This window comes from Zingiber officinale, chromosome 4A, assembly GCF_018446385.1.
Source record: "Zingiber officinale cultivar Zhangliang chromosome 4A, Zo_v1.1, whole genome shotgun sequence".
In the NCBI taxonomy this organism is placed as follows: domain Eukaryota; kingdom Viridiplantae; phylum Streptophyta; class Magnoliopsida; order Zingiberales; family Zingiberaceae; genus Zingiber; species Zingiber officinale.
The window spans coordinates 37,701,527-37,845,705 of NC_055992.1; the positions used below are offsets into that span (position 1 = coordinate 37,701,527).

The 144,179-nt window shown below is 37.7% G+C and overlaps 2 protein-coding genes across 2 annotated transcripts; one reads left to right on the forward strand and one right to left on the reverse strand.

The window, feature by feature from the left end:
* Positions 1–4,267: 4,267 nt before the first annotated feature.
* Positions 4,268–13,180, forward strand: LOC121969825 (QWRF motif-containing protein 2-like). Its single transcript, XM_042520085.1, has 7 exons — positions 4,268–5,641; positions 8,031–8,150; positions 9,288–9,404; positions 9,491–9,580; positions 12,576–12,683; positions 12,759–12,937; positions 13,025–13,180. Exons 1-6 carry the CDS (start codon positions 4,349–4,351, stop codon positions 12,825–12,827), a joined length of 1,797 nt encoding a protein of 598 aa, XP_042376019.1. The 5' UTR covers positions 4,268–4,348; the 3' UTR covers positions 12,828–12,937; positions 13,025–13,180.
* A 17,929-nt stretch (positions 13,181–31,109) lies between these two features.
* LOC121969826 (vacuolar-sorting receptor 3-like) lies at positions 31,110–75,033 on the reverse strand. The gene is made up of 12 exons (XM_042520086.1): positions 74,650–75,033; positions 60,388–61,080; positions 59,988–60,076; positions 59,777–59,846; positions 59,624–59,707; positions 59,466–59,542; positions 59,327–59,408; positions 50,790–50,872; positions 50,208–50,274; positions 49,913–50,041; positions 49,717–49,826; positions 31,110–31,702 (listed from the first exon to the last, which is right to left on the reverse strand). Exons 1-12 carry the CDS (start codon positions 74,945–74,947, stop codon positions 31,592–31,594), a joined length of 1,893 nt encoding a protein of 630 aa, XP_042376020.1. The 5' UTR covers positions 74,948–75,033; the 3' UTR covers positions 31,110–31,591.
* Between the last annotated feature and the right edge of the window lie 69,146 nt (positions 75,034–144,179).

The window sequence follows — 144,179 nt, forward strand, 5'->3', positions numbered from 1 at the left end:
CCGGTTTTAAGGAGCTAGCATCCTTCCGGATCTTATATGGAAACACATGCTCGAAGAACGAGGCATTTCTCGATTCGATTATCGAGTTCTTGTGTATCTCCGGTATGTGTGATTCATACACACAAAATCTATACGCAGCGCTGTTTTGTGCATATCCAATAAATATGCAATCAACGGTCTTTGGTCCTATCTTAATCCGTTTTGGATCAGGTATCAACACTTTGGCAAGACACCCCCACATTCGTAAATATTTGTAGGACGGTTGTCTTCCATTCCACAACTCATAAGGACTCTTATCTATTTTCTTCCGGGGCACCTTATTTAAAAGGTAATTAGCTGTTAACACAGCTTCCCCCCACATGGACTCTGGCAATCCAGAGCTTAATAGAAGATCATTCATCATCTCCTTAAGCGTTCGATTCTTTCGCTTAGCAACTCCGTTTTGCTGAGGAGTATATGAAGCTGTTGTTTCGTATCTGATCCCATGTTCATCACACAACTCAGCGAATGACGATACGTATTCACCGCCTCGGTCACCTCGGACTACCTTAATCTTTCTATTACGCTGGTTTTCAACCTCATTTTTATAGAGAGCGAATTTCTCTATAGCTTCATCCTTACTTTTGAGAAGATACACATAACAGTATTTTGTGTTATCATCTACAAAAGTGATGAAATATTTATTACCACCACGTGTTGGCGTACCTTTTAGGTCGCACACATCAGTGTGGATTAGGTCAAGTGGTTCGTTATTTCTTTCAATCTGTTGAAAGGATGACCTTGTCATTTTCGCTTCAACACAAATCTCACACTTGTGTTTTGGGTCAAGGTGGAATGTAGGTATGCTTTGCATGTTTATTAATCTACGCAATACATCGTAGTTAACATATCCTAGTCTATCATGCCACAAACACGAAGACTCAAGCATATAAGTGGAAGAGCTTTCACTTTTATTTATCTTGGGCCTAATGGTCATTACATTGAGCTTAAACAGCCCATCAGATACATAGCCTCTTCCTATAAACACTCCATTTTTGGACAATACAACTCTGTCCGACTCAAAAACAATGCGAAAGCCATGCTTGCTCAACAGTGAGCCGGATACTAGATTCTTTCGAATCTCCGGAACATACAGCACATTATTTAGAGTGAGATCCTTGCCCGAGGTCATTTTCAGCACCACTTTTCCTTGACCTATGACGTCCGAGGTTGCTGAGTTCCCCATGAGCAGTTTATCTCCAGTGACTTCTTCGAAGTTGTGGAGCAGCTCTTTATTGCAGCACACATATCTGGTGGCTCCAGTATCAATCCACCATTGCCGAGGATTGGAACCTATTAGGTTCACTTCAGAGATCATGGCGCAGAGATCCATATCCTGTTCTCCTACCAGGTTGGTCTCAGGTTTTTTTTTCTTTGGCCTTTTACAGTCTGAAGCCTTGTGACCCATACGATCACAATTGTAGCATTTCCCTAAGAACTTCTTTTTCATGTTTTGTCCTTTGGGTTGCGTCGTGGAAGATTTTGGATGTTTCCGTTTTGAGCTTTGTCCGTGCTCAACAACATTGGCTTTTACAGTAGCCTGAGAGAACAATTTTCTCTCCGAATTCTTGTTGTCTTCTTCTATACGAAGGTGAACAACAAGTTCCTCCAGGTTCATTTCCTTTCGCTTGTGCTTCAGATAATTCTTAAAGTCCTTCCAGCCAGTTGGTCGCTTTTCGATGATAGCTGCTACTTGGAAGGTTTCGCTCAGGGTCATACCTTCTGAGTGAATTTCTTGTAAGAGTACTTGAAGCTCCTGGACTTGACTGATTACAGACTTCGAGTCACTTATCTTATAGTCCAGGAAACGACCAACAATAAACTTTTTAGCCCCAGCATCCTCCGATTTATATTTCTTATCCAGAGATTCCCACAGTTCCTTTGCCGTTTTTATCTCACAATACACAAGATAGAGTGAGTCGGCAAGATTGTTAAGGATGTAGTTTCGACAGAGGAACTCAGGCTCGTTCCATTTGTCGAGCAGAAGGAGGGTGTTCACCTCATTTACACCCTTAACAACCTTGGGAATTTCCTCGGTCAAGATACGTGCCAGACCTAGCGTGGTTAAGTAGAAGAACATCTTCTGCTGCCACCGCTTGAAATTCACTCCTGTGAATTTTTTTGGCTTTTCCCCGTGATTGATTAGCACATTCCCAATCGGGGCAGAGGAGACCGGCACATGTTGAGCCTGTTGCATCTCAACATTTTCTGCCGCCATGGTAACAGAACAAATCTGTTTTAAGTTTTGTTGGGAGTAAACCCGTTACAATCTGTGTGATTGTCTCAGAAGCTCTTTTCCACACTTTTGAGTGCATACCAGAGTCACAAGAACTTACAATCAAGTATGTTTGAGCAGATAATCTCAAACTGTCGACTCTAGCGAGTCGAGCCACGCGCCGAGTAGGTGAGTCGAGGACACCGTGTGTTGTCGAGCGGCGCCACGTTGCTGCTGAGAATTGTTGACAGGATGTCGAGAGCTGCAACACGAACTCAGAGTGGATGCCGAGTCCAGCAGAGCGCTGTCTCCTTAAAACAGATTCGGCCCCTCCGCGGTGCTCAGAGGATCAGATGGACGTCTGCTTCCCAGGATAAAACGGCAGGATCACGAACACAACCGAGCACTGGTTGTCGTGACGATCTGAACTAGATCCGAAAACTATCACTATTTCTGTTGAGCAAAATAAGTGCACAACAGAAGGGAAGGAAACATAGGGATTCAAAGAGGAAGGGAAGAGCACACAAAATTCACTTGAACTTCTCTCACAAAGCTCACTGAGCTATTTATTCTGCTATGCTCTCTTCACTTCTGCTTTGCTCTCTTGATTCCACTTAAGGTCTCTTTATAGACCTTGCCTGGTGCAAGGCTTACAAGTCTTGCAAGCACAGCAAGCCACGTTGTGGCTTGCATGCTTGCCAGCAAGCCACAACGTGGCTTGCTGTTGGCTGCACTTTGCCAGCAAGCCACGTGTGGCTTGCAAGCTTGCTTGCCATGTGGCTTTGCATGTCATGTGGCACAAGCAAGCGTGTCACATGGCTTGTAAGTAAGCTGGCGACCTTCCTTATCTTGTATACTGGCCAACAAGTTATCTGACTGATGTAACAAATAATGGGGTTCACAAAAATACCCCTCGGGTTGATGTCATCCGGGCCCTAGATTTTCAACCTCCTTTGTTCCGAATCAATCGGAAAGCCTTGCTTTCAATCGTTGTGGGACTACAACCCATATGCCGCGTTTCATTCAATTTTTTTCCAACAATAGATTTGTCTCCCTTCGACGGTAATTTGAGGTTACATTGGTAGTCTATTTCCCATAATACTACAGTGGAATAATAATTATAATCTTACACTGATTGTTTATGATAAAGTGAGAGAGTACCTGAACATCGTCATGAGTAGACTACCGAGTGGAAAAATACATGATAGAGAAAAAAAATATATCCTAAAAAAACTCTTAGGGTACGTTTGATTTAAGTTATCATGCATAATCTTGGGTATATGATTATTAGGTAATCACATAATTAAAATTATGGAGAATAAAATATAATTTAATATTATTTAGTTCAATATTTGAAATACTCATTTAGAGAAAAAAAAAATTAAAAATTTTTTTTTTTAAACTCAGAATTATGTAAAATCTCATATTTTAAGATAATCACATTTTAAGTTATATCTTCCAATTTTTTGAGATGATGTGCATACCCACTACGTAATCATAAATAGATAATTAAAATTTTCAATAAAAATCTGCGAACCAAATTTTCATTCATAGTGCCTCTTTCATCCCTCTTCTTGTTCCAGTCAAATTGTCAACCGTTCTCATTAATTGTAAAACGCTCCAATATTCAATGACTATTAAGGTGGTCCTTTTGGAATTAAAGCTCAATGTTTTGCCCTTCAAATTATTAAAGAGTGTCTTATTTTAATTTTTCGTCCCAAAATATTTTTTTCCTTAAAATAATATAATTATAATAGTTTAGTTAAAATTACTACAGTCTTAATTAAAATTATTTTAACAACTTGGCAAAATGGAAGTTTTCTGATTATTACAAATAATATAAAAGTTTAAAATTTTAAGAATTATAAAATATATTTTGGTAAATATTCATACAGTGTTTGTTATAAAGGAGCTTCAAAAACAAAAATAGATGTGGAGCGATTTTTTTTTTTTTTAAAAAACTATTTATATCCCCCTTTTCCTTGTGAAAGTCTCGCACTCGTTCCTTTACCCGCGCGATCCTCAGGGCTCGCGAGTTTGCTTACGTCATCAGCCGAAGGAATCGATCGAGGTAGCTCCGGCGAGATCCATTCCATGATGACCGCCTTCCTGGCCTCCTCCTCCTCCGCCACTTCCACCGGAAATTACCGCTCGAACTCCGAGAATCCTCCGCCGCATCACGACGAGTCGCCGCTCGCCCCCTCCGTTAAGAAGGACAACGCCGCTACGAAGAGGCCTCGTTCCAAGGATGTATCCTCTCGGTACCTCGCCCCGTCGCCTACCTCCCACTCCACTGCCACCGTCGCCCCTTCTTCCTGGTCCTCCTCCAGTTCGGTGCTCTTCCCCTCGCCTACCGTGGCGCAGAGGTGCTCGGTGTCGCCGGCATTGAATCGGGAATCCGTAGAGAAGCGATCCCAGTCCGTCCGTCGCGTTAACCCTTTGACGCCCCGGACCGATTCCCAGGCCGAAAATTCGGCGTCCGCCCGAGTACAATATTCGCAGACTCGGAGCCTTTCGGTCTCGTTCCAGGGGGAACCCTTCTTCTACAAGCCCAACCGCCCGAAGAACACTTCCTTCATCCTGTTGAACAAACCCAGTCCGGAGCGTCGGCTTGCTGGTGAAGTCGCCGTGACGCCTGCGAGGGATGGAAGCCATTCGGAGAACTCGAGGCCATTGGTAAAACAACCTCGATGGCCTGGCGCAATGGCCCGAGCGTCGAGTCCGTTGATGCGCACCTTGGATTGCCCGTCCAGTCGGAGCCACCCGATCTTGGTCAAGGTCCAGTCACTGCGAGAGCCGATGGTGTTCGGCGATGGCAATCAGAGGTCACCTGTTGACGGGGCCGACCTCTCCGCCTTATCCGATAATGACAACATGTCGTCTGAGGGAAATTCTGGGGCGCCGCAACTTGGCATTCCCCCTGTGGAGGTGGCACCTCTAGGGATAAGCGTGCCGGCGAGGTTTTCGCAGCAGACGAGTAGCAGGCAGCTTAGGTTGCCGAACTCGGGACTCTTCTTGCCTCCTCCTAGCTCTAGTTCCACACTCGAATCCGAGCTAGGTTTAATGAGGAAATTATCAGTCACCAACCCTTCACCATCCCATCGACTCATTAGATCCCCTTCCCTTTCTAATTACATGGCCACTCCATCCAGGGGGATGGCTAGTCGCGCAAGGAGTGGGACAAATGTGACTGTATTTCCAAGTGATCAGCCGGCAAATGCGCCTTCAATCATCAGCTTTGCTGTTGAAGTGAGGAGATCTAAGAAAGGTGAGAACCGTATTGAAAAAGCTCACATGCTGAGGCTGCTTGATAACCGATACGTCCAATGGAGGTTTGTTAATGCAAAAATCACTGCAACGTTGCTGTCAAAGAAGGTTACTGCAGAGGTAATGTGTTGCATTGGCCCTTCCTAGCTTATCTTTGTACTTTGTTGAGCACAGATCTCCTGGTCCACTTTTTGTGGTCTAGGGGATGTGCTACTCGTATTTGCGGTCGGATCGTTTCCGCGATCCGGCCGCAAATGGTTACGATCCTTTCCTGGGTTCACCGTCCCCACTAGGTTATAATTTTTGTTCGGAGCAGGCGGCCGGAGGTCGCTCGGAGGCCTCCGGTGGTGGATAAGTGGTCAGGTGAGAGCCGTATTGAAAAGCTCACGTGCTGAGGCTGCCTGAAACCGATACGTCCAATGGAGGTTTGTTAATGCAAAAATCACTGCAACGTTGCTGTCAAGAAGGTTACTGCAGAGGTAATGTGGTCCATAGTCCCTTCCTAGCATCTTTGTACTTTGTTATTTGGTATCCTAAAGATTTGCTATTTTAGCTGTCTAGTTGAAAATCTTAAATCTTTTAATTGAATTTTCAAGCACTATATTGTTTAGAACTTTACAGGAAAGGAGAATTGGGAGAGGAGTCTAGGAAAAAGTAAGTAGGAAGTCAATTAGAGAAGAGGAAGGAAAGAGGTGGGGAACTGGATTGAGAAACAGGAAGTCTATAAAAGCAGTGTATTCCAAAATGATCAATACAAGATTTGCTTTTTTATAATTCTATGGATATGTTGAATAGCTAAATACAACATACTCTTTATTGAATTAGGCCTTTAAATTATCAGTCTCTTGGAAACCTAACACATTCTTTAGAGTACCAATATCAAGATTTTAAATCTCAATTCCTTACTTTTCTCGTTCCAAGCCTGTTGGTGCAAGCATGCATTAACAAATGCCATATTCCATCAATCTAACTGTTATGATTATATATCAAATGAATAAGTGTTGTTCTACCACCATCACCATATTCTATCAAGTAATGATTGTTACTTTTATAGCTTGTTCTCTAAAACTATAATCCAATTGCTATTTAATTATTAGGTTTAACCAAGTTAGGGTTTAGGTAGCTTATTGTGATCAAGAAGTAAAACCTATGTATTTATAGACTCCAAAACAACTAACCTACAACTTTGGCGATCAGACTAGGTAAATTCAATACTAATTTAATGCCTATTCTTGTAGACACTTTCTTTCCTAGTTATTCCAGGGCTTGTTCTTACTTTAGTTTCACTATTCTACTAAAAAATGAATTGCTTTTGCCAATTAGATCAGTTGCAGTTATGGAGAAATGTCTTACTAGTTGATATAGATTCCTAGATATTTGTTAAGGGGATACTAGAGTTCAACCAGCTTCTATATTACTTTCATTGTCCTTTCTGTTAACATCAATTCATTACAAGACATAAGAGGATAAAGATAGAATGCAATAAAATTTCTTTGCATCAATAATCTGCCAGAAATATAAGCAAAAGATATGAAGAAAGAGGAGAAAAAAAAGATTAACATCTAGACTGCCCCTTCAAATAACCTTCATTAATCCAATTAACCAAATATCATTTTAGATTTAACTAATTACTTTCGCTTCATAGTGCTAACAATGCCAAAAATAATAAAATTCACAACATGTGCCAATGACATAAGAATAGCATATGCAAATTTCAATTGAAAAAAGTGTTAGGTCTTGAACAAGCTCGTGCTTGTAGTCACTTTACGACTATCAGCACTGCCAAGGATTGCCGTCGGGAGGATGCAAACTGATATTGGATATCGTCGAGGCTAGTGTTCAACGATGTTATCTAAAAATAGGTAAGGATTCATTTGAGCTGTTTAATCCATGGGAAGAGAGCACCTGTGCTTTTTGTGTTAACTCCATTAACACAGCAATACTTATAAGGAAGCAGTCACTCTTAGAATTTTCAGATGTGGGACTATTCCCCATCTACTTCCTTAACGCTATTTTGGGCTTAACTTTAAACAATTAATTTCTCATTCACCCGTAATCGGTTTTGAGCAAATTAATAGTCTAGATTCATCTACGTGAAACGTAGATTTCGATTTAGAAGTCAATTCTGACTTTCATCAATTGATGACACCTCAATTTTTTCTTGCAAAATCATATTGGTCGTTTTAAGACCCAATATCCAACAAAAAGAAATATCAAAAACAGTATTCATTTTGAATAACATTTTTCATATAACTTCAGTTGTCGGGGATGTAATGATTTAATTAAGTTGACCATCTAGTTTTAACCCTTATGGCTTTTGACCAATTCACAAATTTTTGTCAAGTAAAGACAGCAAAAATTTAGACAATTGAGGAGGATAGTATTTGCTCTCTCAGTGTAGAGGATAATATTATTTTTCTTTCTTTTTTGCTTGGTTTTACTATTCTATGCTTCATTGTTAGAGCTCATGTGCAGTCCTGCTAATGATTTTTTTTTTTATTTGGAGTAGAAAAATATATACGATGCATGTATTACAACCTCAAATTTGCGTGATTCTGTCTCTTTCAAGAGGTCCAAGCTACATATTATGATGGATAATTTGAAGCTCACGTCTGTACTTGAGGGGCAAGTAAGTTGTTTCCCATTCCCTTATTTTTCAATTCATTTAAATCATTTTTTCTGATAAATAGATAAATGATAATTAATTGCTTAAATAAGTATCTTTTTTTATTTGTTTATCTGTTCTTGAATTTAATCATGGGTTCTTATTTGTTGCAGTACTTGGTAAAATTTGAAATTAGCTAGATAAATAGGTTTAGCATCCTATTTCCACCACTTTGTTTCCTTAAATAATCATAGTTCACACCTAGATATGGTATTTGATTGTGCTCTGTAAAATTCTACCAAAATGTTTACCTGGGTAAATATGTGCCTGAAGGAAAATTATCTAAGCATTTACTTTTGTGTAACTTGTGACAAAGTTTAGTTGATCATTTTAGCAATTTTTTCCTGAATTACCTATTAATGATGGATTGTTGATACATGCATTTATGTTCAGCGTAAGCAGAGAACTAAGCATATAGTAGTGTTCATACCTTTGTCAAAATAAAAGTTTGCAGTGTAGCATTTCATGTTACAGAATATCCTGTTTAACATTTTGGTTTTTGACAAACGTGTTTATTCATATAAGTACATACATTTACCAACATGAACTAGCTATACTGACACCATAAAGGATTTTTTTTACAACTGCTGAAAACCAAAGTTGTAGTCATGCAGGAATGATCTTAAATTCTTAACAAGTTAAATGCGTTAGAAGTTGATGCAATTGCGGAGCATAATTTCTCTTTCAACTAGGAGATATTTACTTCAAATGGTATAAATATTTCTTCCAAATAAAAAATAAACAATTTGTAATATCATTTTCCTAATCTGTCACATTATCAAGGGAAATGTATGAAATGAAAATGATTTACGACATTGGTGTTGAAGAGCTGTACATCTTTGCATGTTATCTTATATCTAGTACAAATTTTATATTTGCAATTTCTACGATTGAAACTGCAAAAACAGATGCCTTTTTGTCTTATGGAAATGCTTTCTGACGTAATTGTCACATAGACTGAAAGAGTGGTAGACTGAGTGGTTGGATGGTTTTCAATGTCTCTGACACATTAAAAAATCGCTTCTGTGAGAATGATTTGGTTAAAGATTTGCATGGATAACCTATATCAGATATATTGAATTTTGAAATTTGATGACACAGATAACCTATCTGGATGAATGGTCTCTGATGGATACTGAACATTCAAACTCATTACATGGTGTTGTGGAAGCCCTGAAAGCTACGACAGTCCGTCTTCCTATAGTTCATGGTGCAAAGGTTTGTTTCCAGCATTAGCAATACTGCCAAATGAATGGTACTCTACCCAACTTTCTAAGTCATGCAGATTTATTTTATGCATGCAGGCATATATCCAGGATCTGAAACATGCTGTTGGTTCAGCAGCAGAAGTAATGCAAGCAATAGGATCCTCTGTATGCTCTATGTTGTCAATGGTGATGGAACTACTAACTTGCCATATTTTAGTTGCCTACCCTATAGTTTTTCATATAATTTCTCTCCAATTGATTTTCTAGCAATCTGCTATTTATTTTGATTTATCTCACCATCTCCTTTTTACTAGTTTAGCGCTTCACCTTTTAATTATCAGCAAGCTTAAAAGTAACTGAAAAATAAAATTGTATTAACATAAATTTGCTATTATACTTACGGTGGAAATTACTTTCCTGCTTACTGTCTATACTGTTAATACTGGTATACATCATTGGTCTTTCTTGTTACAAGGAAACTGCTTTATGTTATTTTGAAAAGCAGTTTACTTTTGAACTCACTTTATCGGAGCTTTTGGTAGGGTGGAATGCAATGGAAAGGGGATGGTTCATTATATCTATGATTCCATTCTAATGTTTGGATGGTCAATTTGAGGTGCAATGACCCATTCCAAGGAAGTAAGGAACGACTCATTGTATTCTACCAATTGCATAGTTTAAGAGGTGGAAAACTTCATTTTAAAAAATACTAATCAGGTTATCATTTAAAAAATTAATAAAGTGAGTAAACCCTGTAAGTTAGATGAGTAGGATGGACCGGTGCCGCAAGTTGGGCAATGAAGGAAGGTCAAAGTCGGTGGGTTGGGATCATAACACGCTTGACTGGCCAGGAGCCAACAAGGGGTCAAACGTATTGGTTGGGCTAGGTGGATTGGTCAGGTTGCATTGACTAGGCATATTAGTTTGATTGAGTTGGTTGCCTGAGCTAAGCAGACCGATTAAATCAAGCATGTTGAATGGACCGACTAAACCAAATGTGCCATGCAAATGAGGTAGATCAGACATAGCAAACAATGCATGATAGACTGGCGAAACAAATGCGTCAAACTACAATGAATTATTCTACTAGTTATATTGTTTTATTATTACAATCAAACAAATGATGGAATGGGTCATTACCTTTTTATTTTAATTCTGTTCTAACTGCACAATATGGTATTATCCAAAAATATGACTTCTCCAGTCCTCCATCATCATGATTAATATAGTGTATAAGCAATGCATCTCAATAACTAGTTAGGAATTGTTTGTGGTAAGGAAATTGAATTGCCCCCGGGCCACAATGCAAGGGTAAATCACTTCCACAGTTAACCAGACATCCATGGATCAATTCCTAGCTGCGACGCATCATAGAATTAATTTCCTCTGGTGGGAAGACAACCCTGGAACGCTAGCTGCTAAGCGACGAGCCGTTCACACTTCTAGATTTACGTTGGTGGTCGGTGGAAAACTTCCGTGAGACCGGGTTAATCACCTCCAATATTAGTTGGTTCGAAGAGTTAGATACTTGGATTACCAAAAAACAAAAGTAAGTAAATTGAATCATGTTAAGAAACCGTAGTGGAACTTTGGCCACTTAAATTTTTAGGGTTTCAAACATATACCATTAGTTTTACTTTCCTAAAATCTAATATGCACCCAATATGCATTAATAAGAATCACTATTGATTATTTTCTAATATGCCATAATATTTCCTATGAGGGGCAATTAAACAATTTAATCAAAATTTTCATTATTAAAAATTTGATGATATAAAAAAAATTTAGGGGAAAGTCAACCAAAGTTCCTCTGGATTAAATCGTATTAGGCAAACATTTACTTTATTTCCTAAAATTATATGTATGTGATAAGATTCTTTTAGTAATTCTTTTGATATTTGGACTCTTCATTTACCTACTATTGATAATGTGGAAATATTTTGTTAAAATAGTTATGTAAGAAATTGGACTCACACTTGCATGTTGAATGCTTGTACCCAAGTTCAAGTAAACAGAGTATTTCTATCATAATAAAAACCTTATTATCTCTCTATACTAGGGTATTAGAATGATGTTACATATGATTTTTCATTGATTTTTTGTTGTTCTTTCGACACTTTACATAATAACTTTTGATACATACTCCTAGCCCTAAGGGCATAGCACAGACGGTGGACGTATGACATTTTTGATGTAACAGCCAGGGGGTAGAATCTCGCAGGAACTCACGACCTAGAATTCACCTCATCATGCGCCTCCCACCTATGTATTTGAATTTACCTCCCTCTATATCTATGGAATCGGCTCTAAAGGGGCCGTTGAGGTGGCGGATCCACTTTTTTTAATACATACTCCTATGAATAATTTTGAGTTTATGGTTTTGAATATTTTTTGTAGTTTTAAAATTCATACTTGCCCTACCACTTAAAGTCAAAGAATATGAGGTCAGGAATAGGATCCCTTCTTAAAATGTGATGATCCTCTTCCTGACCATTGTTGAGTAACGAAAACCACAAACTCAAAATAGGAAAATGAGTAACATAGCTGGATATTTCTATCCTTGTGCTAAATTTCTCTTGTGATATTAATTAACTTTTTGTTACTAGTTTTAGGAATATCCACAGTTTTCTGACCCCACTTGTAATATAAAAACATACCTTGAATCATTTAAAGGGTTGTCTTTGTTCAATCAATCTTATTATGCACCCCAAATCACACCTGATTGATACGATGTATATTCAATCAGATCTAGAGTTTTGGCATTCCGTGTAGGCTTGTATACCATCATGACCCTAGACATTATTTTGATCGAAAATGGTGTTCAAAGACTTCCAACTCTGCATCTTCTGACTCATGGAACGGATAGTTTCCATTTAATTTTCAGTAGTGTTTTTTTTTATACCATAATTCTCAAGAGTCATATCCTTGACATAAATACTGAAATGACTACCATTGTTGGTTAATTCTTTGAAATAATTCCATTGTATGATTGGTGGAATGAACCCAATTATCGAAGCATAACTTTTGTCATATTATATTGTTTAAGTTTCATTTTACCATGTTTCAGAACCTTGTGATAGGTACAATTGTAACTATAATGCGGCAAGTACCTATCAGATATTTAATAGATACCAGCACTTTTGGTATATCTTATTTGTAATTGAAGCTTGTGTATCTACAGGTAGAAGGGCCAAAGTCCATCATTTCTGAAATAGCTAAAGTGGCTGTTGAAGAACGCTCCTTGCTCGACCAATCGAAAGATCTCTTGTCTGCCATCGCAGCTATGCATGTAAGTGCTCTATCATTCCAGCCATCTGCTGTCTGAGATCTAAAATGCAATTCTTGTAAACACATTGTGCAACAGGTTGCTCAATGTAGCCTACACAGTCATATAATGCAGCTACTACCAAAATCCAGCCATATGCAAATTTAGAACAGATTCTGTGTCTTCAATGATCACTAACTCAAACCAGTCTCTAACTTGAGATCATACGAGAGTTCATGACGACGACAGTGGTTTTGCACTGAAGCAAGCTCTATTCAGTATGCTCATCTTTATAATAACCTCGATTCCTATATTCTTGTGCCCATCTCAACCAGATTTATCTTTTTTTTTTGTCTTTCTCGCAGGGATGGTGTTGCTGCACACAGGACATGTTTTGTTAGGCTAACCCAAGTGTATGTGTACATGTACTCTAGTGCCATCTTTTTCCTCTTATTTGATGCAAAGAAATTACATCCATGTTCATTTGAGACATCCTCATATTCAACAGTTGTAGATTGATCGCATGGTAAAAAGATGTTGGAAATATTTTTTTTTTTTAAAAAAGAAATTCAGCTAAACAGAGAAGAGAGACTTCTGCCAGGGTTTTCTTGTTAGTATGATTTCTAGTTTAGTGATTCCAAGAACAAATTTTAATTTTATAGATTTAATTATAGATGCTGCTATGTGTCAGGCTTTAATTTTAATAGGTCTTAAGTCACTAAAATGTATTAATATTCAAAATAATATAAAATCATTAACGTATGAATTAGATTGTTAAGAAGTCGAAATGACACAGAATGGAAAAAAAAAACATAATTAGTTATGCTATTTACTAAAAGGTTCATCCAGTCAACTAGACTATGTGCTAGTTGTTGGTTGCTACTCGGAAAACTTAGAGGTTCCACTGTACAAAATTTTGTACAAAGGTCTGAACCTTTTCCTAGCTACCATGTGTTCTTTTAAATTAAATTTTGGATCGCCTGCGGAACTTAACACGTTTGATCCAAAACTTAATCTATTTGTTCTTTTAGGTTTTGACTTGGATCTCTTGCGGAACTTAACACGTTCGACCCAAGTCTCCTTAAGTTATTAATTCCATTAAATATTAATTTCCATAAAAGGTTCCCAGTACTGACGTGGCGAGGCACATGGCCTTCTTGGATATGGGAGCAACCACCACCGACTAGACAAAACCTTTAATAGAAAGCTAATATTTAATTTCCTAAAATAACTTTAGGTTAACCAAAGAGAACAATCAAATCACAAGGAAAAGAAAGAAAACAAAAAAACACAACATCGAAAAACATATTCGAAATACTAGAACGTAAGCCTCTTGTATTTGATATTATTTCCATAAATAACTAGCATGATGCGGAAATAAAAATTACTAGTTATACCTTGTAGAAAAACCTCTTGATCTTCTACCGTATTCCTCTTCTAACCTCGGACGTTGTGTGGGCAACGATCTTCCGAGACGAGAAACCACCAATCACCTTCTTCTCCTCCTAGCTAGGTTCGGCCAACAAAGAGGAAGCTTCACCAAGGAAGAAAATCAAAATACTAACCAAGCTCCAAGAGATGCTAGCTTTCTCTCCTTCTTCTTCTTCTCCGAGTAGTATCCGGCCACCACAAGAGCTCCAAGGAAGGGAGAGAGGTTCGGCCACCACAAGAGGAAGAGAGGGAGAGGATGGCCGGCCACACCAAGGAACAAAAGAGGGAGAGAAAATAATAGAGGTTGTGTCTCATGAAGGCACCCTCACCCCTTCTTTTATATTCCTTGGCCTAGGCAAATTAGGAAATTTAATTACAATAAATTTTCCTTAATTTCCTTGACTTGATTTAATTGAGAGAAATAAAATAAAATTTCCCAAATCAATTTCAAGTGGTCGCCATATCATTGGAAAACAAAGAGGACAAGTTTTAATCAACAATTAAAACTTCCTAATTTGTTTCCGGAAATTTTAAAAATAAAATTTCTCTTTAAAATCTCTTCATGGTTAATAAAAGGAAATATCTATAATTTTAATTTTATTAACATGTGAATAATTTTAAAGAGAAAATAAAACATCTCTCCAATCTACAAATAAGGAAAGAGATCTAATCTCTTTCTTTAATCTTTGTAAATCTTTTACAAGAGAGATATTTTAATTCTAATTCTCTTTAAATTATATCTTCCACATTATAATAAAAATTAAAATTAAATTTCTTTTTAATTTATTTTGGCGGCCCTACTAGCTTGGGTTCAAGCTAGGGCCGCCACCCAATTATACCTAGGCCCTAGCTTGTTCCCAAGCTAGCTTGGCCGCCTATTGGGTGGGTATAGAAGGTGGGTATAGGTGGGTATAGAACTCTATAAATAAGAGGCTACGATAGGGACCGAGAGGAGAAATTGGTTTTGGTCTCCCGATAAAATTAGCATCCCGTGTTCGCCCTAACACACAACTTAATTTTATCAATGATAATTCATTCCACTAGAGAATTATCATTGAACTACCGCACCAATCCCAAATTACATTTTGGGCTCCTTCTTATTATGAGTGTGTTAGTCTCCTGTGTTTAAGATATCGAATGTCCACTAATTAAGTGAGTTACGACAACTCATTTAATTAATATCTAAGTCCAAGAGTAGTACCACTCAACCTTATTGTCATGTCGGACTAAGTCCACCTGCAGGGTTTAACATGACAATCTTTATGAGCTCCTCTTGAGGACATTATCAACCTAGTATCTCTAGGACACAGTTTCCTTCTATAATCAACAACACACACTATAAGTGATACCATTTCCCAACTTATTGGGTTTATTGATTCAACGAACTAAATCTCACCCATTGATAAATTAAAGAAATAAATATCAAATATATGTGCTTGTTATTATATTAGGATTAAGAGCACACACTTCCATAATAACTGAGGTCTTTGTTCCTTTATAAAGTCAGTATAAAAGAAACGACCTCAAATGGTCCTACTCAATACACTCTGAGTGTACTAGTGTAATTATATAGTCAAGATAAACTAATACCTAATTACACTACGACATTCTAATGGTTTGTTCCTTTTCCATTTTGGTCGTGAACTACTGTTTATAATTTATAAGGTACTGATAACATCATCTTCTGTATGTGACACCACATACCATGTTATCTACAATATAAATTAAATGAACAACTACAAACAAATGTAGACAATTAGACCAAATGTGATTCTTTATTCATAATAAATGTTTACAAAGCTTAGGCTTTCAATATACATTCCAACAATCTCCCACTTATACTAATGACTAAGCTGTCATATCTTCTACCATACATCCGATTCCATTCCTCCACATGCCGATCGAAAGCTTTACTGGAAGGGCCTTAGTCAAAGGATCTTCCAGGTTATCCGCTGATGCAATCTTGGTTATGACAACTTCTCCTCGCTTCACAATATCTCGTATCAGGTGGTACTTGCGCTCTATATGTTTACTTACCTTATGAGCTCGTGGTTCCTTCGAGTTTGCAACTGCACCACTATTATCACAATAAATTGTGATGATTTTGGGCAAACCAGGAATCACATCTAAGTCCATTAGAAAGCTCCTGAGCCATACTGCTTCTTTAGCCGCCTCGGAGGCTGTCACATATTCAGCTTCCATGGTTGAGTCCGAAATGCATTTCACACACTCCTCCATGAAATGACTCCACCTCCTAAAGTAAACACATAGCCGATGTAGACTTACTATTATCCCTATCGATTGGAAATCCGTGTAACCCACAGGGAGCGGATCGTTTGCTTGGTAAACTAGCATATAATCTTTAGTCCTTCTCAGGTACTTCAATATATACTTTACCGCAGTCCAATGTCCTTGTCCAGGGTTACTCTGATATCTGCCATGGCAAACAGATATCGGGTCTCGTATATAGCATTGCATACATTAGGCTTCCTACAGCCGAAGCATAAGGAACTGCTTTCATGTCCTCTATCTCTTTTGATGTCTTTGGAGACATCTCTTTAGATAGAGCTACTCCATGTCTAAAAGGTAAGAAACCTTTCTTGGAATCCTGCATGCTAAAACGAGCAAGGATTGTATCTATATATGAAGCTTGGGATAGACACAACATTCTTTTCTTACGATCCCTTATAACTTTGATCCCAAGAATGTGTGCACATTCTCCTAAGTCCTTCATATCAAATTGTTTGGACAACCATACCCTTACGTCTGATAATACCTTGACATTGTTGTCAATTAACAAAATATCATCTACGTATAGTACAAGAAATACCACCACGTTTCCGTTACACTTCTTATATACACAAGACTCATCCGGACTTTGAATAAATCCATATGACTGGATTACTTCATTAAACCGGATGTTCCAAGACCTTGAAGCTTGCTTCAGTCCATAAATGGACCGATTGAGCCACTAGATGCTCTTTGCCTTTTTCAATGAACCCTTCTGGTTGCTTCATATGGATGTTCTCTTCAAGACTTCCATTAAGGAAAGCTGTCTTGACATCCATTTGCCAAATCTCATAATCCATATGAGCAGCAATGGATAAGAGTATCCGGATAGACTTAAGCATGGCTACCGGTGAAAAGGTCTCCTCATAATCGATTCTCTCTTTTTGAGTGTACCCTTTTGCAACAAGCCTAGCTTTGAAGGTTTCTACCTTCCCATCTGTCCCTCTTTTCCTTTTGTAGATCCACTTGCATCCAACGGCTTTTACATCATCAGGTGGTTCTACAAGCTCCCAAACCTTATTAGAGTACATGGACTCTATTTCAGAATTCATTGCATTTTGCCAAGATGCTACATCTATATCTTGGAGTGCTTCATATATCCAGGGATCAGTTCACTAGGGATCAAGTCCAAGACTCTCCCAAAACATGAATCTTTCAGTCGCCTCACAACCCTCCCACTACGACGAGGCACCGTCTGTGGTTGTGTATCATGTGTGACACGTGTTGCGTCTCTTGTGGTACATCTTGTACTGTTGGTACTCAAGTAGACATGTCCTCTCTAAGTTCTTCTAAAACAACTTTACTACTGGGCTTGTGATCCATTATATAGTCTTCTTCTAAAAACTAGGCATTGGTGCTAACAATGACCTTCTGGTCTTTATGACTATAAAATAAACCACCTTTCGTTCCTTTGGGATATCCTACAAACACGCGAACTTCAGTACGAGATTCTAACTTATCAAGATCTGGTTTCAGACATGTGCCGGACTACCCCAACCGAATATGTCTTTATGGGTTTTCGCCATTCCACAATTCTATGGGAGTAGAAGAAACTGATTTAGAATGTACTAAGTTCAGACGTATATTCTTGTTTCCGAGCATATCCCAAAACGAATTTGGTAATTCGAATAACTCATCATCGATCTAACCATTTCCATAAGAGTCCTATTCCTTCGCTCGCTACATCATTCTTCGTTCTACCACAGCATAATTGGGATTGAATCCCAACCTCGATAAGTAATTTCTAAACTCTCCTAAGAGGTATTCGCCACCACGATCGATCGTAGTGTCTTGATACTTTTACCTAATCGTTTCTCCACATCACCTTGTATTCTTTGAACTTGTCAAAGCACTCGGACTTTGCGCATTAGGTAAATGTATCCATATCTTGAATAATCGCTATGAAAGAGACAAAATATTCAAAACCTCCTCTTGCCCGGACAGACATAGGACCACACAAATCCGAGTGAACCAACTCTAACACTTCTTTGGCTCTATACCCCTTGGCCTTGAACGGCCTCTTGGTCATTTTACCTTCTAAGCAAGATTCACAAGTTGAAAAATTTTCCAACTCTAATGAACTCAAAGTCCATCTATAAGCCTCTGAATCCTACTTAAATTAATATGACCAAGTCTTAGATGCCAAAGATATGCTTGGTTCATTTCGAAGGTTCTTTTCTCTTATTAGAATTAGAAGATGAGTTATAAATTTTCATGTTTTGCTTTGTGGAAGAAATTGGATTTAAAATATACAAATTGCCAACTAATGCACCGTAATATAATCACTTTATTTCTTTTAATAACTACATCACATCTGAAAGTTATCCATCTATAAACAGTTTAGAAACCGAAATTAAATTCTTTCTAAAGCTGGTACATAAAGACAATTTCTTAAAACCAAATTTTATTTCTACTAAAGACAAGTATCTCCCACTGCAACAACTGCTACCTTAGTAGCATTGCCCATGTAGAGCGATAATCTCCCTTCAGTTAGTCGGGTTTCCTGGAACCCCCGCAAGGAATTGCAGACATGATCGATGGCTCCCGTATCTACACACCAAGTCTTGGTAGATAACACCGCTAAACATGTTTCAACAACGAGCATGAGATATACCTTTGTTTTGGTTCCTACGAGGACATCCGCCTTCCTGCCTGCTTATAGATGAAGCACTTGCCCTTGGCTTCTTCACTCCAGCTTTAAATCATAGAGATTTATTCACTTTTTACTGAGCCGACTTGTTTCTTCTTCTTCTTTCCTTCGGTTTAGAAGTAGAACCATTTTCAAAGAAAGTGAATTTGAGAATTGTGACGAAATAATCCTCTGTCAGTAGTTCTCCTAATGAATAAATCCTTTATTCATATTATAGTTCAGTGGAACCGCTCAAAACTTCTAGGTAGCGTTTGGAGGATCATATCGATCCGGGTTTCCCATCAATTTCTCCTCCAAGGATCTCAGATCTCGTTCGGATAAGCCATCATCTTTAGGATATGATCCTCACAGGAGTACCCTCTTGCATGGTGGTCGCATTATCTTTCTCATAGCTTCTTGTCTAGAAGCCCTATCCCGATGACCAAAGAGCTCCTTGAGATTGTTCATAATATCATAAGTCGTTGGTAAATCTTGATGTCGATGTTGCAATACATTTGACATTGAAGCCAAAATGTAACACCGCCATCTCATCTGCCTTTACCCATCTCTTATGATATTCAATCTCCTCTTGGGTAGATTCACTAGTGGGTGCATCGGGACAAGGTTCAGTCAAGATAAATTTATAGCTTTCAGCAGTCAGAACAATGTCCAGGTTCCTTTTCCAATCTATGTAATTAGGTCCAGAAGTCTATTTTGTTGAAGTATGATGGATAGTGGGTTGAAAGTCATCCTAAGAATCACAAATAACTTTTGGTCGAACTCTAAATTTAGAATAATATTGATTCCTCAAACAATACTATTTTAAATTAACCAACACCTCATCACACCGTGAATTTTATATGCCACGTTAGTGTGGACGATACAAATTCAACATTTGTAAAAGAAGGGTTTTAACCCATTAATTTTATTATCTTGTCAACCTAACTTTTGACAAATAAAATTAATAGTTGGTATTATTTGGTCACACAAATAATAATAGTGACTCCGTTGGGAGGATACTATTAGATGTGTCTAAGTGTATACCATTACTTGACACTAAGTCCATTAATAAGATTATGCCTTCCGTTGGGGAAGACGCTCTTAATTAATTTTCTATAGTCATCCAAAATGGAAGTTTGTTCTAGTGATCCACAAACAAGCTCATCCGTTATGGAGGAAGGCACTCGAGCCAACGCGCAAGCTTGTTTGCATCACTTACAAACCCAGTAATGGAGACCATGGGATTTATTTAAAAATCCTCTCCCACTTAGTTATTTATAAATGAGGAATTTTAACTATGCTAGCCTACTAAACTTGTAAACTAACACACAACACAATATAAAAGCAATAAATAGAAAATTTAATTTTCAACTATTATGGCTTTTATCTCTAAATTGTCCTCCGTGTGTTGTCATCCCAAGCTCTGCCATATTTGGCTACCGCCAGGTCTAGCTGTCGCATCCATCTTGCTCCTAGTTCCACTGCGCCTCTGGTCCTTAGAAGGTTCCACGCTTTGCAAGATTCGATCCATGACATAAATAGAATTTTACATTTTGATCCTATATTCCATAAAAGGAATGTACATGTATCTAGATCAAAAATAAAATCCTAATAAAACTAAATACACCCTGCTGTATTTTAATACAATCATCACACATATAAATTGCCCTTGACATGTCCAAGGGTCCAATCACACACATAATTAACTAAAAGTCATAATAGTTGGATCCTGCATACACAAAGTTAGCACATCCTACTATTATCCTGCCTAAATTATGTATGACATGTGCATAATTAAACTAAATACCAAATACACAGAGGCAAAACCCTAGCTCTGATACCAATTGTTGGTTGCTACTCGGAAAACCTAGAGGTTCCACTGTATAAAAATTTTGTACAAAGGTCTGAACCTTTTCCTAGCTACCATGTGTTCTTTTAAATTAAATTTTGGATCGCCTGCGGAACTTAACACGTTTGATCCAAAACTTAATCTATTTGTTCTTTTAGGTTTTGACTTGGATCTCCTGCGGAACTTAACACGTTCGACCCAAGTCTCCTTAAGTTATTAATTCCATTAAATATTAATTTCCATAAAAGGTTCCCAGTACTGACGTGGCGAGGCACATGACCTTCTTGGATATGGGAGCAACCACCACCGACTAGACAAAACCTTTAATAGAAAGCTAATATTTAATTTCCTAAAATAACTTTAGGTTAACCAAAGAGAACAATCAAATCACAAGGAAAAGAAAGAAAACAAAAAAACACAACATCGAAAAACATATTCGAAATACTAGAACGTAAGCCTCTTGTATTTGATATTATTTCCATAAATAACTAGCATGATGCGGAAATAAAAATTACTAGTTATACCTTGTAGAAAAACCTCTTGATCTTCTACCGTATTCCTCTTCTAACCTCGGACGTTGTGTGGGCAACGATCTTCCGAGACGAGAAACCACCAATCACCTTCTTCTCCTCCTAGCTAGGTTCGGCCAACAAAGAGGAAGCTTCACCAAGGAAGAAAATCAAAATACTAACCAAGCTCCAAGAGATGCTAGCTTTCTCTCCTTCTTCTTCTTCTCCGAGTAGTATCCGCCACCACAAGAGCTCCAAGGAGAGGTTCGGCCACCACAAGAGGAAGAGAGGAGAGGATGGCCGGCCACACCAAGGAACAAAAGAGGGAGAGAAATAATAGAGGTTGTCTCATGAAGGCACCCTCACCCCTTCTTTTATATTCCTTGGCCTAGGCAAATTAGGAAATTTAATTACAATAAATTTTCCTTAATTTCCTTGACTTGATTTAATTGAGAGAAATAAAATAAAATTTCCCAAATCAATTTCAAGTGGCCGGCCATATCATGGAAAACAAAGAGGACAAGTTTTAATCAACAATTAAAACTTCCTAATTTGTTTCCGGAAATTTTAAAAATAAAATTTCTCTTTAAAATCTCTTCATGGTTAATAAAAGGAATATCTATAATTTTAATTTTATTAACATGTGAATAATTTTAAAGAGAAAATAAAACATCTCTCCAATCTACAAATAAGGAAAGAGATCTAATCTCTTTCTTTAATCTTTGTAAATCTTTTACAAGAGAGATATTTTAATTCTAATTCTCTTTAAATTATATCTTCCACATTATAATAAAATTAAAATTAAATTTCTTTTTAATTTATTTTGGCGCCCTACTAGCTTGGGTTCAAGCTAGGGCCCAATATATACCTAGGCCGGCCTAGCTTGGTTCCCAAGCTAGCTTGGCCAGCTTAGTGGTATGAAGGTGGGTATAGGTGGGTATAGAACTCTATAAATAAGAGGCTACGATAGGGACCGAGAGGAGAAATTGGTTTTGGTCTCCGATAAAATTAAGCATCCCGTGTTCGCCAACACACAACTTAATTTTATCAATGATAATTCATTCCACTAGAGAACTATCATTGAACTACCGCACCAATCCCAAATTACATTTTGGGCTCCTTCTTATTATGAGTGTGTTAGTCTCCGTGTTTAAGATATCGAATGTCCACTAATTAAGTGAGTTACTGACAACTCATTTAATTAATATCTAAGTCCAAGAGTAGTACCACTCAACCTTATTGTCATGTCGGACTAAGTCCACCTGCAGGATTTAACATGACAATCTTTATGAGCTCCTCTTGAGGACATTATCAACCTAGTATCTCTAGGACACAGTTTCCTTCTATAATCAACAACACACACTATAAGTGATACCATTTCCCAACTTATCGGGTTTATTGATTCAACGAACTAAATCTCACCCATTGATAAATTAAAGAAATAAATATCAAATATATGTGCTTGTTATTATATTAGGATTAAGAGCACACACTTCCATAATAACTGAGGTCTTTGTTCCTTTATAAAGTCAGTATAAAAGAAACGACCTCAAATGGTCCTACTCAATACACGCTGAGTGTACTAGTGTAATTATATAGTCAAGATAAACTAATACCTAATTACACTACGACCTTCTAATGGTTTGTCCATTATCAAAATTTAGGTTCGATCATCATCTTCACCAACAGTGACACCACATACTATGTTATCTACAATATAAATTAAATGAACAACTACAAACAAATGTAGACAATTAGACCAAATGTGATTCTTTATTCATAATAAATGTTTACAAAACTTAGGCTTTCAGTATACATTCCAACACTAGTATAGTGTACTATAGGATAAGATTGAGTTGAGTAGTACAGAATTACTACCATCCATAGTATAGTATACTACAACCAGTAGGTTATGGTAGAGCACGAAGATTCATGTTGTGGCTATCCTGGGCTATAGCCCAGCCTAAAATTTTATTTTCTTGTGGTACGGGCATCTTTGCTCCAGACACAAACACACAATTCAGATGCCCCAGACACAAACACACAATTCCTCCCCGTTGCCGACGAACCACCTCCTCCTCCTTCCTGCCACCGCATCAACTTCCAAGGCAACTTTGTGCCTGAGCCAGTGCCGGTGCATCTGACTCCATCAGCATCCTATTCCTCAGTGATGACGACACCACCTCTGCTTCAGGATCTATCTTTTTAATAAAAAAATATAATTTGATCGATTAATCAGTAATTAAACTCTCGCGAATTGAATATACCAGGAGTGTCGGTTGGTTGTCTCTTTTTCTTCGCGGCTTTTAAGGATGTTAGAGCGGCGGCGGCGGGAGGGATGGTAGTGGAGGGCTTAACATGGTGGCGTGACCGACGTCGATGCCTTCCTTGGAGGCTGTCAAAGAGTGTGTTCGTATTTATTTGTTTTTTTAGGAGATAAGCTGATTACTAGTGGAGCCAACCCTTTGGCATGCGCTTCCTAATTAAAGCGCATTGAACCGCTTAAATTGACCCATCCAATTTGGTTAGTTTAATTAAAAATACCCTTTATAAAATATTATGTTTATTTTATGTGATTATTATATTAGATATTCTGGTTATTTTTAGTATGATTTAACACAAATTATTCATTTTGAATTTTGTTACAATATCAAATTTAAACTTCACTCTTGCAATGAATCTTCGATAGTCGAGTTTGTCTGACTTCCTATATCCGATTCATTTTGACTACATTGATTTATTTTATTTAGACAGTATTTTGTTTTTATCATCATGAACTTTTTCGGCGAAGCATCCAAAGACAATACTTGGAAATAAAATAAAGAATCATTTTTTTTAAAAGATGGTTTGATATTCCATATTGGATGAGATTTAACTAAACATATAAATATCTATTCTATTATAAATAAATTTTATATTTCAAAATATCCTATGACAAAACTTTGTTCAATCATAATATAAACCAAGTCTAATTCTTGGATCCGCTCATGATGGAACATAAGAAATTTGTCTTTATTTGAATTACTAGGACCGCTGGATTATTGTGTGAACTATTATTTATTATTTTTGATTTATTTAAATAGTTGATGGAAAATATTCATATGACTAAATTAATTATCTTCAAGATTAGTTGAACTGTAAGACCTGAATATTTGAAAATAATATAGTAAACTGCAATGTTGAGCTATTAAATTTTGAAATTCATAAAAAAAAATTAAAATTAAAAATTCATGAAAAAATTGTGTAGATATATAATAAAACATATTTATAAAGAAAAAAAGATTTTCATGTAAAATTATTATGTTTTTTTTAGATTTTTGTCACATTTATAAATGAGTAAAACTTTTGATGTTAAGCATTAAAGTATTTATTTTATGCATTTTTACAATAAGTTGTTTATTCCTATCGATTAATTTTAATAACAAAAGAAAAAAGACATTCCAGTGCACGAAGCTCCTATTATTTGGGATTCGGGATCTCGGAGAAGGATCCATTGTACGCAATTTTATCTTACTTTTTTATCAAAAGTTATTTCTAGAATTCGAATTCGTGGTCTTTTGATCACAAATAGCAATTTTACCGTTGCGCCAAGACTCCCTTTCTCTTAATAACAAAAGAAGAATTCTCAAATAAATAAATTTTCTAACTCATCTATAATCAAACCATCTACTAACCTAATTCACCCATTTGACAGTCCTAAATGATTTTCTTTAGGAAGATGTGTCTATAAAGTGAGAACTTGGATTTTCCAAATCGTATGTATGTTTAAGTTTGAGAAAGCTTAGCTTTGTATCGTTTGAAACAAACATTCTGCACTTAGTATACGAGACTTTCTACCTTCTTTCATTTTCAAAGATGTTAAGAGAGGGGATCCTACCTTTTCAATTAAGTACATGTGGTCAATGTTATTTTTAATCAATAAATAAGAATTTTTCTCAAACAATTTATTTGTGATAAAAGGTGAAATCGTCATCCCTATATGTGATTAATATCTTCCTGAAAGGGAGTAAATCACGGGGGCTTCGTCCAATAATAATAGTACATATAGGAAGGAGTGAGGTAATCAATGGAGCATTCCACATATGTAAAGAATTGACCTCGGACTTATCTATAACAGTATCCTTGTATAAATCATATGGGGAATTTATCGCCATTATACAGAGTGAGTATGAGATAAGTAAAGAATTGAATTTCTATTAAAGCTTCAAATCAAACAAATTAGGAGGGAAACCATATTCTTTAAACAAAGTCTAACAAGGAACTTCTTGAAAGTTTGGTATGCAAAGTGTCAAAGAGTTTATAACTCCAATGACTTCTAACATTAATTAAGATGGATCATGATCTCAAAGATAAGCAAAATAAGTAGAGCTTAAGTACTTTTTAAGTGTCATAAGTAGTTTGTTTTACCTTATTTCTATGAGATCTAATATATTATTTGCAATTGACATGTGTGTAAGATATTAATCTTGTGCAAAAAAAAATATATTTGAATATCTTAAGTATCTAAAGAGTATTCTTAATGTCTTTTGATGTCCAAGGAAAGGCACTAAATTTGATAGGTTACTCCAATATCAACTACAAGGGTGGCAAATTAAATAGTAGAATGCAAATTTCTTGGATCATTTTAGTTAGTTGGGAGTAGTTGGAAAGAGTATTGTATTGCACTATCCTGAACCGAGGTTAAGTATGTGACCATGAGTCGGTGTGTAGCATGACTTAATTATAAACATATTAAAGTCTTGTGCGGTAATTTGGCCATCATAAATTTAATAAAAAAATTGAATTCATCACTCTAATAAACATATTGAAGTAGAGTATCATTTCATTATGGATCATGTGACAAAAGGTGATATAATACTACAAACATATTCATCAAGCCTCTTTTAGAAGCTGAGTTTAGCATACTTTAAAGAGACCGTGCATTGCAGACTAGGTTAGTCAATAGTCATCATACTAGATTTGCATAATCACTTAAATGAGATATTTGGAGAATTTGATTTTTGTATTGAGAAACATAGCAATTAAATAAGATATTTGGATAATGTTATTGGTTCAAGATGTTTATTATGATACATCAAGTTGAATAAAATGACATTAAATTAATGAATCATGTAAATGACCAACTATGTAGAAGATATGTGTATATATCATGTGCACATAATCTATTGATCATATGTGAAAATTGTCATATAAAATGAATTTTAAATATTTTTGAAACCTAGGAAAATTCTAGAATGAGAAAACACTAGCGATTTCAAAGATTTTTTATTTTGTATCAAGTTATGAAAATAAAATATATTTTCATATAGAAAATTTTATTGTATTTTTCTTTGATGTATTATGATATGACAAGCGTGTTCATAATGTTTTACAAATCTTAGACCCTTGTAAATTTTTATGTAATTTCAAAAATTCAATCAGTACATACCTCCAAAGCTCACTCGACTGGATCGATAATCGGATAATGTTTGTCAACTAGGTGACAATGAGTCAACTGAATGGCTCATTCAATTGATTTAAGTTAGACTAACATTATAGTATTTTAATTTCAGCTAAGATTGTCTAATGTTGTAACATTATTCAAACTCCCCTTTATAAATTAAAAGAAAAACTATGGCCCTTTTATGAATCAAACATCCAAGATCTAAATCTCAACTATAGCGCATCGAAAGGATTTTTCTCCCGTGGAACATAAATCTAAGAACGCTAGCTGCTTGGATGACCCTTCGTGAGTACTTTCCAATTTTTCTGTCGGCCAATGGGAAATTTCTATGAGTCAGACTGGTAATATTGAGGATTAATCAATTTGAAGAACTAGATACCAAAAAAAGAGAGAAATTATTACCTTGGGCCATGGTGCAATGGTAAAACACTCAAGTAATTTCTCAAGTATCTAAGATTTGAATCTCAACACCTATGATTTGAATCTCAATTACGACACACTATATACGACATTTTCCTCTAGATTTGCCTAGTGGCCAGTCTGTGAAATCGGACTGTTCACCTCTAAGATTAGTTTGACTGGAGATAAAGATACTTGAATTATCAAAAGAAAAACTATTAGTGTAATTTAGATTTTTTTTAAAGGGGAAAAATGGTTGAAATTAAGAGATAGTGTCCATTAAGAGGGAGTGTTAGAGTTTTCATCTAAAGTTCAAATAAATAATTTAAGGGGAGGGTGAAGTAGTAACGACACGGTCGAGGATCGTCGGTTGATGACATAAGGGGTCGCCAGTTGGGCCGCCAGTTGGGCCGCCCAAGAGACCGCTAAATGGGCTGCCAGTTGGGCCGCAACCGCTCACTTGACTACCTGGATTCATAAACTCTAGTACTTAGCCTGGAGGTCTAGAATTCGAATCCTGGGGAAGACAAAAATCCACTGGCCAGGGGTGGGAAGACCTAGTGAGTAACGGCATAGTCGAGGGTCGTCGATCGACGACATAAGGGGTCGCCGGTTGAGCCGCCCAAGGGACCGCCAAGGGGTCGCCAAATGGGTCTCCAGTTGGGCCGCCTAAAGGGCCGAGGGGTCGGATCGTTACAGAAGCTCTCTTAGAAGTAAAAAATCAAGTGAAATTAAAGTTATGGGGAGGAATATAACTTAAGGACTTAGTTTCAAGATGATACAAAGAACCTTAGTGATACAAGGTAATGTTCAAGTTAAATTTTTTTCTTAATTAGATATCTAATCTTGTCAAATTACAATTTGTATCACCATGAGTCGAGGTTAACTCTTGATACTTAGTTCTCATTTTATAAGAGACACTTATTCTAATTCTTTAAGGCTACCTTGATTAATTCAAATTGGAATCGCAAAGGCTCAAAGGTTAAGCATTGGGCTTACCTTCTAAGGAGTGAAATAAATTGATCTTCTAAGATTTAGACATAGCATCTCGATGCTCATGACACCACAATAGGTGATTTATTTTTGGGAAAAATTAAAAGGATATTTATTTTTTTAATCATTAAAATGACTCCTCATTTTGATTTTTTTTATCAAAAGGGAGTTCAGCCCCAGCAACTCTCTCTCTAAAATGATAAAGTTATCTCCAATATCTCTGTCACATGTATTAAATATAGTGTCAGATGGACTTGATCTATTTAATAAAATTTATATTATAATAGCTATGGTATCATAGTTGCTACATTTATTATAGCATCTATGATTTCGTAGTTACTACAATATGATTCAACTCATTGTTATATAAGCTATGAAACTATACATATTATAACTGTTGTAGTTATAACAACTACAAAATCATAATTGTCACAATACGATTTTGTCTTATTCATGTAGTTGATCAATTTTTTTTATGTATATCAAAGGAGAAGACACAATGATTTTAAGTTAAGGCATTATCATCTCAATTATGATTTATGTATGTCAAATAGGAGTCCTCACAGTTTGACGCAGTAAGTAATTACATAGGCATTTACTATAATAGGTCTTGGGATCAATTTCCATTGGATATAACATGTCTCATTAGATGTCTATGATTACCTATCTATATCTTGTCGTGAAGCCGAAGATCCTAAATCACTTAAGATAAGTGATATTACGTTTTACTCCCATATCAACTTGAGCCGAAGTTGTGAGTTAAGTTAGAAACTATCGTATCAATCTTAAATAACTTGGTACTTTCTCAGTTGATAATAAAAGGGAAGTGATTAGAAGTATTATTCAAAGAACATATTACTTTTGGCATTATATTTTACGATTGCTTTTATGTAACCTAATAATAATAATAAATAAATAAAAGATTATTAATGCAAGATTCTAAATATGTGATTTTATTATTTGGACAAAATTTAAATTAAAAATACATTATGATCTTACATATATATCAAGTATACAAATGTGAGATTCCGTGATATGTATATCAAGTATACAAATGTGAGATTCTGATTTCACTGGAAATAGACTATAAAGATATATGAGGTGAGCATAATTAACTTTGGTATAAAAGTATACAAATGTAAGATAATTTGATATATATTACAAGTGCAATAATAGAAGTTTAAATACAAACATTGGCATTGAGCAATCAGTTTAAAATTGAAAATGAACTGATTAAATTAAAATCGAACACATAAAAAAAAAAATCAAACTAATCGAATCAACCGATCTTTCTAATAAAAAATAAATAAATTAAATTAATAAAATATCAATTAATTCAATTAAAAATCAAATTAATTATAGTATTGATTTTAAAAACCGACACAAAATTGATATATCATAAAGGTGTTGATTTTTAAAAACTAGTAATATAATAATAAAGTTTGGGTTCAATCCATTTCGATTGATAATATATTGATTTATTTAATTTAATCAAATTAAAACTTTTAAAATTTAAATTGAATTGAATTATCCGAAATAATCAATATTTTTTTAAAAGGAAAAATAAATTTTCAAAATAAGCAAATTGAACTTTTAAATGTGACTGGTTCAATCGGTTAATTGAATATAATCAACTTTTGCATCTATATGGTGGTAAAAGACGAATACGCTCGCCCCCAACGTCCTCGTCAATCTATCACAGGGTTAATATGAAGGGGGTAAATCATGGGCGGCTACTAACCTTTGGAATAGTGACTAGCACATAAGGGAGACATTTACCTCGGCTTTGCCGAAATTCGAACCCCAGACCTCATAGTAGCAACATCTCATGCGCTAGCCACTAGACCCATCCGAGGGGACAACTTTTGCACCTATATGCCTACATGCATGGTTGTTCAAGTCTTAAAATCAATCCTCAATGGATGCAAAATACCTTGCATAAAGATAATTTAACCTTTTACTCCAATATATACATAGGACTGTCAACAAGCAGAGCCGAGCTTTGGAGTATTCAAACTTGTTTGATAAGATAATCGAGCCGAGCCGAGTTTAAAATGAACCAAGCTTTTGAAATGAGTGTTCAAGCTTGGCTTGATTTATTTTTTATGAGCTTGAACTTGTTTAAAGCTTGGTTTGAGTTTGATTTGTTTAGATGTTATCAAACTCTCAATTCAAGCTTGGCTTGAGCTTGGTTCGAGCTTGACTTGAGCTTGATTTGAACTTGGTTCGTTTAGATGTTATCAAGCTCTCAATTCAAACTTGGTTTGAGCTTGGTTTGAACTTGATTCATTTAGATATTATCAAGCTATCAATTCAAATTTATTTGATTGTTTGAAATTTTTAATTGTTTGATTTGTTATTAAAATTGATAATTTAAATTTATTTATTTATTTTATTTTATTATTTATTTAACATATTGAAAAGAGTTTTATTAATAAATATGATTCGTGAACACGAACGTTAACGAACTGAACACATATGTGTTCAAACTTGTTTGTTTAGTTTAACAAGCTATTCAAACTTATTTGTTTAATTAATCTTATAAATATTGAACGAACATAAATAAATTCTTACCAAGCTCAACACAAAACTTGTTCACGAATAACTGATTCATTTACGGCCCTATATATACAACACTCACATGCACATGCACAGATGCACGGCCACACCATGGGCATGCGTGTGCACAGACCCGACGTGTATGGGCACACATTACACTTGCACAACCAAAAATAAACAAAAACTAAAAGCTGATATTCGGGGATGAGCTTTTAGGAAGGGAGCATGCAAGAAACTAAAAAGCTCAAATTTTCAATAGTTCACATCTCTAATTCTTACGTTTACTGTCACCCCTTCTCGCGTTACACTCTCGACTAATGTTCTGATTTCCTCTCCAAGTTCCAACAAATTGAATGATAAAGCTACTGTTTCGTCCATGACATTACCATGCGACAAATTAAATAATAAACTGGAAAGGTTTGCACAAAGTGTTGCCTCACACAAGGTAGTTGTTGACTGTCTTGATGAATATGACTTCGTTTTAAACATTGACACTCAATTCACACAAATTCTCATACTCAGACCTAGCTAGGTTTCCGCGTGCATAAAGCAGGAGCAGATTTATCCAAACTGTAGGAGTAACTGTCACTGAATCCACCTAAGAAATTCATACATGTACAATTAAATTACACCACCAGTGTTATTTACAGATCTTCATGGCCTTCCTGTGATAGCAACATATTGTCGACTTGGACTTCATCTCTCTTTAGAGCACCCCTTATTTCACCACCGTGAAATTTATCCGTTTTTCATATTGGGGCTAAGTTGAATAGGGGAAAACTTGAATATGAGTGGTACTAAATGTAAAAGGCAAAAAAAAAAAAAAAAAATTCACGCATGATTTTCATGTGAATCTTCTTGAGAATGGCTGGGAACCTCTCCTTGGTTGTCCAAAGGCATGTACTGTGCCATGATAGCCCTGATCTCTGAGTCCATGTACGACTGAAACAGGACACAAAAGTGAAATCCAAGGAAAGCGTCAATTAGGAAATAGTTAAACACGGAAGACAGTTTAGAAGAATTAGTATAAAGACAGAAACCAACTCCCTAGATCTTTAGTTGCAAATATGAAAATTAGGAAACTGAATTGAAAAGGAAAAATAAAAATAAAACACTTCAACTGAAATTCCTAAAACATAGCCATCAGAAACCATGAGCTAGTCATTGTCGCCAAAACTATTATAATCTTAATGCTGAAGCATGCAAGGATCCAACTCGCAGTCAAGTAGTGAGGCTGTTTCACCCTGAAAATATTAACTAAAGCAATTTACAAGCTAAATGCTACAGGGAAGGTTAAATTACAATAAAAAACATTATTTTGAAACGTGGTCTGGGCAGACATAGAGACTTGCATCAAGCAACTACATGGTGTATAACATTGCAGTCGTCATATATGTGGGCATTTAAAAAAACTGAATCCAAACTAGTTTGGGTTGAACCAAAACAAATGAAATTCTTTAGTATTACTTGCTATACTCCCTTATCAAATAATAACAGCTTTTATGATGTCTTTTCTTCTCAAACTATTAGTTCTGTGAAATAGCTTTATAAGGTTATGAATTTGAAATGGTAATATAATTACTTGTCTCGCATGTTGTGCCGGATTTCCTCTCAATTAATGAGATTGATTCATCTTGTTGGGCCTGGTCAATCAACTCATTGATAAGTAAATGACTTGATCTGGTGCGGTGACACTATGGTGACAGGAATCATTCCCTTTTTAATTCTCAACACACCCTTTGACATCGAGATACCAATTTGGGTGGTAGATGCACCCCATCAAGTGGCAGATGCACCATTTCAAGTGATAAGTGTACCCCTTCAGGCAATAGATGCATCCCTTCTAGTAGCATAGTCACCAATTTACAGTTATCAATCACTATTTTTTTTTCATTTTCAATATTTAACATGATATTGAAAAAAAAAAAAATGTCTGATCAATAGAGGATAAGTACTATAGTTCTCTTATATAAGAACAAGGAAGGAGACCACGGTGACCGAAAATCAATTTAGGTTCATGCCTAGAAGGTCGACAATAAAAGTTATACATCTTCTTAAACAATTAATTGAAAAATATCGGGAGCAAAAACAAGATCTACATATGGTATTCATTGACTTAGAAAAAACTTATAATAGAGTCCAAGACAAAGTATAAGGAGAATTCTAGAAAAGTGAGGTGTTATCGTAATATATATTGAACTAATTAAAAATATGTACAAGAATGTAATGAATAGAATAAATACTTTAGGAGGAGTAACTGAAGTATTTTCAATAAAGATGGGGTAATAAGGATCAGCTCAAGTCCCTATTTTTTATACTAATTATGGACGAACTCACCGCACACATTCAAGACCCAGTACCATGGTGCATATTGATTGCAGATGATATCGTTTTGGTAAATGAAACACGTAAAAGAGTAAATGCTAAACTAGAATCTTAACAGGAAACACTAGAAGAGAAAAGTTTTAGGCTCAGTAGAATAAAGACAAAATATATTAAATTTAAGTTTAGCAATATTAGATATAATAAGACAATTGTTAAGATAGGAGATGACGAGTTGCTCGGAATCGAGAGCTTTAGATATTTAAGATCATATTTATAAAATAATAGAGGGATTGAGAGAGATGTCTTACATAGAATACAAGCAAAATGGCTGAAATAGAGAGCGTAAGGTGTTTCATGTGACCATAAAATACCTCTAAATTTTAAAGGAAAATTCTACAAAACCGCAGTTATACCTGCTATGTTATATGGAGCTGAATGTTGGGCTATGACTCGAGCACATGAGCAGAAAATGAGAGTTGCAGAGATGAAGATAGGTGGATATGTGGACATACGAAAATGGACATAATAAGAAATGAGAGCATTAGAAAGAAAGTCGGAGTTATATCTATTGAGGGAAAACTCCGAAAGACGTTTAAGATGGTATGAGTATGTACTTAGATAACTAATAAATGCTCTAGTTAGGTGATGTGAAATTATGATAAACACGCATATCAAACGAGGAAAAGGAAGATCAAAAAAGACTTGGTTAACAACAATAAAATAAGATAAAATTTATTTAATTATAGATGATGATATAGTAGGAGATAGAGTTTAATGACGTAAAAGGATTCATATAGCCAACTCCACCTAGTGGGATAAGGCTTAGTTGTTGTTGTAATCATCAATCTAATAATGCCAATCACTAAATCATCTCTATGGATGTCAACACACTTTCGAGTGGGTTTATCACTTCGAATAAAAGAATTAGGGTCGAGGCAAAGGCCAAATCTTCTTTTCTTAAGATGATATTGTCTCGCATAGGTGATTGTGTTATTGGCAATTACCTCCTACATATGACGACCTACGTCTCAAAATAGGAGCACTCTAAATTTCGAGTCCTAGATAACTTCAAAGCCTCAAGACTCTTTGGAGAAGAGAGGGAGGGAGAAAAACTAAAGAGAACTCATAACTCAAATGGTGAATGTTTGCGCAAAAGGAGAGGGAATTAATTTATAGGGGTGAAAGGCTTCTTCAAAAATGTAAAAGGCACAAACTTAAAGGACCTATCCTTTTCTAAATTTTTCCTTTGATTAAATAATTTAATAGTGTCGGCACAAGTTGTTCTCGTGTGCAACATTACACAATGCTCTCATTGGTTGTTTTTGCTGTAACATATTATATGCTTTAATTTTATTAAACGGAAAAGATGCCCTATGTTTTAGTTAAGGATTCTGCACAAAAATGCATTGGTATGCTGATATGGACACCTTTGTTGGATGTCATTATAATTGGAAGCAAATTATCAGCTTGGAATAAATCTGCTACTACCTAATTAGCAAGTGAAATAAATTTGCTACTACCTAAATTACCAGTTTAGAATAAATCTGCTACTACCTAATTAGCTGCTGGAATAAATCTACTACTACCAAACTTTGCTACTGCTATAAGTAGAAATAAATAAAGGGACTTTCTATTTTTGATTCTTTATTTCCTTTAGCGATTGATTTTTTCCTTTTTTTTCTTGAATAGTCCATGTAATTGACTTCTTATATAAGAAGTGTTATTATCAATGAAGAGAGGAAGAAAAATTGAATAATTTGGACTCTGTCTAAGACGAGTCTTTCCCCCTAAGTAATTTGGACTCTGTCTTGGAAGAGTCTTTCCCCCTCCCTTCTCCATTACGTGTTGCATGACAAACTACGGATCCGAATCTCGACCTGTGACTCGATCCTGCACTCGGGACCATAACATATGCTTTCAAAGAAATATGCCAACTATTCACCAAGATGCTTTGATTTTTGTTTATAGTTCTACTGTGAACTTGGCTTAGGTTGTGTACACTCATTGGGTCACGTGCCCATTGGGCGCATGCTAGTTGGGCCACATGCATGGCTAGGATGGGACGCCTATTGGGTTGCACACACATTGGACTTTGTGTAATTGGGGTCGGAAGTCGATTGGGTCGCGCACCCCTTTGGCCACGTGTGCAGTTTGGGATGTAAGTCCATGTGCATGAATAGTAGCACACCCTTAGGTTGTGCACGGTTTGGATATATCCTTAGAATTCCCTTAATTTTAGTCTCACACAAATTAGCATTCACACATATTCATGCATTCACGTCCATGGACCACATTCATCAACGAGCTCATGTCTTTGTTCGATTTAATTAGATCAACCCTTCATAAATCGATTATCTTCAACATTAATTTCTCATTCACTAGATAAATCAATTTACGATCTACCTGAAAAATAGTCATCTCTACGTTTGATTTATTAGTTACTAACACCAATTTCCAACAATCCCCACGTCAATGAAAATTATGAGTAAGTTTCAAAAAGTGTCAAACAAAAATTTTGAAGAGAAGACTATTGCATTAGGAAAGATAGCTTGCAGATCTAAATCTTTCATAGGAAAATATGATTCGAATTTATTTGGTGGCCCAATAAACTATCTTGATTTGTGACTTGTTTGTTACTTGTTTGTGTAAATCAACATAATCATACCCAAGGTTCTAAAATTCGCTAGGCGCTAGTCGGGCGGCAGACCAGCGCCTAGCGCCTAGCGCCTAGGCCGCCTAGGCGCCGCTAGGCGGATTCCTCGGTATCCCTTGTTTCATGCGGACTGTGGACAATGTCATATGCAACTCTAAATGTTGTCTTAAACAATTTCATAGCAATGAAGATCTAACTATGTATGCTGAAATAAATACATACTTTCCAATACCAAAAAAATGAAAAACTATAAAAAAAAACTAATAGTTTTGTGCAAAGGAAATATACTAGGCTTAGTAAATATGAGTAAAAGAAACAGTTAAGCAATAGAACATGCAGTAAGTTATCATAATCATATAGTAAACAGTAGAACATTGGAAAATAGTAGCAATAGTTCAATTCAAGATTACAATGCATTGTGAACTAGTAACCACTAAGCAAAATATAATTGTTAAATAACATAAATCATGTCTTAACAAAATGAGTTCAAAATTACACAACTAATAATATCTCATAGACTCATATTTATTCTGCTTCTTCTTCTCCATAATTTTCAATAACTTGTTCTTCATCGGACACAAACTCAATATCATTATTGTGATCCTCGTCTTCTTCTTCGGATTCAAAATCATCTTCATGAAGTTCTCTCACTCTAGAGCTTCTTCGGGGTTGTAGATTTTCATCTGCTCCACTTGCTTCATCAACCATTTGCCAAGTGAGCCCGGAACCTAGTTCAACTTCATCATCTTCCCCACCATCCACAATCCAACCTTGTGCATTTGAAGTATCTTTTGCAAGAAGGACATCAACATTTCTTTCTTTTTCTCTTTTTTGTTTGTTCAACAATCTAGCATTAAATTGGACAAATACTAGATTGTTCAACCTGTTGACATCCAACCTATTTATTTTCTTTGTGTGAATCTAAAAAAAAACAGAGAAAGTAAATACTATAGTTAGTACCAGAATATAGAGTATAAACGTTAAAAATTATAACTAATTTAATTAAAGAGTAGGCTGAAAGTTTAAAACTTACTCCTTCAAATGTACTCTAATTTCTTTCACACCCAGATGAACTTGTAGTTAATGAAAGTATCCTCAATGCCACCTTTAGCAAGTTAGGTGTGTGAGCACCGTATGTACTCCACCATGCACATGGATCAAATGTATCATCATTTTTTTCACATGCTTTTGCTGCCAATGTTTTTCCAAATAACCCAGTTTATTTCTATATTTTGGAAATTCTTTGTTAATAATTGTATCTTGTAGATCTAACTCATTGGCATGCAAAGTTTCCATGCATTCAAAAATCCCCATCGCAACCTCCTCATAAAGAGCAATCGAACTATCTTTGTAGTAAAAATCAATAATGCTCATTTTTGACTCAATAATGACTCTGATAGGCTGATAATTTGATTCCACGTTATTCAGAGCCACCTTGATATCTTCTTTAGCTGAAGAAGCTCCCCATATAGAAACCCCATCGATGGCTTTCTATCTCCATCTACCAATCAAAGAACTCTTACCAAAGGAGCAAATATTTTCAAACAAAGTGTCACATCATTCCAAAAACTCATGCTCATCACTGTAGAGTAAGCCAATTTTCCTTTGTTTGTTTTTGACCATTTACATTTCTCCCACATATCACTTGTAAACATGGCCCTTAAACTAGCTTTTTTTTTTCAATCAAACTTTGCAATGTGAGGAAATTTGATGCAAACCTGGTAACTCCTGGTTGGACTATGTATCTCTTCTTCGTGAAACTTCTCATCAATGATAAAGTCTTATGGTGAGCATAGATGAAAATGGTAAAAGCCTTGGACTGCTCAATTACCTTTTTATATCGTGGAAGTTTGCCAATACTTTCAAGCATGAGATTAATAGTGTGAGTTGCACATGAACTCCAAAAGATCCCGGGTCGTTTTTCTCTCATCAATTTAGCTGCAACCATATTGTTGGTGGCATTGTCTGTAACAATCTGAACAATATTCTAAGCTCCTACTTGTTCAACACACTTGTCAACATACTCAAAAATAAGTTCAGCTGTATGCGCCTCCTCTGAAGACTCCTTAGACTCTAAAAATGTAGTACCCTCCTTGCAATTAACACACAAATTTAAGATGCTTCTTTTTCTATCACTCCATGCATCTGTCATGATCGAGCATCCATTCTTTGCCCATTCTTCTTCATGTTTCTTCAACAATTGTTTTGTTCTTTCAACTTCGGCTTTCAATAGTGGCTCCCTAAGTTGATATTGAGTTGGAGGCTTGAATCCTGGTCCAAATTGACCCACTGCCTCCATTAGTTGCTTGAAGCTATCATTATCAACAGCATTGAATGAGATTCCATTTTCATAAACCCATCTCCCAACATATTGTTGAACTTGTTGAGTTCTCTCTTTGAAAAGAGCCTCATTTATATTTTTTTGGCGAAGCACATTACTTCCACTGGAGCGTGCATTTTCTGGAGCAATTGCCAATGCATATCTATCCATGGGGCCAAGTGGAAGAGGTTTTTTAACTCCATCAATCCCTTCAATTTCAAGACCTTCATCTACGGAAATAGCCACCTCTGCTCTACAACTTTGTTCTTCCATTATTTTGTTCTTCTTTCTGTTCCTCCCTTCTAAAATAGCCTGTTTGCACTTATTTTTGTCTTCTTGAGATGCTTTTCGACAACCAGATACATTTCCAGGTATATTTCCAATGTGCTCCTTTATCCTATACACTCCTCCTGACATTGCTTTTCCACATAACTTACATTTAATTTTGTCGAGGTTCTTAGGATCAATCAATATCCCAAACTCCCATCCGATGTCATTTGACTTTCTTCTAAGAATCCCGAATTCGGGTTGAGTGACAGATGCTGTCGAAGATGGATTGCTTGCCATTGATAACAGATAATCGGAAGGAAAAACAATTATAAATAACAAGACATAATATGATAATAAAATTTAATTATACCATATAAATATACAATACAAAATAATGAAAATATGAAATATAACATTAAGTCATTAACAAGTCTGAGAATATTTTTTTATATATCTTAATCTAATTAATAAAATTTATTAGATATTTGTTTAAATAAATTTAATTTTAAATATATTTTTTATATTATTAAATCTGTTATATACTTATATATAAATTAATAATATTTATTAGAATTTTTAAAATTTTAATATTTTTAAAACTGATTTATATAAATTAATAATATTTATTAGAATTTTTAAAATTTTAATATAATTTTAATAATTAATATTTATAAATCCGATTAATATACATTTATAATATATAAAATTTATAAATATGATTTATATAAATTAATAATACTTATTAAAAATTTTAAAATTTTAATATAATTTTAATATGTATAAATCCGATTAATATAAATTTATAATATATAAAATTTATAATTTATAAATAATTAAATATGATTTATTAATTTATTAATATGTATTATATGTTTTTTAATTTTAAATATTTTTATATTTTTAAATCTGATAATGTGATAAATGATAATATTTATTATAATTTTTTAAATATGTTAATATATAAATTAATATTTAATATTATTTATTTAAAAAAATTAAATATATTATTTATATATTTACATATGATTATATAATAATATTTATTATAAAAAAGATAAATTTTAAATAAATATATTTAATTGGGATCTTAATTTTATTAGGGTTTATGAACTCAACCTTATTATGAAAATTATCCCCGTTAGGAGTTAGGAATTGTTTTAATTTATTAAATCTAAAAAAAATTAAAAAAAAAACGCGTCTCTGTCGCGTGTCTCGCGACTCGCGCGATGGCGCGGACACCACGGGCCGCCACCGGCGGCTCGCGGGAGGGCTCCGGCGCTGCCGGAAGCTTCGCCGGACGAGTCCGATGCGTCCGGCGAAGTCCGACGTTGCTACCAGCGGCCCCGGTAGCGTCGCGCGGAAAGCTTTTGGCACAACCAGAAGCATCGCGACCCTATCGGCGTTGCTCGAAGCAACGCCGGACTTCGCCGGACGCGTACGGCACGTCCGGTGTAGCTTCCGGCAATGTCTGACACCTGCGATGCGTCCGGTGTTGCCGCGACGAAGATTTGAGAAACAAAAAAAGTGCGATGAAACAAAAATGAACAGAAACAAAAACTTACCGGAAGCAACGCGATCAGGGAGCGATCAGGGAAGACGAACAGTCGGCGAAGAGTCGGGGCGATGAAACAAACGAACGCCTGGCAAATACCTAAAAATCGGGTTTAACATGCCTTAAAAAGCTTGGCCCGCCGAGCCCGCCGAACCCGCCGAAGCCCCCCGAAGCCCGCGGAGGACCGCCGAGGACCGCCTAGGCGGCCCAGCCGCCTAGGGCTTCCGCTTCGCTGGTTTCCGGCGCGGCATCCTGCCGCACAACGCCTAGGCGGCCGCCTAGGGCGCAATTTCGAACACTGATCATACCCATACACTAACCCCTACCCTTCCTACAAATTCTCTACCATGCCTATTTCGGTTAAGGAAAATGCTTGGAAATTCATAAGTACTTGTGATTTTGAAGTGGGTCACGCTTCACACTTATATAAGTGATCCACTATCAACAGTATCATACAATACCCCATTGTACCCTCTACAACACAATATAGGAATCATTAAAAGTCTTTTGTTAAATTGTATGTTGCACCTTCCTATCCCCAAGAATGAATTAAACTAATTACTTTTAGGTATCTCAACTCTTGTAGTTATCCCTTTTAAACCATGATTTTATAATCTCCGATAAACATGGTAAGATTATCACTACTTGATTCGTATGTTGATTTTGACCTATTCATCTAGACATGCAATATATTTAATCTCTTAGTAAGCCTCTTTTAATTAATGCATCCGCACAATTCTCCATATTTGATAAAAATCCTGCCACTAAAGATCTACTTAAATGTTATTAAGTCTTCTAATATGTCAAGACTTACCATATCACACTATTTTGTGTCCTCATAGCTCCTTGGCTATTGCAGTGTAAGTACATATTGATGCATATCTATTGAATATGGAATCAACTCTTCCCACCCCAATTTACGTACTTGTACTTTAGCCAAACACCTCCACATTTATTCACTCATCAATTTGTCGTCCCCCCCCCCCCCCCCCAAAAAAAAAAAAAAAAATCGATGATCTCAGACTTATCAACATAACATTTAACATCTCCTTAATGTGTGGTTCTCATATTCCACATAGATTGATGTGAGTAGGATATGATCAATTAATAAATGTTGCTCTTTTTGGAGAAATAATCCTCTTTGGAGTGTTCTTAGACACAAGGGCCTCAATCTTTCTTCTCAAGCCTCCATATCTCATATAATCGCTAATGAGAGGTTATCCTTCATGATGGCAACAAGCTAATTATGGTTGCATGGCATAAAATTGTATCCTAGTTTAGAACAATGCATCCCCATTTGGCCTCTTAATCGTGTCGAACTAAAGTTGTAGCCATCCGATTGAAGTGTTGACTAAGATTATATTAGTTCTTGCTCTAGAGAGTATGCATTTCTTAGTCTTTCGATTTTGCTGAGCCAAATTTGCAGTCATTTAATTGGCATGCTGGCTAGCATTGCATTTTTTTCTCAAGAAATATTCATGCATCCCTTAGACTTCCAATTTCACTGGGCTAAAGTTGTGGTCATTCTTGAAGGCTTTTGTTAGTCTTCTTTTTAGATATTTTGTAGGTAGCCAACCATCCTCCACTCTCTGCTTTGTGCTTTTTTGTTTAATGACCCCAATAAAATCTTGGCCATCATGGTTGCACTATATTGATTATATAATTCATCATCGAACCTTTGATGATTGCACTTTACCTCCTTTCACATAACCTGGAGACGAACTGTATAGGGAAAGCGTAATCACCTTTTGCTACAATTGTATAGGAAATCTTTATTTCTCCATGCAATCAATTTTCCCTTTATTTAAGGCTCATCATCATATGCATTAAAGGCATCCTATGAGGTACATTTTCTTCAAGTTATACAATGTTAGTTCTAGAAAATTTCTCTAAATTCTCTCCGATAAGAGTGGGGTCCATGATTACTATAACTTTGAATATTGTCTTTAAGACTATTGTGTTGGATTTCCTCTCAATTAATAAGATTAATCTCACTTGTTGGGTCTTTTTTTGTTGATGATTGTTTCATCCAAACTTCATCAATCAACATTGGTTGAGTCAACTACCCAACTAACTCAACCATCAATCTACCAAAACATTCTTTTAGTCGACTAGCATATAGACTACCACAAATTTAATGGCCGAATCCACCTAAGTTAAAAACTACCCTAAAAAAAACAAAGGGCAGCTCGGTGCACGAAGCTCCCGCCATGCGGGGTCCCGGGAAAGGATCCATTGTACGCAGCCTTACCCTGCTTTTTGCAAGAGGTTGTTTCCAGGATTCGAACCAGTGACCTTCTGGTTACATGGCAACAACTTTACCGTTGCGCCAAGGCTCCCCTTCAAGTTAAAAACTACCCTCACCCGAGTATATTTGCTCTCAGCTCGCCATACCACTATCTCCGCCACATGGTCGACTTTTGTCAAATTTTCTTCTCTCTCGGATGCACCAAACCCTCCCAATGTCATCCTTCACGCTCCACTTATGTAGTTCACCTCTCAACCATCTCTTATCAAGTTTCTCGACCCTTGGATGCATTGAGCCCTTGGCTCTCTCCCCATGCCAATTATTCTTTAGGATTTGCTTGTGTAGTCCGCTACCCAAGCACAAATACACTACAATGCTCCTCCTCTTGCGATCTCTCAGATGCCACATACCCTTCTACAATCTCCATCAACTTAAGCCCTAGGTATCCACAACCTTAGCCACGTCAAGTAATCTCCATGTGCATATTCACCAAGTTCTTACACACTTGAACACACGTATCAAATCACAAGGCAAGGCCTAGTTTAAACCCTTTATCAAACATCAAAACGTATGGTCATAATCGACCACTTAGTCCAATTGCATCAACAAGATGCACCTTTGGGAGGTTGATATACCCCATCAGGTGATAGATGCATCATCACTGATATACTTTTTCTTAGCTTAATAATGTTGGTCGTAAAATCATCTTTTTGGATGTCGACACACTTTCAAATCTGCTTATCCCTTCAAATAAGTGAATTAAGATTGAGGCAAAGGCTAAGTCTTTTTTCTTTAAGACGATATTGCTTGGCCCAAACATGTACAGTTTATTAGCAATCACCTTCCAAGGTGCAACAATCTATAGCTCAAAATAGGAGCAATTCAAATTTCAAGTTCTAGTGAACTTTCAAACCACAAAACTCTTTAGAGAGGAGAGAGAAAGAACTCAAGAGAAGCACTCACAACTTAAGTATTAAGTGATTTGACTAAGAGGATCATGGATTAATTTATATTTCTTCCAAGGGTAAAATGACAAACTTAAAGAGTGTGTCCTTTTCTAAAATTTTCCTTTAATTGAATAATTTAATTAAAGGCAGCACAAGTTGTCCTCGATTGCAGAATTGCACATTGCTTTGATTGGATGGTTTTGGTGTACCATATTTTTGTGCTATGCTTTTATTGGCCTGAAAAGGTGTCCTACATTTTAGTAAAGGATTTTTTACAAAAAAATGTATGCATGCTCCCAAAGGAATCTGCCAATTATTCACTTAGATGCCTCAATTTTTGTGTGCAGTTCCACCATGTGCCTTCACGGCTTGAACTGCCTGCACTTGGCTTGAGTTGCACTTGGCCTGGGTCCCATAACCATTGAGTTATGTGCCTCTTGGGCCATGTGCACAACAGCCAATGAACCCTTAGGTTACGTGCCCAGCCTGAACACATCCTTTGAATTCTCTTGAGTTTAGTAGCACACAAATTAACATCCACATATACTCAAATTAACACTCATGCATTTGCGTCCATGGACTACACTCATCTAAGAGTTCATGCCCTTGTCCAACTAAATCGGACCAACTCTTTGTAACACGAACAACCTTGAACAGTAATTTCTCATTCACTCGAGAAATTGGTTTACAATGATTTACTCACAAAATAATCGTCCATATCCCTATTTGATTTATTAGTAACGAAAACCAAGAACTATTTAGATAGATCTATAAAATTCCTATATGAGAGACTCCATAAGAATTACACATTTGTGAAAATTTAGTGCTAGGTCGAATTCAGCAATAAGATTGTATATAAAAGTGAGGAATTTGTAAGTCTAACTTTACTTTAAAGATGATTTGGTGGTGCAAGGAAAGTTAAAACATTAGGGAAAAATGAATACTTAACCCACCTGTAAATATGTCACCGAAAAAGATAAGTATAGCAAAATAAGTTAATTCCATTGAAGTCAAGAGTTGAGATGTTCATCATAGTTGTAATCATGGCTTCTTGTATTGCTGCTGCTTGTCCTTGCACTTATACTAGAGAAAACTAAATACTCAGAAACACAGGATCAATAATGTTATGAACTGTCAGCATCTAATAAATAACCCGCAGTGCATACTTGAACTTCGCTGTTCATTTGGTTATATATTTGGTTTACTTCTCTAAGGGGAAAAAAGAGGTATAATATTCCAACTTGAAAATAAAAGTTAGTTTAGATTGTCATCTTCCAAGCCATTTCAATCAGCGTGGGAAGCTCAAACTTTCAAGTAAATTGACCAAGACAGAAATCAGATCTTATATTTTTTACCAAGTGATGCCAACTTTACACCATAGGCACAGATTGTTTTAACTGATACTGTGTGAACCAAGAAAATTTTCCATTGCACAGATGGTTTTAACCCATAAATCAATTTTATAAATATTAAATTACACTGATTTTGGCAACAAGTTAGAGTAATGTACTACAGAGATTTTGAGTGGTAATTACTTACAATGTGAAGCATTGATGAGAAGGTTGATAAAATTGGAATGTGCACTCCAAGATATGGTTACATTCCCAAATACCAGTGATGAACTAGAATGAAAAATAAGGGTATGGCTTGTTCCACTCCTAGATTCTATATAGTCAGTGTTGTAAATGGCGGTAGATGGTGGTGGGTCGGTCAGTGACTGTCTACTGCCTTGGCCGCCTAGGCGGTGCCTAAGCAATTGAATTTTTTTTTACTATTTTTTTACATAAAATTAATAAAAAATAATAACCATATTAATAACTAAATATAAAATATATTAACTATAAACAAAAAAATTAATCTCTCTCTCTCTCTATATATATATAGAATAATTTTATTAGGATTTAATTAATCTCAATTATAGTTAGGAGTTGATTAAAGTTATTAATCTAATATATTCGATTCAGCCTTATAGTGCAAAAAGAGGACTCAGGCAACGTATCCGCCGTCGCAGAGCTCGGGCGACGTATGCTCGTCGCCGAGCTGGGCGACAATCCGGACCCGTCGGCCAGGCGATGCATCTGGGCCCCCGCGAGGCTCAGGTGATGCGTACGGGCTCATCACCAGGCTCAAGCGATGTGTCGTAGCGTGTCGATGCCTTGTGTATGCCATCAGTCCGGGCAAAACGAGATGAGATTTCAATATATATAAAAGCCTAATCTCATGACAGTAGGCAGCAGGCGATGATCGATAACGACAACGGTAGCAAGCGACAGCAGCTGTGGCGGTTCGAGGCAGAAAGAGGTGAGTTTTTTTAAATCAAAGCATCGAAGCATTTTTTTTAACCTACCATTACTTTGACCTCCTTAAAAGGCTGCCTTTGACAAAAGCGGGACGGGTGATGTCCGCCTCCCGCCTAGGCGGCCACCTCAAGCGCCATTTAAAATAGAAGTTCAGCTATTAAAAATAAACTATTCTCAAGAAAAGTTAGTCTGTGACACAAAAGACAAGAAAATGAGTAGTTCAAAGTTCATAATAGAGGTTCAACCAAGAACCAATTCCAATCTTTTATATTTGGCCATAACTTGAAACCTGTGTTCTAAAATGCACCCCAGGCGGCCGCCTAGGCGCTTAGTGGGCGGCACTCACGCTGGAAATGTGCTAGGCGGCCCAGCCACCTAGGCGGCTTTAGGTGTCGTGGAAATTCCGGGTTTTTTTTGCCATTTAAAGCCCTAAAACCTCGATCTCACATTGTTTCGACTCCCTGCTTGCCTCTCGCCTCCTCCGAACGATCGATAAGTTTTTAAATTTATGTTATGTAATTTTTTTTGTTTTTGCCTCCCGCGACGCTTCCGACGTAGTGGGAAGTGTCCGACGCCTTCCAACGGTGTCGAACACGTCGCAGGAAGCTTCAAGCGGCACCGAAAGCTTCACCGGAGGCTTCACGTGGAGCCAAAAGTGTCACGGGACGCATCCGGTGTCGCGTGACGCTAGCGCTGGACGCACCCCCGATGCTTCTAGCGTCGTCGGAAGCCTCCAATGTCACCCGAAGCTTCCAGCGACGCGTCTAGCAGCCCCGAACACATCCACCGCCACCGGAATTCAGCACAATGCTGCCAAACGCACGCGGCAGCAGCGATGGTGTCGCGAGTTGTCGGGATGTTTTTTTAAAATTTATTTATTATTTATTTAATTCAACAATTTCTCACTTACATAGGATAATTCGAATAAGCTTTTATACATCCGAATTAAATTATCCCAATAAATTATAAAAAAAAATATATTTAAAGTTTAAAAATTTTGTCAAATATTATTAATTAATTTATATTTTATATTTAATATTAAAAAATTCTAATAAATTTTATTAATTCATATAAACCATATTTATATTCATAATTTTATATTTAAAATTTTAGAAAAATCTAAAAAAATTTATTAATTCATATAAATTATATTTATATTCTGATAATATTTTTTACTGATTTATATCCTATAAATTTATTCTTAAATCACTTTTCAGATTATCACAATTACAATGGTGAGCAATCCATTTTCGACGGCATTCATCACTCAACCTAAATTCAGGATTCTTAAGAGAAAGTCAAATGACATCGGATAGGAGTTTGAGATGTTGATTGATCCTAAGAACCTCGACAAAATTAAATGCAAGTTGTGTGAAAAAACGATGTCAGGGGAGTGTATAGGATCAAAGAGCACATAACAAATATACATGAAAATGTATTCGGTTGTCAAAAAACATCTCAAGAAGATAAATATAAGTACAAACGGACTATTTTAGAAGGGAGAAACAGAAAGAAGAACAAAATAATGGAAGAACAAAGTTGTAAAACAGAGGTGACTATTTCTCTAGACGAAGAAGGTGGTCCTGAAATTGAAGGGATAGATGGAATTAAAAAATCTCTTCCGCTTGGCCCTATGGATAGATATGCATCGGCAATTGCTCGAGAAATTACAAGTATCGATATCAACTTAGGGAGCCGCTGTTGAAAGCCAAAGTTAAAAGAACAAAGCAACTGCTAAAGAAACATGAAGAATGGGCAAAGAATGGGTGCTCGATCATAACAGATGCATGGAGTTATAGAAAAAAAAAACATCTTAAATATGTGTATTAATTGCAAGTTGGGTACTACATTTTTAGAATCTAAGGAGTCTTCATACAAGGCACATACAGCTGAACTTATTTTTGAGTATGTTGACAAGTGCGTTGAATATTATTTAGTTTGTAACAGACAATGCCACTAACAATATAATTGCAACTAAATTGATGAGAGAAAAGTGACCTGGGATAGAAAAGCGACCTGAGATCTTTTGAAGTTCATGAGCAATTCACACTGTTAATCTCATACTTGAAAGTATTGGTAAGCTTCCACGATATAAAAAGGTTATTGAGCAAGTCATGTCTTTTACCATCTTCATTTATGCTCATTATAAGACTTTGTCATTGATGAGAAGTTTCACGAAGAAAAGAGACATAGCCTGGCCAGGAGTTACTAGATTTGCATCAAATTTCCTCACATTGCAATGTTTGATTGAAAAAAAATCTAGTTTAAGGGTTATGTTTACAAGTGATGTGGAAGAAATGTAAATGGTCAAAAACAAACAAAGGGAAATTGACTTCCTGTACTGTGATGAGCATGAGTCTTTGGAATGGTGTGACACTTTGTTTGAAAATATTGCTCCTTTAGTAAGAGTTCTTCGATTGGTAAATAGAGATAGAAAGTCATCGATGGAGTTTTTATATGGGGGGCTTCTTCAAACTAAAGAAGACATCAAGGTAGCCCTGAATAACGTGAAATCAAATTATCAACCTATCGTAATGATTATTGAGTCAAAAATAAAGGATAGACTTGATACATCATTGCATATTATTGCAATTTTGTTGAATCCCTATTTTTACTATAAAGATAATTCTATTGCTCTTTATGAGGAGGTCGCGACAGAGATTTTTGAATGTATGGAAATTTTGCATGCCAATGAGTTAGATCTACAAGATACAATTATTAACAAGGAATTGGCAAAATGACAAGATTGGATTATTTGAAAAAACATTAGCAGCAAAAGCATGTGAAAAAAATAATGATACATTTGATCCATGTGTATGGTGAAGTACATATGGTGCTCACACACCCAACTTGCTAAGAGTGACATTGAGGAAACTTTCATTAACTACAAGTTTATCTGGGTGTGAAAGAAATTAGAATGCATTCAAAGGAATAAACTTTTAAACTTTAAGTCTTTAATTAAGGTATTAATTTTTAAAGTTTTATATTCATGTTACTAACTATAATATTTACTCTCTTTTTTTGTTTAGATTCATACAAAGAAAAGAAATAGGTTGGATATCAACAGATTGAACAATCTAGTATTTGCCCAATTTAATGCTAGATTGTTGAACAGACCAAAAAGAGAAAAAGAAAGGAATATCGATGTCCTTCTTGCAAAAGATGCTTCAAATGCACAAGGTTGGATTGTGGATGATGGAGAAGATGAAGTTGAAATAGGTTATGAGCTCACATGGCAAATGCTTGATGAACCAAGTGGAGCAGATAAAACTCTACAACTCCGAAGAAGCTCTAGAGTGAGAGAACTTCACGAGGATGATTTTGCATCCGAAGAAGAAAAAGAGGATCATAATAATGATATTGAGTTTGTGTCCAATGAAGAACAAGTTGTTGAAAATTATAGAGAAGAAGAAGTAGAATAAATTTGATGTTGAGTTTGTGTCCACTGATATTGAGTTTATGTCCAATGATATTTTACTAGTTCTGTAATTTTGAATTCATTTTAAATTTGATGTTATTATGTTAGAGTTATAATATGCGAGTTATTATATAAATTATATTGATACTGAGGAATCCGCCTAACGGCGCCTAGTCCTAGCCTAGGCGCTAGGTGCCGATTTGGCGCCCGACTAGTGCCTAGCGAATTTTAGAACATTGTTTGAAACTATTTAACAAACTGTAAATCATCAATCCTGTGTCAAATTTCCTAAACCAGGTACCAACCTAAAGCCTAGACAAGATAAGACTGCAAACTAAGGGTGGCATCTATGACCCAAAATCGATAAACCAAACTGGATCAAACTGATCCAAACTGAAAATTTTGGTCTACTGGTTTATGGGTTTGGTTTCAATTTGGAACTAGGTAAAGTTATCAAATTATAGTTTGGTTTCAGTTAGAACTTGCACAAACCATTAAAATTTTTAAATATGTATGATATATAAAGACAAATTACTATGGTAATTAATATAATTTCTTATTATTATTTGCTTGCTTGTTCCCTAATCAACATTACCTTAAATTCTAATAATTTTATGATTAATCTCAACAAAATTGTTGTCTGGAAACTAGTTTTTGATTATTTTTGGTTGATTTATATTTATTTTTTAATTAACAGTTTGAAATTGAACCAAACCAAAAATTTCAGTTGGGTTTGGTTTGGAAAATCCCAAAGTGAAATATATTGGTTTAGTTTCGGTTTTCCTTACTAAACTGATAAACTGAACTATGATCACCCCTACTGTGAATCATTTGTAGTAGCATAGGATTCCAAAAAAAATATTTGGCAAGTAAAAATATCCCATATGAAAGGATAATACAATTAGATGGATCATGTTACTTACCCTTAATCTGTACTTGTATATAGCATATGCTCCAAGAGCAACAACAGCCAATACTATCAGAAGCACCCAAACAGCAGCCCATGTAGCTTTCGTGTCACTGGCTCTCTTACCTGTACAATACATCAAGGAGTACATACATTGAAATAAGTTTTAGATGACTCTCTTCTCCTATGGGAAAATTAACTTTAAGCCTCACTTATGCAAGTATCATGCTCTCTTATGTATAAAAGGTCTCCCCTGCAGGTGCATTCATAACTTCCCCAGGTATCCTTGCAGCTGCACTCAGGGCATTGACAAGCTGTACGCCTCTTGCATTCGTCAATGTCTACTCAAGGGAGAAAAATGACAAGGATTAGAGAAATGATAAGTTGCTACCTATCAAATAAGAAAGGAACTATCTATTGCTCTGTCATAACAATGTACTATTCAGAACATTCAAAATTATTTTCATATAACCTGACTTGCAAGATACAAGAAATAATTGATCTTACTTTCACATGCTTTCACACCATCACCATCAAATCCAGGTGGGCATTGACATTTAATATCAACAGATTCCTGCATGGACAGTTCAAATAGATCAAAATCATGAGAAGGTATAAAATTACAATCAGCAAATAGCCATAGTTTAGTAGCCTAACAGTGGTATTAATCTAGGAGACTTCAGTCCATTAGCAAGTGACAAATTGAAGACCCCCCAGGCCAGATAAGGATCAAAAATGATTTCTATTCTTAAAGGTGGATTTCTAATCTTCTAGATGCTAAGAATTGAGTCAAACTATCAAAAAAAAACCAGTAAACCCATAGGTCCAAGACAACGTGCAAAGAAATTGCCCTCAGCATATGGCACCATTGAAATCACACAATCTTTCACTCCCCATAGGAGCTCTGGATAAGCCAAGCATTATTCTCACATTGCCAAGCAATAGTCTTCTGAGGCATAAAGAAATCCTTACCCTTCAAGACAACTAATGGGAAGAACAAAATCATGAAGGTTTCACTTCAAAAGCAGACTATACCTCGACTAGTCAATTTGTTTATGTCATAATCAAAGGTCATAAAACTGCACCAACCTGACATGCAGAAAATGTCTTGCCATCACGAGTTCCATGCCAACAGCCGCCATTGTTTAGTCTGCACTTTCCAGGCCCAATTGCTGAAAAGAAAGGAAAGCACTAGATGTGCATTAGGTTTAATATGTTTTCTGGATTTTTAAACAATGGGAATAATTGTAACAGGCAATGAACTTGTATCAGACTGACAAGCAATGAGGATATGCAGTCAGAGAATTAACTAGAAAACTGCTTTCTCTTCTGCTAAGGCACTAAGATTTTTGCAAAAAATTATAAGATCTTGTAAAGTGTAAGATATCAGAAACTTTTTAGAATGTGAGTATGTGTGCGCACATGAAGGGGATCTTGGAGCAACGTTAAAGTTGTTGTCGTGTGAAGGTCATGGATTTGAGTCTCAGAAACAACCTCTTGCGAAACACGGTAAGATTGCATACAATAGATCCTTACCGGGACCCTGCATTAGAGGGAGCTTCGGACTGCCCGTTTTAGTATGTGCACGCACATACACACCTAAAGAATTCCTAGGTCATTGTATCAATATAGGTGTATAGTCCAAACTGAAATTGAACCAAAACCAGTTTGGTTGATTTGAACGTAACCAAAATTTTCAATTTGGTTTGATTTGAAACCATTAATTAAAAAATAAAAATAAAAATATATTAACCAAAACTAATTAAAAACTAGTTTCCAAACAACAGTTCTTTAGAAACTAACAATAAAAAAGATTAGAATTAATGGTTTATGTTGATTAGAAAACCTAAAAACAAATAATAAAAAATCATATAATTAATATAATAATTTGCTTATATATACATATTTTTTTTAGAAATCCAAGTAGTTCAGATAGGTTTAAACGCTTTGTGCATGTTCAAACAGAAACCAAACAAAAATTGAAAACTTTACCTCGTATCCAAATTAAAACTAAATCAATAAACTGAATTTTTCATTTTGGCTGTGTTTGCTTCGACTTGGCTTATTGGTTTCAAGTTATAGATGTCCACCCTTATCAGGAAAAAAGATGTGATAGAATTATTTTATATAACAGAATACAACAGAAGTTCTAAAATCTTAAGAATGACTTATAAATCATGACATATCCAATTATATAATGAAATATCCAAATAATGACAAAATTTTAGCATAAAATTAGTAAATAATAAATAAAAATAGTATAAAATTAGTAAATAATAAAAATATAATAACCAATAATAAAAAAATATTTTTAGTATAGAATGTTCAATAGGATCAGATTGTTAATATAAATATTTTTAATAGAAGTTCAAGAGTTATTATTTAATAATCATTATAAGGTTTGGATTGGTCCCTAACCAGGATTAGGTTTTAGAACATTTTCATGATCATATTTTATTGAAAGAGATTATTGCATTCTATCTTAATCCACAATAAGCACTCTTTTTCTTTTTTTTTTTGATAATCCAGGTGTCTGCGCCTTCGGCTCAATTAATCCCGGAGGTGGGCGGCCTTCCCCCAGTTCGCCCACCAAGTAAATCCGAAAGCACAAGCGGGTCTACGCCCAACAACCACCTTCCCACATTTTTCATCCCATGCGAGGAAAATGCCCTGCAGTACGTCGTATATGGGATATGAACCGTGGGTGCTTGGGAACCTGCTAAATGCTTTTACCGCTGCACCATAATGGGGGTGGGGCCACAATAAGCACTCTTTGTGGCAAAAGGCGAATACGCTCGCCCCCAACGTCCCCGCCAACCCGTCTTAGGACCAACACGGAGGAGATAAATCACGAGCGGCTACTAGCCTTTGGAATAGTGACTAGCACATAAGCACAATAAGCACTCTTGATCCATAATAATCTTGCTTGATCAATAATGAGCTTGAGAAAGATGGCTAAGGCATCAAGTCTAACAAGTGACACCAAGGTTGAATTAGTGATCTTCAATCTTGTAACTCTAAAGTTGTGGCAAAACTAAACAATTTGTGATGAAGAATTCCTCTCCTTGATATGCTAGTTCTTTAACAATCAAACTGAGATTGAAAGAAAAGACTATATCAGTAAAGTTTTTAAGGTTATCTAAATATCGTCATATTTTTAACTGGATTTCATCCATTATTACTATCAATTGACCAAATTTAAGTGGATTCCATCAATTTTATAATATACAAATTAATTTTTGGAACTCTACTTTTTCTTAAAAAAATCCTTAATCATTGTGAGATGCTAATTTCTCCAAAAGAAATTGAATTAGCCATTGCCATGCTGATCTGACTCAGGGGATCCAGATCAGTATTGACCGATTTTGCCAGCTATGATTGTGACATTAATAAAACTTAATGGTGGATCCCTTCTCTACTCTTGCATAGAATCATAGAACATTTGTCATCTCTACTCCTATAACTTTCTGCTTTCTGTAACCATCTCCACAACTCTTTAAGTCCTTTTGTTAAAAAACAATCACTTGTCTTTTCTGCAACACATCTAGAAATGCACATGGCAAAACACATGTAAACTCTGTGGCAAACATAAAACCAGAGAATAGGATGTATCTTAATCACCACACCCCTTATCCGCCTTTACAGCCATCACTTCATCTTCCCTTTATTCTATTTCTAATGTTTTTAGAGATTTATGCTACAAAATAGATTATACTATTGATTGTTGGCAACATCATTGAACATGGTTGATTGTTATGACGACTTCCATAATGGAGGTGTTTGGGAAGCATACGGCACATCACCTGGCTAGCATTTTCTTGGAATAATGTTGAGGTGCATGAGCCTCACCTCGCTTGAGTGGCTATTGGGCAACATGTGAGTATGAGATTATTTATTTGTATAGCAAGTTTTTCTTGATAATGGTTATTCCTTTGAGTTAGCTCTAAGGTCCCATAAATTACAATTCATTATTGACAAGTTCAAATCTTAACCGTCTTAATTAAATCAGCATAGTCTAGTTTGGCTATGGGTCAAATATAGATTTAGTAGGCAAAATATGTCTCAGTTTATTGGTAAAAGATGGAGCCAGTTTGGCACCTAATAGGTGTGGCAGGAAGAGAAACAACACTACAACAGCATGCATAGGAAGAAAACCTAGTAGTTCTTATTCATCACCTTCAGATCCTTATGTTTTACTAAGAAGCCTGTCAGCCTTCCCTTGCCTACCACCTAACCCACATGTTAAACTGTTGAATGGGTTCACGTCACTAAAGTGACTCAGCTTGCAGGGAGAAGATGTGAGATTGCTAACAATATATGTTAGACTTTGCCATTTAATATGTTAATGTACTCAATGGCGTAGGAGGATTCATATAACCCTTGGTTGTTGGTTGTTCAAATAAAATATGCAATATGATTAACAAGAGAGAGAGAGATCATTGGGTACAACAAATAGACCTTCATTATGGTTCTTGTCCCATAAACACCATAGACAGAATTGCTCAAAAAAGTGGCCTAAGCGGCTACAGAGGCAGTTTTGATAGGGAATGGCATCACATACGTGATATGAAGACCAATACCCATCGTATGGATGTTTTAAAAAATAGTCAACATGACTCAGTTGGCTAAGGCAAAAATATCAAGCGACTTTTACAAGAATTCTTAACAAATTTCTCTGATTCTACTAATGTCTTGCAGAATTTTCCTTCTTGAAGCAATGTATAACTATTTTCTTTTGAGTTACCCTTTGAATTTATTGGTTTAAATTTAATAATTTGATGAATTGTTTGATTGGATATATATATTATTTTGTTATGTATGCATGCCTTTTGTTGTGTCATAAGTTTTATTACAATGTCAAATGATGAATTGTATGCGTTGAATTTCCTCATCACTTGGTTAGTAGTGATTTACTTATACTTTTAATTGTGAATTTGTTTTAATTGATTAATATCCTTGTATAATATAATGCAACTTATAATTGCGAGGAAGATTAGCAACAATAAAATAAGATAAAATTTATTTAAGTATAGATGATGATATAGTAAGGGATAAAGCCCAATAACATAGAATGATCCATATAGCAGACTCCACATAGTGGGATAAGGCTTGGTTGTTATTGTATATAGAGCATGTGTAGGTGTTCAAGACAGAGCACAATGTTGTGAGGCCCAGAAAGCCCTAAGGAGCACAAGAGAATAGGGCAGAGTACAATGACAGAAGGTCAGCTTGTGCGTAACAAAATCAAGGAAAACAGGTGCCTTCAACACTGTTGCTATCTCCATATGGCCAAGCCCAATGTCGAGTCTCCTACGGGAGCTTTTCTCCTACCTTGAAAGTTCCCCAACGGGAGCTTTTCTCCTATCTTGAAAGTTCCCCAATAGCGAAGTCTATTAGGGCAAAGGAGGATTAGGGATGTGGTGGTGAGCATGATGGAACCCGCCTAACACCTTGACAGATTGGTTATGAGGCGTCCACTTTCCTTGATTTTGTTACACATATCCTCACCTTCTGACAGTGTATTCTCCCCTACTTTCCCAAGCTCCTTAGGGCTTTCCAAATGTCACAATATCATGCTCTATTCTGAACACCGACACAAACTTTATATATACATATATATATATATATATGAGTTGTGATACTCATCTAGAATTTTCATCTAGAAAATTCATCTAGATAGACACATAAATGATGGGACCCACCATTTCACTTTTTGTGGGCCCATCATTTATGTGTCTATCTAGATGAATTTTCTAGATGAAAATTCTAGATGAATATCATTTCTATATATATATATATATATCAAAATAAACATTAAAAATTATTTACATATTTATTATATGTCAATAATTTTTAATATTTATTGCAATTTAATTATTATTTTAATATTTGTTAATGTTGAGTGCATCTCAGCATACAGTAGGTCAGTCATCCACTGCTTAAACCACCTTTTAAAACTTTAATAGGTAAGAACAAAATTAGGGGAACTGAGGTTGATCGACCCCTAGGTTTTCATTCTATGGCACATCATTTATTGGTTCAGTATTGTGCCCAAGCACTTGACATCAGTGGTGATAGTGAATATGAGGAAGGTGACTAGACACTTACTGTTAGGCATTAACTGGTCATTTTCTTGGTAGCAATTTTAGACTGCCTTGGGGTTAAAATTGAATTATTCATTTTGAGCTATTTTGAATTAATCTAATTGGACTAGTTTACTTTTTGGATTTAACTTGGGCACATCTTGGTCTTGTTCATTGACTCTGCGTGGGCAATTCAAGGATTAAGACATGAATTCTTGATTGCTACTATATGCATGCACATGGAATTTGGACGTATGCCACTAACCACCTTTGTTGTCGATCTATGGAGAATGATTAAACTTCATTGCTCGCTACACACACAGCCTTTGCATGCATCACATCACTAGCACTTTGTCATTGATCTACGTATAGATACTCCTCCCTAACTTTTTTCTGTCCACCCCTCTCCCATTGTTGGATCACCTTGTTCAACACTAATTAAGGCAAAGGCTGGTTCCAGTAGATATGATCAAACCTAGTTGGTACAGGTGAATAAATATCTCTTCATGCTTTATTGTTCTACTTTTGACCTGCAGATGAAGCAAGTTCAGTTCATGCATAACTGAAACACGAGATTTCATTCATTGGTTGGAGGTCAGCTTCAGGTATAGCAAGTTGGAATTGGACCACCTGTCATCACAACACTTTCTCTATTCTATTTTCTCTAGAAGAAAAGTTTCATTCAGAGATTTCAAGTCACTACTCAAAATGAATTAGCATAATTAAGTTATCAGGATGAAGTAGTTGGATATTGTGTATGATTTCCATGAATAATCAGAAATGTGAGTACGACAAATGAAGCCACTGAAATACCTCATAAGAGTTGGGCTTCAACTGATATACGAGAGGAAGTTTAGTATCCTTCTAAATATAGAACATAAAGTTATGAACAGACCGATTAAATAACTTGTTATAATGAGCAAATGATGTTGTATAGGAAAAATCTGTTTCTACCATATATTATTTTTCTTCGCCAAGCACATGGCAGATCCACACAGCACAAATAAACACTGAGTCAACAAATGACTACTTGTAGCACAAATAATCTTTTAAGTCGAGGTGATGTAGCATTCGTAGGTGTGCTGACTACTTGTTTATTAGATTTTGGTGCAGTGGCCGAACTTCAGGTTAAAAGGCTGAAGTCAAATATTTTCTTGGCTAGAGTTGCGGGCTTGACACGCCAGCAAATTTGTACCATCACTGGTTTTCAAGAAGGGACTATGCCTTTCCGATATCTAGGATCACACTAACGTGCACCTCCGACCATCTGATTATAGCCCCTACTTGACTCTCTAGTCCACCAGATCAATGCTTGGCCGAAAAAGACTCTATCATATGTTGGCAAGGCGCAACTAATCACATCAATCTTACAGGCGGTTGAGTGCTGCTGGCTATCCATCCTTCTTTTTGCCTCTTGACATTGTTGATCGCATCTATGGCATTTGCAGATTTTTTATATGAGCATCTAAGCATCCTCCGATATCATGGGCAGATATGTGTGGACCGAAGGATGAAGATGTTGTATCAGAAAGGAATTCACGTATCTCCACAATGACATGATATTGTCCACTTTCGGCCTAAACCCTGATAGCTTTATTTTTGGACTCTACCCAAAACACCTCATACCAATGGAAATATCTTACATCCTTTTAAATTCATGATCTTTTCCATGTCTTTTCATGGGACTTTGATTGTATCCCCAACAATCCTCCCCTCAAACGAAGGATCACCATTACTCTTATGGTCTGATCCCTCTTGACCTACTTCGGACCTCCCCGCGAGCATCTGGTCACCTGACCTACTTCAAGCCTCCTTGCAAGCATTTGATCACCTGACCTGCTCCAGACCTCCCTGCAAGCATCCGCATCTGATCACTCTTGACCTGCTTCATGCCTCCCCGGAAGCATCCGGTCACTCTGACCTGCCGCCAGCAACTTCGTCTAAGGTCGCTCTACATGGCATCTCGTCTGGACCATGACTCTGATACTATTTGTTGTGACCAAAAAAGAATTCACATATCTCCACAATGACATGATATTGTCCACTTTGGACCTAAGCTCTCATGGCTTTATTTTTGGATTCTACCCAAAAAATAAATAAAAAAAAGTTTATACCAATAGAGATATCTTACATCCTTTTAAACCCATAATCTTTTCAATATCTTTTCAATATGGACTTTGATTGAATCCTCAACAAGAGGCTTGGGATTCAGAGACATGCGAGCTTGGAATTTAGCCTTTGACTACAGTAGTTTAGAGGATATAGGCTAAGAAAGATGCACTTTGGATAAAGTGGGTCCATTACACTTACCTGAAGCGTGCAAATTAATGGACCTGGGAGGAAGCCAACACAGATTCCCCACCGGTCAAGCAATTAATATAGATACGAGATCTCATATTATTAGATGTTGGGTCACTAAAGGTTGTTGGATAGAAGCTAGCAGAATGGTTTTCTCAGGATGGTGAGTGGCTCAAGCAAATGATTTCTTTAGGCAACATAGTCCTAAGAAGTTATGGGCCCGAGCAATGTGGAAGACATGTACAGCCGAGTCATGCTAAGGAGGCTACCCATGAGAGACAAACAAGAGTACCTAGAGGACTAGTAGTGCAGGTGCTAGTATCACATGAGCATATATTCTTCGGGCCCCCCCCCCCCCACGCCCAGACCATGATGTTTATTCGGATCACGTCAAACATGATCTGTTGCGATGGGGATAAAGTTTTATCCCCTCCAGGCGCCTAGAACTCTTCCAAGCGCCCCGATCAAGAATATAATATAGTCTTGGTCCCAGAAAGCTAGATAGAACACCAGAGAACACTTGTAAATGATTTCTTTTGTCTACCTTCGTATTTCTAGTACTTAAACTGCTATAAAGAGGGTTCTCTGCCTGAAAGAGAAATTAGTGCACTTTCCACTTCCTTGAATTAACAACCTCCCCGGTTATAACCAAATAATTCATTGTGCCTCTTCCTTTTTAATTAGTCTTATATATTTTATGCAAGTGTTAATTTTGTTAAAGTTATAAAAGCTTGAGGAAGGTTTTTCGTTTGTCTTTGCAGGGCTATTCACCTCCTTCTAGCCGGACGCCAAGGAAATGTCCACATACCGACAGATAATGAGGGTCTTTGGAAGATATTATTGTGAGAGTAGAATATTGACAAAGGCTCATCATCTTGCCTTGTTTTCTATGGCACACCATGTATGGAGAACTAGAAATAAAAGTTTCTTTGGTGAGGGTTAGATTGTGAGAAGATTTTCAGAAGTGTGCAAATTCATGTATATCGATCCTTAGGAGTGTACTCTGATTCTTTGTCACACAAGTCACTCTACAAATTCTTACTCTTGGTTTGAGCTATAAAATTTACTTATCAAAAAAAAACAAATCACAATAACATCAACAGGAAATGCGGCAAGAAATACACAAAAAAAAAGACCTAGAAGACCTTTTAGCCTAACCCACTTTCATTAAGTTAGTTAAAGATCTTCTTGAATTGATTAAAATTCATATAAAGTTTTAATTCTTAAGGGAGAATAAAAGGTTACCTTCGCAATTGTTGTAACCATCACCCTTGAATTGCACACCATTGAATACAGGGCACTCACAGACCCTGCCACGGAATGTATCCTGAAAGACAAAGCCATTATAAAAGAAAAAAAATTAGACGAGTTGTTAAATTAGTACCTTGCAGGCAGTAATATTGGATGCTTTGTCTTCCCAGCACCCACCATTATCATTCAGACATTCATTTGTTTCTATATCTGTGCCAAGAACAATTGCATTAAAGAAAGTTCTTTTTTCAACTACGATTATAAAATTAGTGCAAATTTATTGAGCCTCACCATCATTCAAACAAGCAGCTGGCTCAGTAGTTTCTTCAAAACCAGCACAGATTGCTTTCAATACAGCCTTTTTCTCCAATTTTCCTGGAAATTTTGGGTTCAATTATTGTATTGACTCAAAGATTTTAAAATTTTGAATTACCCAAGACCAACCTCGATATTGTCGGTTGTTAACAATAAGTGTAGGTAATATAGTAACATCCCCCCTAGAACCTGTTCCTACCTACAGAAAGAAATATTGTAGTTTAAAAACAAGTATCAAATTAGGTTACCATCAGGCACAGCACTAAAGCATCAATGTCAAATAAAATCATCACCCAAAGATTTCAGAACTAAAAAAATTTGAGTAAAACTAAAAAGGGACCTGAGAATCCTGCTCCATCTTCAAGATTGGATTATCTCGATCTGCATTTGGATCTCCCATACACTGTTCAACCTTCCTAACATCTATCCCTGCTCAGAAAAGGTCATGTAGGTCCTTATATATGATGTGCAAACTCACATTCTAGAAGATATATTATTTATAAGCTCCCATTTTTAAAAGGATACCAGATTGGCATAATAAATTCCTACAAGATCTAACTAAAAAAATATAGTATCATCATAACACTAAGAAGAGAGACAAGATAGCATCTGATCACATCAGCTCCAAAGCACATGTTCTAGAAGAAGATATCAACAGACATGTAAAGCATGCAAGCTTTCCAATAATCAAAAATGTAAAACACCCATTTTATCCAATTTAAATCAGGAAGTGCACCTACCCAGAGACTTCATAACAGTTTCTGCACACTCCTTGTTGTACTTCTTCTCTTTCATTGGGCACCTTATATGAAAATCAGTTACATAATCCCACCAAATCCAGGACCTTTTACTTTCATTTACAACTCTAAATACACAAAGTTGTCTCAAGTTCTCAATGACTACATCCTTTCCATCATAACCAATGCTAAAATCTTGCTCGGGATCAGGTGCACAATACCTCCCATTGTTGATGCATTGTGACTTGCACTGTTTGCTGGCAATAAAAGCCTGAGGGCAGTACCAGGTAATGTAATGAGGTGTAAATTGGCTGTAGCCACCTTTCTCAAGCAACTGAGCTGAACCCTTGAATTCTTTCAAGAATCCCATTAACACGTCACATTTAGCACCACACTCGTCATTGCTATTAGTCCATAATTCATATTCCACACGATCATCAGGGTGGGGAACAGCCTCTCTCCAATCAAGGTTCACAATGACCATTTCACCACTTCGGACAGCCTTCTTTAACTGTTCACCAAAATTTTTATCAATAAGAGCAGAGGGGATTGTAATGTTCTGAATATATTTAGCAGCTTCATCATCTTCACGAGGCAAATCCATGGTTATCAAAGGTTCATCTTTGTCATCAACAACAAGCACAGCAGACGCACCAGCATTTTGCGCATGCCAAACCTTTTTGGCAAAAAGACAATCTGTAAAAGGATATTAGGATAAGCATATGATGGTAAACAACTGTAGCAAATTTTATTTAAGCTTAGGAAGACAATGCAGTAGTCATTTTTGTTCTAATATCCAAAGAACACTTGTTCTGTTGAAATCAGAACAGTCATAATGACATACATAGGAAAAATTATTGAGAATCTCGTAACAACATGCAGAATGATATACATCTCTACCACGATTCAATTATGTGATAACTTTGTCAAGACTGTTTTCCTAGGCAAGGAATATTAATAAATTTAATTTTTTATTAATATACACTTATATTTAAAAAAAAAATAAAAAAAATACCGACACTGTATCAGCATGACATGATACGATACCAAAATCGTATCATTCAAGTCCGGAACCAAAACTCTTGCACGAGTCAAAATTTTAAACCTCTAGAATTAGAATATTTTTAGTAAGGTTTGAAATTTCGAACTAGGTCAGATTTTGAGAAGTTGTTGGAATGGAACAGTTTTGATGCCAATATGTCCATATCCAAGTAGAATTATGGGATTGATGTTTTTGTGTCCTTTTTTATCTACACATCATTTTTAAAAAGTTAGATAAGGTAGTCCGGCAAGAAACTCCTGCCAATACAGGATCTCGGAAAGAGTCTATTGTACGTAGTCTTATCTTATTTTGTAAGAAGCTATTTCCGAGACTTGAACCGGTGACCTCCAAGTTACACGGCAGTAACTTTACCATTATGCCAAGACTCCCCTTCTTTAAAAAAGTTAGATAATTAAGAAAAAAAATATTTCTATGGTAACTAGAGTGATAAACCTATTTTGGAGATTTCGAAAAACTCTAAACTTGTTCCCATTGACAACTAATACTTTAGCATAACTCAAAATTAATAAATTTAATCTATTAATATAGTAATTAATAAATACAATAATTAATTATATATCACCCGTGACGAACCAGTCATGGTCGATCCTAAACTCGGATAAAGGAGAAGAGTTGCGTTAGGTTATCATCAAGCATTAAAACTATGACAAATATTCAATGAATGGATCCATTAAACTATTGTGCAAATACTAGGTTGTTCTCAAAAAGAATGCGTTGTAAGGTCCGACTGTAATGTCTCGGCAAGGACCTCTACATCTCCAGAAATCGGGTGTAGTGCTAAATATACAAGAGTTCGCATTGCAAGGTTGGACTGTAACGTATCGACAAGGATTGCTACATCTCCATGTGAACTTGGGTGTAGTGTTAAATAGGCAAAAGTTCTTTCACTATATGTTAAATAAGAATAAATATGATAGGAAAACTAATAATCTAAGATTAGAACATGGAACACAGGAACCTCACTGGTAAATCAATGGAGGTAGTAGATACGATGTTTAGGTGAAGAATTAGTATTTGAATTAGTATTTTGTGTATACAAAAGATAAAATAGTAGGTGAATAGGTAAAAATGATAAAGAACTCGAGTTTTAAGTTATTGTACATAGGAAAGAATAAAACAAGAAATTGAGTTGAGTATTGTTGTAGATAGTTCATTAAAGGATGAAGTTGTAGGAATAGTTAGAAAATGAGATAGAATTATAACCCTTAAGATAACAGTGGCGAAAAAACTATGAACATAATTATTGTATATACACTAGGATTAGATGAAGCTACCAAATCAAGGTTTTGGGACGACTTAGATAAAATATTACAAAACTTTCCGCTAAATTTCTGTCAAATGATATGATTTTAATAGGTGATTTAAATGGGCATGTCAGAGTGAAAAAAGGAATATAATAAGATAGTGGTTATGAGTTTGGAACGAGAAATGAGGAAGGGAAAACTATATTAGATTTTGCAATAGCATATGACCTTATTTTAGCTAATATATTTTTTAAGCAAAGAAAAGAATACTTAGTTACGTTCAAAAGTGAGAATAATAAATAGCAAATTAACTTTCTTATGGTTAGGAAGAATGATAGAAAGATTTGTAAAAATTGCAAGGTCATTGTTGGAGAAAGCTTAATTACCCAACATATGTTAGTAGTGTTGGATATACGCCTCAAACATAGTATCAATAGAAAGAAAATATATACGACTCCTATAATTAAGTGGTGGAAGTTAAAGGATGGGAAACAAAATATATTTAAGGAGAAGGTAGGAGTACAAGCATTATGTGAAATATATGGTGATTCTAATACGACATAGAATAAAATGATATCAAAGTTGAAAATAGTAGCTAAGAGTGTACTCGGTGAGTCAAAGAGACATGTACTATCAAGTAAGGAATCTTGGTGGTGGAATGAGAAAATACAAGAGAAAGTGAAAGAAAAAACAAATAGCTTATAAGCAATTATATATTTGTAAGAATAAGAAAAACTTAAAAAATATACAATAGCCAAAAAAGAAGCTAAGAGAGTAGTGGATGAAGCAAATAATAAAACTTTTGAACAATTATATTAAAAATTGGATAAAAAAAAGGGGAAAGAGATATCTAAAGTGAGAGAAAGGAAGACAAGAGATCTTGTCCAAATAAAATGTATTAAATATGAATGTAATAGGGTACTAGTAAACGATGGAGAAATAAAAAAGTGGTAGAAAAGGTATTTTCATCAACTTTTTAATGAAGATTTAGGTGGCCAACTTAACTAAGGTAATTTAAGTAGGTTAAATGAGTATAGAAATTTAAATTTTTATCGTAGAATTCAAAACATCAAAAGTAAAACAAGCTTTAAATGGGATACACAATGGAAAATCCGTTAGACCAGATGATATTCTGATAAAAGTATGAAAGTGCCTCAGAAAGCAAGGTATTGAATGACTTATAAAATTATTTAACATAATATTGAAAATGAAATAAAATATTTGATCAATGGAGGATAAGTAATCTAGTTCCCTTATATAAGAATAAGGGAGATGTATAAAATTGTGCAAACTATAGAGGTATTAAACTAATGAGTCATACCATAAAACTTTAGGAAAAAGTAATAGAAAAAAATTAAGGAAGGACACCACATAAAATCAATTTGGGTTCATGCTTGAAAAGTCGACAATAGAAATTATAAATCTTAGACAATTAATTGAAAAATATCGAAGCAAAACAAGATCTACACATAGTATTCATTGACTTAGAAAAAACTTATGATACAATCCCAAGAGAAATTATATGGAGAATTCTAGAAAAAAGATATGTTAGCATAACATATATTAAACTAATTAAGGATATGTACGAGGATGTAACGACTAGAGTAAAGACACGGAGTAACTGAAGAATTTTTAATAAAGATAGGATTACATCAAGGATCAGCTCTAAGTCCCTATCTTTTTACACTAATTATAGATAAACTCACTGCACACATTCAAGACACGATACTGTAGTATATGTTGTCTGCAGATAGGGGTGTCAAAAATGAACCCGACCCGACGACCCAACCCGAGTCGACCCGAAAAAAATCAGATTCGGGTTGGGCATTTTCGGGTTCGGGTTGGAGGGTTGGAGAGTAAAAAATTTTCGGGTTGGGTCGGGTCGGGTTCGGGTTGACCCGGGTTGACTTAAATATAGGGTTTTGTGGGTTTTTTTAGGGTTAAATCAAATTTTATTTTAAAAATTTAGATGTTTTTATGTATATTTGTATGATAATGATGGAGTATTGAGATAAAAGTGAAGAATTATAGGGAAAATAGCCCAAAAAAGTCGTTTTGAATCGGATTTTCGGGTTATATGGGTCTGGTTCGGGTTGATCGGGTTGGTCGGGTTCGGGTTCGGATTTAGGTAGGGTCGGGTTCGGGTTGGGTTAAAAAAAAAAAAAAACTCAACCCGACCCAACCCGACCCGACCCACCCGAATTGACACCCCTATCTGCAGATGATATTGTTTTGGTAGATGAATTACGCTAAGTAAATGCTAAACTAGAATCTTGACGAAAAACACTAGAAGGGAAAGGTTTTAGGCTTAGTAAAATAAAGACAAAATATATGGAATTTAAGTTTAACAATATTAGACATAATGAAACAATCGTTAAGATAGAAGATGACGAGTTGCCCAAAACCGAGAGCTTTAAATATTTAGGATCATTTTTGCAAAACAATGGAGGTATTGCGAGAGATATCTTACAAAGAATACAAGCAGGATGGTTAAAATGAAGGAAAGCGTTGAGTGTTTTATGTGACCGTAAAGTACTTCTAAAATTTAAAGGAAAATTCTACAAAATCGTAGTTAGACCTGCTATGTTATATGGAACTGAATGTTGGCTATAACTCAAGCACATGAACAGAAGATGAGAGTTGCAGAGACAAAGATGTTAAGGTGGATGTGTGGACATACGAGAATGGACAGAATAAGAAATGAGAGCATTAGAGAGAGAGCCGGAGTTGCATCTATTAAGAAAAAACTCCGAGACGTGTTTAAAATGGTACGGGCATGTATGGCCAATAAATGCTAGTTAGGCGATGTGAAACTATGACAAACACGCATATCAAACAAGGAAAGGGAAGACCAAAAAAGACTTGGTTAGCAATAATAAAATAAGATAAAATTTATTTAAGTACAGATAATGATATAGTAGGAGATAGAATTCAATGGCGTAAAAGGATCCATATATCCAACCCCACCTAGTAGGATAAGACTCGATTGTTGTTGTATCAATTTATATAATTTAAAGTATATATAATTTTTTACATGTTCAGCACAATATTTATAGGAATATTCAGCAAAATATTTATTGGAGTAGGTAGCAAATCACTTTATTTTGGAGGATTAATTATTTCTCTTATAGAAGATTAATTTATTTTTTTTCTAAGTAACTTTTTCCTTTTTGTTTTTTTCTTTCTTTTGGCAGTTGAAAGATTTTGGCCTCCATGCCAAATGATTTCCATTTTTTCTTTTGGAGACAAAGTTGTATATATATTACTAAATTATTCTAATGAATTGGATGAATATTTTTTTAATGAGTTTTATAATATTGAAGCTATAAAAAAGAATTCTTCTTCCTCTTCTATGTTGATATTAGAATGATGAGTTTGAAGACCAACATGGATAAAGATGTGTACGCACAGCCTTTTGGAGAAGGATCGTCATTGCAGGTCACAAATCACAAGTTGGATGACAAGAATTTCCTTCAATGGTCCCAATGGCTCCCTCGCTTAATAATTCTAATTTCGCCTATGGCGAATAAATTTTATCATGGTCGATCCCAACCCTAAATAAAAGAGGAGGATTGTGTTAAGTTGTCAGCTAACATTAAAACATAGACAAATATTATATATGGATCCATCAAACCATTGTACTAATGTCATGTTGTTCCCTTAAAGGAATGCATCACAGAATCCTACTGCAGTGTCTTGGCAAGAATTGTTACGTCTACATGAGAACTAGGGTGTAATATTAAATATGCAAGCATTCTAACAACCTATGTATGATAAGAACAAACATCATAGAAATATTAATTGTCTTAGATTTGGAAGATGAAACGTAAGAACACTCATCAACAAATCAATGGAGGTAGTAGATACGATAATTAGGAGAAAAATTAATATTTATATCTACCAAAAACAAAATGGGTAAGGGAGAAGAATAATAGAGAACTCAAGTTTTAAGTTATAATACGCAGAAAAAAAGTAAAACGAAAAATAGAATAGGTATTGTTATCATATGGTTAATTAAATAACAAATTATGAATAGTTAGGAGGGAGATAGGATGATAGCTCACACGATAGCGATAGAAAAAATAATATTAATGTAATTAGTATACTTGCACCTCACATAGGATTAAATAAATATACTAAACATAGATTCTGAAAGGTATAAATGAGGTAGCACAAAAAAAATTCCAACAACTAAGAAGATTTTAATAGATCTAAATGAACATGTAGTAGTAAAAAATGAGGAATTTGAAAAGGCACATGAAAGTAATAATTTTCGAACAAGAAATAAAAAAGAAAAAACTATATTAGATTTAGCAACAACATATGAATTTATAATAGTTAATATATTTTTCAAGAAATGAGAAAACACCTACTTTTAAATGTGAGAATAATAATTCGTAAATTGATTTTCTTGTGATCAGCGAAAAAAAATTATAAAGATCATAAGGCCATCCCTTGAAAAAATTTAACCACCCGACATAAATTAGTGGTGTTAAATACATGCCTCAATCATAATATCAGTAGAAGGAAAATGGGCATGACTTGGGGCATTAAGTGTTATATATTTAAGGAGAGTAGGACAAGTATTAAGAGAAATACATAGTGACTCGAATACAACATGAAATCAAGTGATGCCAAATTTAAAAATAGTCACCAAGAACGTAATCGGTGAGTCGAAAGGACAGCACCAAATAAAGAATCCTGGTGGTAAAATGAGGAAGTACAAAAGAAATTGAAAAAAAAATATTTGCATATAAGTTATTGTACACTTGTAAGAACAAAGAAAATTTTAAAAAGTATGCAGCAGCCAAGAAAGAAGCTAAGAAAGTAGTGAGTGAAGCCAAGAATAAGACTTTCAAACATTTGTATCAATAGCTTGATACACAAGAAGAGGAAAGGGACATCTTTATAATAGCTAAAGCGAGAAAAAGAAAACAAAAGATCTTACCCAAACAAGATAGATTAAAGATAAATATATAGGGTACTAATGAAGGATGAAGAAACAAAAGAGCGATGAAAAAATATTTTTTACTTTTTCAGTACCAATTTAGCTTAGGTAATTTAAGTAACTGAGAGAATACTATACAAATTTAATTTTTATTGGAGAATTCAAATTTAAAAATAGAATAAACATTAAATGAGATGAAAATGAAAAAACTTAAACCAAATAATATTCTAATAAAGGTATGGTAGTGCTAGGAAAGTCGAATATTGAATGAATTACGAAGTTATTTAATCAAATATTGAAAATAAATAAAATAGAAGAGCCTAAGCGCAACCGTAAAGTTATTGTTGTGTGAGGTCACAGGTTCAAGTCTCAGAAACAACCTCTTACAAAGTAAGGTAAGATTGTATACAATAGACCTTTTCCCGAGACCCCGCATTGACGAGAGCTTCGTGTATTGAATTTCCCTTTCTTATTGAAAACAAAAAAATGCTTGATCAATATAGGGTAACTACTTTAGTCCCCTATATAAAAACAAATGGATGTACAAAATTGCACAAATTATAGAGGTATTAAGATGATGAGCCATACCACAAAACTTTCAAAAAAAAAGTGATGGAAAAAATAATAAAGGAAAGAGGCCAAGATGATAGCAAATCAATTTGGATTCAAGCCTAAAAGCTCGACGATAAAAGTTATATATCTTCTTAGACAATTTCTTAAGAAGTGTCGAGAAAAGAAGCAAGAGTAACATCATATACGTAGGAAAAAAACTTATGACAGAATCATGAGGAAAATTATATAGAAAATTCTAGAAAAGAAAAGTTTTAGCATAAAATATATTGAGACAATTAAGGATGATGTAACGACAAGAGTAAAGACTTCAAGCAAATTAACTAAATTATTTTCAATAAAAATAGGGTTATGTAAAGGATCACTTCTAAATCTATATCTTTTTACACTATTTATGGACATAGGATCAACTCTAAATTTATATCTTTTTACACTATTTATGAGCACATCCAAGATAAGTTACCATAATGCATGTTATTTGCACATGACATTGTTTTGGATGATGGAACTTGTGAAGAAGTAAATGTTAAGCTCGAATCTTAAAAGTTAAAGATTTTAACTTTAGTAAAATAAAAACAGAATATATCGAATTTAAATTTAATAGTGAGATAAAGACTTGGTTATTGCTTAGGAACTTAATAAGCATGGCTGATTAACTCAATGGAACCATATATCAATCGTACATATTTGTTCCTTCACACTCCAAAGTAATTTGGGATATAGTCAAGGAGAATTATTTAAATCTTGAAAATGTGTCTCATAAGACTTTGAGATAAAGAATAAACTCAAGGACATCTGACAAGGTAATTTGGACATCACTGAATATTATAATGCATTGGGAACACTTTAGCAGAATTAGATATGCACTATAAGGTAGATTAGAGTGATTTAGCAGACAACATGAAATTTAAGAGATACCTAAAAAAGGAAAGTTTATATGAGTTTCTAATTGGTATCAACAAGGAACTTTGATGAGGTTCGTAGACGATGTCAAAGACCTCTTCCCCCAATTGGAGAAGCCTTTGAAGAAATGTGACATGAAGCACGTAGGAATCACGTGAAATTTTTGTGAATGGGAGATCTATAGACAACCCAACATTTGTTACAAAAAGAAATGCTAGCTGACCTATTAGAGATCAGTAATCTAATTTGCATCATTGATGCTCTCACTATAATAAACTCGATCATACTCGAGAAAGATGTTGGGACCTCCACGAAAATATGCAAAACAATTGTAATAGAGACAATCCAGGGTTTTCAAACAACTGTAAAGGAGAAGTCTAACAAATCAACCAACACTAAAGTGTTTTTAAACAAGGATCAATTCATGCAATTGTGTTGAATCAACAAAATATAAATTCTCATACTACAGTAAGCAATTTTGCTCATTAAGGAATGACTCTTGGCGTACAAAATCAAACTCTTTAGATATTTGATTCTAGTACATCAAATCATACTCTTTTTTACATGTTATGAGACCTCTAGGGTAAAAATAGCAAATAGAAGAGACTGGAAAAAGCTCTATTTGTTTCTCAAGTTCTCTTTTTTGCATTTTGTACTTTATGTTCCTAAGTTAGGATCAGACTTGGTGTCAATTAGCAAACTAATTTCAAATTTAACTATTCTGCTAAGTTTTCTATCACGTCTTGTCAAATATAAGAGTAGGTATTGGAGAAGATGATTGGCATTGTTAGAGAGGATGGTAGAACCTACTATTTTGAGAATGATGATCGTGTGGAGAAGCAGGCTACTATGTTTTAGAATAGTCTTCCTCTATTTCAAATGAGGATGTAATAATGTGGCATCGTAGGTTAGGTTACCCTAATTTTCATTATTTTAGATATATATTTCCACATCTATTTATCAATAAAAATCTCAATTCTTTTACATGTAAGATTTGTCAATCAGTCACACCCACACGAACAACATTTCCAATCAAACCATACAAAGAAACTCATCCATACATTTGGGGGCCTTTACAAGTACAAGATATCATAGGTACTAAATGGTTCATTACATTTATTAATGACCACACAACAATATGTTGGGTTTATCTTTTTAAAGAAAAATGAGAGGCCGTAAAATTTTTTTAAAACTTTTGCTTTATTATACAAAATCAATTTCAAACCTCAATCAAAGTCCTAAAATAGAATATTTAAAATCCAACCTAGGAGAGTATCTAATAACTAATAGTATCATTCATCAAACACCACAACAAAAATGGTATAGCCGAGAGAATAAATTGTCGCCTTCTTGAGGTTGCCAAAGCCCTTATATTCACTATGTATGTTCCTAAATATCTTTGGAGTGAACCCATCTTAGCTGCCTCGCATTTTATAAATTCTATGCCTTCAAATGTTGTCAAACTAAAGCCTATGTCTATTCTCCTTCAAACCTATCCATTGTTCTGTTCTTTCTCTTTTATTTTCCCTTAAAAACTTTGTTTGTACAACATTTATTCATGTTTATTCCCAAAACCGTTCAAAACTTTATCCAAAATCAATAATTGCGTTTTCATTGGGCATTCTCCCACACAAAAGCATTATAAGTGTTACTCACCTTCACTTCATCAAATGTCTGTGTCAATGGATATCACCTTTCATGAATATGAACCATTTTTCCCTAAGTCCCACCTTCAGGGGGAGATTCTAAAAAAAGAAGTCTTAGCGAGACCCTAGTCCTCAACCATTAATAATGTCCTCACCTTCCTTACCTAATATAGATAAGCTTATAATGCCACAATTAGAATAAGGATTGAAAATAGTAGAAGAAAAATTCTAAAGTCCCTCAGCTGCTTGCTTATTCATGAAAGAATCAAGCCTCTGATAGTAAAGTGAATGAGGACTTGAGCTCTGATCTGGACATACTTGTCAATTTCAAGAAAGGTATAAAATCCTGTACACAATATTATATGAGAAACTGTCACCTACATGAACCTGGGAAGCAGCCCACACAAATCCCCTCAAATCAAGCATTTTCTACATATACGGGATCTTATATTATCGACTGCTGGATCACCGGAGGCTGCAAAACAGAGGCTAGCAGATTGGTTTGCTAGGGATGACAATGTGATTCGAGCATATGACTTATTTAGGCATCCTAGTCCTAAGAAGCCATGGGTCTTGTGGAAGACCAATGTACAGCCAAATCACACACTTACCCTCTGGATGTTGGCACAGAGGCGTCTTTCAACTAGAGACAAAAAGAGTGCATGGAGGATTGACAGTGCACATTCTATAGATAGGTGCCGAAGACCAGAGCGTCTATTCTTTGGATGCCCTATAGCAGAGTTATGGAGGTGGATTAGAGACTGACTTCACATGCGACACGAGATGTCCACATATCGGCGGATGATACAAGTTATGGGAGCAGGATGTCGACAAAGGTCGTCATCTTGCCTTGTCTTCTATGATACATTATGTATGGAGAGCTAGAAATAGTAGTTTCTTTGGTGAGGGACAATTAGATAATGAGAAGATTTTTAGGAGTGTGCAAATTCATGAATATTGGTCAATGGGAATATAACTTGACATTATGTCAGTCATAAGTAGCTCCTAAAGGCCAATTCTTGTACTCCTGATTTGTGTTATACTATTTTACTTATCCAAAAAAAAAAAGAAACTATCGCTTATGTCTTCAACCTTCACCACTAGTTTGACAAAAATTAAGATACCAAGAGATATCAAGGAGGCTCTTGGAGATCCAAAGTGGAGATTGGGAAGAAATGGAAGCCTTGGAGTGGGAAATTTTCAAACTAACTAATGAAAAGAAAACAATGGGATGCAAGTGGGTATTCACAGTCAACTTCGATGTTGATGGTAGTATTAACCGATACAAAGTAAGGCCCGTTGCTAAAGGCTTCACTATGGTTTATACTAAATGAAAATAATTTCTCCTGTGACTAAACTCAATTTAGTTAGAGTTCTCTTTATCTCTAGTAGCATAACTTGATTGACCCATTTAACAATTAGATATATAAAAAATGTCAATCTAAATAGAGATTTACATGAAAAAGTATATCTAGATCATCCTCCAGGTTTTGAAAAAAAAAGAGGTAATTTAGTGTGTAAATTGAGAAAATCACTTTATGGCTTCAAATAGTCTCCAAAGGAATTGCTTGAAAAGTTTATTCGAGTTGTAAAGGGTCAATAAAGGATTTTTGCAAGCACATTCGAGTTATACTCTATTTTACAAACATTCTAAGAATGGGAGAAGGGCTATTCTTATAGTATATGCAGATAATACAATTATTATTGGTGACGATCATATCGAGTTAGAATCATTTAAAAGGTATCTAGCAAATGAATTTGAATTAAAAGATTTAGGTACTCTCAAATATTTTCTAGGTATGGAAGTAGCTAGAAGTAATGCCAGAATGGTCATTTCTTAGGGAAAATAAATATTTGATCTTTTAAGGGAGACATTGATGTTGAGATGCAAACTAGCTGAGACAACTATGGAACCTAATGTTAAATTTGGGTTTGAAGGTGGAAAGGTGGTTATTCGAGAGCAATATCAAAAACTTGTAGGTAAACTTATTTACCTATCACATATTGTCCTACTTGTCCTGACATAGAATTTGCAATAAGTATTGTTAGACAATTTATACATATTCCTAAGGAAAGGCACCTTGAGGCAATCTACAGAATTCCAAGATATCTAAAAGGCACTCGTGGAATGGGTTTCTTTTTCAAGAAAAGAGATGGGTTTATTTTTCAAGAAAAGAGAACACAAGATGGTAGAAGTTTATACTGATGTTGATTGAGCAGGTTCCTTTATGGACCGAAAATCAACTTCAGGATACTACATCGGGATATGTGAGGGGATGTATATAGCTTAGGAGATTACCAAAAAAATTGAAGTTCTTTAATGACTCTCCTATGATGTTGCGATAAAAGCAGCTGTTGGCATTGCTCATAATCCAGTTCATCACAATAGAACGAAGCAAGTAGAAGTGGATCATCATTTCATCAAGAAAAAAATTGACAAAGGGGTTATCCACATGATTTCCATTCCAACTTAGGAGCAGACTACGGACATCTTAACAAAAAGCTTTCATAAGCTAATGTTTAAAAACACAGTATACAAGCTAGGAATGATAAACATTTACATTCCAGCACGAGGGGGAGTGTTGGAATATTTAGCCGAATATTTGTTGGAGTATGTGCAAATCACTCTATTTGGGAAGATTGATTTATTTCCCACATAGAAGATTGATTTATTTATTTTCTAAGTAATTCTTTCCTATAATTTTTTATTTATTTTAGGATTTGAAAAAGTAGGGCATGTGTGCCTAATCATTTTCATTTTTTCTTTTGCAAACAAGTTGTGTGTGTGCACGCGCTAAATTATTCTAATAAATAGGATGGATATTTTTATAATTAGTTTTCATTACTAACAAATATAGCATCATACATTTATAATTAAAAACAAAGTATATGATCATATAATCATACATACATAGTGTGTGTGTAATCTAACTCTCGTCACATTCCTCCTCATCTTGATGCGATGCTTGAAGGTGATGCCAAAGCTAGTGAGCCAATAACCAAAATAATGATGTTGGTGAGGCAATAGTGACTCCCCTCCCAATTTCCCAATTCGATACGTTCCACTAAGCTCACCCAATTTCTCTAACAACTCAATTCCTTCATCACATTGTTGCCACCTAAATTCCTTGTCAGTATGCATTCTACATAGTCTCACTCAATTTATGCTCTTCCTCATGTCACTAAGTCTTGTATGCCAACAAATTGTAAAAACAAAAAACAAAAAAAAATCAATCAAGCAGCTCAACACGGCTTGAAACTTTATACCTTGACTTTTAGTGTTTGGTTTCTTTTTTTATTGAAAATTGTGAGGCATTCCTTCACCATTATTCCAATTAAACTATGTTTTTTGTACTCCTTTGGTCTATCATTTCCTCCACCTTTTGATTCTAAGATGAACCATTTGAAGATCGTCTGAAGACGTCAAATCAACACAATTTTCATTTTGGTTCTAGACCAACCTTTTTATATTCATGGTCCTGTATTTAGAAATTTTTCTGTAATAAATTATACGGAACAAGAATTGTATCATTAAAAGCCATCCCATCTCCTTAATTTTTCTCATAAACCCCACTGGTTTACATGTCTATAAATTCCAGTGTCAAACACGACATAGGGCATTAGTGTTCCTTGACCACGACAGACAACTATACGTTCATATTTATTACAGTGGGAAAAGAAAGGGCACAGAATTTCCGGCAATATATGAGAAAGTGCGTCAGAGAAGTGGACTGATTTCAGTTACCCCAGTGTCAAACACTGCATTCCGCATTAGAGTTCCTTGAACCCAGAAACAGCGACGGATTCCTCTTTATTACAGTGGGAAAAAACACACAATTTCCAGAAATCAATGAAAAAGTGCGGTCGAAAAAGTGGACTGATTCAAGTTACCTCCGCGATCAATTAGAATAAAGTTGGGAAGCCCCCCGGCCTTGGACTTGAAGAGATCGGAGCGCGAGAACTCGTGGCAGGCGCCGGCGTTCTCCTTGGGAAACACCACTGCGCCAGCCAAGCTCCCGCCGTACTGCGGAATGCCGAAGTTCCCGATGGCGCTGTCTTGCTTCCCCCTGAGGTCGGGCGGCGACGTCACCATCAAGCTGTTCTTCTCCACCACGAATCGCCCCAACACCGGAGGCACCCAAAGCCCCAAGAACAGAAGCCCTAGGATGGAGCCTCTGCATCGCCCCATTTCTCTCGCTCTTTACTCTCTCTCTCTCTCTAAATGCTTCGCGTGATCTGAACATAAATAAATTAAACGAGCTTTGAGGAATCGCATCAGGCTTTAATCAGACTTATCCAGTTCCACGGAAGCGCTCGCAAGCTCTGATATGTATTCACTTTTACTCTTACTTGTGTGATACTTAGATAATTTATTTTCTTTATACTCATGGAATTTAAAGTAAAATTAAAAGAAAAGTTGAGCATTTGGTTAAAACCAACTAAATTAATTTTTTTTAATTAAACTAATTAATTTTTGAATAACCAATTTTAAAATCAAATAAATAAAATAAAAAATATTAAAACTTTTAAATAAAAACTTAACCAATTTTTATTATTTAATAAAAAGATGATCATCTAGATAAATCAACAAAAAGTTAACTATATGTGAGACTTTTATAAAGTCATTTTCACTCGATTGTTTAGCGTTTCCATTGGATTCAATTTTAATTTTCAGAAATTTACATGCTTTGATTAGTATACTTATTTGTTTATATATTTATGATCTAATTTCCATTTTAAAAATATTTTTCATATTTTTAATTATTTTTTATGTATATTAATACAGGATGTTATGGGCAAACTCAAAGATGACGTGACAGTCAAAGTCAATGTAAAGTGTCAGTCAAAGTCAATATTAAGTGACAGTCAGCGTGTCATTCTCCACGAGGTTTTCTTATTCACACAACGCTAAGACTTTTAGTACGAGGATGGTTGTCATATGAGCCGCTCGGACTTAGGAAACTTAGCGCCACATTCTTGTATTAAAACATTTATCATACATCTAAGCAGTCCATAGCCGACCGAGTCTAATGGATGTTTGACTTACTACAGATCCGTCCGATCATACGTCCAGCCAAAATAAGAGAATCCAACTTCCCATTCAGTACAAGTCTTTCAATATATGACCAATCGACCATACTGTCGGTCGATCCTATGAGTTTTCTCACATACAGTCATCCTTCATATAATCGGTCGTTAATAGCTCAGGTCAGATTTACACTGCTCAACATGCCCGTCTCATATACTTATAAAAGATAAATGTAAAGCAACTCTTCTTATAAACTCGATCGGACTTCCAGATCTCAGGTTCTCGATTCAAAGGAAAGTCTTCTCTCATATGGACGATCAGCTTAAAGTACTGATTGAATCTCTAGGGACTCAATTCCCCATTCCTTAGAGGCAAGTATCCTAGTATATGGTTTGTCGGCTAAATAACCAACCTAAACTAGGAGACTTAGTTTCATATTACTTCTAGAGCATATCTCCAACACCGCCCAATGCATAATTGAGTAGCTTAAGGGAAGGACAGATATACACTTGACCAGTTTATAGATCCGGTCGAGATACACTCAACATACAACATGGTTAGAGAATCATAACAGCCTGTCAAAATAATAACCGTTTGTTAGAGAATATTCCTCTATTATAATATGAGCATTCGCTAGAACCTTCTTCGAAGGTGATTGCATTTTCCATCAACCGACAACTTATGACTGTCACGCCCCAGAGGAGTCCATGTCCGAAGAAATTTCGGCAGCACCTCCCCTGTACCGGTGACAATCTGAAGCATTTCTACAGACATAATATACCTCAGCCACAGGCGGCTGGAATTTACACACAACCACGCAGTTAATAATCTCAGCATACACGGCTGGACAATTATATCCAAAAATCAACACAGCGAAAAATACATAAAGACAAGTCCATACAGCGAAAAACACACTGCTAGCCGGCTAGCCTTACACTACACAACAACACAACACCCCGGAAACAAAAACCGGATCACACAAAGCCAAATACTTACATCTCATATACCAAGATAAAATAACAATAAAACGGAGGTATGTCTTTTGATGTGATGTGGGGACCAGCAGACAGGATGCTCCAAGCGACACCATAAATAACCTGGTACCTGAAAAGATAGTGTCAACGGGGGTGAGTTCAACAACTCAGCGAATACCAATGGACATGAGTAGTAAGATATATCTAACAGCAACAAACATGGAATACAACTTCCTAATCATATATAGGGAATATGTAAAACTGAAAGGTAACTGAGGAAGCTGTACTCACCAGGAACTCCTATCCAGACAAAAGGGTCGACAAACCGAAAGTGTCAATAATCCTGTATGCAGGTCAAAAATATGCATCCAACCAAAATGCAGCAACCAATCAGGAAACACAATCATAAGAATATAAATGCATCAATGCGTATGATGCTAATGATGCGTCTGGTCACCCCCGCCAGTCACCATCTCACACAAATGGTGAGACCGAGTGGGTAGGGCTATGACAACTGTGCACTCTGCGTCACTGCCCCCGATGAGTGACCGAGTGGACGGATGTTGTCGATACTCTGTCCTGTGACCCCAAATCATAAATGGGGCAGCTCCTCCCGGTACACGATGACGGGAGGTATCTCTGCCGGCTACCACCGAGTCACCGACCAACGGAGACAAGCGAGTCCACCGTCACGGCTACTATATCGCTACACTAAATGCCGAGCCAAACAGAAGGAATCGACCATCGGCTACCACGCTGAGTCATATGACCAACGGAGCCAAACAGCAGAACCGCCACACACCTGCCTGATATACCACAAATCCATGAGTGGTGGTGTGTGCAGTACATGTAACTGCGATGTGTTCAACCATAGTGGAGCAGACAATCGCGCAGCATGCAAATCATGATGCATGACACTAAGCATAGTCATAAACTGATCAACATAACCATATCCATATATATATAATATGGGTCCCACGGTATCAGTGAGTCAAATCCACGGATCTAGGGTATACAGGTCCTCTGTGGTATAACAACCTAGATCCTAAACCTATCCCCCTTCCAAAACATATGTACCAACAATATACCCAGATCAAAGAATCAAAGTCTAGGTACACGAATCATGTATGATATACAAATAGAGGTACACAAGCCAGGTATGGTATAAAAACCTAAGTATCAGATATTCTAGATACACCTGCCAGAAATAAAATCCAGAACCTAGTCCTAATCTCAGTAGAGCATGGTATGCCACTCTAGAAACTAAGATACTCATGGTAACAAATCACGAGATATAAGTACGGATACTTCACAGACGACAAATCTAACATTCTATGGATATCAAACAGTGACATACCAAAAACAAACATGTTCATTGCTTGAAGGTATAAAGTACTATGCATATCCAAATGACGATATCATAAAAGATAAGTTAAGAGGTACCCGCCTCGAATAGAAAGGATCGTATCCGGTCCAAATCCGTTGTCGAGATACTCATCTCCCGTTAAAGTCCTGTGTCACCAATATATATACATTTTTATTTAGCTAATATTCTCTGAACAGCTAAATAAAATTCCCACTACTTATTTAGAGTAAAGTTCTAATCTTATCTCCATCATCCTACCTATAAGAATTAATCTACACATGATCATCAAACTATAATAAGTATCCAAATTCCTACACCATACCTCAAGCTCAGTCATTGTTGAACATAGAACACGATGAGCTGATTGCTGGCTGGAAACAAGATATACCATAGCAAGACCTCCTTGCTGCAAATTTCCCCACAGCGCACAACCCTGCAGAACCGAACCTCACTGCTGGAATCACTGTTGGATTCAAACGGATCATACAACAATCCCAACTCACCTTGCTATTTTGTTCAGATCCGCAGCAAGATGAAATCTAGGGCACGCTCCTTTGATTCTTGGGCACAACAGAGAGGAAGAGAAGAGAAGTCTTCGGCGTCGGCGGTTGTGAACCCAAAATTAGGGCACGGAATTGGCCGAATATGGCGGCGGTGGCTTAGCTAGAGCAGAGGAAACCGCGGCTCGGCCGGCGGTCGCTCAAGCGTCTCCGGCGCTAGGGCACAAAGATGGTGGCGTCGGTAGGGCACAGTGGCGGCAGCCGCCGCTAGGGCTCGGGATCGATGTCGCTGGAGGGGAGAAGGAGAGGGGATCTGTGGCGAAGGAGGAGTGGCGTCAGGATCGCTCCGACGAGGGGTGGCTATCGGTAGAGGAGAGTGGCGCGATCGAAGAAGAGAGAAGGAGAAGAAAGAGGGAGGAGATGCGTCGCGGGTGGAGAAGAGAAGGGATCGGCGATGTGGAACCGCTCGGCACACGGGCAGAAATAAAAGAAAACAAAAACCAAAGAAAAAGAAAAACAAAAAAAACAAAAAGGAAAAGAAATCAAACTTTTCCTCACTCAAATAGAGTAACCTAAATAGGCTTTCCCGAAGCTCAAATTTTATCCCCATAAACTTGCCCATACGAGCTCCGAAAAATTCCTGAAAAATTCCTAAAAAATTTCGGAAAATTTCCTTATCAATATTCGCCATTTTTCGGTATTTTACAATGACAACATATTCCTTTAATCGCCTCAATAATGACGTAAGTTACAAAAGACAAAAGAGGTGTATATATAGGTAACAGAAGATTCCTCGGATGGTTACTGTACATCACCCAGGTTGTATGTCTTCCCTTACTCAACAACCTTTGACCTTCTCTACAACCTCATGATTACGAAGGTTATAAGAGATGGTATATAAAGGGGGCCCTCTCAGTTGGCAAGGTAAGCATGCCTTACAGTAGTCTTACTTACGCGTACGCATTCTACTATTCTTCTCTCCATTGGTCTGCTTAGGCATTATACTAATTTGAGCGTCGAAGGACCTACACCAAGGACCTTTTCCCTAGTTTTTAGGCACTAACATTCTATTGGCTCATTTGAGTGTGTGTAGAGAAGAGAAAGTCACTCGGAGCTCCTTTCCTATTCCAGTTCATCATCTTTTTCTCCTTCGTGAAGTCTTCTACCAGTCAACCACATCGTCACCTACTCAGCACACCATCTTTCTAGTTTTTAGACAGGATTAAATTTGACATCATTTGTGGAAACTTTCACCCGAATCTAAAACGTAGAGATGGAAGAAGTCGGACGAGTCACTACCCTCACTTTGTCTCAATAAGATTTTGAGCTGCTGGTCACAACCCCCGCTCAAAAGATGATGCAACAGAAGCAAGGAGTCATCGCTAGCACGTTGTCACACAATCTGATTGCATCCAGGACAACTCCTCATATTGAAGGACCCGAGTAGGAGGCCTAGCTGGACTTCAGCCAGTTCCTCCACCAAAGGTGAGGTTTGTATAACCACCCATCTCGTCGATCGACCTATCGCCTGTGTCACCATCCTCGATAGCACGTTATTCTGCACTCCGCTCGAGGAAATGGGCTGAGAGGAACGACCCCAGGTGTTGTCTACTAAGGATGTGCCCGTGTGGGATGCACGCAAGGGGAAAGCCCTGAGAGTCAATGACTCCCCCGAACAGGCAAGTATGTCGTTCTCCCAGGAGATATTGGAAGACAAGCTACCAAAATATTATCAACCCTTGGCATTAGAGGAATATGGAGAGTCAACTGATCCTAAAGATCACCTCCTCAAGTTTGAGAGCACCTCCCTCCTTCACTAGTATATGAACGATGTAAAGTGTCGAGTGTTCATCACTGCACTCTCTGACTTGGTACAGAGGTAGTTCAAGCGATTGCTAGCTGAATCTATCTGTTGTTTTAAGAATTTTCACAAGGCTTTCCCTCATCATTTCGCTAGCAGCCGTCGTTACCACAAAACCCCCTGAGTCTCTTCTCGCTCAAACAGAGGCCTAAAGAAATGCTAAGGGCCCACATCATAAAATTTAATCAGGTAGTTATGGATGCCCCTTCGGCCACCAAGGAAATTCTTGTGAGTGCCTTTTCTCAAGGGCTTGCAGACAACAATTTCTTTCGCTCCATAATTAAGAGGCCCCCCAGAGACTTCAATCATCTACTTGACCGAGCGACCGAGTATATCAATGTTGAAGAGGTGTAATTCACCCAGAAGAAAGGAGTTACCCCGCTCACATCGACCTCGATTCTTGAGCATCAAGCGCCACCATCTATGCCACATAAAGAACCTCAGGCGAGCCCTTAGCCTCATCATTAAGAATTGTGGCCCCACACCGTACAACACGCGGAGGCTAAGCGAGCAAAATATCTTGAGTCCTATATATGGGCTCCATGAAGGTTTTCCACATGCCACTGGTCGAATACCGAGGATTGTTACAATCTAGGGAATCGCTAAGCAGCCAACCAAGGATTCCATCGGTGCTCATTGTCACCCAATTATCGACATTACCAACGACCGAATGGACCACCATAAAGAGATTACCAGGGTGTTGAACGACAACAAAGAATGCCCCAACCGTAAGGAGACCGAGCCTAGGCACTTGCCTCGGTCCAATAGGAGCACCCCCCCATGCTATAAGAGGAGAACCGTAATAACACCGCTGGGGGATATTGACATGATCGTCGGGGGTCCTACTGACGGAGACTCTAACCAGGCGAGGAAGTCGCGCGTTTGCCAATTGGAGATCCACATGATCAGGTGCAGTCAGGAGCAGACCCGGGGACCTAAAATAAGCTTTGGGCCCAAAGATCTAGAAGGGATCGAAGTACCCCATGATGATACTTTAATAATTAAGGCTATTATAGTTAATTATAATATTTATTGCGCCTTTATCGATACAGGTAGCTCAATGAACATCATCTTAAAATAGACATCGAACAGCTGTAGATTGATGAAGGAGAGCTCTAGCCCATGATGACTTTGCTATATAGATTCGTGACTAATGAGGTACAACCGCTCAGCCAAATAAAGCTAGCAATATCCTTAGGGGAGGAGCCTCTTATGAGGACGCATCGATCAACCTTTATAGTGGTAGATGCGCCCTCAGCCTACAATGTCATTTTGAGCTAACCGACCCTAAATGAATTCTAGGCAATCATGTCAATCTTCTGCCAAAAAATAAAGTTCTCCGTGGACGACCAAGTCGGGGAAGCTAAAGCGATCAACTGGTAGCACGCAAGTGCTATATTGACATTGTCAAGACAAAGGCTAACGTCGCTTAGAAGATTCAGTGGATGGAAGTCAACACCATTCATACAACCCCTCCTACACTCATCTACGAAGAAAAAGAGGAGGTACAAATTCGGCCAGGAAGTTCAAAGGCTACCACCCAAATAACTGTCAACCTGACTCTAGAACTCAAAGAAGAACTCGTTGCATGTCTAATACGTAATAATGATGTCTTCGCCTGGGAGCCCAAGAAAATCACGGGCATCTCACCTACGGTCATGGAGTATGTACTCCATGTATATCCAGTTGCCTGGGCGGTCAAGTAAAGAAAATGAGATTTTAGAGCTGAGCAGAATAAAATAATCTGGGCAAAGGTGGATAAGCTACTAGAGGTCGATTATATTCGGGAGGTACAGTTCTCAAGCTAGCTAGTAAATGTGGTCCTGGTGGCTAAACTAGGAAATAAATAGAAGGTATGCATCGACTTTAGAGACCTCAATAAGGTGTGCCCTAAAGATTTCTATCCCCTACCTCATATCGACCAAGTAGTGGATTCCACCTCTAGATGTGAACTGATATACATGCTAAATGCGTATCAGAAATATCATCAAGTCCCACTTACCAAGAAAGATCAAGAAAAGGTTAACTTCATAATCACTAAAGACACTTACTGCTATAATATTATGCCATTCGAACTAAAGAATATAGGTGCAACTTACCAACACTTATAAACAAAGTGTTCCAGAAGCAGATCAGGCGAAATATGGAGATTTATGTAGATGATATCTTTATCAAATCTCTCCAAGCAACTGATTTCTGTGTTGAGATCGAGAAGACCTGCAAAACATTAAGGCAATACTGGTTGAGAGCAAAGAGCAGGTTATTTTTGGGCTACAAAGTCACTTAGCAAGGAATAGAAGTCAATCCCAGTAAGGTGCGTGATCTCCAAGATATAGCTCCCCCATGCAACTTGAAGGAAGCACAAAAGTTGACCAAATGGATCATGGAGTTATCCCGCTTCATATCAAGATCGGTAGACTGGAGTTTTTCTTTCTTCAAGATTCTCTATTGGACGACTAAATTTTAGTGAGATGCTGACTGCGACAAGGTATTTGAGGAGTTGAAGAGTTATTTGTCCGCTATGCCCATACTTGCTAAGCTAATAGTAGGTGAACCTTTAAGGGTTTACCTGTCTACAAATAAGCATGTTGTCGGGTCAATGTTGATGAGGCAACATGAAAAAAAGCAATAATCGGTATATTTTTTAAGTATTTATGAAAGGGGGTCGAGTGTCACTACACCACACTCGAGAAACTGGTGTATGGGCTGGTCTTAGCCACTTAGAGGTTTCATCATTATTTTTTTATCTCACCCAATTACCACACTAACTAACAGTACCTTGGACCAAGCGCTTATCAACCTGGAAGCTTCAAGGAGGTTGATCAAGTGAACCATGGAGCTCAGTGAATATGTTATACAATATCAACCCGAGCGACCATCAAGGCTCAAGCCTTAGTAGATTTTATAACAAAAATACAAAATCCTAAATCGAAAGAAACTTGAAAGTTATATATAGATGGATCATCCATCCAGCAGGGCAGTGGAATCAAAATTCTTATGATATCCTCTCGGGAGGATAGAATGCAGTTGTCCGTTTGGATGAATTATTGGGCTACCATTAATGAAGTAGAATATGAAACATTGATAGTCAATCTACAGGCGGCAAGGCATGTAGGAGCCGCCCCGGTCTTAATTTATTCAGACTCCCAATTAGCCACTCAGTAATAAAATTGTCAGGAAATTTTGAGATTAATAATGAATGACTCAAACTCTACATGGAGGCATTTGAAAAGTTGAAAGCCAAGTTCCAGGAGGTAACTATACAGAAGATCCCCTGGGCAGAAAATCAAATGACGGACGATCTAGCTAAATTGACCTCCTCTATAGTTCCATAGACCCTGGACAAATCGGTCGAATAAACGTTACTAGTAGCTCACATTGAAAGGCAAGTCGACCTAGAGTTACAAATGATTGGAGAGCACCGTAGATAGTATTTCTTCAACAAGGCAGTTTATTAATCGATCAGGAATAAGCACACATGATCAAGAAGAGAGCCAGTCAGTTCATATTAATCGGTAATAATCTCTACAAACAGTCTTTTTCTCACCCTTTACTTAAATGCATTGGACCGGATGACATGCAGTATATTTTACTGTTGGGACCGAAATGTAACTAGAGGGGGGGTGAATAGCTCGTCGCAATCTCGTGCTTGTCGTTGCTTGCTTCTTGTGATGATGTGCAGCGGAAAATACAAGAAACAACACACTACAACGCTAACACGTAGATTTACTTGGTATCCACCTCAAGAAGAGATGACTAGTCCAAGGATCCACACACTCACACACCCTCCACTATGAAAACCCTCCTTTACGATAACTACCGAAGGCGGAGAAGCCTTACAAGCTCACAATACAACAATAAGCAAGAAGGAAGCCAAATACAAATAACTCTTATAAGATTTTATACAATGAAACCCTAGCTTTTTCTTCTTTTTGTCGTAACTCATCTCTTGACTTGGACGTGCCTCCAAGAATCTTTAAGACTGGCAGGGAGAGCTGTGGAGAAGTTGTGGAAATCACCCTTGCAAGCTCGTGTAGAAAGAAATCAAGTTCTGCCAAAGAAATCACACGCCAATGCCTTTATCTGCGCCAACGGTCGAATCTCAATCGATTGGATTGCTCCCAATCGATTGAGGAGGCTTTGGATCGATCGGTCGATTGATCTAGAGTGCCTCTGTGCTCTCTAGAAATCCCCTGAATTGATTGCCCAATCGATTCACTGTGTTTCGTGTGATTTCCAGAGATATCGCACTAAAATCCAACCTCTCAATCGATCAGCCGATCGATTGGGAGGCTTTCTGTGCGATCGGCAAAGGCTCCCAATCGATCCATGGATCGATTGGGAGAACCCTTTGTCGTGGATGCTCTCCCAATTGATCAATCGATCGATTGGGAATGAGCCAATCAATCGGTTAATCGATCCAGCTCATGTGGACTTGCCCAATCATGTCCAAAGCCCCCTAAAACCAACATCCGATCAATCCATGACCTGTTGGTACATCATGCCTAGCATCCGGTCATACCCGACCAACCTTGAACTAGCCTTCTAGCCTCCTCCATCAGCCTTGCGTCCCCTCAGATATCTCTCATTCTTTATACCTTGTCTTCAGGAGCTTCCTTCGGCCTTATCATAGTTGTCGGATTATACCACCACACTCGACCAACCTCGAACTAGCCTTCTAATCTCCTCCACGTCCCTCGGATATCTCCCTATCCTTCACGCCTTGCCTTCAAAAGTTTCCTTCGGCCTCATCCTAGTTATCAAGTTCTCCTTGCCAAGTCACACTAGGACTTACCTTGCCATGACTACATGCTTGGACTTACAACGTTTGCCAAGATCACACTTGGACTTCCCGTTGCCTGGCTCCTCACCAAGACTTCCCAATTGCCTGGCTCCTCACCAGGACTTTCCACTTTCTTGGTTCCTCACCAGGACTTTCTCCTGCCTAGCTCCTCATTAGGACTTCCCGTTGCATGACTCCTCACCAGGACTTTCTCCTGCCTAGCTCCTCACTAGGACTTTCCTAATGCCTAACATCCAGTTAGGACTTTCCCAGTCAAGTCTCCTGTCAACCTTGACCTACTTGACTTGTACTCTCATCAACTTGGTTAACCCTTTCACTATCTCCATAATCGGACAATTGCTCCAGCAATCTCCTTATATTGTCAAACATCAAAACTCAAATCCTGACTCAAGCTTGACTCAACTCAAGCTTAGTCAAACTGGTCAAACTTGACCTAGGGAAATTGACCCAACAATCTCTCCATTTTTGATGTTTGACAATACCTCTAAGTTAGGCTAAATCCCATAGCCTTAACCTCTTCTTTATACCAAGGCTAAATCCCATAACTTCTTCTTTATACAAGGCTAAATCTCATAGCCTTAATCTTTTCTTTATACCAAGGCTATATCTCATAGCCTTAACATCTTCTTTATACCAAGGCTAAATCTCATAACCTTAACCTCTTCTTTATTACAAGGCTTGAATAAAGGTTTCCTTTATTCTCTCCCTTTCTTAGAGGGCAAACTCCCCCTGCTTGGGATGAAGACCTAACTTAACCTTCCATTCTCCCCTTTTGTCACACATCAAAAACTGAAAACAAACTCTTCTTCATAAGAGTTAACTCTACGTTGTTTACAACTTCATATGTTGTTAACAACCCCACAATGAAGATCTCATATTCTTCATTGCCGCCAAAGCTCTCCCTTGAGCTCTACTTCACTTCACAATGCTCATTCTAGAGCATGCATCAACTCCCCAATAAAACTCTCATTCATTGTATTCAATGCTCCCTCTTGAGCAGTAATCGTCTTCTCAATGCTCATCCAAGAGCATTTTTCGCTTTACCAATGAAGGTCCGATCCCCTTCATTAACCCAATGCTCTCCCTTGAGCAGTAATCTTCTTCTCAATGCTCATCCAAGAGCATTTTTCACTTTACCAATGAAGGTCTGATCCCCTTCATTAACCCTATGCTCCCTCTTGAGCAGTAATCTTCTTCACAATGCTCATCCGAGAGCATTTATCATCCTAGCATTGAAGATAACTAATCTTCCATTGTTCCCAATACTCGACCCTGAGTATTATCCATCTTGAAGGTTTAACCCCCTTCCAAGGTCCTTGAAAGTAAATGTTCATGAATTCAAGGAGTAGCTCCCCCTAAAGACATGGTCAAACTTCTGTCATTGCACCAATAATGACTTGGAGACCCTAAACATATAGGAAATCCAAATCGATAAGTTTAGAGGTTCAAAGATTCAGAATTTAAACTAAACCTCAACCTAAACCTTTACTTAATCTTCCTTAATCAATTCATCCTTGTTTTCATCATGAAAAATCCCCCTAAATGTGTATAAAGGTGTTTTAAAGGATTAGGAAAGGTTTTATAGACTAAAGTTGTTTTAAAATGCCGAAAACAACCTTTTTCAGCCAAAACCTGCACTTCAATCGATCAATGGATCGATTGAAGTAGTGTGGATCGATTGGTGGATCGATCCACTGTGTTTCTGTTCGCGTAAAACACCTTCTCAATCGATCGCCCGATCGATTGAGGTAGCTCAATCGATCGGGTGATCGATTGAATGCCTGATATGTCTGAAAGTTGACTTCAGCCAACTTCAAAAACTCTCAAAAAATTCTACAAAATTCTAAAAATCGTGAAATTTTATGTAGATATTACTTAGGGTATATATTATCAAGGAAAAATAGTTTTCTATGAAAATACTTCTTATTTTTAAAGATTGATACAAATTTGAAAACTTGTAAAAACTTTAGTGTTTTCTTCAAGTTTGTGTCTAACTATTCAATGATGATCACTATCAAAAGATAGTCTTCACCAAGATTTTCCAAAAGTATTTTAAAATCATTTTCAAAACCAATATCCAACCATATTCCTTGGGCTCAATGCATATGACTTGTATATTAGCTTTCCCAATGATTGGAAAACACATAACTATGTGTTTTGATGAATTTAAAACTCAACAAGATGCACTAAATCAACATCTTGAGTTTTGTTCACCATCATAACATCTCAATTGCATCTAATGTGTATTAAAACACATACACGTCACCTTATAGTCCTTTGTGAGACGTATATTTTGGTTTTGCCCTAAACTAGAGGATCATGCATATCTATCTAGGCATTATGAAATTTATGATCATCCACCTAGGATGTCATTTGGTATAGTCCCACTTGTTGGGATATTTATCATTCATAATAAATGTCTTTTGTCCTTAATTACAAGGAAATTGACATACTACATGATGATTAATGACATACATCAAAATAAGCAATTTTCAAAAGAAAAGCATGCTATAACTACATGATGTATGTATGACATGACATGATATTTTTGTGTTTTTCATAATAAAAAATGAGTGCAACACATGATGTCATGACATATGATAGGCAATCAAACATAGCATTTTAGCATAAATAAAATATGCCTAGATAGACTATCTAAGCATCCTTAATCCTATGCTAAATCTTAAAATTTAATCCTAAATTACCCATTTTCTTGAAGAAATGTCAAAACCCAACTTGACATTTCTTTTACCCTTTTCTATTTGTGTCAATTGAGATTAAGAATTCAATCTTCAAATTTTGTTTGACACAAATTACTCCTTTTAAGGATTAAACGTTAAGACTTAAGATTTAGATTTGCTCTTAGTTCCTTAAAAACATACTAAGATCTCAACTAGCCATTTCGTATCCTTTTTCCAAGTGTACAAACTTACAATAAGTGTGATTCCTTAAAGTTTGGCACAACTTACTCTTCCAAGGAGTAATTAATTTTATTAAGGTTTAAATTGTCCCTTAGCCCATTAAGAGAACACCAAAATCTCAACTTAGTATCTCTTATGATTTTCCTTTAAGTGTGCCAATGTTAACCTAATTTCAAATTCTCAAAACTTGGCACCTTTTGCTCTTCAAGGCTTAATCATATTTGATTAAAGCATGAGTTTTCTCTTAATTCCTTAAGAAAGTATCAAAATTCTAACTTGATTTTTCTTATACTTTTCTTAAGTGTGTTAATTTAGATTAAGTTCAACTCTTCAAATTTTGGCACATATATTACTCTTACAAAGAGTAACCTCATAATCATTTTCATTTTCAAAGGTTAACAATAACCTTGAAAATGCTCTCAAATGTTAACTTTAATAAGGTTGGGTTAACTATCCTTCCAATTTGAGTTGACACTCTTTAAACCCATCTAGGGTGTAGAGAATATGCTCCTAGGAACCTTAAAACTATTGATGCTCCTTGGATGCTCTAGGTACTCACTAGGGATGACTTCCCTAGATACCTTCCTAAGGACCTTTCTAGGATTATTAGAAGCCTTGGTCACTTCTACTAGGTCACTTCTAGGAATAACTTCCCTTGTAACATTCTTTGTGACTTTGTTTGGCCTTTTTGGAGCCTTAGTCACCTTTACTAGATCAGCTTTAGGGATGACCTCCCTTGTGATCTTCTTTGTGATTTTGTTAGACTTTTTAGAAGTCTTAGTTACATTAGTCTTGCCAAAAGTACTTTTAGGGATTCCTTCCCTAGTATCTTTGACTTGACCTCTACACCTAGGGTTAGTCTCATAGCTATATGAAACCCTATGAAAGGTAGTCACATCCTTCTTAGCCTTAGGCTTGTATCCCAAACCTCTATGACCATTGAATGACTCTTGCCTAGTTCTCCCTAGATTTTGCTCATTTTGACCACCCTTAAGCATGTTTTCCATTCTTGCTAGGGTCCTTTCTAAATTATCAAGTCTTATCCTCAAGACTTGATTTGCACTCCATAAATCTCTAGATTTTGGTTTTTCATTGAGTCCTTGAGCATTTCTATTTTTAGGCATATATCTATAATCCTTAGAGTTATTGCCTAAGTAATTATCTACCTTCCTAGCCTTAGGTGTGATAAATCTAGCATGAGGAGGAATATATTTACCCTTAGTGCCATCATGCTTCCTACTTTCATGATAATTAGCGTTAAAATGATAAGAATTATTTCTAGCATGCTTCTTATTATGTGTCAAAAGAATAGGTTCATTAAATGATACCTTGGTTTTTACCTTGGAAGCTCCCCCTAGACTTGTGCTTCCTCCTTTGACCTTGACCGACTTCTTCTCCTTTGGACATTGACTTCGATAATGTCCATTTTGGTTGCACAAGAAACACACAATGTGTTCCTTGCTCTTCTTTGTTGTGGGGATTGTCTCCTTTGGCTTCTCCTTGCCCTTGGATACTACTTGGCCCTTCTTCTTGACCAATTTGTAACACTTACTCTTGTAGTGCCCATGCTCCTTACACTCAAAACAAATGATATGATTTTTATTATTTATAATGCAAATTTCTATACCTTTGCTTGTAGGGTAGCACTCAATCCTCCATTTGATTTATCTTGTGTTGTGGAGGTGGCATCATCTTCTTCTTCTTCTTCTTCTTCTTCTTATTCTTCTCTTGAGGATATGGATGCTTCCATCTCTTCCTCTCTTGAGGATGTAGAAGATCTCTTCTCATCTTCCTTCTCCTCCTCTAATGTTGCACTCATGTCAACATCCAATTGATCCTTCTCTTCTTGGACCAATGAGCACTTCTCCTTAGGCTCTTCTACTCCTTGGAATTGTGAAGGGTCTTCATGATAAGCAATGATCTTTTTCCAAAGATCACATACACTTGTACATTCACCTACACTCACAATGATATTAGAAGGTAATAAATTTAACAAGATGTTTGTTACCTCCTTATCCGCCTCCGCTTGCTCCTTTTGTTCCTCGGTCCAATGTCGAGGTTGGAGGCGTTTATCCTTCTTATCCTTAGGAGCTTCAAATGGGTATTCCAATGCAACCCATTGGTTCCAATCCATTTGAAACCAAGTTTCCAACCGTGTCCTCCAATAATTGAAGTCTTCTTTGTCATAAGAAGGTGGAATTCGAATATCCCATCCGAGCGGTCCTTCAAGCTCCATCTTCTTCTTCCTTTAGCTTCTTGCTCTTTTGGCGGTTAGTCCGTAGAAGAGCGACCTCAGTCTGATACTAATTGTTGGGACCAAAATGTAGCTAGAGGGGGGGGGGGTGGGTGAATAGCTCGCGTCGCGATCTCGTGCTTGCCGTTGCTTGCTTCTTGTGATGATGTGCAGCGGAAAATACAAGAAACAACACACTACAACGCTAACACATAGATTTACTTGGTATCCACCTCAAGAAGAGGTGACTAGTCCAAGGATCCACATACTCACACACCCTCCACTATGAAAACCCTCCTTTACGGTAACTACTGAAGGCGGAGAAGCCTTACAAGCTCACAATACAACAATAAGCAAGAAGGAAGCCAAATACAAATAACTCTTACAAGATTTTATACAATGAAACCCTAGCTTCTTCTTCTTCTTCTTGTCATAACTCATCTCTTGACTTGGACGTGCCTCCAAGAATCTTCAAGACTGGCAGGGAGAGCTATGGAGAAGTTGTGGAAATCACCCTTGCAAGCTTGTGTAGAATGAAATCAAGTTCTGCTGAAGAAATCGCACGCCAATGCCTTTATCTGCGCCAACGGTCGAATCCCAATCGATTGGATTGCTTCCAATCGATTAGGGAGGCTTTGGATCGGTCAGCCGATCGATTTAGAGCGCCTCTGTGCTCTCTAGAAATCCCCTGAATCGATTGCCCAATCGATTCACTATGTTTCATGCGATTTCCAGAGATATCGCACGAAAACCCAACCTCCCAATCGATCAGCCGATCTATTGGAGGCTCCCAATCGATCGGCCAATCGATTGGGAGGCTTTCTATGTGATCGGCAAAGGCTCCCAATCGATCCATGGATCGATTGGGAGAACCCTTTGTCGCGGGTGCTCTCCCAATCGATCAACCGATCGATTGAAAATGAGCCAATCGATCGGTTGATCGATCTAGCTCTTGTGGACTTGCCCAATCAAGTCCAAAGCCCCCTAAAACTAACATCTGGTCAATCCATGACCTGTTGGTACATCATGCGTAGCATCCGGCCATACCCGACCAACCTCAAACTAGCCTTCTAGTCTCCTCCATCAGCCTTGCGTCCCTCAGATATCTCCCATCCTTCACGCCTTGCCTTCAGGAGCTTCCTTTGGCCTCATCATAGTTGTCGGATTATACCACCACACTCGACTAACCTCGAACTAGCCTTCTAACATTCTCCATCAGCCTTGCATCCCTCGGATATCTCCCCATTCTTCACATGCTCGGGAGTCTGGAACTTAGCGCGAGAGCACGCTTGCTTAAAACTCGCCTGGAGGCTTGGGAGTCTAAGAATTATCGTGAGAGCATGCTTGCTTATAACCCGCCCTGAGGCTTGGGAGTCTGGAATTTGGGGTGATAGCACACTCGCTTATTGTTAGGATATACTCGATGCGGGTGCATGCTAGAACACGTTTCGTAAACATGCTCAGCAAAAAATAAAATAATAATAATTCCTAAATTATTACATCACACACACTACACGCATACAAGGATACAACATGCCAAACATGATCGCATAATTAAAATTTTTATAGAAAGTAAATTTACGCTAGGTATACCTTACGGGTGACCTATAACGAGAAGAGCATCAACCAAAGCGACGTTGTCGAACCTCACCTCTATTCGTATCCACGTCAAGCTCCTCAAGATAACTCTTTGAGTATAAGCCTCTCATTCGAAAGTTACTAGCCATGAGCGAAGAAGAGGAATCAAGAGGAAGAAGAATCAAACAAGGAAGATGTCTCTTCTTTGCTTGGTGGTCATGACAACAAGGAGAAGGATTTCTCCTTGTTGTGGGTGGTGGCAAAGAGAGGGGAGAGGGAGAGAAGAAAAATTAAGTTAGGGTTTCCAAAACCATATCAAGTCAATTAATGATCTCTTGTTTCTAATTCTATCCCAATTACATCTATATATAATGAGTTAGATTAGAAAGCCCAAATCCAATCCATTATCCTTTAACCAAAAATTAGCCTATTAACCTCTTGATTTGGTTCACAACTAAATCAAGTTGGTTTATGACTGATTCATGATTAAACCAAATATGGTCCAATCTTCCATAAGAGATGTGACCCATTTGCGCTTCCATTACAATAAATATTTTTATATCTATTTTATGTATAGTCCAACTAAATATTTATCTCTTGATCTAGGAATCATATTTTACATCTTTTAGAGACTCATTAGTGCGTGTGACCCAATAGGTTCCCGGTTTATCTTAGTTGTCTATAATTAACTACTTAATTATAGAACGATCATGAGTAACACCTAGTAGTACATTATGATCTCCAATTAGCCAAAAAATCATAGTTAATCTTAAAACTTATTCTAAACCTTTTAGCGGCTACAGTGAGTCATGCCTTATTTATTTTACTCGTCTTATACCCACTTGGTTTAGGACATAGTCTATGTGTCTGCCCCCACTAGACTGACTACGTCATACTTAGCCCAAGTAATATTTCCTCATTCTACGGATTCAAATTACTCCTACATGTATACAAGAGTCTCATACTCTTAATACGTGATGCTTTGGCCAAACACTTTGAGTAATAATCCTAACGAGTTGCCACAGGGTATATATTTCCTCTAAAGGAGTGGTGAATCCTCTATGGGCTTTCCAAACATCTTCGAGCACTTCGACTTAGACTCAATCATCTCGGGTCCACACCTCAATGAGGTGCTTGCTTAAGATGTCAAAGTATAAGTTTTCATGACCAAGATAACTTGTATACCTTAAGTTGAAGGAAACTTGCACTCGAGGTATAGTAAGAGCTTCACAGACATATCCATATATGTAGATAATCATATGAAGTCTTACAGCAAGTCACTCCAATGAACTAGTTACCATAACTAGCATCCACGTTTAACTCTCGACATCCCAATGTTTCTAGCTAGTGAGAAAATAGCTGCTTGGCGAACTAAGGAGTATAACCTATGCTAGTCTTATAGAATTGATGATGTCTGAATGCATCAATTCGATGACTAGGGAAATTTAATACATTCATAATTGCACATGTAGAGATAATAACTAGTTGTGATCCAATCATAATTTCCCTCATGCTATGAATTATATTGCGGACATTCTGTAAATGAATTTAAAACAATCAAACATATAATATACACTCAAATAGTGAATCTATATTTAGTAAGAACTATAAGGTGATTTTGACATCCCTCAAAATCTAACACTCCCACTTGGCCTAATGCCAATTGCCAAGGTGCCCTAAATCCTAAGCATAGAAGTGACTCTCAAATTTATTTTGTGGTAGAGTCTTTGTCAAAGGATCTGTTAGGTTCATTTTAGTGGAAATTTTCTCGAGTTGTATTTCTTTCGTGCTAATGATTGTTGGTGCAGGAAGCATCCGACGATCGAACCTGAGTTTTGATAATGGCAAAGGATTCAAAGTTAAGGTTATTTGTGATCTAATGTGTTTGAATGAGTTTGCAGAAAAAGTCCTAAGGTATCTTAGGCAAAAGTCCTAGCTACGGTTAGGCAGGCAGAAAACCCTAGGGGGTGGTAACCCTAGGTCCTAGGGGTGGTAACCCTAAGTAGAAAGCCTTGGCGGGTCAAGGTCTTTAGGCAAAAGTCCTAGAGTCGGAAACTCTAGGTGAAAATTCTGGTGTCGCGGATCGGGTGGAAAGTCTGGGCGGGTCATGGAGTGGACGTCCAACGGAAAGACCTGAAGATTCGGGCGCTGAGCAAAAACCCAGTCAATCTGGAGGATCAAACTAGCAACAGGTATACTCTCCTAAGTGGAGTAGGTGAGGACGTGTTCCCCGAAAGAGGGAACATTAGGCGTCGATTCGACCTAGGGCTTCCAATCAAAAATTTGAAGTCAGAACCGGACAGTTCGGTGACTGTCAAACATTTATATTTAAGTTTTTATTATGTGCTAATTTTGTGCTAGAGGGCATGCTTTGTATTTTAGAACTAACATATCTTGTAGGGACAAAATAGCAAGCTTTGCCTCAGATGAACAGTACCTGAGGCGCCCTCTATGGAGCTTGGAGGTGCCTCGGGTGCAAGAGCTGAGGATTGCACGCAGTATAGCTGGAGGCACCCTCATGGAGGGCTGAGGTGCCTCGGACGGCCTTGAAGGCGCCCTCCATGGCATTGGAGGCACCCTCAAGTGGATAGGCTACGAAGGAGTCAAAGCTCATCCACGCTGTAAATCTGGCAGTGATGGAGGCGCCCTCAAGGGTATTGAAGGCGCCCTCAACGGCTTATATAAGCCTGTCTCAACCAGCAGTATGAGAAATCATAGTTTTGGCAATCCTTCTTTAGCGCACTGCTAACGAGACGATCCGGCAAAGCCGTAATAACATTCCGACGACTTGAAGCTTCTATTTTATTATTCTTTTGTAGTCAGTATAATTTCTTTACAGCATTCTAAATTGTAATATTCTTTTGTAAGATTTCTGAACTGATAGTGAATTGCCCAAAGTAAACGCTCAACAAGCGTGGGCCTTGGAGTAGGAGTCGCTCTAGGCTCTGAACCAAATAAAACCAACCTGCGTACTTGATGTGTCTTTCTTGCGGTGCTTTCTTTTAATTTCTGCTGCATTTACTCGATAGTTTTCTGAAATGAAAGTGAAAACCACAAGCGCTATTCCCCCCCCCCCCCCCTCTAGCGTATTTCGATCCAACAATGATCTCCCTGATCAGATGATAGTGGCGAAGCATGTGTTTTGATCGCTGATGAGACCTAGGTTCTTTTGCTTACGCAATATCTCCAGTGTTATTGTAGTAAACAGGTAATTTTTCAACAGCGGACGAAACTACTCCAAGTTTGGCAACAAACTTCTTAATCCAAACTGCTTCCTTTACTATTTTTGAAGCTACAATGTATTCCGCCTCACAGGTAGAATCTGCAATAGTATCTTACTTAGAATTTTCCAACTAACTACACCTCCATTTAATATGAATATAAATTCAAACTAGGACTTGGAGTTATCCTTGTCCGTCTGGAAACTTGTATCTGTATATTCGCGTATGATCATATCACCATTTCCATATATCAAGAACATATCCTTAGTTCTCCTCAAGTACTTAAGGATCATTTTGACAGTCATCTAGTGATCCATTCCTGGATAAGATTGATATATGCTCATAACACTCAGAGCATACGATACATCAGGCCTCATACATAACATAGTATACATAATAGATCCTATTGCGGACGCATAAGGTATCTTATCCATACAAATCCTCTCGTCTTCTATGCGTGGATACATAGACTTTGAAATGTGAATTCCATGCCTTATAGGTATGAAACCTTTCTTGGATTCAGACATGCTAAATCGTTTTAGCACTCTGTCTATATATGTCGATTGTGAAAGATTTTCATCTCGAGGATGTAAATTGCTTGGACCAAGCAACATTTTCAATCTATCTCTATAGATTTTCATCTTGAGGATATAAGTTGCTTCTCTCATATCTTTCATGGAGAATATCATGGACAACCAAACTTTAACTGACTGTAGAACTGACACATTATTTCCTATAAGTAATATGTCATCAACATATAATATTAGGAATATGACCATACTCTCACTAACTTTATAATACATACAAGGATCATCTGGATTTTGTGAGGAATTAAATTCTTTAATTACCTCATTAAAACGAATATTCCAACTTCTAGATACTTGCTTCAGTCCAATAATAGATCATTGAAGCTTGCATACTTTATTTTTGTCAACATATATAAAACCTTCGGGTTGTATCATATACACATCCCTAAGCAGATTTACATCAAGGAAAGTTGTTTTCACATCCATTTATCATATCTCATAATCATGATGAGTTGATATGGGCAGGAGTATCTAAATGAATTTAAGCATAGCTATAGGTGAGAAAGTTTCGTCATAGTCAATGTCTTGCATTTGACAATAATCTTTCGCTACCAACCTTGCCTTATAGGTAATTACATTACCATCTATGTCAATTTTCTTCTTAAAAATCCACTTGCACCCTATAGGCATAATGCCTTCAGATGGGTCTATCAAATTCCAAACTTGGTTTTCATACATAGAATCCATTTCCAACTTTATGGTTGTGAGCCACTTATCCTTTTCTGAAATATTCAGAGCTTCTTTGTAATTAGTAGGTTCCTCATCCTCAATGAGTAACATGTCATTCGATTCTCTTATAAGAGATCCATATCTCTTGAGAATATTGTATGTCTTACCTGATTTATGAGGAAATTATGTCATAATCGGTTGTAGTTCTTGACTAGCCATCTCGTTAGTGTTTATTGGAGTCTCTTGAACTTCATCAAGTTCAATCATACTCCCACTTGCTTCCTGTAAGAGAAATTCTTTCTCTGGGAAGGTAGCATGCTTTGAAACAAATACCTTTTATTTCAAGGGGTGATAGAATTGGTAACTCTTAGTTTCCTTAGGATATACAATAAATAAACACTTATTAGACTTAGAGTCCAACTTGTCTGATATAGTCCTCTTCACATAAGTAGTACATCCCCATATCTTTAAATAAGATATGAGGGGTTTCTTACTAGTTCATACCTCATATGGAGTAATTGAGATTGCCTTCGCTGGGGCTCTGTTTAGCAAGTAAACAACTATCATGAGTGTATAACCCCAAAAGATTTTGAAAAGATTTGCATGATCTATTATTGACCTATCCATGTCCAACAAGGTTAGGTTACATCTTTCTGATGCACCATTATATTGTGGCGTATATGGCGGAGTCCATTGAGATAATATACCATTGTTCCTTAGATAATCTTAAAACTCTTCGTTTAAATACTCACAACCTCGATCAGATAAAAAAGTATCTTGATATTTTTACCAAGTTATTTCTCTGCTTTATTTCTGAATTCTCTAAATTTTTTAAAGACTTCAGACTTGTGTTTCATTAGATACACATATCCATAACGAGAGTGATCATCAATGAAAGTAATGCAGTAGTTATAACCTCCTGGTGCATGAGTTGACATTGGTCCACATACATCGGTATATATAAGCCCAAGTAACTCATCAATTCGCTCACGCTTTCCAGAAAAAGGTAACTTTGTCATCTTGCCTTTTAAACATGAATCGTATATATCAAATGTATCTAATTCAAATGATTCAAGAACTGCAATCTTTTGCAATTCAGACATGTGTTTCTTACTTATATGGCCAAGGTGACAATGTCCCGAGTAAGAGGTTAATTAATTCTCTAATTGGGTGTGTTTATTGCTCGTTTCAATATTGAATGGGTCACTAGATGTATCTAACGCGTAGATATTATTACATATAGTTCCAGTGCTATAAAAAACACCATTCAATGTTATATAACAGCAATTGTTACTAAAAGTGAAATATAAACCTTTTCTATTTAAGCAAGAAATAGAAACAATGTTCTTTATTAATGTGGGAACAAAATAATAATTATCTAGTTTTAAGACAAGTCCACTAGGAAGCTATAACAAGTATGTTTCGATAGCTACTACAGCAACCTTTGCTCCATTCCCAACTCGCAAACTTGTTTCTCCCTTAATGAGTCTTCTACTATTCCTTAGCCCCTGTATGCCATTACATATATGTGAGTCACACCCAGTATCTAATATCTAAATGTCTGAGGAAATAATATGACAATTAATAATGAAAATATCAGAAGAGGATGGGGCATTAGATGCCTTATTCTTCTTCACAGACTCAAGATAGATCTTGTAGTTTCTTCACTAGTGTCCCATCTTGCCACAATGATGGCATGGACCCTTTTGTGTCGGTTCTACTGTCTTGGCCTTTTTACTCTTCCCCTTAGCCTAATGTTTTAGTTTCCTCTTAGAACTTTTCTTGAAGGAGTCTACTAATATCACAGTTTTCTGTTCACTTTTACAAAAGACTCCATAGTCTTGAGCATGTTAATCATCTTGGAAATAATCGATTCAAAATTGTTCATCCGATAGTTCATCATAAATTGTGAATGAATTTTTGGTAAACTATGTAGAATTAAGTCAATACTTAACTCATGATCTATTATAAAATTGAGTGATGCTAAATGCTCTATATAGTCATTCATCTTTAGTACATATTGTACTACGAACGAATCTGCCTGTATCTTTGAGCAAAAGAGAACCTTAGAGACTTTGAACCTTTCGAATCTAGCTTACTCATCAAATAGCTCACGAAGATGATAGATAATATTATAAGCATCCAAATGTTCATGTTGTTTCTGTAGTTCAGGAGTCATAGTAGCTAACATGATATAACTTACAAGTACATAATCATCCTTATGTTTCTGAAGGGCCAACAATTGATCCGCAATTACATCGACATTAAGACTTGTGGAAAGAGGTTGATCAAGGACATAAGCTAGTTTCTCAACTTTGAGAACAATTCTCAAATTTCGAAACCAGTCCAAGAAGTTCGGCCCAGTCAATTTGTTTGAATCTAAAATCGAACGCAGGTTAACGAAAGTCATAATTAAATGATTAACCTAAAAATATAAAAATAAGAATGTATGAGAGACATGATATTATTTATGTAAATAATTTACATAAAAATCCATTTATTTATCAAATTCAAATACCCTTATTTTTGAATTCGGGAGATTGTAGGTTTTCTCTAAGTGGGTTGATATCCACTAATAAGAATAACCTTGACTTTGGCCAACAAGTCATTCTTAGCTATAGCGATAGGTAACAAGTTTATCGATTGCATATCACTTATATGCAACTATCATATTATGCTAGCAACTAATTGATCTTTGGATAAACATCGGGTTGTTAACACATTAACAAGTATACATCAAATGCATATCACCAACTTCACCTCTATCCATGTTGATCATGACTTTGGCACAACAAATCAACGCTTCAAGTTTAAAACCGACCTGTTAATCATGAAATTGCATCTCTATGGTTTGAACATATTTAATTTCAAGTTAAGCTTAACTTTGGCCAACAACTCAAATAAAAATTTAAACTCTGGTTCTTACCATATTAATAGAAGGTGTAGGTTTTAATATTGTGTAAGGGATTTGGTCTCATCTACATCATGCAAATATTCTATCTACATGACATTACACGCATGACATAAATGATGACATGGCACGTCGCACGTATGCCATAAATGATGACATGACACATCGCGCGCATGGTATAACATGACACATCATATATATGGTAAGATCTAATCACATTGCACGCATGCCAAAATCTAATCATGTCATAATTAATGCATCTATATGACATACAATATAGTATGAATATGGCATAAATTTACATATGCTATAATTCTATTTTGGAAATAAAAAATATGTTATAAATTTGATTTTAATGAATGAAGATTTATTTAATCAATAGCTATAGTGAGTCGTGACTTGTTTCTTTCTCGTCTTATACCCACTTGGTTCAAGGCATGGTTTATGTATCTGCCCCCACTAGACTGACTACGTCACACTTAGCCCGAGTAATAGTTCCTCGTTCTACGAATTCAAATTACTTGTGCATGTGTACAAGAGTCTCATACTCTTAACATATGATGCTTTGGCCAAAGACTTTCAGTAATAATTCTAACAAGTGCCCATAAGATATATGTCTCCTCGAAAGGAGTGGTAAATCCTCTGTGGGCTATCCAAATATCTTCGGACACTTTGACTTATACCCAATCATCTCGGGTCCATACCTCAATGAGGTGCTTACTTAAGATGTCAAAGTATAAGTCTTCATGACCAAGATGACTTGTATACCTTAAGTCGAAGGAAACTTGCACTCGAGCTATAGTTAGAGCTTTACAGACATATCCATATATGTAGATAATCATATGAAGTTTTACAGGAGCCACTCCAATAAACTAGTTATCATAACTAGCATCCACGTTTAACTCTCGACATCCCAATGCCTCTAGCTAGTGAGAAAACAACTGCTTGTCAAATCAAGGAGTATAACTCATACTAGTCTTACAAAATTGATGATGTCTAAATGCATCAATGCAACGACTAGGAAAATTCTAATACGTTCATAATTGCACATGTAGAGATAATCACTAGTTGTGATTCAATCATAATTTCTCTTATGTTATGAATTATATTACAAACATTTAATAAATGAGTTTAAGACAATTAAATATATAATATGCACTTAAATAGTGAATCTATATTTAGTAAGAATTATAAAGTGATTACCTTAGGGCATCCCTCAAAGTCTAACACTTATAACCCACCCGAGGCTCTAGAGTCTATGACTTGTTGTGAGAGAACACTCGCTTATAACCAACCTGGAGGCTCAGGAGTCTGGGATTTAGCGCGAGAGCACACTTGCTTATAATTTGCTTAAAGGCTCAGGAGTCTGGGACATAGAGCTTTTGAGACAATCACATGCATTTTCATTAAGCGCAAATATTCAATATATTACATCAATGTATTACAAGCGTACTCTCAAACCTTGTAGGGCTATAGATGATTAGCGCTCTAGGGTCATTCTAAATTTTTTCCATCCGCATCTTGGAGGTAATAGGAGTCTGAGGTAAGCTTTTACACCACCTTGTATGGTCCACCCCACTATGGCTCCAGCTTGTTGACATCCCCGACTAGCTTGATCCGCTTCCAAACCAAGTCGCCCACTTAAAAAAATCTTAGAATAATCCTTCTATTATAATTATGTCTCATCCTCTAGTGGTAGGCCATTAACCAAGCTGCTGCCTTATCTCTGATCTCCTCTATCATATCGAGCTCCATAAAGCACCAACTGGCATTGTGTTCATCATATAGTTGTCTCCGATTGGACTCTACGCTAACTTGGATCAGGACAACTGCTTCACCACCATAAACAAGATGAAAAGGGGTTATACGTGTTACTTCTCTCTGGGTAGTGTGATAGACCCACAATACACTGGGCAGTTTTTCGACCCAACTTCCTCCAATGTGCTCTAACTTAGTTTTAAGCCCTCTGATGATTTCTATGTTAGTGACCTTCACCTGACCATTACTCTGTGGGTAAGGCACAAATGTGAAGCCCTGCAAGATGTCATAGCTTAAGCACCATTCTTTAATTTTTTAGTCCTGAAATTATCTTTCATTATTTGAGATGATCATGTATGGAATCCCGAACCAACCAATAATGTATTGCCAGAGGAATTTGATGACCATATGTTCAGTTATTTTAGCTAGTGGCTCAACCTCCACCCACTTAGAAAAATAATCCACCGCTGCCAACAAGAACTTTCTCTTAGCGGGTGCCATGGGAAAGAGCCCTACAATGTTCATGCCCCACTAATCGAATGGGCAAGAAACAATTGAGGTTCTTAATAACTTCATAGGGTGGTGCGGGATATTCTGGTGCTTTTGACCTGACAAACAAATGGTTACCAATCAGGCAGCGTCAACCTGTAGGGTGGGCAAAAAATATCCGACCAATAATATCTTTCGAGTGAGTGATCGGCTACCTACATGACTCCCACAAGAACCTTGATGTACATCTTGTAAATGTTGGGGCAATTTCCCTAGGTAAAGTTTGACCAGTTTAACTAAGCTTGAGTTGAGTCAAACTTGAGTCAGGATTTGAGTTTTGATGTTTGACAATATAAGGAGATTGCTGGAGCAATTGTCCAGTTATGGAAATAGTGAAAGGGTTAACCAAGTTGATGAGAGTACAAGTCAAGTAGGTCAAGGTTGACAGGAGACTTGACTGGGAAAGTCCTAACTGGATGTTAGGCATTAGGAAAGTCCTAGTGAGGAGCTAGGCAGGAGAAAGTCCTGGTGAGGAACCAGGCAACGGGAAGTCCTAGTGAGGAGCTAGGCAGGAGAAAGTCCTGGTGAGGAACCAAGCAAGTGGAAAGTCCTGGTGAGGAACCAGGCAATTGGGAAGTCCTGGTGAGGAGTCAGGCAACGAGAAGTCCAAGTGTGATCTTAGCAAAGGTTGTAAGTCCAAGCATGTGGTCTTGGTAAGGTAAGTCCTAGTGTGACTTGGCAAAGAGAACTCGATAACTAGGATGAGGCCGAAGGAAGCTCTTGAAGGCAAAATGTGAAGAATGGGGAGATATCCGAGGGATGCAAGGCTGATGGAGAATGTTAGAAGGCTAGTTCGAGGTTAGTCGAGTGTGGTGGTATAATCCGACAACTATGATGAGGCCAAAGGAAGCTCCTGAAGGCAAGGCGTGAAGGATGGGAGATATCTGAGGGACGCAAGGCTGATGGAGGAGACTAGAAGGCTAGTTTGAGGTTGGTCGGGTATGGCCGGATGCTACGCATGATGTACCAACAGGTCATGGATTGACCAGATGTTGGTTTTAGGGGGCTTTGGACTTGATTGGGCAAGTCCACAAGAGCTAGATCGATCAACCGATCGATTGACTCATTTTCAATCGATCGGTTGATCGATTGGGAGAGCACCCGCGACAAAGGGTTCTCCCAATCGATCCATGGATCGATTGGGAGCCTTTGCCGATCACATAGAAAGCCTCCCAATCAAATGTATAAAGAAATTACATTCCCTTTAGCAATTACAAGGTATAAAGAAAATTATATCATACATTCAATCAAATGTACTCAAGATGTCCTTTAGGAGCTCTTTGAGGAGTTGCTACCGAGTTATGAATCGTTCGAGAGGTTTTGCTTGTTGGTACAATATCCCTTGGGTCAAGCTTGAGTCTTGATGTTTGAGTTTCGATGTTTGACAATATATGAAGATTGCAGGAGCAATCGCCCCATTGGGAAGATTATTGGAGCAATTCTCCTCTGGTCAAGGTTTGACCAGTCTGATGTTAAGAAGTGTCACGCCCCAGGTAGTCCTTGCTCGAATAAAATTTCGACAGCATCTCCCCTATACGGGTGACAATCTGAAACTTTTCTATAACATAACCATCACATACACGGCCAACACAGCTGGAACAATAATAATAAAAGAACTAAACAACAACCACGCAGTATAATAATGAACTAAAACAATGATAAGTAAAACATCCTACTCAACTACACCCATAAAACTCAAATCATATTCCGACTCAACTACACTCATAAAACTCAAATCATATTCCTATTCAACTATACCCATAAAGCACAAATCACAACAAACTCACCTCTTCTGCCATCCAGGCAGGCATGTAGCAAAAACACATCCAATAAAACTCATCGACAATAAAACAAAACCATATAGTATCCAAGTGTCAAAAACCAGAACAAGTCTACAACATCGTTTAGATATTATCATAAGAAAACCAAAAGATCAAAACAACACATCCTCGCAACCTGCAGGGGACTAGCGACTTGAACTCCTCCGGACAGCCTCAACTTGAAAATAGTAAATATTCACCGGGTGAGTCAACTCCTCAGCGGGTAATATTGATATGCATAGTAAGAAAACAACAACTAGCACTAATCATGCGTACAGTCTCCTGATATAAGAATGATAAATGCAACTGAAATAAATAGGAGCAAACTGTACTAATCGGGACCTAGTAGGGATCACAAGGTCATCAGACCGAGAGTGTCATAAATCCTGTATGCATGTCAATCATATGCATCCATCCAAATGCAGCAAATAAATGCATCAATGCGTATAATGCCAATGACATGTCCTGGTCACCCCTACTCTTCAGTCAACCATCTTACACACGATGGTGAGACCGAGTGGGTAGGGTTGTGACGTGCACTCTACCGTCACTGCTCCTGATAAGTGACCGAGTGGATGGGATGCTGTCGGAGTACACCTATCCTCCTACCCCAAATCATAAGTGGGGGAGCGCAATGCTCTCATCTCCCTGAGACAATCCAGAGGAGGGATCCCTGACATGCTACTACGCTGCATCACACTACCCATGAGTGGACCAGAGGAGCACTGACAGAGCAAACTGCCACACACCCTGCCTGATATACCACTAACCCATGAGTGGTGGTGTGTGCAGATCCATGTAACTGGCGATGTGCTTAACAATAATGGAGCCGACTATCGCGCAGCATGCAATCATGCGAGATGATGCATGATATTAAGCATGGAAATCCTGACCATATCTGCCTCCATAAAATATGTACCAAAAATATACATGGATCATATCAAAAGATCTAGGTACACAGGTCAGATATGGTATTAAATAAGTCCGGTATATCCTATGACATGGTATGTCATTACCTTTATGATCATAAGTAATTTGAACGTATAAACATGAATGCAAAGAGTAAACAATCAAGCATCCACAGGTAATGGATAATGATATACCGATGCAGATATAAAACATAATCATTACTATTTGTTAAAAACTACTATGCACATCAAATGACAAATCTAAAAGATAAGTCAAGGTACCCGCCTTCAATATAGATCGAGCTAATCAACATCTATGTCGATGTGCTCGTCTCGAATCCGAATCCTGTAATAAATCGTACAGTTTAGCTAAAAATAAAATAGCTAAACAAAATCCTAATCCGATTAGGAAACTATGTTTTAATTCCATTTAATTATCTTATCCTTCCTTCATAGTTGATATCCTTAAATTAGTCCAACTAGAGAAGTCAACTAATAAATAAATCTCTAATCATAATCCATTAGATTAAGCAACCCTATTCATTTATCCTTTTAATTAGATAACCATGTAATTAACCAAGGCTATTAACCATTTGCTAATTCGAAGAAATCAACCATATCACTTCACTAAACCAAGTCTCAATACGTTATCGTTCCTTCTCCTATCTACAGCAAAAATTCCTGATAGCCTAACAGATCCACATCAGAGACAACTTGCTGCCGAGAATGGATCTCACTTCCAGAAACCATTACTCCTAGTTAGTACAAAAAAAAAAAAAAAATCAAAACTCAACCTCTACAAACCTATACAGAAAATGCTACTCCAATTTCTACAAATCTAATATCAACCACAGCTTAATTAACAAACTCACTAACTCTGTATCGGAGGTAGCTGCTGGTGCTAGGGCAGAGGAAAAAGATGGTCGGTGCTAGGGCTCAGGAAGAAGATGAAGAGAAGCTTTGGTCGGTCGGCGGTGTTGCTCGGGTTGCCGGCGAGAAGGAGACATCAGCTGGAGACTAGGGCATGGGTAAGAAAGAGGAGAGGAGGGCGGAGCCTAGGGCACGACTTGACGCCTGGTCTCCCGGTGAGCTCTTGTTGACCGCGACCAGGAGAGGGAGAGGTCAAGTGGTGTTTGGTGGCTAGCACAGAGGAGGCAGCCGACGATCGGCTGGCGTCGCTGCGCGCGTCGGGCGACGGTGGCGCTGGGTGGGTGTCGACACGTAGAGGAGAAGAGAAGAAGGAACAGAGGGGATCGGGCGTGGCGATTTTGAGTCTGCATTCCCCTTGGCCAAGGCTTAAACTGCGAGGAAGAAGAAACCGCTCGCTTACGGTTAGGGCAGATCGGGCGCGAGGGGAGAAGGCGCGGGGACGACGTCGGGTGAGGGTCGGGAGGAAATGAAGGAAAGAATAAAAGGAAAAGGAAAAGGAAAGTAATTAAAAAAAATAAGCATTTCCTTGTTAAAACGGGGTAGCCTAAATAGGCTTTCTTGGGACTCAATTTTATCCCTGTAAACTCGTTTATACGGTCTCCGAAAAATTCTCGAATTTTTTTAAAAATTTTAGAAAATTCCCTTATCATTATTCACCATTTTTCGGTATTTTACATTCTCCCCCACTAATACAAATTTGGTCCCCCAAATTTCATTATCTACCATCAGCAAATACTAACAATAGGTAAAGAGTATAAATGCTGAACGGTAAATTAAATCACATACCTCAAGTGAAAAGATGGGGGTATCGAGCTCGGATAGTATCCTCGAGCTCCCAAGTAGCCTTCTTGTCTGAATGATGCCACCATCCGACTTTAACCAGCCGGATAGTCTTGTTACGCAACTGACGCTCATTCCGGTCCAAGATTTGTACCGGAACCTCCTCGTAGGTAGCATCCAGCTGAAGGGCAACTGGAATATCTGTCAACACATGTGTCGGGTCAGGTATGTATCTCCTCAGCATAGATACATGGAATACGTCATGGGCGCTTGCCAGGGACGGTGGTAGTGCTAGACGATAAGCTACTTCTCTAATCCTCTCCAGGATCTGGAAAGGGCTAATGTATCGCGAAGCTAGCTTACCTCTGAGGCCAAATCTCTTCACCCCTTTCGTGGGTGAAACTCGCAGAAATACATGGTCGCCTGTAGAGAACTCCAGGGGTCTTTATCTCCGATCAGCATAACTCTTCTGGCGATCCTGTGCCTCTGACATCCTCCGTCTAATAGTACGGACCAACTCTGCCTCATGTTGAGCTCTATGAGGTCCCAAAAGCTGGGCCTCCCCAACCTCATCACAGAGGGTGGGTGTCCGACAAGGCCTACCATACAATGCTTCAAACGGTGCCATCTTGATAGCTGAATGAAAGCTGTTGTTGTAGGCGAACTCTACCAATGTCAAATGGTCCTCCCAACTGCCTCCAAAATCCAATACACATCACCTTAGCAAGTCCTCTAGAGTCTGAATGGTCCACTTTGACTGTCCATCTGTTTGCGGATGGAAAGCTGTACTAAAACGGAGCTGAGTGCCCAAGGCTTGCTGCAGACTCTGCCAGAAACGAGATGTGAACCGGAGATCTCTATCCGAAATAATAGTCAAAGGGACACCATGTAATCTGATGATCTCCCGGCAATATAGATTTGCCAATCAATCCAGGGAATCACTCTTCCGGATCGCTAAGAAGTTCACGGATTTGGTTAATCGATCAACGATTACCCAAATCGCGTTATGGCCTCGTCGTGTCCTCGGCAAACCCACCGCAAAGTCCATGGTAATGTGTTCCCATTTCCACTCAGGAATAGAAATCTGCTGAAGTAATCCTGCAGGTCTTTGGTGCTCGGCCTTCACATGCTTACAGACAAGACATCTTGCTACAAATTCCGCGATGTCTTTCTTCATACTGTTCCACCAATAGGAACACCTCAAATCTCGATACATGCGGGTCCCACTTGGATGGATCGTAAATCGAGAGCGATGAGCCTCCTGAAGTAGCTCCTACAAGACCGGGTGAGACTGAGGTACGCACAATCTACTTTGGAAGTATATAATACCCTCCTCATCTCGTGTGAACTCGGTCTGCTGCCCGGAAGCTATCTGGCTGCCAATAAACTACAAATGCTGATCACCGGCCTGGGCCTCTTGGATCCTCGTCCTGATCGATGACTGAGCAACCATGGTAACCAGAATATCCTGTTGTGTTTGTCCCTACTCCTGAAGGCCCAACTCGAGAAACCCTGAACCAAGTCTGTGACTGAAACTCGGTGGCAAGCCAAAATCCCTCTGGACTTTCTACTGAGTGCATCGGTAACCATATTAGCTTTCCCAGGGTGGTAGCTAATGGTACAATCGTAATCCTTCAGGAACTCCATCTATCTCCTCTATCGGAGATTAAGTTCCTTCTGAGTGAAAATATATTTAAGACTCTTATGATCAGTGAGAATCTCAAATGTAATGTTGTACAGATAATGCCGCCAAATCTTCAAAGTAAAGATGATGGCGGCTAGCTCCAAATCATGTACTGGGTAGTTTTTCTCATGCTCCTTCAATTGTCGAGAAGCATAGGAGACTACCCTGCTGTGCTGCATCAGAACAGCGCCCAAACCCTGTAGAGATACGTCGGTATAGAGCACGAATCCGTCCTCTCCTGAAGGTAAAACCAAAATCGGAGTTGACACTAATCTCCGCTTCAGCTTCTGGAAGCTGGTCTCGCAGTCTTCAGTCCAAATGAACTTCACACCTTTCCTGGTCAGGCGTGTCAACGACATAGCAATCCGGGAGAAACCCTCGATGAACCGTTTGTAATATCCAGATACTCCCAGAAAACTACGGATCTCCTGAACTGATTTCGGTTGCTCCCAACTGGTGACAGCCTCGATCTTCTGAGGGTCTACTGAAATACCTCTGCTAGAGACCACAGCCAGAAAGCACACTTGCTGAACTTCGCGTACAGCTGATGTCGTCGAAGAGTCTCCAAGACTGTGTGAAGATGTTGCGCATGTTCCTCCTTGGAACGCGAGTAGACCAATATGTCATTGATGAAAACGATAACAAACTGATCAAGATACTCCAAGAAGACGTGGTTCATCAAATCCATAAACACTGCTGGAGCATTGGTAAGCCCAAATAGCATTACCAAAAACACATAATGGTCGTATCTGGTACGGAATGCTGTCTTCTGAATATCCGATTCTCTGACTCTCAGCTGATGATATCCGGATCGCAGATCAATCTTAGAATACACTGATGTACCTCTGAGTTGATCAAACAAATCTTCGATCCACGGTAAGGGGTACTTATTTCTGATGGTCACTGCATTCAGCTGTCTATAATCTATGCACAACCTCAGAGTACCATCCTTTTTCTTGACGAATAATACCGGAGAACCCCACGGAGAAGCACTAGGGCATATAAATTCCCTATCTAAAAGCTCCTGGAGTTGAACCTTCAGTTCGTTCAACTTTTTTGGTACCATACGGTAAGGAGCTTTCGATGTCGGCGCGATTCCCAGAATCAACTCAATAGCAAACTCCACTTGCCTTCTGGGAGGCAAACCTGGTAGCTCCTCTGAAAATACATCCGGATACTCTCGGACTACTGGAGCGTCGGAGAGTTGAGAACTACTGCCGTCTTTAGTATGAATCAAGGATAACATAAAACCTGGACAACCATGTGACAGCAGCTTCTGAGCCTGAATCGCCGAAATGATCGATATGCCGTCGTCTCTGATGCCAGTGAAATCCCACGAGGGTTGGTTCGGAGGACGGAATGTGACCACCCTCGTCTGGCAATCAATAGTGGCATGATATGCTGACAACAGTCCATGCCAAGAATAATATCAAAGTCTACTATTTCCAATACTAAAAGATCTACCGTAAGTATCATGTTGCCAAAATCTAACGGGCAACCTCTGACCTCTTGAGTGACGTCTAAGGTATCACTGGACGGTAGAGAGACAGCCAGTTGCTGCAGTCTGAAAGTGGTTAATCTACCAATCTCCTGCATAAAGGTACGGGATATAAAAGAATGCAAGCTACCGGTATCTATCAACATATCAGCAGATAAGGCATAAATAGAAATCGTACCATGGAAAATGGATCCGTCGGCCTGCTGCACATCCTCTCTGGTCACCGCATGAATACGTCCAGTCTCTAGCGGTGGAGGAGGTGGTAGTGCCAAAGGTTGCTACGCCTGAGTCTGAGCCTGCCATTGTGACGATGCCAGGTACTGAGCCAGAGACTGATAGGTAGGTTGAGACTGATACTGGACCGGCGGCTGGGGCGATGATGTTGGGTTTTTTGGGCCACGAAAACCGGTTTTCGTGTCACGGAAACCCCGAAACCCCCAGCCATGGATCCGTGCGAAGTAAAAACTTTCGAAAACAAAATTATGAGTACGAGTTTACTAACCTATAGATCTACACTAGAACTATATGTTAAGAGTTTTACCCTCGATGCGATAACCTTCGCTATCCCGCTAGTCCAACGGTTTGCCAGATCTCAAGATTGTCAAAGTAGACAACCCTCTAGGAGTATCCGCACGAACAAAATTAGGCGGAGTGGACCAAACAAAGGTGTGCTAGCACCTATGGTGTTCGGCCAAGAAAGGAGAGGGAGAGCTTGAGGAGAGAGCTCTAGGAGGAAGAAGATGAGAGTTACACTTGCAAAATGAAACTCATCTCAAGAAATCAAAGTGGCCGACCACTTTAGTGGAGGTTGTAACCTCCATGGGATACCAAGAGTCACAACTCTTGGTAACTCCCATGAGGTGACATCTCACTTAAGCAACCATGATGATGTGGAGCATCATCTTTGGTCCACTTCTTGCCAACTCACCAATGAGGTGGCAAATGGTCAAGTCAAACTTGACTCTTCATCTTCCTCTCAAGTCAAGTCAAACTTGACTTAATCTCTCTCATGGTTGATCTAATCCAACCATTTAATTCAAGCCAATTTAATATAATGAATCTAATTCATTTAATTAAATTGATTCAATGAGTCATAATCTAAATTAGACTCATTGAACACATGAATCAACTTGAGTCCAACTCAATTAGCCCAATTAGGATTACTCTTAATCCAATTTGATTCATCACATGAATCTAATTCTCTTGGTTCATTATATGAACCTAATCTCCATCTAATTATCCTTAGTGTGTGACCCTATAGGTTCTTGTAACGTTGGCAATGCCCCCTAAACCCATTTAGGAGCATAAGTAATGAGCGGTATCTAGCAACACATCATTACTACCCAAGTTACAAGAATGTTGAGATCCAACATCACCTTGTGACTACTAATTGTGACTCCTCACAATATATGACAAGTATCCTTCTATCCTAGACATCTAGATTGATCAATGTGAGGCATAGACCGTGTCATCCTCTGACCAATCTAAATCTTGAACTCCAAGTAGACTCACTAAATCAAATGAGCTCAATATCTCATATTGACTCATTTGGGCACGACCATGCACTTCGTGGTCTCACTCTATCAAGAATATCGATGTCTCTCCCGTCATATAGGAGGGATAGATCTCATCTATATCACTCACATCCCTCTGCATAATTCGTTATATACCCAGTAATCGCCTTTATAGTCCACCTAGTTACGGGTGACATTTGACGAAACCAAAGTACATAACTCCTTATGTAGGGAACCATGGTGACTTCAGGTCTAAGGACTAGTAGTCATACTAATAGCCACATGAGAAAGTATATGCCACTCATATAACGATCCATGATACTTTCTCATGGCGGGTCATTCAGTATACATTCTCCAATGCATACCCATGTGTCAACTTGATATCTCTATATCCATGACTTGTGAGATCAAGTTATCGAGTTGACCTACATGCTAGTCTTATTGCATTAACATTGTCCCTGAATGTTAATACTCGACTAGGAATGATTAAGAGTAGTGTTCCCTATATCATCTCACTATCGGTTCAACTAACCGATTGATATAGGCGAGAACCTTCTACTCAAGGACGCTATTATACTTAGTTTATTTGGCACCAATACAAGTAAGTATAATAACCAAAACAAATGCCTTTATTTATATAAGAAATATGATATAATGAGTCCATAATACAATCATCAAATGATTGGCTCTAGGGCTCTAACTAACAATCTCCCACTAGCACTAGTGCCAATCAGTGTAGGCTCTAAGCCCCAATGACCTAGTGTGACCATCATGCTTTCTCTGTGCCAAAGCCTTGGTCAAGGGATCTATGATGTTAGCCTCTGTAGGTACTCTGCATATCTTCACATCTCCTCTCTCGATAATCTCTCGAATGAGATGGAAGCGCCGTAGTATGTGTGTTGGTCCGCTGGTGTGAGCGTGGTTCCTTCGCCTGTGCTATAACTTCATTGTTGTCACAATAGAGCTCAATAGGGTCAGCGATACTGGGAACCACCCCAAGTTCAGTGATGAACATGCGGATCTAAACTGCCTCCTTTTCTGCCTCTGATGCAGCAATGTACTCGGCCTTTGTCGTAGAATCAACTGTTGTGTCCTGCTTCAAACTCTTCCAGCTCACAGCACCACCATTAATGCAAAACACGAACCCTGACTGCGATCGATAATCATCCTGATCGGTCTGGAAGCTGGCATCACTGTAACCCTTTACAGCTAGCTCATCATTGCCTCCATATATCAAGAAATATTCTTTAGTCCTTCTTAAGTACTTAAGAATATTTTTGACCGCTATCCAGTGACTTTCACCTGGATCTAACTGGTATCTACTCGTCATGCTCAAAGCATACGAGACATCAGGACGAGTACATAGCATGGAGTACACGATAGATCTTATGGCTGAGGCATAAGGGATCTGATCCATGCAGTCTCTCTCCTCTCTAGAAGAGGGACCTTGAGTCTTCGAAAGACTCACGCCATGTGACATCGACAGAAATCCCTTCTTGGAGTTCTGCATGGCAAACCAAAGGAGTACCTTGTCAATATATGTACTCTGACTTAGGCCAAACAATTTCTTAGATCTATCTCTATAGATCTGTATCCCTAGAATGCGGGATGCCTCACCTAAGTCCTTCATTGAGAAGCAACTCCCTAGCCAGGTCTTGACAGACTGAAGTAAAGGGATGTCCTTCCCAATGAGTAGTATGTCATCCACATACAATATGAGGAAGACAACTATGTCTCCTACAACGTTCTTATAGACACAAGGTTCATCTTCATTCTTGATGAAACCAAACTATTTCATTGCATCATCGAATCGAAGATTCCAGCTCCGAGAAGCTTACTTTAGTCCATAAATGGACCTATGGAGCTTGCATACTCTGCTAGTATGCTGTGGATCTACAAAACCCTCAGGTTGTGTCATGTACACATCCTCGAGCAGGTTTCCATTCAGAAACGCGGTTTTGACATCCATCTGCCATATCTCATAGTCATGGTATGCTGCAATAGTAAGCATGATCCGAATTGACTTAAACATCGCCACTGGAGAAAAAGTTTCATCATAGTCAATACTATGAATCTGCTTGAAACCTTTAGCTACCAAGCGACCCTTATAGATAAGTCCATCCATGTCAGTCTTTCTCTTAAAGACCCACTTACACCCAATGAGTTTTACCCCTTTAGGTGGATCAACCAAAGTCCATACTTGGTTGGTGTACATGGATTCCATCTTGGATCTCATGGCCTCTAGCCATTTCTCGGAATCTGGTCTCATCACAGCTTCCTGATAGGTGGTAGGCTTATCCTCTATGAGCACAACGTCATCATGGTCAGACAAGAGAAATGAGTATCTCTCAGGCTGACGATGTACCCTATCAGACCTGCGAAGAGGTATGTCTACTTGAACTGGTTGTTGTTCCTCAACTCTTTGTAGAACAACATCATCCACAACACTTTGTGGTTCCAGTTCAACTTCCATCGAGGCTTCAGTGCTATGGTCCGCATCTTGAACTTCTTCAAGATCAAACGTACTCCCACTAGTCTTTCTAGAAACAAATTCCCTTTCTAGAAAGAATCGGTCAGCTCGCGTGGTAATGGCAGGAGGAGCCTCCGGAATGGGCTGCTCCAGAACGTACAATTTACGTTCCTGGGTGAGAACTATTCTCAAGTTCCTGTACCAGTCCAGGAAATTTGCTCCGTTGAGCTTGTCCTTCTCAAGGACAGAACGCAGAGAGAAGGTGTTCGTATTCGACGTCATGGTTATCTACAACAGAAACATGCAGAAAATAAATATCATATTCTTTTAAATCATTTAATTAGGCCTTTAGCTAAATGATGCTCCTACTGAATTCTATAATTCATGTGAGACAAGATCCACATCATACTAACCCTTGAGTTAGCTTTGGCTAATACGCCCAAGATTTAGTATGATTGGTAGGTAACGATTTACCAATTACATCTCTATGCAACTCTTGTTTATAGGATCATTATCCGCAGTTATATTAAAACTTGAGTTAGCTTTGGCTAATACACCCAAGAATTAATATAAATGTGATTATGTCCTATATTCCAACCGTTGGAAAATGTCTATAGTTAAACTCGATCTAATTGAGTTAACTAGTTACTCAATCTAATTGAGTTGTACTCACCCATGCGTTGATAGGCGGGACCAAGATTGTCCCTCCGTACCCTACCAAGATAATATGTGTTGCTCTGCTTTGGCAGATTCAACAACACATGTGATCGAGGTAGTGATAGGTATCATGGCACGGTAGGCATTTGAGTTGACGTGATTTAGATCTAATCTATTCGACGATGTGTATCATATACTCGATTTAGATCTAATCTAATCGTAGAAGAGGTGCAACATGTGCGTGACTTAGATCGAATCTAATCGTCGAGATGTATCATATACGCGATTGATCGAATCGTTAAGGCGCTAATTAACTACTTTACTAGTTTGCATCAAATACACACACACAAGCAATTAATTATACTATTTGTGATTAGTCATACCCCTACTACGATCTTCTCAAGCCAATGAGAAGATCGGATGGTCAACCTAAGGTCAACAACTTCTCAAGCTCCTCCCTTTGACCACCTTGTGTTGCTCGCGCCTTCCTCGTAACTCCGTCTCGAGTGGACCTTCCACGGCTCCAATTTTGTACATTACAATTTTGAAACTCGAGTTACATTCAAGTCTAAACTAATTTACAATAAGAATAAATGGAGAAAGGCACGACGTGCAGGTCGCGTACCAAATATACAGCACACACAACACAAATGACGACGCGCAGGCCGTAATATGAATTACAACACAAATCCAATCTGATTGGGTCTTTTTGGGCCATGACCATCACAAATTATACATAATTCTAAATTATGTAATTTCCATAATTTCCTGTAATTTTAATACCAATTTTTACGAGTAAAAATTCCCGGCGGTCTCGTTTAGCGGTTTTCGGGCGCAATCGCGGAACGAATCCCCTTGCGGGGCCAGGAGCAGTGCCCCTACCCGCGATCTAACCATCGCGAGTGTCCCTAAGTGATCCAACAGCGCCTTAGTCCGCTGTCCCAAAAAGTTTTGGGGCGAAACCTTGTCGTTTTGGAAAAATCTTCTCGGTAGTCGAAGCCTATAAGTGTCGAAACACTTGTGCTTCGCTTCTATGAGAAAAATACCCATAAAAACTCTAAAAATCATAAAATTATAGAATGTTACAGAATCTATATTTTTCATAAAAATACAAACTAAACTCGTACAAGTCTTCGCACGTGGATCTGATACCACTGTTGGGTTTTTTGGGCCACGAAAACCGCTTTTCGCGTCGCGGAAACCCTGAAACCCCCAGCCACGGATCCGTGCGAAGTAAAAACTTTCGAAAACAAAATTACGAGTACGAGTTTACTAACCTATAGATCTACACTAGAACTATATGTTAAGAGTTTTACCCTCGATGCGATGCCCTTTGCTATCCCGCTAGTCCAACGGTTTGCCGGATCTCAAGATTATCAAAGTAGACAACCCTTTAGAAGTATCCACACGAACAAAATTAGGTGGAGTGGACCAAACAAAGGTGTGCTAGCACCTATGGTGTTCGGTCAAGAAAGGAGAGGGAGAGCTTGAGGAGAGAGTTCTAGGAGGAAGAAGATGAGAGTTACACTTGCAAAATGAAACTCATCTCATGAAATCAAAGTGGCCTGGCACTTTAGTGGAGGTTGTAACCTCCATGGGATACCAAGAGTCACAACTCTTGGTAACTCCCATGAGGTGGCATCTCACTTAAGCAACCATGATGATGTGGAGCATCATCTTTGGTCTACTTCTTGCCAACTCACCAATGAGGTGGCAAATGGTCAAGTCAAACTTGACTCTTCATCTTCCTCTCAAGTCAAGTCAAACTTGACTTAATCTCTCTCATGGTTGATCTAATCCAACCATTTAATTCAAGCCAATTTAATATAATGAATCTAATTCATTTAATTAAATTGATTCAATGAGTCATAATCTAAATTAGACTCATTGAACACATGAATCAACTTGAGTCCAACTCAATTAGCCCAATTAGGATTACTCTTAATCCAATTTGATTCATCACATGAATCTAATTCTCTTGGTTCATTATATGAACCTAATCTCCATCTAATTATCCTTGAGGTGTGACCCTATAGGTTCTTGTAACGTTGGCAATGCCCCCTAAACCCATTTAGGAGCATAAGTAATGAGCGGTATCTAGCAACACATCATTACTACCCAAGTTACAAGAATGTTGAGATCCAACATCACCTTGTGACTACTAATTGTGACTCCTCACAATATATGACAAGTATCCTTCTATCCTAGACATCTAGATTGATCAATGTGAGGCATAGACCGTGTCATCCTCTGACCAATCTAAATCTTGAACTCCAAGTAGACTCACTAAATCAAATGAGCTCAATATCTCATATTGACTCATTTGGGCACGACCATGCACTTCGTGGTCTCACTCTATCAAGAATATCGATGTCTCTCCCGTCATATAGGAGGGATAGATCTCATCTATATCACTCACATCCCTCTGCATAATTCGTTATATACCCAGTAATCGCCTTTATAGTCCACCTAGTTACGGGTGACGTTTGACGAAACCAAAGTACATAACTCCTTATGTAGGGAACCATGGTGACTTCAGGTCTAAGGACTAGTAGTCATACTAATAGCCACATGAGAAAGTATATGACACTCATATAACGATCCATGATACTTTCTCATGGCGGGTCATTCAGTATACATTCTCCAATGCATACCCATGTGTCAACTTGATATCTCTATATCCATGACTTGTGAGATCAAGTTATCGAGTTGACCTATATGCTAGTCTTATTGCATTAACATTATCCCTGAATGTTAATACTCGACTAGGAATGATTAAGAGTAGTGTTCCCTATATCATCTCACTATCGGTTCAACTAACCGATTGATATAGGTGAGAACCTTCTACTCAAGGACGCTATTATACTTAGTTTATTTGGCACCAATACAAGTAAGTATAATAACCAAAACAAATGCCTTTATTTATATAAGAAATATGATACAATGAGTCCATAATATAATCATCAATTGATTGGCTCTAGGGCTCTAACTAACAGATGAACTGGTACTGAACCAGTGGTTGTGGCTGATACTGCCCCTGAGTCAGATACTGTGGTCCCAGAATAGAGCTCTGTGGTGCTATGAGGCCACTGGGATGCTCCTGTCCATACATGCCATATGCAGCTATTGCAGGGGGGGGGGGGGCAGACATCTGCTGACGACGTGAAGATTGGGCTCTCTGCCCTCCTCACCGAGTCCCTTACTGACTGTGCTGTCCTCCCTGAACAGTAACTCCGGAGGCAATATACTGAGCCTTTAGTGGATAATCTCTGCTCTGGTGTCGAGGCAGTTTGCAATAATAGCAAACTGACTGTCCCAGAGAGCAGGCTGAGGTGATGTGGTCTTTGGACCCACATCATAAACAGTGAATGTCGCTGGCGGGTTATTTTTGATTCTGCTGAGGAGATCGGAAACATTCTGAGGAAGACTGCCCTGACTTCTGAGGCTGACCAGATGCCCCAGAAGTACCCTGACCTGGCCGACTGCGACCACTCTGCTGCTGTGTAGCCTGTGTCGACTGGATCTGTCCTGATGTCCGATCTGTCTGTTTCCTTTTCTTTTCCGGATATGCTCCCTGCTGCCCTGACTCAATCATAAGAGCTCTGTCCAATGTCTCCAGGTAAGACAAATTCCCAAATCTGGCAAGCTTTACTTGCAGTTGTCCATCCAGTCCCTGAATAAACTGCTGCATACGGGAACTGTCCTCAACAACCAGTTCTGGATAAAATCTGGCCAATTGGTTAAACTCTGCATTGTACTCTGTCACTGATCGGTTGTTCTGTCATAGACTCAGAAAGTCCTGACGGCGAGTCATCTGATAGGCTTGTGGAAAGTAACGGCTCTCAAAAGCCTCTCTGAATCTGGCCCAAGTGATGTTTTGCTAGCCTATGACGGAACGTTGCATAACCCACCAAGCGTCGACCTTCTCCCGTAGATGGAAAGTAGCCAGCTTCGCTTTCTCCCACTCGGAACAAGCCATGTAGAAGAAGGTCTGCTCCATGGTCTCTATCCAGGACTGGGTCACGCTCAGATCAAGCTCACCTCGGAAGAGTGTGAATCGACTCTTCATCGACTCTGCTAATGCTGGGATCCGCGCTCGTGTTGCGACAATATATGTGAGGTGGGTAGGGATGACTATTGGAACTAGCGGAACCACCGGAGCTGGTGCTACAGGTAGTACCGCTGGATAGACCGGGGGAGGTACTCCCGGTGCTGTTGCATAAGCTGGAGCATATACCGCTGGTGGTACTACAGGGCCGATAGGGGTGGTCGCAGCTGGAGGTACGGTAGGTGGTGGTACCGAAAATGGAGCAACTGGTACCGCTGGTGTGGGCGCTGGGTACACTGTAGGTACTAAGGCACGGGTGCCGCTGGTGCCGGGTACACGGTAGGTCCAGGTGGCGGTGGTGCCGGGTACGCCGCAGGCTCTGCTGGTGGAGGTATCGGGCTTGCCACATGTGGTACAGTGTGTACAATATGGGTGGGTACCTCCAACGAAGCCACCGGAGTTTGAGAGCCCGACGCACCCGCAGTATCTTGAGTCTGTCCCTGACCGACAGGCTCAACCCCAGTAAGGATCTCTGGCGAGTCCGTTGCCAGAGATTCCAAAGTCCTCTTACGTGGTCGTCCAGCACCACGTCTCGCAGCTACTCATGTAGATCTCCTTATATCTGTTAAGTTACATCACAGATATTACTACAAGTATAAAATTTATAAAATTACCTTTATACCTATTTGCCGTCTGGAGATGCTCCGTCACCGTCCAGTCCCCATTTTTATAACCTCGGAATTTCCGAAACGAGAAAATCGACGGAAACCCGTACAAATTCGAAAATAAATACTCAAGTTTACTAGCAAACTTGGGCTAACCCTAAAAAATCCAGAACACCAAAAGTATGTATCATAACCCGCTCTGATACCAAATAAATTGGTATCAAATAAATCTCAAAAATCCAACACATGGAAATCAAACAAGTATCGCCAACTTGGCTCTGATACCAAATAAATTGTCACGCCCCAGGTAGTCCCTGCCCGAAGAAAATTTAGGTAGCATCTCCCCTGTACGGGTGACAATCTGAAACTTTTCTACAACATAACCATCACATACACGAACAATAATAATAAAAGAACTAAACAACAACCACGCAGTATAATAGTGAACTAAAACAATGATAAGTAAAACATCTCAAAACATCCTACTCAACTACACCCATAAAACTCAAATCATATTCCTATTCAACTACACCCATAAATCACAAATTACAACAAACTCACCTCTTCTACCATCCAGGCAGGCATGTAGCAAAAACACATCCAATAAAACTCATCGACAATAAAACAAAACCATACAGTATCTAAGTGTCAAAAACCAGAACAAGTCTACAACATCGTTTAGATATTATCATAAGAAAACCAAAAGACTGAAACAGCACATCCTTGCGACCTGGAGGGGACTAGCGACTGGAACTCCTCCAGACAGCCTCAGCCTGAAAATAGTAAATATCCACAGGGTGAGTAACTCCTCAGCAGGTAATATTGACATGCATAGTAAGAAAATAACAACTATCACTAATCATGCGTACAGTCTCCTGATATAAGAATGATAAATACAACTGAAATAAACAGGAGCAAACTGTACTAACCGGGACCTAGTAGGGATCACAAGGTCGTCAGACCGAGAGTGTCATAAATCCTGTATGCATGTCAATCATATGCATCCATCCAAATGCAGTAAATAAATGAAGCAAACACAAGCAATAAATGCATCAATGCGTATGATGCCAATGCCATGTCCTGGTCACCCCTACTTTCCAGTTAGCCATCTCACACACGATGGTGAGATTTAGTGGGTAGGGTTGTGACAACCATGCACTCTACCATCACTGCTCCTGATGAGTGACTGAGTGGACGAGATGCTGTCGGAGTACACCTATCCTCTTACCCCAAATCATAAGTGGGGGAGTGCAATGCTCTCATCTCCCTGAGACAATCCAGAGGAGGGATCCCTGACGTGCTACCACGCTACGTCACGCTACCCATGAGTGGACCAGCGGAGCACTGACAGAGCAAATTGCTACACACCCTGCCTGATATACCACTAACCCATGAGTGGTGGTGTGTGTAGATCCATGTAACTGGCGATGTGCTCAACAATAATGGAGCCGACTATCGCGCAACATGCAATCATGCGAGATGATGCATGATACTAAGCATGGAAATCCTGACCATATCTACCTCCATAAAATATGTACCAAAAATATACATGGATTATATCAAAAGATCTAGGTACACAGGTCAGATATGGTATCAAATAAGTACGGTATATCCTATGGCATGGTATGTCATTACCTTTATGATCATAAGTAATTTGAAGGTATAAACATGAATGCAAAGAGTAAACAATCAAGCATGCACAGGTAATGGATAATGACATACCGATGCAGATATAAAACATAATCATTATTATTTGTTAAAAACTACTATGCACATCGAATGATAAATCTAAAAGATAAGTCAAGGTACTCGCATTCAATGTAGATCGAGCTAATCAACCACTATGTCGATGTTCTCATCCCGAATCCGAATCCTATAATAAATCGTACAGTTTAGCTAAAAACAAAATAGCTAAACAAAATCCTAATCCGATTAGGAAACTATGTTTTAATTTCATTTAATTATCTTATCCTTCCTTCATAGTTGATATCCTTGAATTAGTCCAACTAGAGAAGTCAACTAATAAATGAATCTCTAATCATAATCCATTAGATTAAGCAACCCTATTCATTTATCCTTTTAATTAGATAACCATGTAATTAACCAAGGCTATTAACCATTTGCTAATCCGAAGAAATTAACCATATCACTTCACTAAACCAAGTCTCAATACGTTACTGTTCCTTCTCCTATCTATAGCAGAAATTCCTGATAGCCCAACAGATCCACAGTAGAGACAACTTGCAGCCGAGAACAGATCTCACTGCCAGAAACCATTACTCCTAGTTAGTACAACAAAAATCAAAACTCAACCTCTACAAACCTATACAGAGAATGCTACTCCAATTTATACAAATCTAATATCAACCACAACTTAATTAACAAACTCACCAACTCTGTATCGGAGGTAGCTGCTGGTGCTAGGGCAGAGGAAAAAGATGGTCGGTGCTAGGGCTCAGGAAGAAGATGAAGAGAAGCTTCAGCCGGTCGACGGTGTTGCTCGGGTTACCGACGAGAAGGAGACGTCGGCTGGAGACTAGGGCACGGGTAAGAAAGAGGAGAGGAGGGCGGAGCCTAGGGCACGGCTTGACGCCTGGTCTCCTAGTGAGCTCCTGTTGATCGCGACCAGGAGAGGGAGAGGTCAAGTGGTGCTTGGTGGCTAGCACAGAGGAGGCAGCCAGCGATCGGCTGGCGTCACTGCGCGTGTCGGGCGGTGGTGGCGCTGGGTGGGTGTCGACGCGCAGAGGAGAAGAGAAGAAGGAATAGAGGGGATCAGGAATGGCGATTTTGAGTCCACATTCCCCTTGGCCAATGCTGAAACTGTGAGGAAGAAGAAACTGCTCGCTTGCGGTTAGGGTAGATCGGGCGCGAGGGGAGAAGGCGCGGGGACGGCGACGAGTGAGGGTCAGGAGGAAATGAAGGAAAGAATAAAAGAAAAAGAAAAAAGGAAAAGGAAAGTAATTTAAAAAAAAAGCATTTCCTCGTTAAAATGAGGTAGCCTAAACAGACTTTTCCGGGACCCAATTTTATCCCCATAAACTCGTCCTTACGGTCTCTGAAAAATTCCCAAAAAATTTCTAAAAATTTCAAAAAGTTCCCTTATCATTATTCGCCATTGTTAGGTATTTTACAAGAAGAGTCAAGTAGGTCAAAGGGTTGACCGGATACTTGACTAAGAAAGTTCCAACTGGAGGTTAGGCAAGGGAAAGACCCAGTGAGTGAAGCTAGGCAGTTGGAAAATCCTGGTGAGTGAAGCCAGGTGAAAGACCTAGTGAGTGAAGCTAGGTAGTTGGAAAATCCTGGTGAGTGAAGTGTTGGTTGGTCCTAGGAAGATCGCACCGATTCTACTGTACAAAAATTTTGTACAAGTGTCGAACCTTTCCTAAACAACCTATTGTGTTCTTTAGAAGTTAAATTAGGAATCACAGACGGAACTTAACATCATTGATTCCAAATTTAACTTATTTGTTCTTGATGGTTTAGATTTGGATCACAAGCGGAACTTAACACTATTGATCTAAATCCACCTATGTTGTTAATTCCATTAAATATTAATTTCTAAAATTGGCTTCCAGGACTGCATGACGAGGCACATGGTCTTCTTAGATATGGGAGCAACCACCACCACTTAGACAAAGCCTTTTAATGAAAGTTAATATTTAATTTCCATAAATAACTCTAGGTTTAACCAAAAAGAACAATCGAATCACAAATTTAAAAAACAAAGAAAACACAAACACGAATTACTAATTCAAAAAACTAGATCTAATGCCTCTTGTGTTTGGAATTCATACAAAGAAAAATAACTAGTATGATACGGAAGAAAATTACTAGTTATACCTTCTCTTTGTATGCTAATGATCTCGAGATCTCCTGCCGTATTCCTCGCCTCGCCTTGGACGTCGTGTGGGTGATGATCCTACAAGATGAACACCACCCAAAGCTTCTTCTTCCTCCTTCTAGTATTTGGCCACCACCACCACTTTAGGAACCAAAGAGAGCAAGGGAAAAGGGATTGGGAGAGGGCCGGCCACAATGAAGAACTCCACAAGAGAATAAGAGTTGTTGTCTTCCCTACTTCTCCTCTTCTTCTCCTTTTCTTGTATCCGGCCACAATGAAGAACCACAAGAGGTGGCCGGCCCTAGCATGAAGAGAAGCAAGGTCCGACCCTTAGAAGAAAACTAGAGAGAAGAGAGAAAAGAATAGCATTAACATGAGGCCTCCCCTCCCCTTCTTTTATATTATTTGCCCAAGGAAAATAAGGAAAAACTTTTTACAAAAATTAAAATCTTCCTCATGTTTTTTCCTTTTCCTTTTTTATTTTTCCTTTTCTTTCCTCTTGATTGAATCAATCACCAATCATAGATTGGTTTTAATTTGATTGGATGATGATTTAATCCTATTGGTCGGCCCCTTGCTTGGGCACCAAGCAAGGGTGGCTAGCCCCTATAAGGAAGGAAAAGATATCTTTTGTAAAACTTTTATAAACTCTTATAAAATTTTATAAGCTCTCTTTTAATTTCCTAAAGTGGATGTTAAAAAGGAAAGTTTTAAAAATTAAAACCATGTTTTAAAAATTAAAATTTCTCTTCTAAAAATTTTCTTTTTTAACATGTTTACAAAAATTTAAATTTTAAAACTTCTCATCCTTTTCCTAAAACCATGAGGATGGTTAAAAAGGGAAAGTTTTAAAATTTTTAAATTTTCTTTTAAAACTTGTGACCTAATTCAAATAAGGAAAGTTTTTAAATTTTAAATCTCTCTTTTAAAACTTGTAGTTTTCTACATAGAGAAGATTTTAAAAATTCAAAACACCCCTCCTTGTTTGAATTATGTGGCCGACCCCCTCTTGCTTGGGCATCAAGCAAGGGGCCGACCCCTTAAGAGGACAATGTGGCCGACCCTTGCTTGGTCACCAAGCATTGGCCGACCCCTTTCTTGGACACCAAGATGAGCTTATATTTGGATGGACTTGAGGCTTTAATGAGACTACAACAGGGACCTAGAGGAGAAATTGGTTTTGGCCTTCCGATGAGCTTGAGTATCCCATGCTCGCCCTGAACACACAACTCAAGTTCATCAATAATAACTCATTCCACTAGAGAGTTATTATCGCACTACCGCACTAATCCCAAATTATATTATGGACTCCTTCTTATCATGAGTGTATTAGTCTCCCTGTGTTTAAGATAATGAATGCCCACTAATTAAGTAAGTTACTGACAACTCACTTAATTAATATCTAGCTCCAAGAGTAGTACCACTCAACTTCATTGTCATGTCGGACTAAGTCCACCTGCAGGGTTTAACATGAAAATCCTTATGAGCTCCTCTTGGGGACATTCTCAACCTAGATAACTAGGACACAAATTCCTTCTATAATCAACAACACACACTATAAGTAATATCATTTCCCAACTTATCGGGCATATTGATTTATTGAGCTAAACCTCACCCTTTGATAAGTCAAAGAAATAAATATTAAATATATGTGCTTGTTATTATATTAGGATTAAGAGCACACACTTCCATAATAACTAAGGTCTATTTCTTTTATAAAGTCAGTACAAAAAGAACTTTCCTAAAATGTTCCTACTCCATACACTTAGAGTGTACTAGTGTAATTTATTAGTCAAGATAAACTAATACCTAATTACACTACGACTATTCCAATGGTTTGTTCCTTTCCATCTTAGTCGTGAGCAACTGTTTATAATTTATAAAGAACTGATAACATGATCTTCTGTGTGTGACACCACACACCATGTTATTTACAATATAAATTAATTGAACAACTACACTTAACAAATAAATGTAGGTATTTGGACATTGTGATTCTTTATTTCTAAATAAATGTTTATACAAAAGCTAGACTTTTAGTATACACTCTAATAATCTCCCACTTATACTAAAAGACTATGCTGCCATACATCTGATTCCCAACCCTTCTACATGCCCATCAAAACCTCTTGCCTTAAGGACCTTAGTGAAAGGATCTACAGGTCATCACCTGATGCAATCTAGGCGGCAACAACTTCTCCTTGTTTATACGATGTCTCGTATTGGGTGGTACTTGCGCTCTATTGTGTTTACTTGTCTTATGGACTTATGTTTTCTTTGAGTTTGCTACTGCACCACTATTATTATAATAAATTGTAATAATTTTTTGGGCAAACCAGAAATCATGTCTAAGTCCATCATGAAGTTTCTTAGCCATATAACTTCTGTGGTTGCCTCAGAGACCGCCACATACTCAACTTCTATGGTGGAGTCCGAAAATCACCTATGCTTAACACTCCTCCATAATTATGGCTTCACCTCCTAAAGTAAACACAAAACCCCGAGGTTGACTTACTACTGTCCCTATCTGATTGGAAGTTAAAAATCCGTGTAACCCAAAGGGATCAAATTATCTGCCTTGTAAACTAGCATATAATCTTTAGTGCCTCTAAGGTACTTTAATATATGCTTTAGGCTGTCTAGTGTCCCGGTTCTAGGTTACTTCGATATCTGCTAACTATGCTCTGGGCAAAACAGATTTCTGATCTCGTGCATAGCATACATTAGGCTTCCGACAGCTGAAGCATAAGGAACTGCCTTCATTTCCTCTATCTCCTTTGATGTCTTCAGAGACATCTCTTTAGATAAAGCTACTCCATGCTGAAAAGGTAAGAAACATTTCTTGGAGTTTTGCATGCTTAAAACGAGCAAGGATTGTTTTGATATATGAAGCTTGGGATAAGTAAAATATTCTTTTCTTGCGATCCCTTATTACTTTGATCCCAAGAATATATGCATTCTCCCAAGTCCTTCATATCAAATTGTTTGGACAACCATACATTTACTTCTGACAACACTTTGATATTGTTTCCAACTACCAAAAATATTATCTACGTATAGTATAAGAAATACCACACGTTTCTATCACACTTCTTGTATACACAAGACTCATTCGGTTATTAAATAAATCCATAGGTCTGGATTATTTTATTAAACCGGATGTTCCAAGACCTTGAAGCTTTACTTCAGTCCATAGACTGATTGAGCTTACACACAAGATTCTCTTTGCTCTTTGTAATGAACCCTTCTGGTTGCTATATATGGATGTTTTCTTCAAGACTTCCATTAAGGAAAGCTGTCTTGACATCCACTTGCTAAATCTCATAGTCCATATGAGAAGTAATAGATAAAAGAATCCAGATAGACTTAAACATGGCTACCGGTGAAAAAGTTTCCTTTTTCAACAAGTCTTGCTTTGAAAGTTTCTACCTTCCTGTCTATCCCTCTTTTCCTATTGTAGACTTATTTTCACCCAATGGATTTTACACCATTTGGTGATTTTATAAGCTCCTAGACTCTATTAGAATACATATATTCTAATTCTGTATTTATTGCTCTTTGCAAAGATGCTGCATCTTTATCTTGGAGTGCTTCGTCATATGTTCGGGGATCAGGTTCATGTCCACCAGGGATCAAGTCCAAAGACTCTCCCAAAACATGAATCTTTTAGGTTGCCTAACAACCCTCCCACTATAACGAGGCACTTTCTGCAATTGTGTATCATTTGTGATACGTGTTGCAGTTTCTTGTGATATTTCATCTTGTACAGTTGGTACTAGATTAGACGTGTCCTTTAATTTCCTTAAGAACAATTTTTACTCATAGTATAGTCCTTTTCTAAAATCGGGCATTAGTACCAACAATGACCTTCCGATTTTAAGGACTATAAACCTCTTTTCATTTTTCTAGGATAACTCATAAACAAGTGAACCCATGTCCAACTTATCAGTGTCTCTCATCTGCTAGACCACCCAAATCTGAATATACTTCAGACTAGTCTTATGCCCATTCTGTAATTCTATGGGAGTAGAGAGTTCTGACTTAGAAGGTACTATGTTCACTTCCATTTCCAGTGTATATCCTTAAAACGAATTTGGTAATTTTCTGAATAACTCATCATCGATCTAATTATTCCATAAGAGCCTTATACCTTCTTTCTACTACACCATTCTGTTGGGGTGTACCAGGTGCAGTTAGTTGGGATTAAATCCCGACTTCTGATAAGTGTCTCCTAAACTCTCCTAAGAGGTACTCATTACTACGATTTTACCGTAGTGTCTTGATACTTTTACTTTGACATTACTCCATATCAGCCTAGTACTCTTTGAACTAATCAAAGCACTTAGACTTGTGACGCGTCAAGTAAATGTATCCTTATCTTGAATAGTCATCTATAAAAGAGACGAAAATATTCGAAACAACCTCTTGCCTGGATAATCAAAGGTCTACATAAATCAAAATGAACTAATTCCAACATATCTTTGGCTCCACACCCCTTTGACTTAAAAGCTTCTTGGTTATTTTTCCTTCCAAGTAAGACTCGCAAGTTGGAAAGATTTCCACTACCAATGAACCTAAGAGTTCATTGGTTATTATCCTTTGAATCATACTCAAGTTAATATAACCTAGCCTTAGATGCCAAAAATATGATTGGTTCATTTCTGAAGGTTACTTTCTCTTATTAAAGTTAGAAAATGTGTTATTAATTTTCATTTATTGCATCGTGAGAGTTATTTGATTATAAATTGTCAACCAACGTACCAGAACAGATAACTTCCCTATTTTTCTTGATAACAAGTTTGTTATCAAAATAGATAGAATATCTATTCTTTAATAGTTTAGAAACTGAAATCAAGTTCTTTCTAAACTTAGTACGTAAAAATAATTTCTGAAAATCCATATTTTATTCCTATCAGAGGATAAACATCTCCCACTGTAACAGCTGCTACTTTTGTAGTAGTACCCATGTAGACGGTGTTTTCCTTTTCATATAGTTGTTGAATTTTCTAGAACCCTACAATGAATTGCAGACATGATTAGTGGCATCTGTATCTACACTCCAGGTACTGGTAGATAACACCACTAAACATATTTCAATAACTAATGAATTAAAGACACCTATATTGTTCTCAGTTCTAAGAAGACAGTCTACCTTAATGTCCAAGTCCTATTTCTAATCATTATAATTGGGACTACTAAGTCTTTTCTATAGTATAACAACTAGGGGATTGACAAACATTTAAAATCCTAAGAATCACAAAAATATTTAGTCAATACCAACACTTTAAAATCCCCATGAATTTTATATGCCATGATAGTGTGGACGTATACAAATTCAAAAAAGAGATTTTGTCCATTAATTTTATTATCTCGTCATCCTGACAAATAAAATTAATAGTTGGTCTATCTTTGATCAAATATGTTGGTCAAAACTTTGAATTTAAAATAACATTGATTCCTCAAACAATATTATTTAAATTCACCAACACCTCAAACACCGGGAATTTTGCATGCCACGATAGTGTGGACGTATACAAATTCGAACATTTGTAAGAGGAGGGTTTTACCCATTAATTATCTTGCCAATAAATCTTTATGACAAATAAAATTACCTCAAACACCGTGAATTTTGTATGCCACGATAGTGTGGACGTATACAAAAACTCGATATTTGTAAGAGGGAGTTTTAATTTTATTATCTTGTCAACTTATCTTTTTGACAAATTAATAGTTGGTTTTCCTTTGGTCATACAAATAATAGCAGTGACTCCGATGGGGAGGATACTATTAGATGTGCCTAAGTGTATACCATTACTTGACACTAAGTCCATTAATAAGATTGTGCCCCTTCCGATGGGGAAGATCACATGCTCTTAATTAATTTCCTATAGTCATCCTAAATAGAAGTTTGATCTAGTGATCCGCAAACAAATTCATCCGATATGGAGGAAGGCACTCAGAGCCAACGCGCAAGTTTATTTGCATAACTTATAAACCAGTAATGGAGACCGTGGAATTTATTAAAATAAATCCCTCTCCCACTTAGTAATTTAAAGTGAGGAATTTTAAACTATCCTAGCATACATCACATGCATACATACACATCATAGTAAATAAAAGCAATAAATATGGAAATTATTTTTCCAACTATTATGACCTTTTCCATCTCTGTCCTCCGTGTGCTCCAACCCTAGCTGCTGCCACCTTTAGCCACCGCCATCGGGTCGAGACGTCGCATCCATCTTGCTGCTTATTCCGCTGCACCTCTGGTGCTTCAAAAGTACCACGCTTCATAAGCATCCGATCCGCGACAAAAATAGAATTTTACATATGTCAATCTTATATTCCACGAGGGAATGTACATGAAATTTAGATCGAAAATAAAATTCTAAAATCCTAGGGCTAATACAGCTCCTGTTGTATTAGTTACATACAATCATGCACACACACAATAATGCCCTTGACATGTCCAAGGGTCCAATCACACACAACATCTATAAGCCATAATAGTTGGAGTCTGCAACCAAAAAGTTAGCACATCCTACTATTATCCTGCCTAAATTATGTATGACATGTGTATAACCTATTTGAATTCTAAACACACAGAGGCAAACCCTAGCTCTGATACCAATTATTGGTTGGTCCTAGGAAGATCGTACCGATTCCATTGTACAAAAATTTTGTACAAGTGTCGAACCTTTCCTAAACAACCTATTGTGTTCTTTAGAAGTTAAATTAGGAATCGCAGACGGAACTTAACATCATTGATTCCAAATTAACTTATCTATTCTTGATGGTTTAGATTTGGATCGCAAGCGGAACTTAACACTATTGATCTAAATCCACCTATGTTATTAATTCCATTAAATATTAATTTCCAAAAATGGCTTTCAGGATTGCATGGCGAGGCACATGACCTTCTTGGATATGGGAGCAACCACCACCGCCTAGACAAATCCTTTTAAGGAAAGCTAATATTTAATTTCATTAAATAACTCTAGGTTTAACCAAAAAGAACAATCGAATCACAAATTAGAAAAACAAAGAAAACACAAACACGAATTACTAATTCGAAAAACTAGATCTAATGCCTCTTGTGTTTGGAATTCATACAAAGAAAAATAACTAGTATGATGCGGAAGAAAATTACTAGTTATACCTTCTCTTTGTATGCTAATGACCTCGAGATCTCCTGCCGTATTCCTCGCCTCGCCTTGGATGTCGTGTGGGCGACGATCCTCCAAGATGAACACCACCCAAAGCTTCTTCTTCCTCCTTCTAGTATTCAGCCACCACCACCAATTTAGGAACCAAAGAGAGCAAGGGAAAAGGGATAGGGTGTAACGACCCAATTTTCCCCATTAGGAGTTTTAAACGTTCTTAAAAATATTTAGAAATGTTATAGAAATATTCTAGAGATTTTTAGAGTATTTTTATGCAATTTTGACAGAAATATCCAGAATTAGTCTAATTCGAGGACGAACTTTTTATAAGGTATGGGGGATTGTAACGACCCAATTTTCCCCATTAGGAGTTTTAAACGTTCTTAAAAATATTTAGAAATGCTATAGAAATATTCTAGAGATTTTTAGGAATTTTTAGAGTATTTTTACGTAATTTTTGGAGTTCGTTTGGTATTTTTACCAAAAGGAAGAAGTAAAAAAAAAAAGAAAAATAATATATGTTGAAGCCGGGTTTTGAACCCAAGATCACGGACCCGAACACAAGTCTTAACGAACTCAGCCCAACCATCTGGTCTACGGATGTTTTTGTTAACTTTATATGGAGCGAAATGTATATATGCAGTAGTTGGAACGTTTAGAATAAATTGGAGAAAAAGGGGCGCGGCTAAGAATCGAAGCCCAGACCTGTGGCTTCGAGCAAAGCCCAACGGTCCAACTGTGCCAGGGGTCGGTGTTAAACAGATATGCAGCGACAAATATATAAGCTAAAGTTATAATCGAAACCCTAGTTTTAAAAAGGATCGAATTTCTTTTCCCCAAACCCTAAATTCCGTTTCCTCTCCTCTTCTGCGATTTCTGCTCAGGCGAAAGAGGCGGCGGAGCTAAGTTTCCTTTCTCCGGCGGCCGGCGAAGGCTTTCTTCCGATAAACCTTGCCGATTTTGATCCCCTTCGTCGAGGAGAAGGTGAAGAAGTAGAGGAATCACCGGATTTGGAGCTCACCCGAAACCCTAGAACCTCTCTTTCTCGGTTGTAAGTCCAAGAAAATGAAGGTAAGTTGCTACTCACCTGCAGTAGGATAGCTCCGATTGTTTCTTTCTTTTTCCGAAAGCTTTGAGATAAATTGTAGGTGGTTGGTGCTTTTGTTTCGGATTGTGTTGTGCTGAATTCATATTTGCTAGGGATTTTGATCTCTTTCTTTGCTTTCGGAGTGATGTGCAGAATTGGGTTTTTGCTAGAGGGTTAAGTGTAGTTCTGAGAATTGATTCCTCCTTTGTGCTTCTATGGTAGCATGCTCAAAGATTGAATAAGTTTGTGCATAGGTTTTATTTTAAAAACAAACCAGCAAGCATAACTTAGTATTGTGCAATGAAAAGGATAAAAACAGCTTCTCTTGAAGTGTTCTGTGGAGTTCGGTTGTGCTAGGAAAGGGGCACGAGCAGTTCCTTTTGGGGCTTGCTGTGCAATTGGGATATTGTTGCTGCCAGGCAATGAACCTGTGATGGTTTAGATTTTTGAGCATGTGGTTTAGGTTCTGATTTTCCAGCAAATTCTGTGTTGATTTCCTCTGCTGCTTTAGCTTGGTTATTAATTCCTTTGCTGCCGTATATTTGCATTCTTGAATATAAGGCATGTGAGTTAGATTCTTTAGTTTTATGATTTAGCATGTTGTTGGACTTTCCTATTTGTTATTAGTTAAGCATGTGTAGTTTTTTTATTACTAGAAGAGCATGAGCAGTGTTGAATTGCAATATTTCTCCTTACTATTAGAATAACATGAACAGACTTGGGTTTGGTTTATCTTGAAGCTTGCTGCCATAAGACCAGATTTAGTTGTTTAGATTTGGGAATGAGAGCATGTAACATCCTAGTATTTGATTTTCTTCTTTGCCGCCATGTGTAGGAATAGGCCTTTTAACGAGCATGCAGTAGAGTGGTTTTGTGCTGTTAGCATTTCCATTGCTTAGTTTGATATAGATCCTTCCTTATTAGTTTTATGCATGCAGATTTCAAGTTTATGTAGCTCCAATGAGTAGGAATAGCTATGTCAGTTCACGTTGCAGTTTTGGGTTTCCTTTGCATTATAACAAATCTGAACAGCTTTCATTTTAGCATGCTTAAAGATTTCAGAATTGTTTTCCTTTGTTTTAAATATGTTGTAGCATGTTTGAAGAAGTTAGATATGCTTTCTTTTGATTTGTCTCTGATATAGAATGCTTATAGAAGTCAGATTTTCTTTCCTTTGATTTAATTCTGTTGTAGCATGCCTATATTCTTTTTAAGAGTTTAAGAAAAATATAAGAAAGATAAAGAAAAGAAAGAAAAAGGTCAAGGCCTTAAGTAGATCCCAAAGTCAAGACTTTAGGGATTTTGTCACACAAGGTGCTAAAGAAAATGCCGAGGCATTATATAGAAGTATTAAAAGATAACAAGTATTTTACTTTTATCAGTGACACTATACTGGACTCTCAGTTGTCCTTGGGTTGGGCTCCCATAGTCGTCCCTAGGTTCAGATAACCTAGTAGTAACGGCACGGCCGACGGTCGACGGTCGACGACCTGAGGGTCGCCAAATGGGCCGCCAAATGGGTCGGGTCGTTACAAAAGTAAAAGCACAGTTGCCGGGCCCAAGAGAAGTTGATTATTATTTTGAAGTATTATAAGTATAAGTTTTTGAACAAGTAAAATGAGTTTTACATAAACATAAAGTATTAAAGATTAAGTTAGAACAAATGAAATAAGCTTCATATAGTTCTGAAAATCAGTAAGTTTAGTTCTTTATTCTACCATGTTTATCTAGTGGATGAGTAGTTTTCATGTTTACCTATTAGATGAGTAGCATGATTAGCTATTAGAATTACATGAATAGATTTCTTAGATTTTCTTTGCTATTAGTTTGACATGAGCAGTTATGTTTATGCTTTATTTCTTTTTAGAGCATATAGCTTCTAGTTCTTTTCGTATACATGCACATTCATGATTTTGTGAGTTAGATAGCGCTTACTAAGCAAATTTTGCTTATAGATTGCACTTCCTCTTACTGCAGATACAGGAAAGGAAAATATATAGAAAGGAAGGCGACAAGGAGGTGTGATGCCAGGACTATGGAAGCCTTGGGACTAGGAAAGAAGTTTTAATTTTAGTTTTCGTATTTTAGTTATTGTAAACATTTGAGTTGTATTTTAAGTTCATGTCATTTAAGATTATTCTGTTTAGATTGCATGTAGGATGAGTTCAGGTTAGTAAGTAGATATTTGTGTGTTTGATACTTATTTAACTGCGTGGTTGATTGATATGTGTTCCAGCCGCTTGTGGCTGAGTATATATTGCATGTATTGTTGAATATGGTCACCGGTACAGGGGAGATTCTGCAGAAATTTTTCGGTAGGGTTTCCATGTGATTTTTAATCATACCGGTTAAGTAGAGTTAGTAGTTAAGTAACGGTCATCCTTAGAGAGTAGTAGTAGTAAGAAGGGTGGTCGTTACATAGGGAGAGGGTTGACCACAATGAAGAACTCCACAAGAGAATAAGAGTTGTTGTCTTCCCTACTTCTCCTCTTCTTCTCCTTTTCTTGTATCCGGCCATAATGAAGAACGACAAGAGGTGGCCGGCCCTAGCATGAAGAGAAGCAAGGGCCGACCCTTAGAAGAAAACTAGAGAGAAGAGAGAAAAGAATAGCATTAACATGAGGCCTCCCCTCCCCTTCTTTTATATTATTTGCCCAAGGCAAATAAGGAAAAACTTTTTACAAAAATTAAAATCTTCCTCATGTTTTTCCTTTTTCCTTTTTATTTTTTCTTTTCTTTCCTCTTGATTGAATCAATCACCAATCATAAATTGGTTTTAATTTGATTGGATGATGATTTAATCCTATTGGCCGGCCCCTTGCTTGGGCACCAAGCAAGGGTGGCTGACCCCTATAAGGAAGGAAAAGATATCTTTTGTAAAAATTTTATAAACTCTTATAAAATTTTACAAGATTTCTATTAATTTCCTAAAGTGGATGTTAAAAAGGAAAGTTTTAAAAATTAAAACCATGTTTTAAAATTTAAAACTTCTCTTCTAAAAATTTCCTTTTTTAACATGTTTACAAAAATTTAAATTTTAAAACTTCTCTTCCTTTTCCTAAAACCATGAGGATGGTTAAAAAAGGAAAGTTTTAAAACTTTTTAATTTTCTTTTAAAACATATGGCCTAATTCAAATAAAGAAAGTTTTTAAATTTTAAATCTCTCTTTTAAAACTTGTAGTTTTCTACAAAGAGAAGATTTTAAAAATTCAAAACACTCCTCCTTGTTTGAAATAATGTGGCCGGCCCCCTCTTGCTTGGGTACCAAGCAAGGGGCCGACCCCTTAAGAGGATAATATGGCCGGCCCTTGCTTGGTCACCAAGCATTGGGCCGACCCCCTTATTGAACACCAAGATGGGCTTATATTTGGATGGACTTGAGGATTTAATGAGGCTACGACAGGGACCTAGAGGAGAAATTGGTTTTGACCTTCCGATGAGCTTGAGTAACCCGTGTTCGCCCCGAACACACAACTCATGTTCATCAATAATAACTCATTCCACTAGAGAGTTATTATCGCACTATCACACCAATCTCAAATTACATTATGGGCTCCTTCTTATCATGAGTGTGTTAGTCTCCCTGTGTTTAAGATAATGAATACCCACTAATTAAGTAAGTTACTAACAATTCACTTAATTAATATCTAGCTCAAAGAGTAGTACCACTCAACTTCATTGTCATGTCGGACTAAGTCCACCTGCATGGTTTAACATAACAATCCTTATGAGCTCCTCTTGGGGACATTCTCAACCTAGATAACTAGGACACAGATTCCTTCTATAATCAACAACACACACTATAAGTAATATCATTTCCCAACTTATCGGGCATATTGATTTATCGAGCTAAACCTCACCCTTTGATAAGTCAAAGAAATAAATATTAAATATATGTGCTTGTTATTATATTAGGATTAAGAGCACACACTTCCATAATAACTAAGGTCTAGTTTTTTTATAAAGTCAGTACAAAAAGAACTTTCCTAAAATGGTTCTACTCAATACACTTAGAGTATATTAGTGTGATATATTAGTCAAGATAAACTAATACCTAATTACACTACGACTATTCCAATGGTTTGTTCGTTTCCATCTTAGTCGTGAGCAACTGTTTATAATTTATAAAGAATTGATAACATAATCTTCTGTGTGTGACATCACACACCATGTTATTTATAATATAAATTAATTGAACAACTACACTTAACAAATAAATGTAGGTATTTGACCATTGTGATTCTTTATTTCTAAATAAATGTTTATACAAAAGCTAGGCTTTTAGTATCCACTCTAACATGAAGCTAGGTGAAAGACCTAGTGAGTGAAGTCAGACAAATGGAAAGTCCTGGTGAGTGAAGCCAGGCAGATGAAAAATTCTAGTGAGTGAAGCTAGGCAGATGGAAGGGTCTGGTGAGTGAAGCCAGACACGTGGAGATCCAGGTGGGTCAAGGTTGATCGGACACCTGGTGTTGGGAAGCCCAAGTAGTCAAAGGATTGACTGGATACTTAGTACGAGGAAATCCAGATGGGTCAAGGGTGACCGGAGATCTGGTGAAAGTCCAAGTGGGTCATGGAGGACCAGACACTCGGCACGAGACAACAAGTCCAAGTGGGTCAAAGGATTGATCAGACACTTGGTGAAGAAGTCCAAGTGGGTCAAGGTTGACCAGATGCTAGGCGCGAGGAGTTCCAAAAGGTCACAGTTGACCGGATGTTAGATTTGGGAACCCTTAAGCTTGAGTTAAGCAAGTCAAGGGTGGTCAATTGATCAACCGATAGATTGGACAAAAGCTCAATCGATTAGCCGATCGATTGGAAGAATGCTGCAATAAACAGTAGCCCAATCGATCGATCGATTGGGGGTGTTTATCGCGCAAATAGAAGTCTCCCCTATCGATCAGCCGATTGATTGAGCATCGTCAATTGATCAGCTGATCGATTGGGGGTTGGAAATCGCGTGTGATGTGAGAAAACTAAATCGATCAGCTGACAGATTTAGGCTTTTCCAGTGAAGAGCACAGAGGCGCTCCGAATCGATCAACCAATTGATTCAAGCCTCTCCAATCAATTGGTCAATCGATTGGGATACGATCGTTACACATGATGCAGGTTTTAGACGATCGAGATCACTGGGATCTGACGTGGCAATAGATTGGGAGGAGCCTCAATCAATTGGAAGCATTAGAAGTGCAGATATAAAGGTGATGAAGCATTCAAACGCTGAAACCCTTCTTCTCCAGCTCACGCGATCTTCTCTGAGACTCACCGCTAGTTCTTGGAAGCTCTTGGGGACAAGTGATGTTGCACTTCTAAGGTTCAAGAGGCGTTCTTCAACAACAAGGTCAAGCAAGGAGAGACTTTTCTTTTGTATATTGTATTTCCTTCTCGCATGTATTGTATGTTGTTGTGTGAGTCTTGTACAAAGTTTCTCCACCTCCGGTAGTTATCAAGAAGGAGTATTTTTCATAGTGGAGAGTGTGCCATGTGTGAATCCTTGGATTAGTCATCTTTTTTTGAGGTGGATACCAAGTAAATCCCTTGTGTTAGCATTGTGAGAGTTGCTTGAGTGTTTTTTCGCTTTAACAACATCATCAAAGCAAGCAACCAAAGTGCGACGAGCTATTCACCCCCTCTAGCATTAATCGACTCTAACACTGTTAATAAGTAGCCACCCTCCTGTAATTGTTGAGTCATTCCTTCAGCTCCAAGGGTGAGCACCCTTGAAATACACGCGACAAATTACTGGCCAAATTTACGGGATTCAAGATAGGCTTTCTGCCTAATCTAGAAACGTTCATCCTCCCCAACTTTATAAGATGCCAGCTTAGATTTAGCAGACTCCTGTTTGGCCTGCATTGCTTCCAGCCGAGCTTCCTATGTATCCAAGTTGCACTATTGTTCTAATATTAGCATGTCTTTGGATGACAATTCTTTAGCTTGCTCAGTGGATCCCGAAGCTTAAATAAACTTTAGCTCCTCCATCAGGGTGAATTTTTGTGTCAAGTCAAAATCGCCTTGGCTCTTATTGTGCATTCTGCTTGAAGCTTGGTTTCATTGGTCTACAACAGGATTTCTAATTTTCTTTTGTCTGCCTGTTGAGATTCCACCAACTACTAGGAATCCCTTATCGTCTTCTCTATGTCGGATAGCAAACCGACCTGATAGCTTACTTCTTTCTATAAATTAGTTACCTCTATGCTTGGATTGGACATGGAAGCTTCTAGTTCCTCTACATGCTGTCATATAATTTTATTGTCCCGCTCCAAGTCCACCACTAGGTGGCTTAAATTCATCCTGGCCACATAAAGTTGAAAAGAACAACAATGAGGGGTTCTATTTAATAAAAGAAATCAAAATTAAGTATTTACCATAGTTACATTCTGAGCATATTCGTCTGCCCACTTTGAAGTTAAGGAATCCTTTGGCCGCTTTCTTGTAGTTATCTAAGCTTCAGCTAAAGAGCCTTTCAGCTTCACCACCCCATAAGAGGATTGAGTGGCAATTGAAGGATTAAAAAGAAATAATAGAGGGGGGAGGGTGAATATCGTTAGTTTAAAAATCTTTTCCTTTTCGCAAAAATATATCAAAGTAAAGCAGTGGAAAATAAGATAGCAAAAGAAAGACGCAGTTGGTTACTTGGTTCGGATTCTATGTCGACTCCTACTCCAAGATCCACAATCCTTGATCACACCGTTGGGTAATCCACTAAGATTTCTCTTTTTAAAACCTTCAAAAAAGAGGTAATTCATACAATGAGAAAGAATGATAGTAACACACTATTATCTTTTATCAATACCTATGATGCAACCTAAAATATAAATATATTGATAAAAGAGTAGAAGATGTAGATCGTTGGAGACTTTTCGGTGTTGTAGCTTGCACACAAACTTGAATTGACGTTGAGTAGAAGTAGCAGAAATGACAAGCAGAGAGTAGATCGGCAAAAGTTGTGCTGGCTTCGACCTCGAGCTATTCTTTTATAAGCCATGTTCGGTCAACCAAAAAATTGTTCGGTCAATTGATCAGTTCAGACGGCCGATCTCCCTATTGGTCGACTGAACATGCGTCCTTCCTTCTTCGCTGAGTTTAGATAAATTCTAAGTTGAGATTAGTTCAGTCAACTGATCTTTACTTAATTAAGAGCATTAATTGATCAGTCAACTGATCACCTTGATCGGTCGACTGATCCTGAAACTTCCTTCTTTACTGCGATCCGAATCTGCCACTGTATATATCAAAATTAGTTCAGTCGATCAATCCTTAGGTTCCATCTTTGTTCTGCGCAATCTGACTCTGCCACATCAACTAAGTTTGGTCGACTGAACCTCCTGTTCGGTCGACCGACCCACTTAGTTTTTGTAAAATAGAGTTAGTTTACCCAGTATATAAAATATCTCTACAACACAAAGTTAGCACAATAGTATAATGCTGTGTGAGTAAGAAAAGACAGTAAAACCTGTCATGATCTCAACTTAGAAACTTCCTGATTTCTTCAGTTAGATCAGCGACCTAGAATTTGTCCCTTTCTGGGACACACGACCTCCCCGTCGCTCCACTTTAGTTGATTACCTCAACCTACTTATCAAATATTTGATCTTCTAGACCTGTTTGAACTTTCTTATCTCAGTGTCTGATTGCCTGATCCACTAAGACTTTTTTTGTAATACTAAATTAGCTAATAGTAATGAAAAACACTATAGTAAAACTAAACTTAGATTTACCAAGATCTGCTAGTCTGGTCAGCTAATCTTTACTTAATTAAAAGCATTAATTGATCAGTCGACTGATCACCTTGATTGATCGACTGATCCTAAAACTTCCTTCTTCATTGCGATCCAAATCTGCCACTGTATATACCAAAATTAGTTCAATTGACCGATCCTTGTGTTCCATCTTTGTTCTACGCAATCTGACTCTGCCACATCAGCTAGGTTCTGTCGACTGAACCTCCTGTTCGATCAACCGATCCACTTAGTTTTTGCAAAATAGAGTTAGTTTATCCAGTATATAAAATATCTCTACAACACAAAGTTAGCACAATAGTATAATACTACGTGAATAAGAAAAGACAGTAAAACCTGTCATGATCTCAACTTAGAAACCTCCTGATTTCTTTAGTTAGATCAGCGACCTAGAGTATGTCTCTTTCCGGGACACGACCTCCCCATCTCTCCACTGTAGTTGATTACCTCAACCTACTTATCAAATATTTGGTCTTCTAGACCTGTTTGAACTTTCTTCTCTCAATGTCTGATCGCCTGATCCACTAAGGCTTTTCCTACAATACTAAATTAGCCAATAGTAATAATAGTAATGAAAAATTTTATAGTAAAACTAAACTTAGATTTACTAAGATCCGCTGGTCTGGTCAACTCATCTTTACTTAATTAAAAGAATTAATTGATTAGTCAACTGATCACCTTGATCGGTTAACTGATCTTGAAACTTCCTTCTTCACTGTGATCTGAATCTGCCACTATATATACCAAAATTAGTCTAGTCAACCAATCCTTGGGTTCTATCTTTGTTCTACGCAATCTGACTCTACCATATCAGTTAGGTTCGATCAATTGAACCTCCTGTTAGATCGACCGATCCACTTAGTTTTTACAAAACAGAGTTAGTTTACCCAGTATATAAAATATCTCTACAACACAAAGTTTGTTGGGTTGTATAAAACTTTGTGCGTAAGAAACCCCGAGTCACCCAAAGCCATGGATCTCGTGCAAAGATTCGTAAACAAAATTTTTCGAAAAACCTTTTTTTCTTGTACGAGTTTGTAAAAACTTTAGATCTACACTAAAGTTAAGATCATTACCCTTGTAACGAAGCCCTTCGCGTTCCCGCTTGTCCAAGATGTCGCCGGATCTCTAGTTGTCAAAGTAGACAACCTCTATATGTATCCACACGGACACAAGTAGAAGGAGATGACCAAAACACAAGGTGTGCTAGCACCAATGGAGTGTTCGGCCAAGGAATGGGAGAAGGAGAAGAGAGAGCACCCAAGGGAGAAGAAGAGTGAATCAAATCAATAAGAGGAAATTCAAAACAACCCCTTAGCCATCAAGTGGCCGACCACTCTAGGAGGTGTAACCCCCACATTAATTCCAATTAATGTGGAGACCATTAAGAGTTGTAACCCCCATGAGGTGACACTCTAGGATGATGTGGATCAACACTATTGGTCCACATCTTGCCACCTCATTAAATGACATGGCAACAAGTGTAACCTCCTCATTTAATGTGGGCCGGCCACATTAAATGCTATGGAGGCTTGTAACCTCCATGAGGTGGCACACATTGATGATGTAGAGCAATCCTATTGGTCCACATCTTGCCAACTCACTAGTGATGTGGCAAAAAAAACAAGTCAAACATGACTTTTTCTCTTCCTCTCAAATCAAGTCAAACTTGATCAAATCTCTCTCATGGTTGATCTAATCCAACCATATGATTCAAGCCAACTTAATATAATGAATCTAATTCATTAAATTAAGTTAATTTAATGAGTCATAATCTAAATTAGACTCATTGAATACATGAATCAACTTGAGTCTAACTCAATTAGCCCAATTTGGATTACTCTTAATCCAATATGATTTATCAAATGAATCTAATCCTCTTGGTTCATCATATGAACCAAATCTCCATCTAATTGTCCTTAGTGTGTGACCCTATAGGTTCTTGTAACGTTGGCAATGCCCTAAACCCATTTAGGAGCATAAGTAATGAGCGGTATCTAGCAACACAACATTACTACCCAAGTTACAAGAATGTCGAGATCCGACATCACCTTGTGACTACCAATTGTGACTCCTCACAAAATATGTGACATTGTCCTTCTATCCTAGACATCTAGATTGATCAATGTGAGGCATAGACCGTGTCATCCTCTAATCAATCTAAATCTTGTACTCCAACTAGACTCACTCGATCAAATGAGCTCAACATCTAATGTTGACTCATTTGGGCATGGCCATGCACTTCGTGGTCTAACTCTATCAAGAATACCGATGTCGCTCCCGTCATATGGGAGGGATAGATCCCATCTACATCACTCACATCCCTCTACATAATTCGTTATATACCCAGTAATCGCCTTTATAGTCCACCCAGTTACGGGTGACGTTTGACGAAACCAAAGTACATAACTCCTTATGTAGGGATCCATGGTGACTTCAGGTCAAAGGACTAATAGTCATACTAATAGCCATATGAGAAAGTATATGACACTCATATAACGATCCATGATACTTTCTCATGGCGGGTCATTCAGTATACATTCTCTAATGCATACCCATGTGTCAGCTTGATATCTCTATATCCATGACTTGTGAGATCAAGTCATCGAGCTGACCTACATGCTAGTCTTATTGTATTAACATTGTCCCTGAATGTTAATACTCGGCTAGAAATGATTTAGAGTAGTGTTCCCTATATCATCTCACTATCGATTCAACCAATCGATTGATATAGGTAAGAACCTTTCTACTCTAGGACGTTACTATACTTATTTTATCTGGCACTAATACAAATAAGCATAATAACCAAAAACCAAATGCCTTAATATATATACATGAATATGATATACATGAGTCCATACAAGCATCAAATGATTGGCTCTAGGGCTCTAACTAACAATCTCCCACTAGCACTAGTGCCAATCAGTATAGGCTCTAAGGCCTAATGACCTAGTGTGACCATCATGCTACCTCTGTGCCAAAACCTTGGTCAAGGATGTGCAATGTTAGCCTCTGTAGGTACTCTGCAAATCTTTACATCTCCTCTATTGATTATCTCTCGAATGAGATGGAAGCGCCGTAGTATGTGTTTGGTCCGCTGGTGTAAGCGAGGTTCCTTCGCCTCTGCTATAGCTCTATTGTTGTCACAATAGAGCTCAACTGGGTCAGCGATACTAGGAACCACCCCAAGTTCAGTGATGAACTTGCGGATCCAAACTGCCTCCTTTGCTGCCTCTGATGCAGCAATATACTCAGCCTCTGTTGTAGAATCAGCTACTGTGTCCTGCTTCGAACTCTTCCAGCTCACAGCACCACCATTTAAGCAAAACACGAACCCTGACCGCGATCGGTAATCATACTGATCGGTTTGGAAGCTGGCATCACTGTAACCCTTTACAGTTAGCTCATCATTGCCTCCATATATCAAGAAATATTCTTTAGTCCTTCTTAAGTACTTAAGAATAGTCTTGACCGCTATCCATTGACTTTCACCTAGATCTGATTGGTATCTGCTCATCATGCTCAAAGCATATGAGACATCAGGTCGAGTACATAGCATGGCGTACATGATCGATCCTATGGCTGAGGCATAAGGGATCTGATCCATGCGGTCTCTCTCCTCTCTAGAAGAGGGACCTTGAGTCTTCGAAAGACTCACGCCATGTGACATCGGCAGAAATCCCTTCTTGTAGTTCTGCATGGCAAACCGTAGGAGTACCTCATCAATGTATGTACTCTGACTTAGGCCAAGCAATCTCTTAGATCTATCTCTATAGATCTGTATCCCAAGAATGCGGGATGCCTCACCTAAGTCCTTCATTGAGAAGCAACTCCCTAGCCAGGTCTTGACAGACTGAAGCATAGAGATGTCCTTCCCAATGAGTAGTATTTTCTACAACCTTCTTGTAGACACAAGGCTCATCTTCGTTCTTGATGAAACCAAACTGTTTGATCGCATCATCGAATCGAAGATTCCAGCTCCGAGAATGGCCTCTAGCCATTTCTCGGGATCTGGTCTCATCACAGCTTCCTGATAGGTGGTAGGCTCATCCTCTATGAGCACAATGTCATCATGGTCAGACAAGAGAAATGAGTATCTCTCAGGCTGACGACGTACCCTATCAGACCTGCGAAGAGGTATGTCTACTTGAACTGGTTGTTGTTGCTCAACTCTTTGTGGAACAACATCATCCACAACACTTTGTGATTCCAGTTCAACTTCCATCGAGACATCAGTGCTATTGTTCGCATCTTGAACTTTTTCAAGATCGAACGCGCTCCCACTAGTCTTTCTAGAAACAAAGTCCCTTTCTAGAAAGACCTCAGTCTTTGCCACAACTACCTTGTGCTGACTGAGAATGTAGAAGTAATATCCCTTAGTTTCCTTGGGATATCCGATGAAATAGCACTTGTCAGATTTGGGTCCTAATTTGTCTGAGACTTGACGTCGTACGTAAGCCTCACAACCCCAAATCCTCATGAAAGATACCTGGGCATCTCTCCCAGTCCATATCCTATATGGTGTCTTTATCACGGCCTTGGATGGAACTCGGTTGAGAAAGAAAGCTGCCGTGTCTAGAGCATAACCCCAGAGGTATGTCGGAAGATCTGTGTGACTCATCATAGACCGTACCATATCTAATAAGGTACGATTTCTCCTTTCGGACACACCATTCCACTGTGGTGTTCCAGGAGGAGTGAGTTGGGATAGAATCCCACACTCAGCTAAATAGTAACGAAACTCATGGCTTAAGTATTCACCACCTCGATCTGATCGAAGTATTTTAATACTCTTGCCAAGTTGGTTCTGTACTTCATTCTTGAATTCTTTGAACTTTTTAAAGGATTCAGACTTATGTGTTATCAAGTACACATAACCATATCTACTGAAGTCATCAGTAAATGTGATGAAGTATCTATAACCACCTCTAGCAGCAACATTGAAAGGGCCACATACATCACTATGTGTGAGTCATAACAAATCAGTTGCTCTCTCGCTGTGCCCACTAAAGAGAGTCTTGGTCATCTTGCCTCGTAGGCATGACTCGCATATCTCATATGATTCAAAATCAAATGAGTCCAGCAAACCATCCTTATGGAGCTGGGATAAGCGCTTGTCATTTATATGACCTAAGCGACAATGCCAGAGATAGGTGTGGTTCATATTGTTCGATTTGAACCTCTTGGTACTAATGTTATAGATAGGGCTCTCAATGTCTAGAATATAGAGTCCGTTCATCAGAGGTGCACTACAATAGAACATATCGTTTAAATAGACAGAACAACATTTGTTCTTTATTATAAACGAGAATCCTTTCTTGTCCAAACAAGAAACTGATATAATATTCTTAGTCAATGCAGGCACATAACAACAATCGTCTAACTCTAGTATAAGCCCAGAGGGCAGAGATAGAAAATAAGTCCCTACAGCAACAGCAGCAACCCGTGCTCCATTGCCTACTCGTAGGTCTATCTCGCCCTTTGTCAATGCTCTGCTATTTCTCAGTGCTTGTACATTAGTACAAATGTGCGAAGCACATCCGGTATCTAATACCCACCACGAAGAAATAGAGAGGTTGACTTCTATAACATTTATACCTGAAGTAGAAATCTTATTTCTCTTCTTCTTAAGATCTTCCAGGTATTCTT

What these genes read in the sequence shown, in the direction of transcription:
- LOC121969825 (XM_042520085.1), top strand. Translation starts at nt 4,349, where the DNA reads ATGATGACCGCCTTCCTGGCCTCCTCCTCCTCCGCCACTTCCACCGGA. An exon ending in CGTCTGTACTTGAGGGGCAA is followed by an intron (nt 8,151 to 9,287) that starts GTAAGTTGTTTC and finishes TTGATGACACAG; the next exon opens with ATAACCTATCTGGATGAATG. An exon ending in TATGCTCTATGTTGTCAATG is followed by an intron (nt 9,581 to 12,575) that starts GTGATGGAACTA and finishes GTGTATCTACAG; the next exon opens with GTAGAAGGGCCAAAGTCCAT.
- LOC121969826 (XM_042520086.1), bottom strand. Translation starts at nt 74,947, where the DNA reads ATGGGGCGATGCAGAGGCTCCATCCTAGGGCTTCTGTTCTTGGGGCTT. An exon ending in AACTGTTATGAAGTCTCTGG is followed by an intron (nt 60,077 to 60,387) that starts GTAGGTGCACTT and finishes TTTTCTGAGCAG; the next exon opens with GGATAGATGTTAGGAAGGTT. An exon ending in AGAGCATGATACTTGCATAA is followed by an intron (nt 49,827 to 49,912) that starts GTGAGGCTTAAA and finishes TGTATTGTACAG; the next exon opens with GTAAGAGAGCCAGTGACACG.